The sequence below is a fragment of the Cydia strobilella genome, chromosome 3 (genome assembly GCF_947568885.1).
Source record: "Cydia strobilella chromosome 3, ilCydStro3.1, whole genome shotgun sequence".
Taxonomy (NCBI): Eukaryota; Metazoa; Arthropoda; class Insecta; order Lepidoptera; family Tortricidae; genus Cydia; species Cydia strobilella.
Genome location: NC_086043.1, coordinates 15,317,652 through 15,461,830, shown reverse-complemented (window position 1 = coordinate 15,461,830; position 144,179 = coordinate 15,317,652). Strand labels below are relative to the sequence as shown.

Here is a 144,179-nt window from a genome sequence, read left to right as displayed (position 1 = left end):
GTTTAGTTAATTTTTCAAATTACTAATGAGTTCGGGCAATTATGTTTTTCAGTGTAACGCGCTAAGAAAATATAAGTGAATGAGAAAGCCTACAAGCCAAGCTAGAAGTTTTTAATTATGGCCAACAGTAGACAATGAAATGGCAGCAAAATACTATTCTTATTAAGAACTTGGTAGGTTCTGCAAACCAAGTGGAAGCGAGAGGCAAGTGGGTAAAGAGTTCTCAAGCCGAGTGTTTGCGCAAACGAAGTTAGTTGCCGAAAGCGATGTAGTAGTGGGACGGCGAGTCTTGCATTTATTCCGACTATTGAATTTGGATCGAATCATACCCGCTCGAACCCGAGCTCCCGGTCTGGGAACAATTTTATTTATTCCTCTGCACACAGCGAAACGTTCTTGATTCTGTATTCTGTGTGGAGTACACCCACTGATGATGTAACTATTGTAAAACCGAGTAAAAATAAAATAAATATAATGATATACATGTGAATAAATTATAAGTACACTGCAGTAGATCATACATGCATACAGAAAAACATAAGGCCGCTTGTGTAGGTACGTCCGTTGTTTTTACCGGACAATTGTCAGTGTTAGGCGTCGATGTCTTGTTTTCTTGGATGTACTTGGATGTACCTAGCAACTAAAGAGCAATGAAAACGGGTCATTTCCATACAAACTACTAATTAATTGTATTGTTAACAAACCACCTTATACAAATACGAAACAATCAGCATAAAACAGTCGCAATTTACAAAATCGGCTAACAACTCTGTCCATTCTTTCCTTCATGACTCAGCCTTCTTGTTATCCTAATGGAAAGTAGCCGTTTGCTCACTATTATGCAAGGTTCTATAAAAAAACGTATTCTAAAATCTTGTTTTTCCAGAATATTCTTTTAAAATTACAGATTTTGAAATTGTTTGTGTGTGTGTGTAATATTACGATTGTGTCCAATGTTTGCCAGGCTAGGAATCGAACTCTGTACCCGTGCCTGTAAAAGGGTATTTAATTATTTATTTACAAAGTACATAGGTATTTGCGGCATCTAGGTTAAAACTTCTTTAAGTTTTCAATTAGTTGTACCAAATCAATATTTTACCAACTGTGTAACTGTATTCTCTTAAAAACACTCTTTCCGAGTCGAAGATAGCCGCGGTAAACATACACATTTCAGCTGAACAAACCGTTTACGTACCTAGGACCTAGGACGCCAAATGTTATTTTAGGTTCGCCGTGTTTTTAACTCCCCTCGCTTTAATTCCAGAGCTAAATGTGCCTTTGTAATTGGATATTTCTTAAGGTGAACCTAAAGCCTTGCGGGACACGTGCCGCGTGCATTCTTTCAGGCGCAAAACAACACTGGCGGCAAAATTAAGTGTCAGTGCAAAAGTTTGCTCGTTCGCGTCTCTGTCCCGCTACTATTTTCCAAGCTCCATTATTGCCTGAAAAAAGTAACAAAAACCAACTAGCCGGGATTTTCCCGTTTAATTTCGTCTGAATGCAATTTGGTGGTAATGGAAGCAAAAAGAAATAAACCACTACAGCTACCGATAAATATTACAGGATTTGGTATGGGATTTGGAAAAGCATTTTGCGATTTTATTGATGTTCCGTTGTTTAAGTTTATGTACCTATCCGTGCAATTTAAAGCGTAACAAATTGCTCGGAGGTCATCATCATTATTTTAGCCTTTAGTTGCCCACTGCTGACCATAGGTATCTCTTCGTGTACACCACTTATCCCGGTCCTGTGCTAGTCTCATCCATAAGTGCCCCGCGATTTTTCGAACGTCATCCACCCAACGAGCCAACGGACGCCAGGCGCTTCTTTCAACCGAAAGCGGCAATCAATCGGAGGTATATCAGACAAAGCATCGAATAAGTACGTTTTTAATTAAATATCGGTAACAAACTTTCTCAATTTCAGCTATCGCTTAAAAGGTTTATGCTCGGGCGTATAAATAAAACTCGGGTACATTGTTTCCCAGCGCGATGGTACTGTGGCCAGTAGTATCCCAGCGTAGTTCCAATCACCATAAACTTGAAACTTTCCGGCTGCAGCCTTCCTCGCTGCACACACGTTTAAATTAAAAATTCATTGCAAACTCCAGGGTTCATGCAGAAACAGGAAGGTTATTTAATTAATCCAAGTCCCGTGGTGCTGAAAATAAAATAACGAAATGTGTGCAGAGGTCGAACCCGCGACTAAAGATACTTAGTGCTTTAATTAAGGTCGACCCCGCTCCGCTCCCACAAAAATCGTAACTGAAATACAGCTATAATAGCTTGCAGTGTTGTCACAATGCACAAAGGCAGCAAGGCGGACACTGTTTATTTTCATGAAAAGAGTACTTGAGGATGAGTGCATATCTTTATTGGTATATATGAATGGTAAACTATACTAATGGATGCATGTATGATCACTTGCGTTTAAGCGTGGTTAAATGTATGAAACCTACAGATAATCATATTTCTTTCGTTTATTATACCTATTATTACCCACGAACCGAATTGAACAAAATGCAGATATCACCATATGCCTACTTTCATGCCATTATTATCACTTTTAATTGGCCATACAAAATAAATGCTATTCCCGCCCCCCGCTATAAGTAGAGATATCACTAGTAAATGGCTAAGTATTTAAACATTTTTAACACGTATACAACAGAAGTGGCGATCAAACATCATCGTTATGGGGCTACCTGAGGTTTTCATCGATTTTTGACAAGTTTTGAATCGTATCTCCTACTTTTGCACTACATATAGAATTATCTAACTTAACGTTTAAGCGGCTATCGGTTCTTCAATCTTTTATCTCCATTTTTGTCTACCGGATTGTGAAAAAAATGAATACTTATTTATTTATGATTGTTTTAAACATTGTCTAAAAAAACACTTTTTTCGTATCTCGTTTGCTGTGAAAGATCTTACTTATACGAAATCTACATATTTAGGTTCGTCTTAGACGTCTCTAAAAATTTGTCTAAGGTTTCAATTTTAAACTAATTAACACAAAAGTTATGGCCAGAAAACCAGTTTTTTGACCTAAAATTGTTCAACTTTGATGCCAAATATTTCGAAAACAATGAACTTTGAAGTAAATATGGGATACTATATTGCTAAACTCCGTTGCTGTTAATATGATAAGCTACAAAAAACATTAGAAAACTAAGGGATTCAAATCGAAGGTCATTGGGGCATGGGATCCCCTTAAACGCAAATACCTATTTAACTCCGTATAAGATGAATACAGTCTTAGGAAAAAACGTGCCTCGGAATTTAAGAAAATTTCATTCTTGCATGGATGGCGCTACCACCTTTGGCCAATTCTCGGCTAGATGGCGTTGACGGTTTCTTTTGATATTTAACAATTTTAACACATATCAGTGAAAGAACATGGGTCAGAATCATATAAAAATTATAAATACAAATAAAAAATAATTTATCCATATATGTATATATAACTTTTTTGATATATTTATAGGTACATATTTATTTTTAGTTTTAATCGTGTGTCGATAGATGGCAGTAAATTCACTGTGACTACAAAATTTACTATGACAGTACTGTAACCCTCTATTCTATATATGTATTCTCTTTGTAATACGTATTGTATAAGTACTTTAGGTACTCGTAACTCGTAAGCCACGACAGTCATGACACCGACAAATTGAATATCATTTGCGTGAATTTATTTTCCGTTATTAAATTCAATTTTAATAAGTACCTATTGTGCAAGTTTTAACCGCTAATAAAGGTATGGAAGCTTTTGTTTTTGAAGTATTTGCACAAAAATAACCTTCAAGACTTTGTCTTTGTAAGATGGAAGTTAATTTAATTATTATTATTTTTTATACCACGTCGGTGGCAATCAAGCATACGGCCCGCCTGATGGTAAGCAGTTACCGTAGCCTATGGACGCCTGCAACACCGGAGATATTACACGCGCGTTGCCGACCCTTTAAAAACCTGTACACTCCTTTTTTGAAGAACCCCATACTGTAGCCCCTCGGGAGAACCTCGGCAGGGAGTTCATTCCACAGGCGAAGCGTACGCGGGAGGAAATTCCTCTTAAACCGCACAGTACGCGACCATTTAGGTGCTAGGGTGTGAGGATGAACACCCTGCCGATGGCGAGCGGTGCGGTGATAGAAAGCGGCCTTTGGCATCATGTCAAACAATTCTTCAAAGCACAGCCCATTGTACAAGCGGTAGAATACGCATAAGGAGGCGAAGTCTCTCCTTAGACTTAAAGGTTCAATACCGCTGGTGAGTTTGGGATCGTCGACGATTCGTACAGCGCGCCTTTGGACTGAGTCGAAGGGTCCAAGCTGGCATCTAGGTGCTCCTGCCCAAAGGTGACAGCAGTACTCCATATGGGGTCTGACTTGCGATTTATATAGCAGCAGTCTTTGCCCCGGAGTAACGCCGTGCTTTATTGAGCACACCGAGTTTTTGGATGCCAGATCAGCCTTCCCTTCCAGGTGGCTACGGAATTGGACGTCACTGGAGATGTCGACACCGAGGATCCCAATACTCCCTGATTCCTTTAAAATTTCCACCATTCCTTTCAATATAGGTACATTCTGGGAGTGCTTAATCTTAATATCCTTTGCACGCCCTCGCTTGGTATCTCCGGATTTACGAGCCTTTCATCTCAAGACATCGCATCGTCATGTGTTTCTTTTACTTTGACTAATAAATATTCGACTTGCTCAATCATAAAAATACACGACGATCGTGAGGTATGCTTAATTTTAGAATCGATTTCCTGTATACCGTGACAAGATAAGAATTTGACTACCAATACATGACATACGCACATTACGAGTATTGCCATACCTATGTAAACTGCTTGTAGCGACACTATCTCAGGGTCAAATAGAATCTTGTAAGAATATGCCAGTTAGAAGTCAGGACAATGATGGAATTTTTACTGTCGTGCAAGCTTTTTAAAAATAATTTATTCAGGGACCATATAACGAAAACTCTCATGTTATGGCTATGCGGTTTAATCATTGACAGGCATCTCTCATGGGACGGGCAACTTTCTGAGATCAGCCGGAAGGTCACCTGTACCTTACACACACTCTACCGGTTCAAAAACTTCCTTCCGGTATGCACAAAGAAATTGCTCGTTCAAGCACTCATCCTCCCGCTCATTGATTATGCTGATGTGTGCACAACCAACATGGATCAAAATTCTCTCAACAAACTCGATCGACTGGTAAACAACGGAATACGGTTCATTTTTGGAATTCGAAAGTTTGATCATATATCCAGCTACCGCCGCCAGCTCAAGTGGCTCCCCATACGTCAGCGCCGATCCTTTCGAATACTCTCCTCACTCTTCTCTATCCTATTTGAGCCCATCACTCCAGAATATCTCAAATGTAACTTCAGCTTTATTACCCCACGCCCAGGCTGCGAGCTGCGCGCTGCCCGTTCTCTTAAACTCTCTGTTCTCCCTCACCATACCGGTTTTCTCACGTCTTCTTTCGCTGTTCAAGCAATCCGTCTTTGGAATTCGCTCCCTCTAACGATTAGACAAGCCCCAAACAAGCTGACTTTCAAACGAATGCTCTACAAGCACCTGCTAGATACTGTCTAGTGGGGCCCCCTCCCCCTTCCCCGCACATGCAAATATATATTTATGTATATTATATGATAAATTTGTATATGTATTTATATTGTTTATTTATGTAGTTTATAAAGTTATTATAGTATATAAATATTACTAGTTTGTATATTGGCGTTAGTATTAGAATTTATATTTAGAATTTTTTTTTTCGCATCGCACTGCACCCACCTTAACAATTTCTGTTTGGCCCAGTGGTTGACTGGTAGAGAATGCCTCAAGGCATTAAGTCCGCCTTTTGTACTTGTTCTTGTGCAATAAAGCTTAAAATAAATAAAATAAATATGTACGAGGATAACGATCGGGTAAGATAATTCTCTTTTTATTTAGAAGTGTAACAATGACTGAATGGACTGTAAGTACATAAACCATCAAAACGTGGTCCTATAATGAATGTCTCGTTATCCTATTTTACGTGGACATTCTTTAGAGCACCTTATGAATTGCTTTTACATTATATTTTTAGCCTTCCTGTATAGATGTAAATGCTAAAACGCCTATAAATAAATAATAAATAAAAATAAAATGCGTTTATTTTCAGACAACTCATAGGTCCATAGCATTGTTAGTAAGTTCTTAACTAAAAATTTAAACTAAAATTATTAATACTAAATACTAAAAAACTAAGATACTACAAATAAAATGAGTTAGTATTACTTAATAACATTTTAATTTGGACATTTCTAAAATTCAAAATTAAAATTAGCATTGCAAAATTAGGTACGTCAGACATAGGTAAAAATAAAATTAATTAATAGGATCATGGATTAAAATAATAAAAATAGAAGTAAAAAACGATAATAATAAAACATGTCAATGCCAAATTAAATTTAAAGTTTACCAATTAAAATTTAAATTTACCAATTAAAATTTACAAACGTCGAGTGAAGTCCGATCCATCGTTTTTGCATGGGTGAATCCCACCTATCGGCAAACACCTTTAGAAGGCTGCTAGGGCTCCCGCGCATCCTTTCTAACAATGAGGCGCAGCGCTTCCTCATGATCGCATGAAAGCCATCAATTCCCGCCTCCGTAAACATGCCCGAAGCACTGCACCTCGGATGCAGCCCCAGCAACGCTCTAAATGCGTTATTATATTGCACACGGAGAGCGCTGTACGTCCTCTGGGCATAATTGACCCAGAGATTGCAGGTGTAAAAGCACTGGCAGTATGCCCTAAATAGCGTTAGCTTTACTTCTCTAGTACACTTTGCAAATCTCCGAGCCAACACGTTGCAGCGAACGGACACCGCCCTCCTCTCCCTCTCTATGTCCATATTGTCCAAGAGGTCCTCAGTGACTCAGTGGCCCAGATACTTAAAATGCTTCACTCGGTTCAAATGAGTGCCACATAGAGCAATTGGTGGCACAACCTCGTATGTCTTAGCACCTGCCTTAAAAATTAGGAATTCACTCTTCTTAGCATTGTATCTGAGCCCATGGTCCACTGCATACCTCTCACAGACACCGAGGAAGTTTTGCAATGCGCCGAGAGATGGCGTGAGCAGCACCATGTCTGCATAGCTGATGTTGTTACAACAAACTATTGTTAGAACAATTTTAAAATATATTTTGCATGTTTACTTAGGAGTATTTGTACCTACCTTTTATCAAATATTTATATGACATTTATTCTAAAAAACAAATATAATACATAATTAGAATTAGGTATATTGCACTATTGTTTAACTGTTCATAAATTGTTTCAATGGCGCTACAAAGTTAAAAACTTCTCCGATTTCGAGATGTTTGAGCAATCGTTAAATATAAATAATAAAATAATTTTATTTCGGACATAAATCCATAGTTGTTAGTTACATATTACATTAACTTATAAAATAGTGTTAGAAGAATTACAAAACTAATCTTAACCTACATACCTAAGTAAAAATAGCCTATTTTACTGCAGTGTGGAGTTTTGTCCACTGCTGCAGCAGAGGGGAGTCCCACCTATCCAACAACGCTATCATGATACTGTTAGCGCTGCCCCGCCAGCGGCTAAGTAAAGAGGCGCACCGTTTCCGCATGACGGCCGCAAAGCCGTCGACGTGAATACCACCAAAACCAAAGTACCAAACTACCAAACTAGCAAAGTTACTACCAAAGTTTAGTTTACCAAAGTATATGCCATTTTCCTGTCTATATACTGGGGCCCCTTACATAAACGCCTAATGGGCCACTTCTAGTTTCCTCATGTGTACTAACTACTTTCACATTCGCTTACGCTGTTTAGTGTTTACCTGTCTGCCGGTGTTTCCTTTTGGATGGAGTTACTGTCGGCAGAGTGATTTCATGAACATCACGTATTTAGTGTTAATTAAGTAGTATTTAAATATATATATATATATATATTATTACACCGCCTGCGAAGTCTGCGCCGGTCCGTCACCGTCAACGCAAGCTCCTGATGACATTCCTCGGTACGGAGTAAAACATGTCGAGCGTTTTTTCGACTTAAAATATGTATGTGACCCGTTATTAATATATTTTTTCATACAGTTGCTCAAAAAGTGCTACTTTACGTAGCTGTTTAGCGTGCGGAAAGCTGGTTTTCGCGAACTAGTGCTTTTTACTTTTCCAATTTTTTTAAATTTATTCTTGTTCCAATTCATGACTACTTATTGATGAGTGTTAATATTAGTTCTCTTTAAACGTCGCAATCAACATAAATACCTACTGTTAATGTAAGAATACGAAAATAGCTATTTATGCAACAAGTGCGGAAATCATCTTTACGCACGTGTATCATACAATGTTTTACTATGCATTGTGCGAGTAAATAAAAAAACATATCATGGCAAATAAGTTAAATTATTAAAAAATTGAAAACAAAAAGCACTAGTGCGGAAAAGTGCTCTTTTCCGCACTAGTGCGAGAAAGTAGCACCATATGTACTGTAAAAAAAATTGAAAACATAAAGCACTAGTGCGGAAAAGTAGTACTTTCCGCATGATATGGCTCCGTAGGAAACGCACTTTTCGAGCACATGCATTGTAAATATACATATTTCATATTTTATTACTTACCTCTTCATCATTATAACACGTCTATTTTTTTGTATATTGAATATTGAAAAACCGTTCTTAATAAGTTGTCTGAATGGGACGGAACGCCTGTCAAAGAAGAGACGTTTTTTTCTTTCTGCTTTAAGTTTTCAAAGGCAACATTCGATATTGTTTTTATAAATGTACGATACACAAATAATCGTAATTAACGATATTTGGGTAGTAATAGTACAGTGTTTTATATTTACAATTATTTCTGTCTTATAGAACATGCATTTAAAAAAAAAACATTGAAGTGGGTTCAATAATAATAACACCCAGCTAAAAAAACACCTCTTCATAATGTCAATGTCAATGATGTCACAGAATTAATAATATAAAAGTTTCGAATTCCTTACTTTTTCTTTTTCTTATTTTTTCGCAACTGTATTGAAAAACGTCGTTCGATACACGTGCGGAAATGTCATTCTTCACTCGTCCCGAGTCTATGACATACGTTCCGCACTAGCATCGAAATGTACTATAATATATAATAGGTGAAACCAAAAGCACATCGTCTCCGTTGGCTGGGCCACCTCGAAATAATGGGTGAAGATCGTGCTGTAAAGAGGGCATATTTGAGTCGACCGACTGGACGCCGTCCTGTCCTGTAGGTCATCCTAAGTATCGATGGGCGGATAGAGTGGAGACAGATCTCCGGGAGCTCGGCCTCAGTGAAAACTAGCGTGAATCCGCGCACGACCGGGTAAAATGCCGAGCTCTTGTGTTGGAGGCCAAGACTCAATTTGGGTCATCGCGCCAAACTAGTAAGTAGTAAGTAAGTATATTGTCGTGTGAAAAAAACACCAGCAGGAGGAGCAGGAAGTTTGGCGCAGGGAAAAATGATCAAAACACAAATTTAACCAAATCTCTAAGGGACATGATCATTGATCAAGTCACGCAGGATGATAAAATAGCGAATCCATTTTATCATTAGCCTAGAAAAATTCAGTAATTTGACCAAATCCCTGAGTCGGTTTAGTGAAATGACGAAATCGTCCAAATGTCAACTACATTGTGACGTCAGTCAGTCGTATGTAGTTTTTAGTGGTTTGATAAAATCGTTAAACCGCGGCAGTACTTACTTGAGGAAACGTGCTTGAAAAGTCAACTCGTTTTATCATTTCACTAGACACGTTAAGTTATATGATAAAATCTTATTTGATTTGATTTTGATTAAATCTCTAAACTGGTTGAGTGAAATGACGAAAGTTAGGTAATTTAATCAATCTCCCACTTGATTTAGTGAAATAATGAAAGAAAATAGCGATGTCATCGATGACTAAGTATATGAATTGCACACCGAACACCGACTACATGGTTTCTATATATCATAAATGGGATAGAATCTACTGTTTCGTCTGTATTTTTAGTATATTGTTCATTAGGTAATACTTTTACTGTGATTATAGCACAAAACATGTTATTAACTGGGTACTTGACGATACGACGTTGATATCGTATCCTATATAGGTAATCTTTTATGGGGAGAAATTTCGTTACGTTTTGCTATGATATCGTGTTGTTGGCGTAGTAAATAATGTATTGTCAAAGGGTTTATGAGAGAGCTATAAGAAGAGGATTACATGCTGGTTCCGTATTGGCCCAGAGACGAGATAGCTATTTACTCAACACAAATATAGCTCGACAATAGACGAATAAGGCTATTCAAGGCTAACTTTACAAGTATATTATGAAAAAAAAACGTAACAACATCAATGATATATATTTTAGGTATTTTAGTTATTCCTTACCGAAAAACAACCAAAGTTGTGTGTGAAGTCAGCAATCCCTGAGTTTGTGCTAGTCGTTGTAGGTATATAATACTTGTATTCACAATGGAGAGACCATTGCCCAAGTGGATTGTATAATTGTATAAGGAAGGGGTGTTGTGTTGTTTAAGGAATACTCGGTCTTGGAAACAAAAAAGCTCTTAACAGTTAATTTGAATCCCACCAAAAACATTTCATGTAAAGTGTTGCCAAGACTAGGCGCATAAAGCTTTTACACTAAAAAGCTATCAGATCCCGTAGTAGGTACCAAGACTTACTCTGTAAGTCCTAACTTTATAAGCTCTAACTGTATAAAGCCAACATCTTGGTCAAACGTACAGTACGGCTTGGCCGTTTCGTTGCTGTCAAATGGACAAATTGGACAATCCCTTACTGACACTCAGAATTTGAAAGACTTGTGTTACTACTTTATACAACAAGTCCACCGAGGGAGTGTTTATGTGACTGCAACGAAACGGCCAAGCCGTACTGTACGTTTGACCAAGATGTTGGCTTTATACAGTTAGAGCTTATAAAGTTAGGACTTACAGAGTAAGTCTTGGTACCTACTACGGGATCTGATAGCTTTTTAGTGTAAAAGCTTTATGCGCCTAGTCTTGGCAACACTTTACATGAAATGTTTTTGGTGGGATTTCATTCATTTTTGTAAGAGTTGATATATGAGCTAGAAATGACAATTATTCGTTTATAGAATCTACGATAATATAATAATTTTAACATTAGATTTTTATAAAACTTACGTATTGCTAGCGCTATATATGTAGGGCCTATATAAATTATAAGTCACAAATTTTATGTATTATAAACTGTAAGTTTCTAGAAATTTTAAAGCATTTTTACCATAATCGGAATTGTTTTTAATGAAGTAAGCGTTAGTGAAGGTCTCCGATTCAGCTCACTCAATCGATTTTTGTGAATTTTGTGTTCATGTTTACTACTAAGTACATATTCCATTTTTGGAAAATATACAAAATCACGGAGTCATTTGTAGATCAGCGCCTAAAGAAGTAGCGGTTTCGATATCATTAGGCATTTTTTTCTTTTTGAGACATGTGTTCTATCTACATGCAAACATCTAATGCAGAAATTTTATCTATTTAGATATTTAATTCTTAATGGAGAATAAGTAGCCAAATTTCACCTAGGGATCTAGATACTTTGGTGTGTAGGTACATTACATACTTACGTGCTATCGTGGTGCAGTTGGAAAACCGCGGCTTTGTAGTGCGACGATTAGAGTTTGACATGTATTTTTTAAATTAAAATTTGAATTTAGCGAGTGCGAAGTGCGCGCCGTTCCGGCTCTCCGGCTATTCTTCTGTATAAGTCGTACGTATTACTCAACTTATTTTCGCGAAATTTTGTGAGCAGAATTTATTGAAAAAATATTAAAATCGCTCACTTATCACACGCGAGTCAAGAGGTATATAAATGAGCTCTCCGAATATGCATACATTGTTACGGATCTTACGGCCGCGTTACTCTGGTGTTTCGAGATCTCTACACGGCGCGAGTTGCCAATCGTTGGGAACTGTTTGATGGTACTGTGACATCCGAAAACAAAAAGTACAGTTTTATGTTTTTTTTCTAATAGGCTACACTTATTTAGGCTATGTTCGCGAGGTTCTACAGCTCACAGAACCTCCCTTGTGTTTAAAGTTCACCATCTCGCGTCACCGCGTTATCCCGGCATTTTTAGCCACGACACGGCTAATGGGAGCCCGGGGTCCGCTTGGCAACTAATTCCAAGAGTAGGTAATAAGCGTAGGCACAATTTTTTACGAAAGCGATTGCCATTATTAGGATTAGTCCCGTTTCCTCACGATGTTTTCTTTCACGGAAACGCGACTGAGAAATATAATTTCGTACATAAGTTTCGAAAAACTGATTGGTACGAGCCGGGGTTTGAACCCGCGACCTCCGGATTGAAAGTCGCACGCTCTTACCGCTAGGCCACAAGGTCGTTATTCTTTATATTTGTCTAAAATATTCGATATCCTAAATGTCAAATAACTTATGCTTCTCAAATGCTACTGCGAACGGTAAATAGTCATATCATAATAGGAAGCTTACATTCACATATGACCTTTTATTTTCGGACGTCACTGCCGTCACCGGTGTGTCAGACAGAGTTCTCAACAGCTGGCTACTCGTAGTGGTAGAAGAGCCGGCAGTAAAGTTTCGAACCAACGTGATACCGCGATGAGATGCACAATGGTTTCCCATAAAACTGATGCTTAGTCCGAATTTGATAGTCTGCCACGGCGGAACTAGCCGAAAGTACAAAAAAAATAGCCACTTCCGGTGCGAAAAGGGGGGGTCATTTAACCCATCTGATACTGCAATAAAAGCTATGGCATCAGTTAGAAATTTACTGGTAGATACAGAAAAGCGAAATCTGCCAGTATGATTCCTGCCGGAAGTGCTTGGCATACGCTCTCAAAGGTGACCATCGGGACCCCTAAATTAACCCATCTGATACCAGCACGAAACCAATTCCAGTCGGTAGATATGAACCTTCTCTTCAGGAATATATAAGTCTGCCAGGGCGCTTTCAGCCGAAACACCTTGACATACGAGATTATGTGAGCAACATCCGTGGAACCCGTATTTTGGAATTGTACAGATTACAGACATTTTAATTATTGCAGGCTTATGATTTATTACCTAATGCTTATATTTGTATATTTTTATGCCATTAATAACATATATTTCAAATTTATTAATATACACAATATAATTTGGGCATTAATTTAATACCTGCTTACGGCTTTGTACTTCTTTGTTTGCCTTATAAAGGTGCTAACAAATTAGCTACCGATATCTTTACAGTAGATAGTACTCGGCTCCTGAAGTATATGTAAGTATGAAACATTATAGGTTTTATGATGTTATTTTGAGAAAATTGGAAAACAAATTTGCTTTGTAAAAAAACTCTGTTAATGAGATAATTAAATGAGACCTCATTGAACAGATTCTGAAACCTCTTTTAAATATAAAACTTAACTGGCCACTTCACGCTGATAAATCAAATGACACGTTGACAATGACATTTAAGACAAACAAGCAGTTAAATACATGATGATTATTTTTTAGATAGAATTATAGTTTATTTATTTTGTTCGGTAAATAAATAAAAAATTATGAGAAACTTCCTTAATTTCTATTAAAAGTTAATTGTTCTAGTGTAAAGTACCAACCATCTCGTAAAATTTCTGTAGCTAATTTGTTAGCACCTTATATATAAATAATACAATAATTTCAAATTACAATATCCTTTATTTACCAAAATGAACAAAATTATTATTATTACATACTTATTGTAAACGGGTGTAAAAAGACAGGATTTTCAACGTCAAGGACGATTTTTACCAATAATCCAAATATGAACATTTTAAATCATTTTTAGGGTTCCGTACCCAAAGGGTAAAAACGGGACCCTATTACTAAGACTCCAATAGATTATATTCTGTTTTTTATTCCGTAATCCGTAGACTAAAATGACATTTCATGTGGTACTAAGAAATGTCATGTCTTACATATGAAACGTCATTTTAGTCTACGGAATAAAAAAACAGACCTTAGTTATCTCAATTTGTAGTGTTATAAAACAACACCCTGAATGTTAAACTACGTCAGTTTTGCGTCAACGTCAAGAAATGTAGGGGAGAGGTGGGCATGACGGGATACTTAATGTTTCAAGTCCAATAAAACTGAAAATGCAATTTTTTTTAAGTTTTTGTTATTTTTATTTTTATCTTTGGTAATCAGTCTTTCATAATCAACACTTACTAGGAACTCTCTAGTTAGATAATTAAATTAAAAATAAATTAAAATGGCCAAAAGTGCCTTCTCTCCATCTTGCCCCCCAAGTATGGTAAGATGGGGAACCCCTACGGGACAAGATAAGAATGATTCATATAAATATTATATTTAGGGCCTAAACAAAACTTAAATTTTTGGCTTTTGGGTCCATCGTCCGATAACTTCTCACGAACTGTTTTACTTTTATTTCTTAAGTCGTCTGAGAGACAGAAAATGTGTTTACAGCTAACATGTACCCCATCTTCCCTTGTTAATTTTATTGTTTGTTGGGTTAATTTTATTGTTTGTAAAAATTGACATGTAAAAGTTCCCCTGTGGCCTATTTGCTGAATAAACGTTTGATGTTGATGTTGATGTTGAAGAATAAATAAATTCAAATCCGCAATTCTTCATCAGTTTATCACTTTAAAACTACGGCCGTCAAGATGTACCCCATCTTGCCCCATGTGCCTAATGAAATTCGAAAGTTTTTTGTAAAATAAACCGTACTTGAAACCAAACAAGTCCTTAGCTATTGGCGTGATTGCTGGGCCATAGGAATAAATTAACAGTATATATGTGCTGGTGATAATAAGGAAACAAACGCAAACCAAATAAAACACAAAAACCGGCCAAGTGCGAGTCGGACTCGCGCACGTAAGGTTCCGTACCATAATACCATTACGCAAAAAATGGCAAAAAAGTCACGTTTGTTGTATGGGAACCCCACTTAAATATTTATTTTATTATGTTTTTTGAATCATTTATTCATCAATTGTGCATTACAGGTAATGAATACAGGTGTTATAAACAATTAGTTTTAGTTTGTTATAACGGCAACAGAAATACATCATCTGTGAAAATTTCATCTGTCTAACTATCACGGTTGATGAGATACAGCCTGGTGACAGACGGACAGACAGACAGACAGACAGAAAGCGGAGTCTTAGTTATAGGGTCCCGTTTTTACCCTTTGGGTACGGAATCCTAAAAATAACAAGGAATATGGCAAAAACAATTTTTTTGCAAATAAATAATTAACGACACCATTTGTCTAGCCGGTCACTGTGCGAACTGATTGCTATGATGGCGACGCATCGTCATGCGTTAACGGGATTCTGATGGTTGGTCAGTCGTGTCGCCATATAAAGCCGCTACCCCGTCTTACTCGTCTTGCCCCTCTCTCCCCTACATAAGATAGTGATTAGATACACCAAATAGGTGAAAAAACGCCTCAAGCGTAAAAGAAACCACCAAAAATCATTTTATGTCGCATTACAAGCCTGATTTAGCTATGAATACTAATACCCCCTTATTCGTAAAACTTTACGAGCCCGAATTAGTTAAATTATGTTTTATCCTTTTCTTACAAATACATAAGTCAAAATGACAGACAAAGACAAACGATTCATATAGCTAATTCAATGACTATTAATCACATTATTTAATTTATTTTAACTTAATTTATTATAAATATGTGTTATTAATAACGTAATAATATACAAATATAAGCATAGAGTAATAAATTAATAAGCCTGCAGTATTTGAAATGTCCGTAATATGTACAATTCCAAAATACGGGTTATACGGGTACCACGGATGTTGCTCACATAATCTCGTATGTCAAGGTGTTTCGGCTGAAAGCGCCCTGGCAGACTTATATATTCCTGAAGAGAAGATTCATATCTACCGACTGGAATTGGTTTCATGCTGGTATCAGATGGGTTAATTTAGGGGTCCTGATGGTCACCTTTGAGAGCGTATGCCAAGCACTTCCGGCAGGAATCATACTGGCAGATTTCGCTTTTCTGTATCTACCAGTAAATTTCTAACTGATGCCATAGCTTTTATTGCAGTATCAGATGGGTTAAATGACCCCCCCTTTTTCGCACCGGAAGTGGCTATTTTTTTTGTACTTTCGGCTAGTTCCGCCGTGGCAGACTATCAAATTCGGACTTAGCATCAGTTTTATGGGAAACCATTGTGCATCTCATCGCGGTATCACGTTGGTTCGAAACTTTACTGCCGGCTCTCCAACCATAGGCGTGTAGATATCTCGGACCCACCAGTGTAACCTGACCGTAAGCTCCGTAACAAAATAAGCGTAATCGGAGAGCTTACTTATACCGGTTTGTTTAGCCCTTCACTCGCGTGTGATAAGTTAGCGATTTTAATATATTTTTAACCGACTTCAATTTCATAGAAGGAGGAGGTTCTGTATTCGATTGTGGCTTTTTTTTTTTTTTTTTTTTTATGTATGTTCACCGATTATTCCGAGACCCGTGGTCCGATTTGAGTAATTCTTTTTTTGTTCGAAAGGAGCTACTTCCAAGTTGGTTCCATATTAATCTGGTTCTGATCTGATGATGGGATCCCTGAGGAATTGAGGGAACTCCTCAATTTTTAAAGGCACATGTATGGTGATTTGGGTGTTTTCATAAGCAACTTGAGCATTTTCTCTCGAAAACGACCAAATTGATGAAGTGGACCTGATGATGATGATTGTTTTGAAGATAGTGATGATGATTTTTTAAATGTAGGATGTTCAGCGATTACTCCGAGACCCGTGGTCCGACTTGAACAATTCTTTTTTTGTTTGAAAGGAACTACCACCAAGGTGGTTCCACATTAATCTGGTGCTGTTCTCATGATGGGATCCATGAGGAATTGAGGGAACTCCTCAATTTTTAAAGGCACATGTATGGTGATTTGGTCGTTTTCTTAAGCAACTTGATCATTTTTTCTAGAAAACCACCAATTTGATGAAGTGGAGCTGATGATGATGATTGTTTTGATGATAATGATTTCAGCGATTACTCCGGCACCCATGATCCGATTTGAGTTATTCTTTTTCTGTTTGAAAGAAGTTACCTCTCCAAGGTGTTTTCGTAATATTTTTGGTTTTGATCTGATGATGGAATCCGTGAGGAATTGAGGGAACTCCTCAATTTTTAAAGGCACGTGTATGGTAATTTCGGTGTTTTCTAAAGTAACTCAAGCATTTCCTCACCAAAACCACCAATTTGATGTAGTGCAACTGTAGCCTAACCACGAGTTTGGCACTAAATATTCTTCGTAACTTACTTTGTACACTAATACGCCAGTACGAGCGAGATGCATAAACAGTAAGTTACGCACACGATAGCGAATATATCAATGTCAAACTCGTGGTAAGGCTACTGATAACTTCCCTCGTATGTGTATTATGATTTTTGATGTAGGTAGTGTTGGAAACAACCAAAGAGACTGAGAGGTGAAGGTAGAGGGTATTAGTGTTTGTGGGGTTTGAGGTTGGGGGTTGAGGGGAGGTGAGTTGATGGGTCGGAGACTGAGGGGTTGGGAGTTAAGGAATTGGGGGTTAGGGTTAGGAGTTAAGGGGTCTGGGGTTAGGGGTCGGGGAATGGCGGTTGAAGGGTTGGTGGTTTAGGGTCGAGGGGTTCAGTGATCAGGGGTTGATGTGCTGTGAGGTTGAGTGATCGGGGGGTTTGAGGGATTGGGTCAGTGGCGGGGCGGAGAATGGATTTACTGACAGGAATGATTTCCCAGACGGACTCGAGGAAAATTCTGATTATTTAATAAAGTTTACGAATTTACAGATAAACATGATTATGTTTTTCATTCATGCGTCATAAAACTAAAAATGGAAAAATAAAAACTTTTATAAAAAAAAGATAAACCGACTTCAAAAAGGATGAAATAAAATATTATCCTTTTTAGGGTTCCGTGTTTAAGTATATGCGTTACCAACTGATATGTTTGAAGTCGGTGCCAAGCCAAGTACTCCAAGTAGTAACAATACCAGTCAAAAATAATCAGCTTTATGTCTATAAATCCCATTACAACTGTACAAATGTTATAAACGTAAAAGCAATTATGTCTGCCTCTTTGCTACCTTTTCATGGCTAAACAACTGAATCGCTTTAGCTGAAATTTTGCATGAAGGTTCCTTGAATTGTTTTATATTTTGAAATGTAGTCCTCTGGATAAGCGACAGAAAATAACTCAGTCCCAATCCCACACTTGCGTGCTATGACTGTTTAAGAATTAGTAAGAAATGCTCTTTAAAAAAATACGACGACAAAACGTATTAGATTTACACTAACGTGCCGACAAGCATGGTACGAACTGCGCTAAGAAGGTTCAACCGTGTGTTCTGTTCTGAGGTGTACAGGAAGTTCGTTTATTGTTGTCGTGTAACGCTGCGTCTTACATAGGCGAACACTCGCGAACACGAAGCGAAGCGACGCGGCACGGCGCGGCCGGCCCAATTCGTTCGCGTTCGCAACGAGATCGCCCACGTAGGACACTTCTATATAGGTATCAAAGGATTAATTAAGGCGCCGTGCCGCGCCGCTTCGCATTCGCGTGTTGTTCGCCTACGTAGTACGCTGCATTAGGTAATCCAACGTACATACTTATATAGCCGCATCTTTATCGAATTGCACCAAAATCCCTATGAATATATGGTTTAAAATTTGGCTTGGCACCGACTTCAAACATATCAGTTGGTAACGCATATACTTAAACACGGAACCCTAAAAAGGATAATATTTTATTTCATCCTTTTTGAAGTCGGTTTATCTTTTTTTTATAAAAGTTTTTATTTAAAGTTCATTACGGCGCCATCCAGTGTTGAGTAGCTGTATTAGATTAGTGTTAGGCGAGCTATTTTGAAATAATTAAAGAACAGATTATGTTTCATAACTTTGACATTATATTTTAGACCGTGGTATATGTTACCTACAGTTGATATTCATTCTAAAAATGACAACCGGTAAAACCCTATTGGAATGGAAAGTTGCTATTAATGTATGCCGCTAAATAGCTGTCATTTCATATTCACTAGTTTATTAATTCGTGCAAGAAACAGTGCCAATATAGAGGGCGCTATTTTGGCTGGTTTACGTGAACCTGGTTCAAATCGATACTTCGAAAACTTTTTGGTTTTTTTTACCGTTGTTTTTGTATTAGCATTCCGATCACTGCTACCACACGATATTTCACGATTCTAGGACTTCAGGAACCAATGTTTTCAGGATTAGAGGTATTTTTAGGTACCCCCATTTTAAGGGGTTGCAGGGGGAAAGTTACAGATTTCTGGTCACCATATGTGTCTGCATACAGACCCATCCCTGCCAAATTTCAGCCTTCTAAGACTTCAGGAAGTAGTCTGTATTTTCTATGACGCGAATTTCATGTGTTTCGGACAGTGAAAATTAAGGTACTATAAAATTTTAAGTATAATAGGTAGCTTAATAAAACTTGGTGTTTTTGATAAGTCTACTGAGTACATCGTATACAAAAAATTTCAGCTCTCTAGCATTGTCCAAGCCGAAACTACGAGGGTTCGAAAATACGGCGAAACGTGCCGAGAAAAGATATGCACTGCCTTTTGCCCTTTGTCTCGTCTTGGCGGGGGCACGGCCGTGCCCCCAGATGAACTTATCTTTTTTGGACACAGAAAACATTATTAGGATAATATCCTAACATAACACACACACACACACACACACACACACGCACACACACACACACACACACGCACACACGCACGCACGCACGCACGCACACACACACATACATACATACATACATACATACACACACACACACACACACACACACACACACACACACACACACACACACACACACACACACACACACACACACACACACACACACACACACACACACACACACACACACACACACACACACACACACACACACACACACACACACACACACAAGTATATGTTTCTCTTTTATGTTAGCTATAGTTGTATTATTTATTACTAAGATTTACTAATTTGAATTACCTTATTCTACTTTTAATTTTTCTGTTCTACATGGTTGCTATAGCCGCTTATGTATATCTTTAAGTAAATCGTATGATTTCCCTCACGGGACAGGCTTTGCCTAGTGTGGGGGTCAGTATGAATTGTAAATGCTCTAATGTTTCTGAAAATAAACTATTTGTATATTATAATATAGGCTGATGATGATGATGACGAATCTTTTTTGCGGCCAGTATTCTTTTATTTAGTATTATTTTGTTGTAAGTACTTCTAATAATTACGTTATTGTTACAAGTACAAGATGATTTATGGTTTGGGATTGCATAGTTGTGACTTTAAGTCTTATCAAATGTTTATCGTTTTAAAGTTGGAGCAGATTATTTTTATTCTGATCCCTTACACGCTTTAAACTTGCAACATTGGTTAGCGTCGGTTATTACCTAAACTTCTCGTACTAAAGTAAACCCTGCCAAGATTCTATTTGGCCCTGAGTGTAGGGTAGGCCTCTACCCTCTATAAAGAGTATAATATTATATGTATAGTAAAAGAGAGCCAACTCGCGAGTAAATGTCAAAAAACGTTGACACAAACGCCTCTATAAATGACCGAGATGACGTTTGTGAAATTTAATAGCAGATCAGGCACTAATGCCTGTGCACGTGCTTTAATTGATGAGATAGAAAAAAAAACGATGTCAACTGTCAGTGTCACTTAGCTGTCATTGCCGAAAAATGTTAATAGCAAAATGTTTTTATTTCACGGAAACGTACAGGAGGGCCCTCGCTCCTCTAATTTCGGCGGCATTGTGCTTATCACTGTTATGATAATAATTTAAAATCATAACTAGGTCCATGTGGGGCAAGTTTGTAGAATCTTCTCGCATAAACTCGCTCATCCTTCTTGCAAAACTCAGTCCAAGGGTCAGCGCAGGTGTCGGGTCGTCGTAAGGGAAGAAAACGTTCTCCAATAAGCAGTGCCAAGTTGTCGAAAGTAAATATATATCTTTGTCCAAATACTCGCAGATGTCGTGGGGAATCAGAAGTCCTTGGGTCGTGCTGAGGTCGTAAAAATCTCAATGATAACCATATGATAACACTAAATCGCAAGGTAACAGAAAGGGTTGGGCCGTTATGTCTGTTATTTTTCGGCAATGACAGCTAAGTGACACTAACAGTTGACATCGTTTTTATTTTCTATCTCATCAATTAAATCACGTGCACAGGCATTAGTGCCTGATCTGCTATTAAATTTCACAAACGTCATCTCGGTCACTTAAAAAAAAATATTTAATAAATAATTCAATGAAAACATGCTTAAAATTATGTTCACTTAATAGAAACGTATTGACTTGCATATGCCTTTTAAATGTTTTATTGGTTTTATAATTGTAATAATAATTGTATTGTTCTTCTAATTGTAAATAATTTTTGAATATGACGATGTACAATTACTACAAATAAAATATATTCTATTCTATTCTAATACGAAATAAAAATAAAAGAGCTGCATTTCCGTGATCGTTATGACGAATACTATCGGATAAAAATATAATTTGCCTATCTTCAAAAAACTTTACCTACCCAATTATGGCCTTGATACGAGTTTTTAAGCCACCACAGATAAAGGAGAAGGAGAGAGAGGAGCACTGGAATATTAGTTATAAGTACTCTAAATGCGTAACTTTGCATGTTTTTTTTAAATATTTACGTACTTTAAATTTTGCATGCCAGTTTCTGGTGGAATGTGTGTGACCACGATATATTTTTATAACATCTTTTGTACCACATTTTAAAGCGAAATAAAGATATTTGTATATATTTGGAGTAAACATGTTTTTCCGTGGTAACACCATCTAGTTGATTTATATGGAAGCGTCAGGTGAGCAAATTTTGTCACTCATATGACGCCGACGTCGCCAGATTCCATGTAAAAGGTGCCCCCTTTTGTTTCGCCCCCCTGGCTACCATACTAGAAACAGCTTACATATATGGTAATAATGTGCGTACGTCAATGTATCTAGAGGTAATTAAATAAAATGTCAGTATCGGTCATGTCAAAGACTCAAAATATTGATTATTGGAAATAGCTGCGCAATCCTCGTCCTTTTATTGAGGTACCTAAATGTTATATTGTATTTAAATACCACTGAATGGCCTTTAACTGAATGGTTTAGGTAATTGCTCTAAATACTGAACTGTCTATTGACATGAAAGTTTCAGTGTTTCCACAATCAGAGAGACGAGAAACGGGATTGCGACTGCGACTGTACACATTAACATAATAATCTGTTACTAAACGATAATGGCGACCAGATGCAAATTCTTTACGAGGCCACGGAAGAGGGATAAATTCTAATGTATCCCGGGCGGGTTGCGGCGCGCTTTTGCTATCGAAGATCGAGCCAGGCGAGTCATCGCTTTAGATTTGGATAACGCGCGTAACACTTAGAGGCCCTCTTAAATGAGAAATATGTAAAATTCGCACATGAAATACAACTAAAGTCAGAAAAACCTTTCTTTCTTTTTAATAAAATGTAGTAGTAGTAGTAGTAGTAGTAGTAGTAGTAGTAAATCACTTTATTCTACAAAACAAAAATTGTTAACATGAAATTCATATAAATTTAGGTACAAAGGCGAGCTTATCGCTATAAGGGATTTCTTCCAGCTAACCTTAGAGTAAATGAGTGGAAAATTCGAATTAGATAGATAGACAAACTTACAGAACGTACAATAATATTTAAAAAGGAAAACTACAATATAAACGTCTACGAATAACTAAAATACATCAATAGCATTATGCAATAAAATAAATATGTACTAGCATACATAAATATATAGTACTAAATAAATATTAAATAAATAAATAAATATATATATATATATATATATTAGCACTCAACCAAATCACAGTTCGTGGGAAAGCCAAAGCTTTTTCAGATTAACTTTGAGTGATGCTACAGACCGGGACCGTTTGAGCGACAGGGGCAACTCGTTCCACAACTTCACCGCGCGCACTGTGAATGAATTTGCGAACGTTCGAGACTTATTCGAAGGGATAGCAAGCGTAAGATTAGCACTAGAACGTAAGCGGTGATCACTTCCTTCAGCCAGATAGTTAAATCTCTTGGTTAGGTAAGATGGGGAACAGGGGTTGAAGAGTATGTTGAAAAGCAACGACAGAACATGCACATCCCTGCGCTGGCGGATCGGTAACCACCCGAGCTGCTTACGAAAATTAGAAATGTGGTCGTATTTACGGAGGCCATACACATACCTGATACAGACATTTTGTAAGCGCTCAAGTTTATTCAGCAATTCCTCATTAAGATCCAAGAACGCAATGTCACCATAGTCTAGTAGAGGGAGCAAGAGAGAGCGGGCAAGAGTCAATTTGGTATGAAGAGGGAGGAAATTCTGAAGTCGTCGAAGAGAGTGTAGGGTACCAAACATTTTTTTACTCACCTCAGCCACGTGGGGTTCCCAGGAAAGCGTCTGGTCCATGATGACACCCAAATTTCGGACAGTAGAGGAAAAGGGGATTTTAGTCCCATCAAAAAAAATGTCAGGTATCACCATGTCTGAGAGCTTAGCTACATAGTAAGGGCCACCAATGACAATTGCCTGCGACTTCTGGGCATTAATCTTCAAACCGAATTTGCACTTTGCAATTTGAGTAATCATTGAAGCAAGATCATCTATATTAGCCGCTGCATAAATCTGTAGGTCGTCCGCGTAAAGATGGTATGATGACGTAAGTGCTTTCGTGATACCATTAATGAAAATAGAAAAAAAACAAAGTTTTGAACATGTAAAAAGTAAACAAAAAATGAAACTGAAATTATATCCAACTGCCAGTTTAAAGTCTATATATCTGTCAATTAATCCGGTAAGTTTCATGGGGATTGGACAAATATTCGCGGAATGAAGTACATATTTGCAAATTAAATAAAACAATATAAGTATTTTTCTTTTTCCATATATTTACCCTCGAGTTTAATGCATTATTCAGATCGACTAATTCATTTAATAAGCCGAAATAGCCTCCTTCACTTCTTCGTCACAAAAAAAATCCTCCTACTTCTTTTTTTTTTAATTTGGGAAGAAATAGCAATCGTTGGGGGCCAGATCCGGGCTGTAGGGTGGGTGAACCAGCGATTCGAAGCCGCACCTGTTAAGAGCAGTAGTCGCAACATGGCTCTTGTGAACCGGTGCATTGTCGTGCATTGTCGTGCAACAGCGACACACCCTTTGACAGTTTTCCCCGCCTTTTTTCTTCAATGGCTTCACGTAGTCTTTCTAATAGAATTGCATAATATGTCCCAGTTATGGTGACACCCTTGTCCTTGTAGTCGATCATGAGAATTCCTTTTGAATCCAAAAAAATCGTAGCCATCACCTTTCCGGCCGATTCTGATACCCTGATCTTCTTCGGAGATGGTGCACCCTTCTTATGTCTTTTGCCACTGCATAAACTTGTTTCAACTCAGGTTAAAAATGATGAACCCAAGTCTCATCTCCAGTCACAATTCGTTCCAATATGTGGGTAGAATCGTCACCGCACAGATTCAAAAATTGCTTCGATGCTTCAACCCGTTGTATCTGCTGCGGTTTGAGCATACTCGGTACCTACCTAGCACTCACAAGCAAGAGCTCATACCAGATAAGCAAAGAGGTTTTGTACCATTTTATCTCCTTCTACTTCATTCCGCGAATATTTGTACCTGCCCTCGTATGTACATATTCAAGATATTATACATAAAAACGGCCAAGTGCGAGTCGGACCCGCGCACCGAGGGTTCCATACTTTTTAGTATTTGTTGTTATAGCGGCAACAGAAATACGTATTCTGTGAAAATTTCAACTGTCTAGCTATCACGGATCATGAGATACAGCCTGGTGACAGACGGACAGACGGACAGCGGAGTCTTAGTAATAGGGTCCCGTTTTTACCCTTTGGGTACGGAACCCTAAAAAGCGATACGCTGTACTTCTATTATGTATTACTGGTACAAATATGGTATACATACATTACCACCTAACGCCGTCCGTTGACTCGTTGGGTGAATGACATTCGAAAAATCGCGGGACACTTTTGGATGAGACTAGCCCAGGACCGGGATAAGTGGCGTACACGAAGAGAGGCCTATGCTCAGCAGTGGGCGACGACGCTAAAATGATGATGATGATGACTCCCTACCTTCTTTAAACGCAAACATACGTGTATATTTGGGTTTTCCGCAATAAATGATGCAAGTACTTAAATGTTACTAACACTTGGTATTGAGTGAAATCACCCTAAATCAACACACCAATACGCGGAAAATACGTGTATTAGCATAGCAAATAGATATCCATTCTTGGAAGAATTTTAACAAAGGAAGGTAGGAAGAAGTTCAATATGCACAGTACACACAGCTGTAAAAGGTTATTACCCACGTTATGAATGGAATTCATTCAAAAAGTGGGTTTGCACTTTTGTAGCTTCCTGTACATAGTGTACCTAATACGGCCAAATAGTAAAATTGGAACCCTTCACTTATTCATGATCCGACCGTCTGTCCGTATGTATGTTACAGGTGTTAAACTCAGAAACTAAAAGGTCCATTAAGTTGTACGTACATATCTACCTATGACTATAACAACAACATTTGGAATGTAGCTAGGAGTTTTAGTGAGCCACTTGCAGCGAACGAAAAACGCATAGAAGACTAGTTTCAAACAAAATATCAGCCTAAAAGTGGCCCCAAAATTAAAATACGCATGCTCACCAGCGGACCAATTACAAAGTCAATGTTTAGGTATGGGTTTTCTTTGACCAAGATTATGATTGGTCAATTTCACCGACCCGAAAACGAAATACTATTGGTCTATTATAAAATTAGTCGCTCTGGTTGGCCGTAACCATGCCGTAACACTGTCACTTGAAAATAAATGACAATGAAAACTGACTGTTAGTAGACGGTTTCATGCAATATAGAACATGTTTTGTATGTAATAAAAGAAATCAAAATAATATTATCCTGGCTAAATTATACGTGAAAATCCCATAATATTTTCAGTGTTTGTTGGAACGGCTAGCACATCATTTAACCGCACAATAAGGCATAAATCTAAATACATCTTACTTAACTACGACTGTGACAACAGGCCGCCACGCCATTTGCGAACTAAATAGCGATAGCGCCGTGCCGTGGCACAATATTTATGCACGGTGGGTGCACCGTGGCACAAATTCTGTGGGGTCATTTTGCAACGCTAGTTCGTCATCTATGTTTATTATCAATCGCTGGCCACTTGCATTTGTATCCGATTCGCAGATTTTTTAATAAGTAATACATTAGAACAAAAAACATTATTTTTTTTCGCATAGGTACAGTAGGTTTAACTGTTATATACCCCGGGGCCCGGACATAGTAACTGTTGTACCTCGGACAGTTGTCTATATTTCTATATTCTCACGGTTATTTAAATATATCATATATAAAATCTGAAATATATCATTTATAACATTTTAAATGTTATCATTTAAAATCGCAATTAAGTTATAACAAAACTTGAGAGCGGCCGGGTTCACGAGACAAAAATATATAAATTCTGTTCTAATTAAATAAACCAATCTCCGGTAAATTCTGTAAACCAATCGCTTAAATTTATATCGTATTAGGTAAGTAGTTAATTGTCTACTTATCTTAAAATATTCGGTTTTAGCAATTTTGAACCCTTTCATATCAGATATAGATATATAGATATTTAAAATATATTTTAAATAAAAAAGTATCAACTGTCTGGCGTACAACTCTGGTTACTAAAAATATCGGGATTCTTTATCAATAAAGATCGCGAAATATACATAAATTCCAAATGTAAAAAAGCAGGAAATAATATTTTTTGCCCCGTGGGCCTACGCCTAAAAGATTTTCGACTCGTGTTAAAGCCCAGAAAATAGCAATAAAGTAAATTGAAGACACCATTGTTTAGCAATAAATTCGTTTGCTGTAACTCGATGCCTTCAATTCCGAGACAGGCGCCAAAATTACAGGCTGAGAGCAATTTGCATGGGAAGAAATTGTATGAATAAATACGAAGGTTTCCATTTGAGGTGGACAGGCTGGAGTCAGACAGTTCGCAAGGGCTCCCGAGGGAGGCTCCTTCAGAGCGACCGGACGTTCAGAAAAGGAAACAACTTACTTTTACATGCTACAGGTACACTTTTCGTGGGGTGTAGTTACGAGAACAAATAATATGAAAATTTAGAAGAAGGTTAGGTTCATAAGCTAGAACTTAGGAATACATAAAGATATTTTACAATTCTCAACCAGAGGGCATTTAAAGGAATTCTATTATTTAAACTCAGCTGTTCGCCGATACGTTTGTCTGTTAGTAGGCTGTATTTCATAAACAATAACAGGTAAGTACCTATATGTGACAGGTAAGAACGACTGGTCACAATGTCATAAGCATGACTACGCATAACAACTCGACCACTAACCAACTGACTGAAATCATTGTAGGATCCGCCTCTTATCACTTCATCGGTAAATAGGTTATCAGTAACGGTGTCGTTTCACCATGCTTTTAATGTTTACCATGCTCATTTGAAAGAGCCTTGGCACATAAGCGTTTCATGCCATTATTTCCCGAATGTTTACCTATTATACTTAAAAACGAAGCTATAATAAGTTTTCTTAGATTACAAGTATTTTCTAAATCATAATTAGTAAAGCGCAGCATAGCGCCTAAAGTTTACGTTAAGTTAAGCTATATTTAAGCTTTATGTGTACTAACAACAATGATCTCAGTTGGTCTATCAATAAAAATTAAATTAAATAAATTACTGTGAGATGGTTAATAATGACTTTTAAATAAAACTATGAAAACGGATTATATTCCCATTCCCAGCCGAAGCAACTAATTTTTAGAAAATCTTTGAATGCAGTATTGCTAACTTTTAAAAATAACATAGTCTTCTTTCAGCAAAATAGTCTATTTGCGATATTTAAGGTACTTTCCCTTCATGTCCTATAGTTTTGGGACGGCCTGTATATAGAGTACATATGTAAGATTTTTACTAAATTTGGGGAAATCAAGAGAACATGTAGGCCGAATTTAGGTTGGACGTAAAATCTTATTGAATCTCGCGAACTTCGTGTTAAATGTACCTATGTCACCCAATAAAACAATGAATGGGCAATTTCGTCGACCCTAAAATTTATGAGTTCGAGGAACAAAATGACAGTTATTTCGTGGATTGGGCAATAAATTGCAGAGTTTCTTGCAATATTACCTTCCCTATAGTACTCAAATGTCTATATGTAGCTACGTTTTTTTCCAATTTTATTTACTTAGGATAATCTTCGGTATATTTCGTTTCTTTTCAAGCAGTCTTGAAAAGGATAAATCCTGACTGTTATATTCACTACCTACAGTACCGGCCAATAATATATCACCATGTTTTTACGGTACAACTTTTTTTATATATTTGTGAGTTGTGAGTGACTTCCACTTCACTGTTTTAGGTAGTCTAGTAGTATATTCCTTTTTATAATGGTTTTTTTCATAGAGGTTTTTTTTATGTATTGTTAACTTCATTTTTTTACTAGAGGTTTTTTAGTAATATGATGAGTATCCTATTTGTGTATTAGTTTTATCTCGTCTTCTTCTTCGTAAATCACGTCTACATAACATTTCCGCGGAGTATGAGGTGAACACCTATGAAGACGAATAACTGTCACATTCAATAAAAAAATCGGCAAGTACGTGTGATACGAGTACAATACAATACAAATACTCTTTACAGTACATGGTGCTACTTTACCGCACTAGTGTGATAATTAGCACAGTACGTAACTATGTCGAAAATTTAAAGGGCCATATGTATAGGTACTGTAAAACGTTGTACGATACACGTGCGAATAGGTAATTCGCAACTCGTATCGATTTAAAACACTCCCTGCGGTCGTGTTTAAATTTATCGCCACTCGTTTCTACTTTCCTCTTTTCCGCACTTGTATCGTAATTATTGCACACCTCATTACAGAAAACACGTGTGATGTGTTTTTAAATGTGTAAAAATGTTTATTTTTTTAACATATAATTTTGCTTTTTTTGGCTTTTATAACCCCCGACGCAAAAAGGGGGGTTGTCAAGTATCATAACGTATTTATTATAACAAAACACATATCGTAAATATATGATTGTAAAGTTTAACGCAGCTGCTGTATTGTTGCTATTATTGTATTTAACACGGTAATGACAATAATACAGCTTTAGATAGATTTAATTCAAAGGGCGTTCAGACTCAAATGTCCAACGGTCGCGTATTCGAAGCGAGGGCAGTTGGTACTACCAACAGTTATAATTATATAAAAAAGTATCGTAACGTGCTATCTTTGTGTCTATTCGTGGCATCGTAGGTAGCTCCCAAACATAACCGTTTTGAGTGTGTGATTTATTTTATTAAGATGTTTCCATCCAGCAACAACATTTTTCATTGAAATCACTACATAGTATAAAACAAAGTCGCTTTCTGCTGTCTGGATGAATGTCTGTCCTTATGTATGCTTAGATCTTTAAAACTACGTAACTGATTTTGATGCAGGTTTTTTTAATAGATAGAGCGATTCAAGAGGAAGGTTCATATGTATATATAATACATCAGCGTTGCACGCGTGCGAAGCCCAAGCCGGGGCGGGTCGCTAATAGTCTTAATAATAATTTAATGTCTATGACCTAAATTTTATAACTAAGGAAAAGTTTCATGTTGTACATATAGTTATTATGTATGTAGGACTGTAGGTACCTCAATGATACCAGCACACGAGATGTTTACGTTCAGATTATTTACTGGATGTCGGCCTCAGTAATCCTGTATTCATCCGTGAAGCACAAACAATTTGCTAATTAATACACTTCCACGTCATGATTTACAGAACACTTCTACAGTGCAATCAGAAACAAATTAAAGGGATTAACAATCTCGAATGAACCAACGACGTATTAGAATTTTATCTAAAGTAGGTTACTTTGTATAACCAATGTCACACCATACATCTTATAGTGCAATGCAATATCATATTGATAGTTAATAAATTAAATTCGGATTACAAGCGGTCGCTAAATGCAGGTTCTTGTAAATCTTGTAATGTAAGTACGATAATTTGTGAATTTGTTTGCTCTCATTTGTACCTTTATACAGGTATAGGAGTCAACAATCAGGAAAACCACAGTGCAATTTATAATTGTGGTAATCTACTTTTATTACGGACCTACTAGCTTCAGCCCGCGACTTCGACTGCGTGGAATGATGATTGATAAAAACCATTCTATATCCTTTCCCGGGCCTTAAGCGGTTTAAGCATAAAAAGGTAACAGGTAACAGACAGACATACAGACAGAGTTATATTCACGTTTATAATATTAGTAGGGATATAAATATAAATGTTGGTATTATTAAGAAATACCTAGTAATTCATTGCAAGTAATCTTTCTACAAGTAAATCGTACATTCCGTTTTAACATCAGCTGTAGGTCAGTAGGTACATGAGTTATTTTATTAGTTGCCATGATTAGGTAGGTAAGTACTGTAGAGCCTTTTTAGTCGACAGACTGTGACTGGCAGATGGTTTATAGTGCTAGCAGCAGTATGCCAAAAAACGCTGCAAATTGTGTTAAAAGCATGAAAATCGGTACGATTGATCTTTTGGCCATTTAAATCAATTTGGACCGTTGTATCAAAACAAAAGGAGAGTTATGACGTCATTACTTTATAACAATGAAAAGTAAATAAAAATATAATAAATGTTAATATTTTCTAAATAGCTTTGAACTGAATTTCGGGGTGTACCGCTAGGACTATTATTTGAATTTAGAACTGGCGGTCGCTGTCAGACGGAAAGGAAAAGGATGTGCGCCTTGTGCGGGCCGGCATTCTAGAAGAGGCAGTTATCAGGACTTGACGTGTTGTACGTAGCTGAGAAATAGTAAAAAAAATATATAGAAGAATATAAGTATTATACGTTTAATTATTGACAAAGCCCTCCACGTTAGGCCGCCCCTCCTTTACAGTATAGTATACAGGGTGGCTAACAAATAAGAGCATTCCCGTTGCCAAGGAGGTTTTGGGATTATACTGAGCAACTTTACTATGGGACCAACCACGAAATCGCGAAAAAAATTTTACCCTTCCATAGAAAATGGACCAGCCAAAATGTATGAAACAGCCAATTTTTTTTCGCGATTTCGGGGTTGGTCCCATAGTAAAGTTGCTCAGTATAATCCCAAAACCTCCCTGGCAACGGGAATGCACTTATTTTTTAGCCATCGTGTATCTGTATATTTAAAAAAAAAATACCATCCATTTCTTTAAACATCATTAAATATTTTAAAGCGCCACGCCACTTGCACCATCTCAATAACCCGGGGTTAATCGGTTAAACCGTTAGGCCAGTCTCAAATTGTACTGGTAATCATGAAAACTTCCGATTTAACTGGTTAACCCGGGGTTTACTGGGATTTTGCAGGTGGCGGTAAGAGTTTTCTAAACTACCTATATACCACTGGGTTCTTAAACTGTATGTATTTAGTTCTATAAATAACAAGACTGGCCGACTTATACTTACTTATTGTGGCTCATTTTATTTTAACAGCTGCATTTTAACACACACAAAATAATAATTTGAAAACAAGGTATATATATATATATACATTTTTTTTCCTATGTAGGTATTATGATAAATAACGAATGAAATCGTTAAAATGGCATACCTATGTATAGTCATACCTACTTGCCTATAATGTAACTTTTACATCCGCCCTCCATGCGTAGCATAAAACAATATATATTTTATTAACAGACCTGATTTGTTCTGGTCATTAAACCTACCTACTTATTAAAAACACCATAAAACTGATTTATATACCTAAGCAAATGCGGAAGAAATGAGCTTCTGAAAGTATATAACAAAAGCCTTTGCCAACAAAAGGCATACAGACAACCCTATTATAATAAATAATTAAGATGTAATATACAAAGGTAACAAGTGGAACCATGTAATTGTCTGAAATGAAGGCTATTTTTATTTATTTTATTTATTTGTACTTATTAAAAACACCATAAAACTGATTTATATACCTAAGCAAATGCGGAAGAAATGAGCTTCTGAAAGTATATAATCATAGAGTAACTGATACTAGAGCGTTACTGTCATAGTAAATTTTGTAACCCCAGTAAATTCACTGCCACAACACAATTTAAAACTAAAAATGAAGATTTATAAAAATACGATAGAATATATTTAAATATAGATAAATGATTTTTTTATTTGCATTAATTATTTTTATGATTTTGACCCATGTTCTTTCACTGATACGAGTATGCGTTAAAATTGTTAAATAACAAACGAAACCGTCAACGCCATCTATACGACTGTAGGCCAAAACTAGTAGCGCCCTCTGAACGAGAATCAAATTTTCTTGATTTTCGAGGCACGTTTTTTCCTTAGACTGTATCCATCTATTACGGAGTTATATCTATCTTTGATATAATCTATGAACACATTTGCTTGCCGCGAAGGTCTTGCGGTATTTTCCATGTTCACCAACAAATACTTCTTTCAAGAAACAGATGTTTGATAGCGTCATAGTCTTAACATGACCTTGACAACAATGAAAATGGATTATACAAACCTACTAAATATTTAATGGACATAACAATAGTTAACCCAGACGATGTGATCACTGATGCTATACATGACACGTAATATGATGGTAGTTAAACCTAGTATGAATGTCGGCCTCTTTTCAATGATTTTTCCCCTTTAACCTTATTTTAAGGCAGCAGGTGATTTTCGTACAAAAAAATAGGCGCTAATGACTGCATTGTAAAGGAGCATCTATTGGGTAGTTTACCCTATAACTCATTTTAAGGCGTCGAACGAGGTGTAGCGGCCAAGCAATAAGAAGGTATAGAGGGAAATGCTAGGAACACAATTTTTGACTCCGTAACTTTGTTTGGACTAGTTAGGAGATGAACATATCAAAAGTCCGCGGTCGTAGCCCTGGTGCCGGGGGGGAGAGAGGGGTTTGAAGGTTCCATTTTTCGGTTTTTGGATTATATCTCGGAAACTATGAGTCTGAGCGACATGGCCACTTACAAAATTCGGCTTTCTGGGTTTTCGGAAATATAAATCTTCGTGATTTTCATCATTCGTAATTACGACAGTCGGAATTTTGATGAGTCGAGCATTTAAAAATCGGAATGATAAAATTCAACATTCTAAAATTCGGAATAGAATTTTTCGGAATTATGTAGTGTACCCTTGTCCCGACCCCCGGGTGTGTAATGTTTAATATAATTATAAAATAACTATCATGCACTTGCCATAATGCCATTTCATATATCATTACTTGTTATATCGTAATTATTATTTATTATACGTTGATTTTGTTATATTATGATTTAATCTAAACCGTAATTGTTATAATGCCTATTTTAATATCATTTTTAACTACTATAAAGACATATTGTAATGTTGTATTTTGATATAACGTTATATTTTATAAAATAAAAAACAATGTTTTATGCAGGGTCACAGTTCTAACCTAAGCTGCAATGTCACTAGTTAGAACAAATATATGTTTTAGTGTATGTAATAATTATTGCAGTATTATATTATTAGACATAATTAGACGAAGAGTAATTATATCCTATAACCATTATACCAAGAATTACATTATGTATGTCGTTGATTACGTAATATAGTAGTACTTATACCTTGTATTACGTTATTCAAAATGACGATAGTAGCCAAACTATAATCTATGACAAGTAATTATATAAAATGTAGTGCACCCCTGGCAAAATTCTACCGTAATCAAGAGCCATAGAGCTTGATGTTTCATTAATTTCTGCCTGTTTTAAAGAAATGGCGGCATACTGTCCATGACTGAAAAAAAAACATCTTTCATCTTTCATTAAGTAAACAACCCAAAAAGCATCTTTCATTAAGTAAACACGTTGAAAATATAAAAAAAACACACAGTAGCGTCTTTCGAGCGTCGGCGTCTAGTTAGCGCTATAGAAAATAGCGTTGCTGCGCAGTAATTGCGTCGACGTTGCGTCGAGCAGCACTGGCAGCAGCCACAGAATTGATTAGACGCCGACGCTTGGGAGACGCTAGTGTGGGGTGGCCCTTAATTCGCAAAGCGGTAGAAATTTTATCAGTGAAATATCAAAAATATTCCCAATGTGTCATGATTAGTGCCGTTGCTATATAGACGGATACAATATTGATTTTATTGGATATAGGTATTTGCTTCAACTACTAAGTACAGATTATCTTGTTTTTTCACTGTCTCATCTAATGACTAGCAACCTTCGTGCTTGGCTGACCCCCATTGTTACTGCGGTGTTTATCTGTCATAACATAATGTATGTTAGGTACCTATCATTTGCTATCATGTAACATTACGCTTACGTCTTACTCGACAACGTAACACAATTCTCTGCACAGTCATCTTTTACCACAACAGATCAAATAACAATAATAAAGCTATTGCTATTTTAAAAGATTCGCATGGGTGTATTAGATAAGAAAGTTTAATATTGTACAAGATTTGTTTGTGTACTTATATTTGATAAGAAAATTTATATGTAAATTAATTTCAAATACTATGAATATTGTTTTGAGAATGAACTATGACTATTGCTTGTTATTTAAGTGAGGCGTCAAAAACGTGATAATTGTCAAATTTACGGAGCGTATTTCGTTGTGTACTTACTACTTAACATATTTGTCGATCTTTGCGAAGTATCTCTTCTCTTTGTATCATTTTTCAGTTTTGTACATTGTGTAAGTACAACATATGTAACATGTGTATTTAATGTGTTCTAAATAAAATAATAATAATAAAAAAATGACGTGTACGCACATATGACGTTATCAGACGGCTATGAATGATAGCAAATTAGTATATGAGTACGGGCGAACAGAAGCGTGCCGGTGGCGCCCCGTGGCGGTCGGCGGTCACCACAGTCTTGACAGTATTGTCAACAAAACGGGAGCGTCGTGTGCTCGGACAGCCAGCGCACCAGCATTCACGCCGCCGACGAAACGCGGGCAGCACGTGGCGAGCTAATATTATCGCGAACAGACTGCGCGCGCCGTTCCAGTATCAACACACAAGCCTATTCGCGCGCATGTCCGATTCCAACAAACAACCATAAATGTTTATTTCAAAATTCCGAGTGAACACCAGCAATGAGCATAAGCCGCAAATGGAGGGAATATGTGGCAGCACTCAGTGGTTAGTTTTTCGATTATTTTTGTTTTCATCGCTTATTCGGCACCGGGCAAGTTTTCAGCTGATACATAAAATGCACATTATGTTGTTATTTAAAGCCAAGCCCGAATCATTCCCAAAAACGTTGCAATTGCCATAACCTACATTAAGGAAAACTCCATTAAATCACATGTGATGAGTGGGTAATTTGCTTGTTTCGACTTTGGACTTACCCGCTCCTTTGGAGTTTCAGAATAAATGAAGCTATATTTAATATCCATACACCTATGAATCCGGTATACGAAACGTGTAAGTAGTGATTGGCATTCGGCATAATGATTTCATTGTCGATTCCGTTTGTTGTGACAACACTGTACATAGATTTCGTGGCCGCATTTTGCACTCCATTGAAAACAAACTTTAATGTAACCGGCAAAAAGTAGTTTTTTAAGTATCTTTATGGCATGATTAGATCGTTGTCGCGTCTACAGTTACAGTTAATACAAGTTTGTATTGAAACCCAGCAAAATGCAATATTTCAGGAGTACCTGATATTATAGTGTATAGATTTCGTGGCCACATTTACATTCCATGGAAAACAAACCTTAACGTAACCGGCAAAAGTAGTTTTTAAGTATCTTTATGGCATGATTAGATCGTTGTCGCGTCTACAGTTACAGTTAATACAAGTTTGTATTGAAACCCAGCAAAATGCAATATTTCAGGAGTACCTGATATAGACGATCCCTGTACTTGAAAATCAATTTGGTCCATAATGATCGCTAATTAAGCTAACTTGCTTTTGCGCTGTATAATCTAGAATGACATGCAAATTCTAGTGTTAAGCTTCGCATTACGAATCGAATTCTATTTATGTATCGGTCATTCATAATTATTGTCAAGTCAAGCCAGTCGTTCCTTGTTACCGTGGAGACTTATATGAAGCGTTATTTTCTTTTCATCACACTTGCTCGTTTTTTTTTCGGTTGGAACAATTTATAGGTATCGATGGTTACATCATTCCTCAGCCTCCTATAACATGCGTTAACTGACAAAATGTCCTGCAAACCAACCCTGTATTAAATATTTAGGGACAAAATGGACCATTATTACATTGTGCATATGGCCCTAAAATACTTGTATGACCACGAGTGCCGTCAAATGGGCGGTTCACTTTGTGATTTTAATTAGTATAACTGCAACTCAATTGCTGCTTTCAACAAACGATTGCTCTTTCATTATCATTCTAACTGCTATCATAAAAGTTAAAACTCCTTATCGTATTTTCACACCACATTTTTGTTGATTATCTTTAACTAGTTTTATTTAGTAGGTATAGATTAACCATTATAGTACTGACAGTAGTAGTATAGATACGATAAACCAATTTAGATAATAAGAATATTTAAAAAATTAACCGACTTCCAAAAAGGAGGTTATATAACCTAAGGGAATTATGTAGGTACCTGCCGCTCTTCTTAGTCCTTACATAATTTTAATCACTAATGACTAATTAACGTAATGGCTATAACCGATTCATCAGAATTGTTTGTCGTACCTACTTACATATATATTGAAATTAATTAAAATAACATTTGAAAAGCATAACAAAAGTAATAAACGATTTACGTTAAATTTGCTTAGGTATAGTCCGAAGAGAAATAATTGTAGAAATTAAAACCGACCAAGTGCGAGTCGGACTCGCGCACGAAGGGTTCCGTACCATCAGGTACGCAAAAACGGCAAAAAAATCACGTTTGTTGTATGGGAGCCCTACTTAAATATTTATTTTAGTCTGTTTTTAGTACTTATTTGTTGTTATAGCGGCAACAGAAATACTTCATCTGTGAAAATTTCAACTGTCTAGCTATCACGGTTCATGAGATACATCCTGGTGACAGACGGGCAGACAGACAGATAGACATCGGATTCTTAGTAATCGGGTCCCGTTTTTACCCTTTGGGTATGGAACCCTAAAAAGTGGCAATACTGTAGTAGTGTTGTCCCTTTCATCAATCAATCTGAGAAAACGGGCCGACACTACAGTATTGCCACTTTTTAGGGTTCCTTACCTCAAAAGGAAAAAACGGAACCCTTATAGGATCACTCGTGCATCTGTCTGTCTGTCTGTCTGTCTGTCTGTCCGTCTGTCACAGCCTATTTTCTCCGAAACTACTGGACCAATTAAGTTGAAATTTGGTACACATATGTAAGTTTGTGACCCAAAGATGGACATGTAACGTAAACAAATTAATTTTAAACACGGGGGTCACTTTTGGGGGGTAAATGAGAAAATTAAAAATAAAGTTTGTCAGACTGTATCGTGTTACATATTAAATGAAAGAGCTCATTGTGAGAATCTCAAACATATATTTTTTATAATTTTAAGATAAATAGTTTAGAAAATAGGCAAAAAATTGCCTTTATCCCCGAAACTACTGTCAAAAATTTTGAAAAAAAATACACAAAATAGATCTTTACCTATAGATCACCGGAAAACCTATTAGAAATGTGCAGACAAGCGTGAGTCGGACTTAATTACTTAGTTTTTGATCCGACCCCTACGGGTTTTTTAAAGACATTTCACATAAAAAATACATGTTTAAATTGTGTAATGTACGGAACCCTTGGAACGCGAGTCCGACTCGCACTTGGCCGGTTTTTAATTTCTACAATTTTTTGTTGGATTGTATGCTTGGTCATAATTTTCCAATAATAAATAAATAAATAAAAAATCTTTATTTCGGAAAACTAAAAATTCCATAAAACATTGTTAGTATCATTATATAGGTAATTATCATTATAGCTACATGTTAGTAAGTACATTAAAATTAATCATAACATTATATACATAATTGACACAATACCTTTGACAATGAGATCACCATTCATAATGAAATTAAAATTAATTAAAATAATGAATATATTAATAAATAAATAAAATAAAATAGAATTGCTTAGAATTAAAAAAACTCATTTACAATTACAACATTTTTGTCACATTTTTACTGTTATTACATACATTTATAAAAGTTTACAGATAGCTTTTATGAAATTTTAACAGCGTACGTAGCATACGTAGACTTGTATTTTTGGTCGGTCATAAACATACTATTTGTAAGTACTTAAGCATTAAACTGAACAGATAGGTTTGTGTGCTAAGTAACCATCAACGCTAGTTCTCCCTGGCAGATGCTTCTCTGGAACATGTGTTAGGACTGCCTTAGGTGGGGTGTTAGTAAGGGCTTTTATCTGATCCGTCCAGCGCAATGGGAAACTTGAATGATTTTATTGAATGTTAAAACTACTTTTGTACCTTTTAAATAAATGTTTTAAAAAAACTTACCTACAGTACAGTTGATTAAATCGTCTCGGTTCTATAATGATAACCTCTGTGTTTTTATTGAAGTCGTTTGAAAAAGACGAATCTTTAAGATTTATTGTTACCCAATTAAAAAAGAAGAAGAGATCATTTTGTGAATTGATGCATTAGTGCTGACCAATTCTAGATTCGATTTTATCACACACATTGGCAAGTTTGTGCCAACTTGTTTGACCAGACCGCCATTTAAATATAAATGGTTTGCACACTAACTTCCTACTTAAAGATCACACTTTTTTCTTCTGGTAGAATCAATAATGCACGCAATTCTGAGTAGGAATGACCTACAATTTTTGGTAATCCTAAGAATACAATAAACTTACATCAATAAAAAAAAAACTATTTTGTATAGCGCTACTTGATGATTCCTTACATATATTTGTGACCCCAACATTGGAAAACCTCTTGTCCTACTCAATGCTGTCTCGTGACATTTGCAACAAGTATGCCCTGAGATAACAGTGTGTTGCATGTGCTGCGATATTTTAAATTTGCACCTACTGGCGACCTTTGAGTACAAGTCCACTGACTAGTTAATTACCTGGAGACACCCGAAATCTACGTAATTAAGCACACACTGGCTTTAGGTAACATATAAAGCACCCTTCACATAAATATATCAGCAATGCCTGTTGGTATAAAGGTTTTTATTTCCCACAACAATTTCATATGAATGGGAAGCTGTATTCCTAGTTAAGTTGCCCGCTTACCGTATACATAATTGTCAATAGAAAAACGCTAGCTCCGTTTCACTTAATTTCAATACCATATAGGTAGTGTTATTCGTGATTGGTAATTACGTAATTAGTATCACTCACTCTCACTTCTGACGCAGCTCAATGTCTCAAATACTTACCTGTCACTTTGTGACATACCTAACTGTAATTTTAAATAAATAAATCCGATCTTAGCAGTGTAGTAAGAAGAATGCCTCTGACTCCGAAATAGAACACAAATATGTAAAATACGCGCATAATTCCTGGCTCGCCCACAAACATCTCGGTTTTCTGTATCACATCAATAAAGGTCAGGCTGTCGAGGTCTTCACGTTCGCACCCTTGCTCAAGTCTTACCTCACATCACATATGGTGATAAATTATTAAATTATCTGTTATTGTGTCGACCCTAGCCTAGACTGCACAATTGCACATGTACTTTACTTACACCTGTTCGTTACGATTTTATTTTTCCAAGCCAAAATGTATCTAATACCGTTTTTTGCTCGACTGATTTTGTATATATTACGAATTAAAACTTAATATGTCAATAATAGTATCACGTTACAATAACGACCTGGGGCCGATTGCATAACAACTTGTAACTAATACTATTAGCGGAAGTCTCTTTCCAATTCTGAAATGAAATCTGCCGTGAATTGATACTATATAAAGGCGCGTTTATACTTAGTAATCTAGGTCGCATGTCGCCTGCTGCCGCCTGATTCGACATTCGATAACCCCTTAGCTCAAAGTATAGTGCTATATCGACTGTCGAAGATTCGGTCAGTGTTAACACACCCTAAACTCGCAATTATGAGTATAATTATTTGGATTTGCTTTGATGTCGGTGTGACATCTGCATGTCCTAACGGAACAGATTGATTCGTATGCAGACAATCCTATTGTACTTAAGAACAATAACTTGCTTTTAATTTATTGTCGCTTTGGTACTGTACATTTTTCTTTGAAGAAGTCAATTCTTTTCATAGCTAGAATTATATTCGCGCCTCGCCTACTTAAGAATTTACATTACATTAGGTATAGACTATTTAAAATAGGTATAAAGTTTACAACAACGACTATGTTAATGTTTTCATGTAGCCTTGGCTTACATATGTACATATATTTTTCGACTAACTTTAATAAAAAGCTGTAGCGGAAGAGTGGCATGAAAGAACTAAAAATATAGTTCTAATGAAATAATGAGTTAAGCTCCTGCACGCCACTCCTCCCCTACAAGCAAATCATGGTAAAATCTTCGCGGCACTTACATATTTTATGAATGAAATAATAAAATTCATAATTTCATTTAAAGTACATATGTAGTATTAGTAGTAGGTATTAGCATCTGCTTAAAAATATTAAATATTATTTGAACTCCATTTGAGCAATAAAGACTAAATAAATAAAAATATGGAGTCGTTTTAGAACATCTATTTGTTCGTGAGGCGCTGGATGAGTGGTTTTTTCGCTCGCCAGAAGGTTTACAACCGAAGAATCCTGTGTCTCAAAGGCTTTGGGACGACATTCTCTGTAAAAGAGTACCCGCGAGTTTGTTGGATGGCGCTCTTGGGGCAGATGCGGCACGATTGAGGGCTGTTGCGGAGCCCGAGTCAGGGGCTTGGCTGCACGCGTTGCCATCGGCCCACTTAGGAACGTTGCTAGATAATGACACTGAGGGCGATATTGCCTTACGGCTTGAGAGTAAGGTATGAGAACCCCACAGATGCAAGATGTCCTTTTGGGGCAATGGTCGAAATTAATGGGTACCACGGACTCAGTTGCGTGCTGTGTGTGGGGCGAATACCTAGGCACGAAGCCATTAATGAGCTGATTCGACGCGCTTAGGTCTCGGCAAACATACCCTGCATTTTGGAACCCCCTGGTTTAAGCCGTACAGATGGCAAGAGGCCAGACGGTCTATCACTGGTTCTGTGGGCAAACGGCCGGAGCCTACTGTGGGATGCCACTTTTGCTCCCACTCATGTCAGCCACATAAGCAAGAAGGCAGGTGCAGCGGCTGAGGCTGCTGCTAAGTTCAAGCACGGCGAATACGTCAACCTTGGACCAGTGTATGACTTCATTCCGGTTGCTGCTTCATTACGGCTGGGCCACGGTGCGCCGAGGCCAAGAAGCTGGTCAGCTGGTTAGGGAGATTGGGCGCCGGTTGAGGGACAGAGGCTGCGACCCCCGGGCTGGATCTTATCTGGTCCAAAAAATATCCTTAGCCATTCAGCGTGGCAACGCAGCTGGTATATTTGGAACGTTTAGGACAGGTAGGGAACAATTCAGGGCTTAAAAGGAAATTTTTGACGGGGCTAGTTTGCGGGGTTTTACGCATTATAGCGTAAAAGTCATCTACTCTGTTCACGGCGAACATGCCAGATGCACTCCACCGCCACGGTAGCCGTAACATTGCACGAAACGCGTTGTTGTACTGTACTCGAAGTTGAACGATCGTTTCGTGTAATGGTACCACAGCTGACTGGTGTAGAACGCCTGACAATACGCCCTGAACAAAGTTATTTTGGCTTGGTCGGAACAGTGAGCAAACCGACGCGCCAACATGTTGCTTCTCATCGCTATGGCCCGCCCGTTCGAGATCGTCATCGTCCTTTAGTATGTCTAAAATAAAAAAATAAAATAAAATAAGCCTTTATTGCTGTTTAACACAATAATAATATGTTTTAAGTGGGTACCTTTACACTATATTTCTTTAATACTACACTATATATATATATCTATATTTCTTAACTAAGTGAATCGGCAACCGGTTTCCATCTCCTCCTTTCTACAGCTTGTCCTTCGACATAGGCCTCCTCTAAATCTTTCCATTTTGTTCTGTCCTTTGCCGTTCGTCTCCATGTTGGGCCAGCTATTTTCCTTATGTCGTCTTCCCAACGTTTGAATTGTCCTCCTTCGTTTCTTTTCCCGTCCCGCGGGTACCATTCTGTTATTAATCTTGTCCACTTTTCTGTTCTTTCCCTGTCCATCTCCATTTTAATCGTTTGTAAACAGATTGAATGTTTTTGAATTTAGTTTTATTCTTTATAATTTGTAGACTAATCTTATTTCTGCGTTTTACTCCTAGAACACTTCTTTCCATTCCATTTTGACACACTTTAATTTTATTTATTTGTTGTTCGGTCAGTGCCCATGTTTGGCATCCATACGATAAGCATGGGAGGATACACGTATCATATACCTTTCTTTTCTCTTTAAGAGGCATGTTTTTGTCCTTCATGATTTCGCTTAAAGACCACTAGTAGTGTCTGTCTGAGTGTGTCCTTTAGTGTGTCTGTCTGTATAGTTGTAATTGTATGTCTTTGTCTTCCCTGGCTCAACAACAACTTGTTGATTGATTTTAATCACATGTCAACATCCCACTGACAATCTTAATAATCAACTTATTGTACCTACTCGTACCTAACAAGTGAAAATAATATTTCCGTCAAAACTAATTTTCTGAAACTAAACTAAGCTATGAAACTAAAGCATGGTATACTTCATGGACCGATTTTTATTTGGTTGTAGGTTTTTTTCGTTAGGTTTGGAATGTTACCTACATTCCAACCAAACCTATTGAGTTACGAAATTTTCGAAATTCCATTCTATTGAGTTACGAAAACACCATACGTTTTCGTAACTCAAGTTGAAGATTTTTTAGGACACACGATGAAATTGCGCTTATTATGTACACTTGTACAGAATAGGGAACTCTATGTATCCACCTTTTATCAAAATCTGACAAAAAATATAATCGACAAGAAAATAAAAATAAACCTCTATTTATTTAGTCCCCTCATTATTTCTGCGCTAATTGCAGGTTGTTTAAATAATATTCACAAACAAATTATAGTGATAACTTTATGGTATGGGGTACCCACGCAATTGAAAACATACTCGTCCAAGGCAAAAGGTTATCACTTATCAGGCTCTGTGTTTCGATTAGTTATGGAAATTGCCATAGTTGCTATACTTAATGTGGTTTTTATGACTAAAAAGAACATAAAATATACCAACGCGTATTTAATCGAAGTTAAGTTAGAGCGTCCTCCAGGCTCCACCGTTAAAACCCGACCAGTAATATATGATCTTGATCATTATTGTCACGAGGGCGCTATTATTTTCATTTATACGGTGACAGTTCACGTTCAGTATAGTATGAAAAAATTAGTTCCAATAAAATTCGGCAGCATGGCGCGTAATCATACTAATCATATATAACTGGTCAGGCTTTAAGTCATACTCACTACTCACTTGAATTTAATTAACGAAAATGTGTCAATTAGAAATTCTAATTGTTGTCTGTGTAAGGAGTTTAAATTATATGATTAAACTTTTTTAGCCCGACAATTGTCTACCTTGCCTATAATAAATGCACTTACCACGGCTGTCAAAAAAAAACCTATTAGGTTTACAAGCTCTACTTATATTAAGCCCATACCCATATCTTCGCGCCCAATCATTGCAAAGCGGGGCATATTTATACTCCCACTCCTTAATCAGAAACCATTTGAGCTTGTAAGCAGATGGAACATTTTTGTTTTTAGCTACCCAACTGCCTAAATCTCTGAGCCTCTCTACATACCTTTAAGTGTACACTGTCTAGATGTTCCATTAGCCGTAAAAGTTCATAGCAAAGTCATTCATAATTTCTCCGTGCAATTTCGCAGCTCACTGTACAGCAGGGACCGAGTACCGGTATATTTATCATACAAATTAACCGGTATTTAATTTCGGTATCACGGTAGTTTGTTTATGTGTATTTTTGCACTTAATTCAGCTTATCTGATCAATCATTATCCTTACCTAAATAAAATACTATTCTACATATAATATAAAAAAAATATTGTGAATGCTATGAGATATTTAGATTTTTAGTTATACCGGTAACGGTCCCTGCTTTACAGACAAGCCTAGCCGAGTATAATGTTACACGAAAATCGTCTTTAAATACTTATTAATTTGGTTTCAGCTACTTTGATCACGGCGGCGGCGGGCACGACGGTGGGTTGGACGTCGCCCACGCTGCCCATCTTGATGGCGCACGACTCACCCATCGAGACCTCCGCCGACCAGAGCTCGTGGATCGCCTCGCTTATGATCCTGTGTTCAGGTATACCAGTTACTTACACTGTATAATAGACAACGTATTTTTATCACCTTAAGTCCCCGGCAAGGTCGGCCGAATTTCACCTTCCCATACAAACGGAATTTCGTTCTCATTTTAAAATTACGTGTTGGATTGTAATAAAACTTTGCACATACAATAACATGAGGTATATAATTAGTTTATATAGCTCCAGTGTATAAAACAAACGAAACAGAGCAAAAACAAGTTTTGTATGAAAAACTTAAATTCGCTGTATTATTTTAACTATGGTAACTGAAGCTACATTAACTAATTGCAGACATAGATATACCTTATCCAATTGTAAGTACAAAGTTTCAGAACATACTATAGATACTCTTTTTAAAATAAGAGCGTAACTACGTTTGTATCATTTCTGACAGCACGATCCGCACAGCGACAATGGACACTTCAAATTATTTATCCTGTCATTTTTGTATATAGTAAAGTGTGTATAGTATGTGTCTCCGTACGCAGTCTCTGAGACTGAACCTGTCGTAGGTATAAGCTGTAAATTATTAGTATCTGTTATTCTCTACGATGATAAATGTTTAGCTAGCTCGTAACAATAGGTTGACACTGCGTAAAAAGTTTGATGTCTAATGGTAATGATAATAAGACTTATTACTCAACTGTCTACTGCATTAGACATAGACACACACCATGACACTTTACCGGACTTAAAAATTAAAAACACATGCACCAAATGACATAACTAATTACTACCAGCCAATGAGAGATTAATTAAAAACTTAAATTTTAAGGACTAAGGTTCAAATTTGCAAGCATTCCTAACAACACAGTAATAGTTATTCGTTTTACAAGGGGGCTAAGTTGTTGTTTAACCGCTCGTGCTAATATTGATACCCAAACAAGCGAAAGATTCCAAAATTGAACCAAGAGCGTAGCTAGTGGTTCGAAAAGTGGAATCTTGAGCGTTGCGACGGTTTCAAGGCACGAGGGTTAAACAATTTTGCCACCGAGTAAAACACAAAATTTTTCACCACACCAACGCTAGGAAAATACCAACTGCAAAACATCAAACAAAATGAAACCAAATCAAATCCAAATGAACGTTATTAAATATTTATCACCCAAAATCATCATTTAAAATTCAATTGTATCAGCCAACATGAGCAAGCAACTCAAAATTTGCATAAGATTACTTTGCCTCACATGTAGATAAAATGCAACTTTCTTATCAGTTATTGAAGTACAAAGTAAGCCTTTCCGATCTGGTGTGGTGAAAACAATATATTCGTCCAATGACAATTCGATGTAACATGACCAAACATACTTCATGTTAAGTCAAAGTGTCAAACTATGCACTAATATGTATTTTGTACGTAATATGTATTCGTATTACAAATCCCTAACCTAAGAAGACAAATAAATAAATAAAAATAATAAAAATATACATAAATATATAAATGACATAAATATGTAACTCGTAACACATAAAAGGGAATGAGTGGTTGAAGTCTCCAAAGCACATGACTTCAAATTTCTTACTTTAGAGATCACTTAAATCTACTACTAAATAGTTGCATTACATAATTATGAATTAATTTCCATCAAAACAAAAACAAATTAGCTACTTAAAATCAATTTCACCACAAATTGTTGTATCACCTATAAAGTAATAAGATCTGCATATATTTTTCAAATATCCATCAACACATCAACAGCCATTGCCGTGGTCCTAATTAATCGTATCGGACTAGGCATGAAACCAATTCATTTATCTCCCCTATTGAATTTTATCTACGTCATTTAATTATAACCTGTATTATCTCTCGGCTAAACCGCATAACAAAATGAAATTTGGCTTTTAGTAGTAATAGTAGTAGTAAATCACTTTTTTGTACAAAAAAAGCGCTTTTTTGGCTTTTACTAGTAGGTATGCTAAATACATTTGCATAAGTGTAAGGCCTGAGTGGACGCTCGAAGCGGAGCGTTCGGCGGGGCGTGCAGCGTGGCGTCGGGCTCACAAGTAATTTGAGCAGCGTGCACTAAGGCCGCTCCTATACGTTTGCATTTGTTTAATATGCACGCCGCACGCCCCGCCCCGCTGCACGCCCAACTCGAGCGTCCACTCAGGTCTTACACTAACACGTAGGCACATTTACCTAAGTATCGTTAAATAGAACAGTTATTCATTTGCCAGATTATACGTCAAGGAGTTGGTGACCTTATTAGCACATTACAAAACTATGCGATAGATAAGTAAATGTTTATTACTTAGATAGCTATTAAACACATTATTAGCTATGGATTATCAAGCGTTAAACACACGTTAAACACTTCTCGGTGTTTTTAATTTCAGATTATCTTTAGCTTTAGGTACGGTTGATTTTTAGAATCAAAAGATGTTTTAGTATGACGTTTGGACCCTGAATAATTGTGTTGACACATGTTGATATTTTTAGCACTACTTAATAATAAATAGCAAACGGGAAATGCTTTCGGTACTGAGTTTCTATGGCGAGAACCGGGAATTCCCGGTCACTATAGTATATTTTGTATAGGAAGTACCGGAAGCACTCCCTGATAGTAAATAAACAACAAACCAGTAGGTAAAATAGTACATTGTGCAATAAGGCAGGTAAGGCCAAGACAAAATTGTTAATCTAGTTAACAACGATTTATTATTCGCTATCGGCTCTAGCCATTGTTTAGCCACTTGAAATTATAAACTCGTCATATTTTTTTATTTTATTTTATTTAATATACCTACTCCAAGATACTGTAAACTAACCGCGTGGAATGGCGGTGCTCTCTTAGCACAGTGACTTCTCACTTAAAAAGAGGCACCAGCGCAGATAATGTAAGTAATTTGTTTTTTAAGCTACCGATTTTTTTTAAACTGCCCTTGCATTGACTATAGTTAACAATCTTGGCCATACTTCACTTAGTGCACAATGATATTTGCGTACTATTTATTTGCGCTAAAAATGCCGCTCTAAGAAACGGTGCTGCACACGCTTGTATGAGAAACCGTGTTCTATTTATAAGTGTCACACTACAGCTCCGACGTCCCCGAATTAACCATAAAAAATACGCTACGCTCAAATAGTTACCATTATCGACATAGTTAACTGACCAATTTTAAACCTAAGATAGAACTCTAAGAGTAAGAGCTATGTTGCGTCGTTGCTGTTAGTACATAGGTGCGAACAGCAATCTCGTTAACACGATGTATAGTGTCCTAATGAAGCCCATGCTCATACCAAATATTTTGCATGTGTGCATGTTTAAATCACTCAGCGTTGTATGGGAAATGAACAGTTTTACATTGTTTAACCCCCCACGCAAAAAGAGGGGTGTTATATGTTTGACGCCAATGTCTGTCTGTCTGTCTGTGGCAACGGATGGGCCGATATCGATGCGGGTTTTTTTTACGTGACAGCGAGTTTTCTTGTGGTGGTTCTTTAGCGTAGGCCCGTTGGGGGTTTTTAATTTTTTTAGTTTAATAGTTATTAATTAGCTGTAATAATTAGCCTAGGCATTGATATAACAATAAAGACACAATACCTTATATCCCAAAGCTTATGCAAAAGTTTAAAGAACTTTTCGATTTAAGGAAATGAAATCCTAATAATTTTAAATTAGAAAAGATTTGATACCTATCTTACACAATAGATTAAATCGACTTTCCTACCCTAACATACCAGTAGTTCAAAATTTAAGTAAGTATTAATAAAAAGTATACGAAAAATTTAAGTAAGTATTAATAAAAGTAAGTATTTAGTATTTTCTTATAAGTAGTCTGCCATACAAACTACTTATTTAAATTTTAACATGATCAGTACAAAAAGTACGCTATGTACCTAGCTAGATTTAAACAATATTCTACCTATACGCAATGAAACGGTGACCTGCAAGCGTATAGTTTCTTCCTGATTAGTACCTAATGTTATTAATACGTAGCACAGAAGTTAATTGTGACCTATATATATATTTACGCATCTATTTTCAGCCGCCAGTCCAATACCCGCGTCATACCTGGCCGACAGAATAGGCACGAAGAAGACCCTGCTGCTGGCGGCGGTCCCATACATCATCGGCTGGGTGCTGGTCATGTTCGCGGGCAACATCCCAACGATATACGCCTCGCGCCTCGTCTCCGGCCTGGGCTATGGTATCGCATATACCGCCGCTCCTATGTACTTGGGGGAAATAGCCTCCGATGAAGTACGGGGCGCTATGGCGACGCTCATCACTGTTATGTCTAAGGTTTGTGCGAGTTGTAACTAAATGTGTTGGCCATAATATTTGATGGCAGATTACATAAATTAGGTAGATTATTACACCAAGTACCTGTCATACTTAAATACTAAAAACTAGTCAAAATGATAATTAGGTACTAGACCTTTGTCGCAGTGACGTCACAATAGGGTAAAGAACAAATTTCAATATTATCTTTTGGCATATTACTGCAAACCGTACGTTAAACTGGCTTTTGACGAACAAAAAGTGAGCGGCCGAAAAAACCAAACTTCCATTCAGTAAATGGTACAGTGGAACATAATGAAATATATTAAAAATCTTCATTTTATCAGCTTTAACCTTAGGTACAACCTAATAAAGTTTTGACCTAAGATATAAAATGTTTGCTTTATTTGCAACTGCAACGTCACAGTGATTGTGTCAGTGTCTTTAGACACTGTCTCCCAAAGGCATATATTTTAATGATTTGTTCAATTAAATTAAAATAATTATCTTATAATATATCTTGATAAATATTATTTTTTGAAAGTAATCAAAAATAAATTATTTTGTAAATGGTGTAACACAAAATTGGCCTCAAAAAAGGACAACATCAAGGTTCAAAAAAATCACCAACAAAAAGTGAGCGGGCAAAAAAACCAAGCGAGTTTGACTTAAATCTAACAACATTATGATTTCTAGTAATATACCATGGAATCAACTAAATAATCCGTTTTTTTATCTAAAGTTGTTTGAGTGGAAACTATGCATCATCTGTAACACTAGTAACACTACACTACCATCGGAAAGTAAACTGCAAACAACTTTTATCTGTTACGGAGAGTCAGTTAACGAAAGATCTAACTCGATAAATTAGTCAATTGACAATTGCCTTAAATAGGTAATTTATATCGTGAATGCCTGATTATTAAATTTTAATTAACACACACAACTACACTACACCACCAATATGCTTGCTTGCGATTTGGGAATTAGAAACACAAATATTGCTTTTCATCAATTAAAAATTGCGTTTTTCAGTTCGGAATCCTGTCACAGTACGCCATCGGGCCATACGTTTCGATGCTGGGACTGGCGAGCTTCAACATCGCAATACCAATCCTGTTTGTGGTCACCTTCAGCACTATGCCGGAATCTCCGTACTACTTCTTAAAGCAAGGCCAGCCGGACCAGGCCGAGAGGTCGCTCAAGAAGCTCCGAGGGCGACGCTACATGAGAGGGGAATTGGAGAGTATGACACATCTGGTGAATGAAAACATGAAGGAGAAAAGTCGGTGGAAAGATTTGTTGATAGTTGGCGGGAATAGAAAAGGGCTAATAATTCTATACGGCATATATTTCACACAACAGTTCTGTGGCAGTACCGCAATTATTGCCTATGCCCAGCAAATCTTTGGTGCCGCAGACGGTGGCTTGGGGGACAAAGAGTCGTGTATCATATTTGGGACAGTGCAGTTGTTAACATCTGCAATTTCATCGCAGCTAGTCGATAGGTTAGGAAGAAAGCCACTCCTCCTTATTTCGTCATGCGGTGTTGGCTTGACCAATATTATTGTAGGAGCCTATTTCTTTATTAAGCATGAAAACAGCGACTATGTCGTTAATCTAAAATTCATTCCTATTATTGTGATACCAATATTTATATTTTCATACACCATAGGATTAGCTACAGTGCCTTTCGCTATAACATCTGAAATATTTCCTACAAACATTAAATCGAAGGCAACGTGTGCTATACAGATGTTTGTGGCGTTGATGACATTTGCTGTCACCAAGTTGTATCAAGTGGTTGCGGACAACTACGGGAACCATGTAGCATTTTGGGGTTTTGGGGCATTATCAGTGGCTGGGGTTGTATTTATTTTGGTGCTCCTTCCTGAAACTAAAGGCCAGTCATTTGCAGCCATTCAAGAAAAGCTTTATACAAGTGATAAAGTTGTTTATGAGAAACGAGAAGACCATGTTGACAGAGTAAGACTTAATATTTAATTAGTCAACATTGTCTAGATTTTGTGACTAATGGTAAGGTAAATTGATCAAATTAATAGGTAGGTGTCATATTTCTAAAAAAAATATCATTGAATACGTTTTATTTAAAAACCGCTTGTCACAAAATAAAATTTACAGTACGATTATTTTCACTAAAACTTTCATATGATTGACTTACTCGTACAATGCAACTAACAGTTAGGAGATACGCCATACACAATGAAGTATTCTTTAAGGTAAACCTAAGTTTATTTTTCAGTATTCGTCCGTTATTCAAACCGTGTTTATTGAATAAAGGTGCTCTCAGCCAGTGTGATATTTAAGATAATATACACGGTATGATTAATAAATCGTATATTTTTAGGTACTTACAATATAAATATAAGATTAATAAAAAACAAGTGAGATAAAATAGAATTGTTTATATTTTCATAATTAGCACATGGGACATTTCGAAGTACCTAGGAACCGACCTCTATCAGGTAAATACTATAGAATACGCGGTATTTATTAACAAATCACCCGTTTTAAGCCTCCCTCCCCTAAGATTACTCTTACTTCGCCATATTATAAGACAAACCATGTTTACCCAATTATTAAACCAATGTCCACCAACACTGCATAATATAATTATGTACTTACCAACTTTTGTACTTACTTATACTGGATGTGGCCTGTAACATGAGCAAAACTTACTTTTGTTCAGCTACTTTTAAAAATAACATATTTTGATTTTTAGTACACTTAAGTTTATTCGAAGACGCAATGTATTGCGAATTTTGTTATATTTAAAGCGTGACCAGCAACGTCAATAACACAGATAACAGCGTTCAATGAAGTTAATATTTATATCGTTTAATTAGTAGGTGTAATCTATGTTTTCTCCATTATGCTCGGAAATGTTCACCTTATTGTAGCAAAAATAGTACGGGCAGTTCGTCTTTATGGTCAACTCGAATTAAAAAAAAACATTATTGTCCTGTTTTAGTGGACGGGAAATTATAGTTTGTCAAAGGACTGTCTCATTTCAAACATAGACAGAGAGAATCATACTATCTTTGTCTTACACTAGTACTAGCATCCAAAAGAAAAGCATCCGTATAGTTTTTTTTTTCTTATTTACTGACAAATTGGTTTGACCAACTATATTACTGTACTGTTTTTGACCATTTAAAAGTATGTATCCACTAAGAAAAATCAATATAAACAGCCAATTATTTTTATAGCCGCGTCTACACGGGTCAGCAGTCATTTCAAGCTATAGGATAGAGTGAGATAGAAAGATAAACCGACTTACATGTCATATTAAATATATTAATAACGGGTCACTCACGTATTTTAAGTCGAAAACGCTCGACATGTTTCACTCCGTACCGAGGAGCGTCATACGGAGCTTGCGTCGACGGTGACGGAGCGGCGCAGACTGCGGGCCGCAGCCCTCCGCGCCCGATGACTCGGCGCGGGCGCCGGTGGCGGCAAGGGGGGCGAGAAACTACCCTCGTTTACGGCATTATTGTCAAATGATGGGTTGCACACAACACTCACTACACTCACTTACATGTCATTGCCATTTCCCAGCCTCCGCAATAATGTACTATTACATTATTTGCTCGTGTTACAGGCCATACCCGGTATTATATACCAACATTCTTAACAATTAAATTAGGTGCCGTATGACCTCCCAACTATAGTCCAAAAGCTCCCAACTATAGTCCAAAACCTCCCAACTATAGTCCAAAAGCTCCCAACTATAGTCCAAAACCTCCCAACTATAGTCTAAAAGCTCCCAACTATAGTCCAAAAGCTCCCAACTATAGTCCAAAACCTCCCAACTATAGCCCAAAAGCTCCCAACTATAATCCAAAACCTCCCAACTATAGTCCAAAAGCTCCCAACTATAGCCCAAAACCTCCCAACTATAGCCCAAAAGCTCCCAAATATAGTCCAAAAGCTCCCAACTATGGTCCAAATTTAACTTTAATATCTTCGTTCAGGTGAGACTTTTATTTTGTTTTTTTTTTTAAGTTGTAAGGCACAATAGTTTTACAATTGGAAATAATCACTCATACATAACCTAAAAGTACATTAGTACCTATTGATGCTTAATTACTTATTGAACTTATGTACCATAGTTGCAGAACTGACTATAGTTGGGAGGTTTTACGGTGTGTGTATTTCTGTTCCAATTACCTACAACAAAAATGTAACAAAAACCCCGACACCGACTCAAATGTTTTAATTAGTCCTCAAACTGTTAAATTGTATCGATTTCTACTCCATAACAATATACTTACTACTAAATTACTAATAATATGTAGATTTATGGGCGACCGGACGAGAAATAGGCCCTCATAAATATTTTACATACAACTGTAACTAAATTCAGTAGATTTTTGTGATAATCGGCATTCATTCGTGTACCCAAACGTACGACTTTACAGCACACATAGCCTCAAGCTCACCCTTAATGTTTATACCGCTTCCGTTTCGTCAAGGGTAACATAATATTAAACAGCGGAAGGTATCTACATTTACAAAGTCTGAGGTCATATTTTTAATCGTAAATTTCGCGGTTGATAACTATTTGACCCGATAAATTGATAAAAAGTTCGATCATATTTGCTTACTTTACCGTCTAGAACATTGTTTCTTTCTAATAGTTATCTGGGGTATATCTAGATAATTGCTACATAGATTCTGGAAATCATTTGATGTCTGCCTACCATGCCGGTTTTTTTTATTTTTTTTATTAGCCTACTCTGGTGTTCCACTGCTGGGCAAAGGCCTCCCCTCATTTTCTCCACTCGACCCTGTCATCGGCATTTTCCTACCATGCCAGTTATGGCTCTGACATAAAAGTTATTACCGTCTGATTCATTCTCATTTTTCTTAGGCCACGCTCCGAACTCGTGTTCAGTTTTTGCTAGAGTGCGTCGACCTGTCGCAAATAAAGAGCAACTGAGGAAGTTTTTTCATTCGCCTACTTTGATTCACTCTGCGCTGTAGGTATTACTTTTAATCTACACAGCACGAACAAATAAGCATACTTTATCTACTTAAATGTATAGTATTTTTCAAATCAAGACAGTATAACCGCTCGACGCTCAAGTGAAAACTGTTATGCGCATCCCATCAGGAAACGTTACTGCCTTACTGCCCTTCAGATAATTGATAAGCAAGTGATTGACAGTTCAATGATGAATATTTAGAAATACTGAAGACGCATTCCTTACCTCTTAGTAAAAAAGTTTATAACGCTTATCAGTTATTACTTATTCTAAATAACCACTGTCTCGTGCTCCTGCTAGCGTAGAATTTCAGCGGCATTATAAGTAACAGGGTTGAATTTGGTTGAGCAGTGTCAAAAATAACAAAACATCTACTGTATTACTTAGCCATGACAGCGCCCCCAATTTTCTGAAGCCATAAGTTGTAATTTTACATGTACGGTGTGGTGACGTCCAAGACAGATCCCATAAATTTTGGCATTAGCTAACTATATCACAGTGAACCTGTAAAATTTCTGGCAAGGCATACTTATTATGTTCATGTCTTTTATGCCTGCTTTTTTGTGCCTACGTATACGTAATTTAACCTGTAAAAGTATCCAATTTACCGTAGTTTACTGTTACTATAAACATTTCTGTAGTCATAAAGCTACACTGTTTGATGGTGTACAGTGCTGTTAAATTTTTGATTTCAAAAATCAAATTAAATTATTCAAATTTATTGTTATAATTGCCATCATTTTCTAAACCATCAACCATGGACATGAATACAGACAAAGGTTAAATAAATGTGTAACAACCTAAATGGCATTGTTACATGTAGTGACGGAACTACTTGTTTGATTCAGTTTTTTTTAAATTTATTTTTTATATATATAAGTTATTTTCTAGCGCCGCGGTGAGCTTGATCTGAGACTTCTAGCACTATTTGAAACGACGATAACAATAAGCATATATCAGTATCAATTGTATATCTTTGTAATTTTTATCAAACCGGATGATGTACAGTCAATCGACGTCAATATATGTTAACACTTGCACCTTACTCCTTTGTAATCTTTGGCGTCGACTGTACCTACTCATTGCATTAACTTGCCTGCAATATGCTAGCTACCCTACGATGGGTTTCCAACTTACAGAAAATGTAGTTAATACTTGTTTCTACTTCATTAATAATTACAAAAAAGTTGAGCAACTCTGTATAAGTACAAGTACGTGGGGATCTTTTTTGATTTGTTGTTTTCGATATGCCTCTCTATTAACTACTCGGCGAGAGTGGGAAAATTGCGGACACATTAGGCAAAACTCAACAAAATCCAAACTGTAAGCAGTCTCATTTTATTTACTATTAAACTTTGAACATTCCGCTACAAAATCTTTAATACCTATTAACCCTTTATTGCATGTCATATAAAATTATTTGTTTAAATTTGAATAATAATAAATACTGTGAATGGAGTTGAATATTACTGCCTAATATGGATTTCCTACGCGTACGTTTGAAAATAACAATAGTTATTTGTTATACATACAAGGGTGCAAAGTTGTATTTTATCCGCGAGTGTTTCAACACACGAGAAGTAAAATACATTTGCACCCGTGTGTAACACAAAACTTTTCACCTCACTATAGCGAGGAAAATGCAACATGCAAAAAAAACAGCTCATAAAAAATAAGTCTTTCATTGTACACATTATAATCATCATCAGGTTAATTATCAGAACACGCACATGTTTTGGTTTCATAATTATATTAACTAATATTGTGATACTGTGATGTGAAGTATAGGCAAAAACGGTCACAATTACTTTATAATTAGATACGTAGACTAGACATTATATTTTGCTAAAAGCAATAACAATCAACAACAAACAATTTTGAGTGATCTTATCATTCTTACCTTCGTCCTACCTCTTACTATAGATGTAGAAAAGTGCGACATAAAATAGTAGAAATAAAATAAAATTGAACTATAGTTAGTCAAGCAAATCTTGTCAGTAGGAGAAGGCAGCAACTTTAAAAAAAGGTAGGCTCGAAGGGATAGCGTCCCATAGAAAATTTGAATTTCGCGCCTTTTTCTACTGACAAGATTTGCTTGACCAACTATAAAAAAAATCCCTACTAAATTGTTGCCATGTTTAAGCTTGTACGCCAAAAATGTGACAGTTACGTAGGAAGTGGCGCCCTCATTCATTTTCCATAATTTCTTGTCGGACTATAGATGTAGTCAGCACCATGCAATATTATAGTAGCGGATAAAACAACGTGCCAAATGCCAAAGTATCTGCCACCCTGGAAATCCTAGAATACTCTTCCAAATTGACATATATTTCTACAGTTCGCGCTGTTCGCGTTCAAAAGCATCCATCACATATCACATAGCGAGGAAAATATTTTTTTGTTAAGTTATTACTTTATTAGACAAAACTTAAAATTATACTTTTCACGCGAAGTCTGTTTCGTCCGTGCCTGTTTCGTCTGTTTCGTACTTTTGATGCTGACTCTACCCTAGTGCAAAAGCAACGTACAATTAATCAAACACAATATATATGATCATCTACTTACGCCCTGTAAACAAACATGTTTTTGTTGAATCTTCTAAAGAGCATTTAATATTGTGATGTTATGAGAAACATTCCTGTATTTATGTTTACTAATGGCTTTGTGCTTAACGAGAAATGTGTGTTAATTTATGTTTAATACCTGTAAGATTTATGTACACGGTGTCGATTGATTTTTAACAAACAATTTACAAAGTGCCTTATTAAAAAAATAAAACCATTTTATTAAGTTTTTCATTTATCTCCTATATATCTACATATACATACAAAAACCAATTCCCTTACTACTGACAAATAAAGGTGCGATAAAGGTAGGACAAAAAAAATATTTTTTTTGGTTCCGAACCTCAATGGAAAAAACGGAACCCTTATAGGATCAACCCGTCCGGCGTCCGTTCGTCTGTATGTCAAGTCAAGACCCTTTACCTCGGGAACGCATTGAGGTATCGAGTTGAAATTAAAACAATATACTTACTCAGGTCTACAGCCCCATGAATCTGTAAAAAAATAAAACTTCTAAATTAACGTAAAAAAAGAGATACGGCCGTTTATGCCGCAAAAAACGTATATTTCGACACACTCAAGAGAATCAAAATTTATAGGGTACCTTACATACTTCCCGTTGACCATGATAAGTAAGCAAGCCGTTGGCAAGTAATATCGTCTTACACTACAAGTACATAAATAAATGTAAAAACTATCTATTTGTAAAAAAATAATAAGAATAAAAGTTAAATACGGAACCCTCGGTGGGCGAGTCCGACTCGCACTAAGCCGGTTTTAGGGTTCCGTACCTCAAAAGGAAAAAAACGGAACCCTTATAGGATAAGTTTTACTTCATTATTATTCACAAGTTTTACTTCGCTCAAAAGTTACGTTTTTTTTTTCGCTTTTTCTCTCAGTGCACCAACCTTGACGCTTTTCTGTTTGCCCTATGGTTGACTGGTAGAGAATGCCTATAATGGCATTAAGTCTGCCTGTTGTACACTTATTATCTGCAATAAAGTTTAAAATAATAATAAGTTATTAGTTGGCCTTTTTAATAATAAGTTTGTTGTCCGTCCGTCCGTCTGTCCGTCTTTCCGTCGGTCCGTCTCTCCGTCTGTCCATCTGTCCGTCTGTCCATCTGTCCATCCGTCCGTCTGCCAAGACCGATCTCAGGAACGCGTGGAGATATCGTGTTGAAATTAAAACCACATGAAGCTGTGAAAAAAATCCAACTTCTAAGTTAACGTAAAAAAAAGGCACGGTCGTTTATGCCGCAAAATACATATATTTCGACACTCAAGGGAATCAAAATTTATAGGGTAGGTACTTCCCGCTATCCTAGAACTATGAAATTTGGCAAGTAATATCGTCATCCACTACATCTCAACAAAATCTCAAATTTAGTAAAAAATAAAAAGTAATTGTGTTGTTTTATGAAACCACGATGCAAGTGACTTTTTTTCAGATTGTAGGCATTTAACTGAAAATTTTCGGAAAATTATTCGATTTAGGGTACTAAAATCGCGTTTTTAATCTTAATTTCATAAATATTCTCTTTAATTATCTTACAAAAGCTCGCCCAACGCCAATGTACTTCAGCTACTCAATGCGGATTGGCGCTGTAATTAATTATTAATATCGCTTACTTATCATACGTGAGTCGAGGACTAAAGAAACCGATATAAGTTAAGCTCTCCGAACGTGACTGTAAACGTCCTTTTATGATATGAATATTTGCGATTCACCGTAGAATTTGACAGATAGAAAGAGTTTAAATTACAAGCAAATATCAGCCTTCGTGAATTAAGTATTGTAACATTTGTAACCTTAGTCCGATAATGAAGCTTATTTTAAAGACTATGTATTCTAAGTAGTAGAATTAAAGTAGAATTTTACAATGCAGTAATCTGTAATGTGACATGCTAGACGGACCAAAAAAATTAAGGCGATAGAATAAAAGTTTCCTTTAAAAATAAAAATAAGTTAAATCTGTACGGAACCCTCGGTGGGCGAGCCTGACTCGCACTTGTCCCGTTTTTTTAAATGTCCTTCTCCAAACCACAAAGGCCACAAAGGGTGTGAAATGGTGTTGAAGGATTTAAACGAGCGATATAAAACTGAGATGACTTCTGATGTGTGTGAGGATGAACAACAGAAATATACCTATTTCAGTTTTATTTAGCGAGTTTATAAATATAGGTATAAGAAGACAAATTGTGGCGCTCCATGGCTAAAGGGTCCTCATGCTCGATACGGAGTTAAGCATGGATATATAAGCTACCTAATACAAAAAAAAAACATGACCCTAAGTACCATACTTTTTTTTAGATCATCAAACCTACACATGCTAAAACCGCGTTTTTGAAAAAAAGTTAAAGCTTGAGAGCTCACCAAATTGTCGAAAAATAGTCCGCACTTGCCTCAAAATACCTTACATAGAAAAGCGTCCCAAAAAGGTTTATGATTTTTGTGCGCACCTTAGTATAAGGATCGTTTTTAAACTAAACTTTGAAACCAATTTTAACATAGAGATACTTAACGTATACGAGTAAAACTAAGCTATAAAGACACGTCTATTGCTTATTATTACGCAGAATAAAATTATAATTTTTAAGTATTTTACAAACACGTCCATATCTCCTTAACCAAAAATGAGGACCCTTCTCTCATGGATAGACACAATTTTAGTTTGTTAAGTTATATCAAAATATCTCCACAATATATAATTTCGTCACAGTCGATCATGTTTGTATTCGCATACTTTTTAAATTTAAGTAAATATTGTTATTTAAATAAATATAATTACAAAACCCATAGATACATTGCATTATACATCTACAGGTAAATCTACCAATAAAAAAGTACCTACACATTTCCGTTGATGGAAAATTCTCGGGATGTGATACGCTTATCGCGATGCTTATTTTTGTTGACAAATGCGCCGCAGTAAGTATTTATTTAGGAATGCGATGTAAACTTTTAGAACCATCAGAGATCGGCTCAAAATGATAGCCAAATTACCCAAATACCACTCTGATTGAAAATATTTATCAAGATACGATCACAAATAAAAAAATTTAGAAATTGAAAATTTAAAAATTTAATTCATAGTATGAATTTCATACTCTTTATAATGATACGGGATGTTATTTGTTATTCTTTGTTTCTCTTAGTCTGAAAGTGATTCACCTGAGATGAGAGTTGAATTGAAATTCGGCCCTAGCTTAGAGAATATAACCAAACGGAGTAGTCATTAACAGACGTTCCACTCTGTCGAAAATAGTCGGCCAATGGTCATACACAATGTATAGACTGACGTTTATCTGTCATGGCTATTTTGACGTTACGTATGCATTTGACGTTCCCCTCCCCCGCAAAATTAGCAGACTTTTTGTACAGCAAATTACAGACAAGGCGTCTCCGTTGTTGGTATCCTCCAAGAGCCCTAGGGTTAAAAAGTGGCATATTCTTCTGTGTTCTCTGTTTCATATTTTATTAAACAAATCATTTTCGAATAAATAGGTACGTGTGTTTTCATCAAAAAATTGAAATCTACACATTCAGATTTGCAAAATCTCCGATTGCAAAAAAATATGGCCGTTCTGCTGTTAAATGGTAAAACGCTGCAACTCAAGTTACAGCGTTTTAAGTTGCTTTGGATCAAATGATTCCTTTCATGTTCTTCTACCATCCCCTTTTTTTGATTTTTCATCTCTTTTAATTAAGTCTGTAGAAAACTGTCATAACGCGGCAACTAGTCTGAGAATATCAAAACATACAGGCCAGAGCGGTCATGCCCGCCTACTGGTTGACGAAGGACTGTGGTCTACTCTGCCTCATGCACGCGCTTAGGAAGCCTCTTAAAGCTGTATCAACTTTATACAGCAGCTGCTTAGAGCTGTTCTAAGACCCTCCCCAGCCATGAATGAGGCACCGAATTGTTGCGTTATTTATCGTTTTTACAAGCTTTAGTAAGCGTAAGTAAGTATGTATGTAATATGTAACTAGCTATAAGTATTTGTACGGGTCAAATCTTGCAAGTTAAATTTGACCCACTTCCCGGTTTCCGATGAAGGTGAAAATTTGCATAGGTACATATATTATGTAAGTCGGGTGACAATGCAATATTATGGTACCATCGAGCTGATCTGATGATGGAGACAGGAGGCGGTCATAGGAACTCTGTGATTAAACAACGCAACCTAATTGTGTTTGGGGTTTTTAGAATTGTCTCGATAAGTATTAGTTGCCTGTGGAAAGAAAGGTACAGTCAGCGATAAAAGCTTGTACCAAAAATGAAATATTTGCCAAAAATTGTTTCACCAGTCTTAAATATAACAATAAAGATCTCTCATATTTTCTATCACATGCATAAATAAATACAGAGAAACACATACTTATATCTTACATTTTACTCCCTTCCGACATGCGATATCGGATCGGACAATGTGAAAACGCTTTAATACGTTTGGCGACATCCCTTCTTCTATTTTGTTTAGCTTACCAATATACTTAAATTGCTTAACATGCAATTTGAATAGAGAAAATTGAGATCACGCGGCGATAGCTCTCAATTGGTTACATTGCAGCGATTTGCAAATTTAATCTAGTCAAATAGAAGTCCAACGGGTAATTGGCTTGATAAGTGAAATAAATATGTTCGTACTAGAATATATTTGCGTACCACTTCGGTGGCACACCGGCCATATGGCCCGCCCGAGTCACTCTTACCAAATTTGGGTTTCTTAATATATATTGTCTTGCCTTGTCTTTCGAAAATAGTCGGAAATATTTTAGATTTTCTGAGCTTAATACCTCACCGTATGTCCGATTCGGTGACGTACCTACTCACAGTTTAGGCGGTCGTCACACTGCTCCGCATCTCGCAGCGGCGTCCATTGATGCGTTTTTTAACTTTGTATGTAGAATCTTGATTTTGTATAGAAAAATCGCATGGTACGACACACTGGCTCCGCGTCGACGCGCGGAGGTGCGAGACGCACGACGACTCGCGCGCTCGGACGGAGACGCGGTGCGTGACGCAGGGTATGTCACACGTGACAACCACCTTCGCTCTCACTTATGTATCCATTTCTGGGTGCGCAGCCAACATGCCAATCGCTTACGCTCCGTATAGCGAACGAAACGCAACTGTCACTGTCGCACTAATGGAAGAGTTATAGGAAGACACAAAGCGTTTCGTTCTCATAGCGCAAGCGTTTGTCACCTTGGCTAAGCACCCAGGACATTTAAATTTGCAGAAATAAAAAATAAGGTTTATGAATAATCAGTAAAGGAGTTCAGAAAGCCTAGCCAAGATGCCAGCCATTTGCGCCGTAGTGAACGAACCGGTAATATCTCTCTAGAGGTCGACCAAGATAAGTCTGCAACAATTTTTATAACACACGCAGTGCAAGTGTTATGCATACGTCATAATTTCATAGGTTTGACGTTTCAAATAACACTTGCACTGCGTGTGCTATCAAAATCGTTGCAGACTTATCTTGGTCTAACTGTATAACTCTTCCATATTAGTGCGACAGGAGAGAGAGACATGAGCGTATCGTTCGCTACGGTTTAAACGTGTAGCGCCTGTGGAATTATACGCCCCGGCTTCGCACGGGTAAAATTAATAAAATATACACTTACCTTCTTCAAGAATCACTATTAATGGGGGAAAACCGCATGAAAATCCGTTCAGTAGTTTACATAAATACATACATTACTCACATACAGACGCGGCGGGGGACTTAGTTTTATAAGATGTAGTGATACTTATTTTATTAAAATTGAGCATTGTTATACTTAGGCGCTTCAGTACAAAACATTTACTACACTATCTTGTAATAGTACATTACTGTCGAGGCTCGGGAGTAGCTACTTGCTGGCTGAGGATTCGTTTTAAACGGACGACCTTGGGAGTCCGTATAATTGAATCCGAAGCCAGCAAGTAGCCTTCCAGCCGAGTCATATATAGCAAAAATCTTTTCTCAAAAATGGCGCAATAAATACAAATATAATAGAAATATTTTACAAAAGCAACGTTCTTATGTATATATTTTCACAGAAAAAACTAAAAAGATTTGCTTTGCCGCCGTTTTACTTTTTAAATTAAAAATGGAAGTGTATTTTTCTGCTGAAAATACGCCGACCTATTTGAGACACCTAAATAGTCGCGGTACCAACTACCAACATTATAATAATAAGTACTGATCATCTGTTTGGCTGTTTAATGGACCTATGCCTTCATTTGATATGGCCACTTCAACTTTTAAAAAGTTTGGAACTCGACAAATAATGGAATTTGTATGCAACATTGCAGTCCCGAAATCGAGACTGCAATGTTTTTAACTTTTTAATTTTTTGACTGACCATAAACCGACGACCGGTCTGGCCTAGTGGGTAGTGACCCTGCCTGTGAAGCCGATGGTCCTGGGTTCGAATCCCGGTAAGGGCATTTATTTGTGTGATGAGCACAGATATTTGTTCCTGAGTCTTGGGTGTTTTCTATGTATTTATGTATTTGTATATTATATATATCGTTGTCTAAGTACCCACAACACAAGCCTTCTTGAGCTTACTGTGGGACATAATCAATCTGTGTAAGAATGTCCTATAATATTTATTATTTATTTATATATTATAAACTACGCAGTCGCACTTCGCGAACAACTTTTTAACCGGCAAGTTTCGTTACGTAATATCTAAATAACAAGTATTGATTTCTATTAGCACGTCTTCTCATCTTGCCTTTTAATAATGAGGTCGCGAGCGTGCGTCACCGGTAATGCATGAAGAGAAGGGGCAGTTTTTAAAAATTCATCCAAAAATCATGGTGGTAAATTATACAAATTGATGTATAAGAATAGTTTCAGCAATTGTTGTAGATTGTTTAAGTATCAAAATTACGTTGAAATTAAGTCGATTTTTAGAGAAATTGTCACTTGTATTGAAGTAATTTCTGGAGAAAATTGATTTCGTCTAACTTTCATTTACACTACTTCAAAGTCATAATAATAAAAATGTAGTCTGATAAACGTCAAGTACAGGATATGTGTAATACAAAATTACCATGTTTAGCAGTCCAAACTTTACGAAATTTACAAATAAGAGCGACAAAATCAGTGCTTTACGCGCGTTTACCTAAACGTCCATCAGAAAAGCAAACATTACTAATTTAGTGAGTCTGTTTTCAAAAACATGATCTGATAAAAGGTAAGATAAGAAGACGTGCTAATAGAAACCAGTACTTGTTATTTAAATTAGGTAACAAAAGGTGTAAAATTTCACGGACTAATTCTATCAATTTTACATTTTTGCGACTAAAATCGACACCGGCCTCTTAAACAATTGCATAAATATCTATCGGAAGCTAGGTATAACTTTAGATTGCAACGTGATAAGCCGCCGAGACGCTTATCTTTATTTTTCCTATATACATATTCCAGATTTGTATTAGTCCTTCAGTTGATGAAACGGTACATTAATCTCTTCATCATTACTAATCTCAACTATAATAAAATTATCATAGATTGAAAAACGTGAGAGCAAACCTGGCACTAAGAAATGTTGGGATAATTGCGGATAATTCAGTTATCAATAAAACTAATTTTCTTTAAAATACTCACTTTCCAACACAATTTTCTTGGCTGCCATACCGATACTTAAATATATAGTCGCAATTTTTTTTTACTAACAGGTGGTTGGATTTTTTTTAATATACTTACAGCCCAATCTGAACGTACACTAAAATCAGACTTAAGGTAAATGATGTCTCAGTTATCGTGCATTTCGCGCATACGGACAAGTACGGATATGACGAACCTGTTGTGCGACTGGGAACTGTACCGCCGCTCTTCTAGCTCCGTAACGGTGGACCTCCGCAAGAATGTGAGCTTGAGGTCAGAGAGTCTAACAAAAAGGACAATCGTACGTCAAGGGCCTGACACTCTTTGATGGAGAAAGATAGTCTTATTGCGATTCCTATAAGAGGAAAGAGAAAATAGTGCCATGCTTTGTCTTTATCACCGACCGGGCATGTTTTCATGGTCGGGTTATGGCATCATAGCAAGGAGGCGATGGCGAAATACCGAAATTTATAAGAGTGAAAGAGAAAAAGGATTATGCTGCTATACATATAACTGTCAATACATGAATATGTCTTTCTCTTACCCCTGGTCGCTCGGTTTCATGTCTATAACTAATATATACTATATAGTATGTCTATGTCGTACGTCGACAAATTTAATGACAAGCAAAAAGTAATAAAAATGTATCGGGATGACACATGCTACGAAAAGTCACGTGACTATTTATTTAAATGTATCGGGATGACAAATGCTACGAAAAGTCACGTGACTATTTATTTAAATTTCGATTGGCGTTATCTATCAACGATTATCATCTTGGCTAGGCCTTAAATAAAATGAGTGATTTCTGCAGTTTAGATTTTATTGAAGCTTTCACTTATCTTATGTGTCCGCAATTTCCCTATTCTCCTCTATGGAACGAAGACATGTATGATGTATGAAACAAATATCTATGATATCAAACAGATAGGACATCTATTGGAGATGTTTTTCGTCCAAGTTATCTTGACGGCAAGTTACAGGCTATGCGATACAACATACAAGTCTAGAGAGATAACACAACACTTTACCCTTCTAAAACGTTCTCGAGTCAAATTAGGCCCCTTGATGTAATCCTAAAAAAATGTACAATGGACATACATATAAGTGGATGATCTCACTAAATTACCAAAGCGGGTGATACAATGGTTGGGATTTTAAGAACCAATTGAATATGATCAACTTTATCATCTTAACCATCTTCTTCCTGGCCTCTTCTCGATGCTGGAAATCTTTTCGCTAACTCATCATCATTGTCATATCAACCAAAATGACGTACAGTACCTATACCGTTTAGCGCACCACAACTGCCACAACCTAGAGGAAAACTAGATTCGGTCCATCTTGTTGGAGGTCTTACCATAATGTTTTCCGATAACTAACATGCATATTGCGGGTACATACTACTTCAGTACTTCATATAAAATACGATTATCACTTCCACAATTTCCGTTTAAAGGAACGACCTGTTCTCCATACAAACGCAGCCCCCAATTTCCTCTCTGGATATTGAAATTATGTTTTTTTTTAATAATATTAGATGTTTATTAACTATAGCTATGCCAGTTCGTTTGATTATTAATATATGAATTACGAAAAACAAACAATTATATAATTTTTTTTAAACCTAACATACATATAATAAGATAATAACTAAAAAATCTAAAGCTATGGTCAATAAACATCAAATTGTGTACAAATATTTTCTTGGGTGATCTCAGGGAGGAAAATAGGAAAAAAATATTTGGGGCCATATGGTTAAAAATGGCTTACGTCACACACACACAGATGTCTGCGAAAAAACGGGAGGTACTCGTAATTTTAACACGGGAAATTTTCTTCAATTTGTTAGATTTTTAATTACAATCTTGTATGCTATTTAAGTCAACTGTGAACAACTCACTTAAATGAATCAATTCATCGTCAATGAATTTCTTCGAATTTAATGCACAAGATATCACTTGGTATACCCATTCCAGTTTTTCTTACGAGTAGTTGCCCTCGTCAACGAAAAATATTGTAAAGGAACCCTGACTAATCCCAATAAAGCCTAGTTTGCCCAAGGGCAAAGGGACAAGGGGTTGAATGGCTAGATGAATGTCGCTATCGTAAAACACAACGACTGCGTCAATTCTCAATATTAGATTGCCTTATGATAAGATAAGCCCTGGGCCTCTTTAGGATGCAACCTAGAAAGCACAGAGATGGGGAAAATCTATATGATTTTGGTATATTTGTAAATATGCGAAAAATGCGAAATTTGACAAAATTGTTTGCAAATGACACGTTATTTCGAAAAAATCGTCATCTCGGCTGATATTACAATAGAGGCCAAATCAATTTTTTTTATTAATAGGTATCGGTTATCGATAACGTAAAGTTAAAATTATGATGCACCCACACTTACAGGTTTGTTAATATAGGCAGTTAGCTTATCGTTTCTGAATATATTATAGGGAGGTTATGATATTGATGTAGAAAAAAAAATATTAAATTACAAACATCAGTATTTTAAAAGAAATACTCCCTTATACAAAGTATTTTACTTGTCACCTTCTTGGTTCGTATGAATTAGAGACATAATTGAAAAAGAAAGCTATAATTCCCTAGGGAGTTACATATATTTTTTACCATCCATAACTCCCGAGGGAACAATATAGGCATATACCCTTCAGTACACCTGCATGAAATAAGATCTTTTTCGAGCAAGTGTGTTGAAAAATGATTAACACGCCCACACATCCATTTTACCTTATCAAAGTATTTTCAGCAGTGGGTGTGTACAGTGAACGTCACGATTGTTTAATTTTTGCATTAGTGCAGATAAGCGTAGACGTTTATCACAACAACACACGGACAAGATCTACGCACACGTCTTTATTTTATTTGAGTCGATGTGTTCAGCATTGATCATATTGAGTACCAAGAATTCACAGGGACTATTCTAATTTAATTCATCGATCGACATGTCAGTACATAGTAGATGTATATTATAGGTAAATATTGTATATGTAATGAGCTGAATGCTGAATAACACAACATTATCGAAATAAATTTATTATCCAAATCTCCTTCGCGCTTCGGTTCATGTAGATGTTCGTATCATGTAGGCCTTACGGGGGCCTATAGTAAAAAAATCAAAAAATAATTCGTAGTCTATTGAGATTAAGACACAATTGAGACATAGATTACTTATGCAAAAAGTACCCAATATTATAATATTACTGAGGTCAGCGGGTTAGTTGCAACTATGGGGTTCCATGGCGTCTATTAGTTATTTATGTTTGTTTCATATCCGGGTTTCTTCATTCTTTTGCGGAAACAAAACAAACCCTGTCTGGCCTGTCTACAGTGTCCACGCAAGTGGTGGGACAGAGAGGAGAGGATTCATGGTGACTGGTTACAACTCTAGAAATTTACGAACAACCTTGAATCCTCTCCTCTCTGTCCCTGTCTCTGTCTCTGTCTCTGTCGTGCTTGTAACCTACCACAAAATATTATATAGGTCCCCTGAAATACTACAAAATTCAATTAATACTTTATAATTGCACTACTTGTATGCCTTCCGTTAATTGTTTTTAGATAATGTAGCGATTGAATATTTTTAGGCATTAATCATTTATTCATTTCATAAACCATTGTCATCCTACTGAACGAGACCCTGAATGTGGTTATTAATCTAGATTTCGGAGATTTACCTTCATCCAAAACGGAGCAAAGACAAATTATCCTTACTATAATCAAGTGACAAAACTTTTTCCGGTTTTGAAAATACACCACCCAACCGACTACAATGTTCGGCAACGCGTGTTTATAATTATAATAAAGTAGCTCATAATGAGAACAACATAAATACAACATGAACTTTAACCCGATCAACTAAGATCTAAATTATAATTTGTTCTTTTTCGATTTGTTACCTTATAATTTTAAATGTGATATTTAGTGCATACGGACTATGAAATACATCACACTTGTAAAGCTGCCAACGTGTGCACACGTGTACCCACACGCGGCTCGCTCACACGCGGACTGTGCCTGTGTGCTCTTCACGCGATGCCCTGCTGATCACTTGTCGACATTCCAACGTGCTCCAAACTGCCGTCCGAAACAACTCTACATTGCATTTTTCATCTGACAGGCTGGCTTCTGTCCTTGAAATTAATTCCATTTATATATAGGTATTTAATGCCATACTGTCACACCTGCATTACATGAACAATAAGAATTTTCCATTGCAATTCGTGTATAACGATCACGTGCCATAAACATCGTCCACTTTGGCAATATGATTGCGGGAAGTCAATTTAGCTTAATTCTATTTATGTGTGGGTTTTAGGGAGGACGGGGTTTTATGAGTGCTTTTTGTTCTCGTATCTTAAAAAAATTACGATTATTGCAAACTCGCACTGTATAAAAGTATGTAAGAGGAGAGGTGGGGAGCAGTTTATCGACTTAGTGGACGAAGTCGCGGGCAAAGGCTAGTAAATAATATGTATTACTTTATAATAATCGTAAGTCTGGACAATACAGGAAAAAAAATAAGAAAATAGGTAAGTAGAGTCGGACCGAACTAACTCTGTATGGTATTTCTAATGACAGTGTGGTAATGAAAATAATTATGAGTTGATATTTTATGACACTCCGTTAATTTATTTTATTTACATCGGTGCAAAGTTAAGTTAGACGGACTGTAAGGTAAGCACCGTTAGTGGCCAGTACTTACCCTTTGTGGCAATTTATTGTCTTAATATATATACGACAAAATAAATGATTTTATGGCAACCTCGATTCCTTACCGTATAACTTTACCTTTACTTCTTTTATTTGTTTGACTACCATCTTCTAACTATTTATCTCTCTCAGTGCTTAAAGGTTAGCAGGAAGAGATCCTTTAAAGGAATATGTTCGCTCGTGTACATATTTATTGTATTCTCTATTTGTTATGTACTTGTTTTGTGCAATAATAGTACATTTCGATGCTAGTGCGGAAAGTATGTCATTACTTGAAGAATGACATTTCCGCACGTGTATCGAACGACGTTTTTTAATACAGTTGCGAAAAAATAAGAAAAGCAACAAGTAAGGAATGGAATTCGAAACTTTTGTATTATTAATTCTGTGACATAATTGACATTGACATTATGAAGAGGTATTTTTCTAGCTTTTATTCGACTAGAATATTTTTTTATTGAACCCACTTCAATGAAAGTTTTTTTTTCAAATGCATGTTCTATAAGACAGAAACAATTGTAAATATTAAAACATTGTACTATTATTGCCTAAATATCATTAGTTACGATTATTTGTGTATTGTATATTTATAAAAACAATATCGAATGTTGCCTTTGGAAACTTAAAACATTCTTGCAGTAAGAAAATACGCCTCTTCTTTGACAGGCGTTCCGTTCCATTCAGACAACTTATTAAGAACGGTTTTTCAACATTAAAAAATAAACGTGTTAATACTTATAATGATGAAGAGGTAAGTAATAAAATATGACATATGCATAGTTTTCGTATTCTTACATTAACAGTAGGTTTTTATGTTCATGACTACTTATTGATGATATTAACACTCATCAATAAGTAGTCATGAATTGGAACAAGTAAAAATTTATAAAAATTGGAAAAGTAAAAAGCACTAGTTCGCGAAAACCAACTTTCCGCACGCTAAACAGCCACGAAAAGTAGCACTTTTTGAGCAACTGTATTAAAAAGTGTTTTACTACTAACTACTACTATTTTAAAACTCCACAAAAATACATTAGCGCTCTTTATTATTCAAATTTCAACTGGGCATAAACGTCGCAAAGGTGACAAAAAACAGTACCTACTCTAGAAAAAATACTTATTAGACACACCACACCTTCAAAAAACTTTCTTAAACATTAATAGGTACACAAGCGCGATTGCTGATGGAAAATAAATGAGGTTCAAATCCCCAAAAGTTTTGCTCGGCAAGCTGTAACCAACAGTAAATGGCCAATTAATGCGCAAGGGATGGCACTTTGTTAATACGGAACACCAACTCGGATCAAAAAGTTCTAAGCTGTGTTCGCTATATTATACTCATCACGACACTTATTCAACTCGCTCCAAAGTGAAACCATTTTAGTTGTATAATTGCACAATACATATTTGAATTTTGAAGTCATAAGTATCTGTCACATTGTTAACCAACCGACTAAGCTGCGACATTTCGCCAGAAAAAAACGCGTTAAAGTAATAGGCCAGGAAATGAATGCTCAAAAAAAGTTATAGAGGGAAATGCTTGGAACACAATTTTTGACTCCTTAACTGTATGGACTAGTTAGGAGGGGAACATATCAAAAATCCCGGGCCGTAGCCCTTGGCCTGGGAGGGGGAGAGGGGTTTCAAGGTCCCATTTTTCGGTTTTACACATATCTTGGAAACTTTCATAGCGACACGTCTTACTTACACAAAACGAAAGCTGATTAAATTTGCTACAAGTTTTATTTAGCCAAATTTTTCGATATCTTGAATAGTTTTCAAAATATCCTTTATTGAGAGTTTATTTGGGGTTCTCAATTTTATCTTGATATCTATATCAGTGAAGCTACTAGGCCGTGTTTGGTATCGTTTTCGTATAAATCGGGAGTGCCAAATTCATTTATGGTCAGGCCAATAACGCTTTATAAATAACGCCAGAAGAATTTCGTACATTGACCCGCCTGTTTCATGATGGCGGCGGTCAAAGACACTGTGCGAGCGAGACAGCAATATAATTATGCGCGTGTGATAGAGATAGAAACAAGCGGGTCAATGTACGAAATTGCTCGAGCTTAGCGTCCTTAATTTAAATACTTACATATGTACATATTGTAAAGGGGATAGAGGTGGAGCTTCAGAGGCGTACCGCGTAAAACGAAATTCGAAATTTCTTCATCTGCCTTTCTATCGCTCGAATATGCAAGAGCGATAGTTGTCGATTGTTCGATATTGGCGAAAGACCCTCGGGTGAACATTGAAGAAGGATTTGAAGACCTACCTATGGGTTCTTGAACAGATATTTTTTTTACAAGCTTTTATTTAACTTGCCCTCTGCTGGTTAGTGTGGATCAAATCTTGAAAGCTAAGTTTGACCCACTTCCCGATTTCCGATTGAGCTGAAATTTTGCATACATATGTAAATCGGATGACAATGCAATATTATGATGACATGGAGGCCAGAGAGCTGATCTGATGATGGCGACAGGAGGCGGCCATGGGAACATTTACATTAAATATGATAAACCTGTTTGGTTTGGTTTTTATAGCCATAGCGTCACTATATTTCAAAGAAAGTGTTCTGTTTAGTCATTATTTTTGACAGTTATTATCATTACCCAATTTACACTTTTTAGCCACCCAACGGCGCGCAGCATCGCTTCTAAGGTTTACAATTTATTGCCTTACAAAATTTCGCATATTATAACTTGGAATTTCCGTTCAAAATTATACTGCGAAAACTTGGAAGATTTAATCAACTTATCAACATTAATTAACAACAAGTTAAGAATACAAGATCGATAATTGAATAATCTAGGATGTTGACGCTCTGAAACGATTTAGATGAAATTTGGTAGGTACTAGAGGTACCTAAGGTTTAGGATAGTTTGAGGCCCGACCCGAGGAAGGACATATGATGGTTTAAATAGACAGAAGCTATAATTTGTCAAAGGACTGTCTCATTTCAAACATTGACAGAGAGAATCATACTATTTTTGTCTTACACTAGTACTAGCTAGCACCCAAAAGAAAAGGACGAGTATAGTTTTTTTTGTTCTTAATTATTGGCAATTTGGTTAGACCAACATTATAGTTCTTAATAAGTAATACGCCGTGATATCATACAGTGAAAATGTTGTCTTAAAAAAACTTGTTTCTTTTTATTATCTAATCTACAATAAGATACTTCACGGACAAAATGTAGGTGTACTGCGTATTAACGAAGGAACGAGAACCTACCGTCCACCGTATTTGTTTAGGTGTTGAATAACGTGATATACCTATTAAAAATAAATGTATTAATTTGTTGCCATGCTGACCATATACTGGATAAGTGGATACCTTACTCGTATTTCTCAATCACGTACAGGAGAGGTTAATAAGTACTAGGTTATAATATTGTCTTCGGTTACCGCGATAGTTACTCATGAAATAAAACTATGATATAACGCGATATAATCCGTTTTCATAGTTTTATTTCAAGTACTAGGTTAATTATCTACTTTCTTATGTCCGAATAAAATACATAAATATATTTTTTTTTAACACGCATTCTAAATTAAAACATCTGCGCATACAAAATTATTCATTAGACTATTACATTAGAGTGTTTTTAATAGACTTAGCTTAGACGTTAAAATTTAAAAACAAATATATTTTACATATATATATTGCACATCATTTGATGTCTTTTAAAAACAATTTTAAAGTTACAAAAATAGTTTTTTGATTGTGGATACTATTAAAAATGATCGCTTCGAAAGTACAAAAAAATGTATCCGGCCCATCCCTCTAACTTTTGAAGTGCCGCGAAGGTACAGCCTGTATGATTTTTTCTAATCGTATGAAAGTATAAGAACCCTTCATTATGCGTGGCCGGACACGCACTTGGCCAGTTCATCTTGGCCTATCGCTACATTCGCTACGACAACGAAACGCTTTGTGTCTCTCTATAACTCTTCCATAATAGTGCGACAGTGACAGTTGCGTTGCTACGGAACGTAAGCGATTGGCATGTTGGCTACGCGGCCAGGTACGCAGGTGGTGACATGACAGTACATATATACAACTAATAATATCTACGTCAGTAAATTTATATTAGTCTCAATAAAATTCAATCTCAATTAAATAAAAATAGATTTTATATTTCATATTTAATTTCTAAATATTTCAACGCACTGATAATGTGATCGGCTAATTACAAAACGAAAATCAAAAACAAACATCTATAGCTATTTACATAGCTCTATATGTACTTTTTTATCTAGATGTACTTACAGGAGCATAATCATGCAGTGACATACAAAAACACTTTTACACGTCGACAAAACGAATAAATGAGTCATTATTTATGCTATAAAGTTGTGCAATTTGTAAGCAGAAATGCAGGTACGTCATCGTAATAAACAAATAAATGTTGTTTTAGTAGTTTCCGTTTTTCTGAAAGGACAATTTGCTCAGAGCAATTTCAATTTAAAGTTATTTAATTTTCCTTTGGAGACTGGAGCGTATTCCTTGAATGTTCATTTAGAAAATCAAGTCAGAGGTTGTTCCTATGCATAAATAGAAAGGACATACATATAAAACCACAAGAAATATTGTTTAATCAAATGCTAAAACCAAGCTATGGAATACAGTTTAAACAATATAAAAAATGCTTTATGAAATGTGTATGTAATCTATAGTTAAATAAATAAAAACTTATTCTAAATACTAACTAAATAATTATAATTTATAAATGTGTATCGCAGGCGGGGACCAACACAGGGTTACTTATAGTCATTTTGGTTGTTGGTTGTTAAGTTCACTATTTAGCAGAACAGAATTTTCGTTGGTGGCGGTCAAGTTGGTCCCCGCCTGCAATACTTGCCCTCCGTTGTCCTTTGGCAGTCGGGTAAAAAGGAACAATCCTAACATCTTCTTAACATATTTATAGACTCCTTTCATTTTTCAGGACAACAAAACGCGATTTCAGGCATTTATAACTAGACATAAACCTGAAATCGGTTCGAACGCAGTTAATATTTTAGTTTTATTCTGATTCCTAGTTTTCAATATAGGTATTTGATTGTCCACTATAATTTTATGGGTACCGCAATGCACATTTTCAAAACAGATGCCGCTCTGCTCGGCCGGAGGCAAACGAGTAGGTACTCTCGTAGCGTGATGCGTAATGCATACGGCATGCAACAACCTGATGCATTATGTATCTTATGTGGTGTGGTGGCTAGTGGCCTTTAATGCACTCACGCCGCTAAGCAGCTAGTTTCGAATTTTTTTAGTTATTCAGTAACAAAGATGTTGGCTGTGCTGGTGCCTCTTTTTAAGTATTTAAGATACTTGTGTTAAGAGAATACCGCTCTTCCACAGGTTGTTTTGCTTAGTCTAATATGTGCGTTCATGAGTAGCCCGAGAAGATGAAGGGAGCTCTTGGTCATTAATTTTATGCCAGGGCAGTTATTTTCTAGACTTTTAAAATTTGTGACCCGTTTTGGATATCGGGGCTTATAAAAAGTTAACATGGAAAGTTGAACATACCTACTTAATTAATACAAATAATACATATGTCCATAAGTAGGGTTTCATTACATATCAAATTAGCACGAACAGCTGATGCGGTAACCTTCTAAGAGTCAATGAGATCTCAATGACTCTGTCCCACACATACAGACGCTCTTGGCAACAATACGGCTTATTACTCTTAATATGTAACTTCCTTTCGATAAGGAAGCTAGTAGACATAACCATAGGTATATAGGGGCGTATTCAGAAACGTAAAACATGATAAAGCCTGACCAGAAATATATGATCACGCGCCATGTTGCGGAATTTCACCGAAACTATTTTTTTCATACTAAACTGAACTGTCACCTTATACAACGAGAATAACAGCGCCCTCTTGACAATGATCATATATTACTGGTCGGGCTTTAGCTTTACATACCTATTTGATTTCAATATCATTGCGTGGCATCGCTCTATCCCTGACAAATAAAATACTATCGAAACCTGAAAGCCGTTTTATAAAGACCTGTAATACAAGCGGGTTGCGGATGTAATTACACAAAGTAACTATATTCATAACTTTCTAGAAGCGCGGGTAATTTTTTTCGCTTACCTACTAGATTATTAAATTACCTGGGTATGCTTTACTGAATTTTATGAAATAATGAGTATCTGCAGGAATGATATCAACTTCTGAATCAACCTTCCTTTTATAATTAGGTAGGTAGCTTACGCAACAGACTACGCACAAAATGCAGCCTTCTCGACGCATGTCCCAGTTAATAGGGCATTCCCGTTGCTTAATTATTGCATGCGTGTGCCAATGAAACGTCTCGAGCAGCACAGGTCAAACTATTGTCAGTATTATTTTTGGACTAAAGTCTAAAAATACTAATGTCTCCACAAACATTCGGCGGCACGGTCGTTCCACCAGCGAACAACGTGCGCGGTAGCCGCTCGACGCCGGCCGTGAGCCGATATCGACCTTGTTCTTATCTTGACAAGAGCTACTCCGTGTAGAGCCGCGCGCCGCGCGATAAACAGAGAGCAAAAACGTGCGCCCGCGACGATTTACCTCATTCCGTTGTACTCGCCGCGCTGCGATACGTTCGTTCGATTCGTTCGTTCAGTCGCTCACCCGCCGCCGTCGCGTTATCACGAAACGTCGTTTCGTCGCACTATGAGCCAGCAAGCCAACACATAAAACATCCAAAATGAAGCCTAATAAGTTATAACGTTTTTCTTTCAAACCCAATTTAATTTTTAGTTCGAAATATATAACATTGTGATATTTAGCTAGTTTCCGTTAATATTATTGTATATTTAACATTCTAAAATGGATGCAAATTATTAGTATATTTTATATATTTATAAATAATCAGTGCTCAAGATAATCTCATTCCAAAACGTCCCGTAAGAAATTTATAATCAAGAAATTATTAGTAACACATTTACAATGACAGCCAAAACTCGTTCACATTGGAAGGAATATGCAACGGCACTATGTGGTAAGTTAATTGTTTGACATAACCTATCATGTTTTCGCCATGCCATGATGCCACGCATGTGAGCCATGTTGTGCGGTGCGCCTCAGTCATGTAAATGATCAAGTGAACTCATGTGCCTAGCCTAGTACATATTCTGATCATTAATTTATGCTTGCTTATCGTATATTTGCTTAAACGCTTGTTATATTTATGAAAACGTACGCCATAACAACTCATAACCTCATGGAATCCGTACAAATATGGCAACAATCCTACTGGAATGAGCGCCACTTGCACCATCCCACTAGCCCGGGGTTAACGGGTTAAAGAATAACTTACCTATTTATTTATGCACGGAAAAGTATTTTTGTCGCCTGCTTGCTAGCCTCGTTAACTTTTTTTATTCTGACTTCAACAAGTACCTACTTATTATTTGCTATTGTTATTGTGGTGGTGAGTCATGATTCCTGTAAGCGCCACTTGCCAATTGCACCATTCCACTAACCCGGGGTTAACCGGTTAAACCTGGAGTTACCATGGTTACCAATACAATTTGACACTGGGTTAATGGTTTAACGGGTTAACCCCGGGTTAGTAGGATGGTGCAAGTGGCGCTAAGAAACAATTTGTAACTTTTTCAATATATTTACGCTCCCATCTTCATGAAAGTATTCAGGCTCTATCATAATCGTTTTTGGCGTGATATGAGGTTATTAGAGGTTATCATCAGAGTTGCTACGATGAAATATTTTTTGACACTTAGTAGAGGCGTTTAATATTACATACATATTTAGTCAAGCTATAGTTTTTAATCCATTTCCATTGTTACTCTTCAGTCTTCTATAATGCGCATAATTTCCACTTAGATCTCCTTACATACGGCCCGATTCCAACTCTAATATACGTCAAAAATTAGCTCTAGAACGATATGGATAGGATATGTCAGTTCAAACAAAAACTCATTGACATACTCATTTAGTCTTGGTTACAAATTCATTTACTTTAAAAGTCACTGCAACTACTTAATCTTTCTGGTTTAACCCATTGGTTGACTGGTAGAGAATGCCTTAAGGCATTGAGTCCGCCTTTTGTACCTTCATGTATTGTGCAATAAAGCTTAAATAAATAAATATCCGATCCATATCGTTTCTAGAGCTAACTTTTGACGTATATTAAAGTTCGAATCAGGCCGTCAGTCATAAAACCTAAATAACTCCCAATTCCTGAAAACACAATTTGAGGATAATGAAGGACATGAAAGAGTATAAATTCTCATTAGCTCATCATTACACATACATATAGGTTAAAGGTTAGCTGGAAGAGATCCCTTAAGGGGATCAGTTCGCCTTTGTACACATTTACTGTATTCTCTCTGTGTTATGTACTTTTTTGTGCAATAAAGTGTTTACTACTACAACTACTTCTACATATAAGTTAGTAAACACTACGAGGTTAGGCTTTAGAAATAGAAAGAAATTGAATTGCATCAGATAACTATTACACTTAGGGCCACTTGCTCTATCCACTAACCCAGGGTTAAGCAGTTAAACCGTTAACCCAGTGTCAAGTTGTACTGGTAACCATGGTAACTCCAGGTTTAACAGGTTAACCACGTGTAGTGGCGCTTACAGGAATCATGACTCATCACCACAATAACAATAGCAAATAATAAGTAGGTAGGATGGTAAATAGCACTAGTAAGTAGGTAGGTAGGTAAATAGTACTAGTGAGTAGGTAGATAGGTAAATAGTACTAGTTGAAAGCAGGCGACAAAAATACTTTTCCGGGCATAAATTGGTAAGTTATTCTGGTTCTATTTATTTATTTCGAATTATATTTGCTTTCCAATTAGGTACCTATTTCATTAGGTTTACACAAAGTAATTTTAATTCAAGTTGTTATAAACATCTTGCCAGAAACAACTTTAACTAGGTACTGAAATACTTGAAATAAATGCTTAAAGTTTACGTTACATGTCCGTCTTCGGTTCACAAACTTACAGGAATACCAAATTTCAACCTTATTGGTCCAGTAGTTTTGGAGAAAATAGGCTGTGACAGACGGTCAGGCAGAGAGACAGACAGACGCACGAGTGCTATAAGGGTTCCGTTTTTTCCTTTTGAGGTACGGAACCCTAAATAAAATCCCTAATTAATACTTCATTGGAAGACCTATTAAAATAATTTATAAATCAAATATTTAAAAATATAATTAATAATATCGATTAATTCATTTAAAATGTAGCATTTAAACATAGTCGTCAATATCTTGTTGGTTCCGACTTCCGATATCGCGCGCTATCATTAAGGTCGTGGCTGTCGTGGGTTACATTTCAACTGTTATTCTTCCTCGAAACAAATCCGATTGGAGCAGCGATTCCTGGAACAGTTTTAAGGCCAGGTATAAACTGTACAAAGGACCCGCCCCTTGGACCTACACTCACTAAATCCTTCTGTTACGGACGAACTACCAATGCACTATTTAAAAGAACTTATGTTTTGTTCGTAGGGTGCCTCTAATAAATTATGCTTATATTTTGGCATTCCATATTACGTGCTGCGGCCTGCGACTTCTGAGATGTGAATTTGATAAAGAGTACTTTAGCACTTTATAGGGAAGGATGACAATTATGAAAGGCACTATGGACTTACGTAGGATTAGAAAAATATAACTCATTGAATTTCTGTCTTTATAATTAGGTACCTATCGATAGCGTGACGTTAACACACTACTGCGTTACCAACGCTGAAGCAATATTTTCTACAATAACGTAATGTTCACGTATATCACTTGGAATAGCGATCACGTTCTAAGTAATTTACATTTGCCGGAGCCGTTCGATTCCCGCTTAATGGACACCCATCAGGCCAGTAAGAGCGTATGTCAATGACATCAGATAGCTCGCAGTCCTCGATGTCGCGATTTCGTGCGATTCGCTCGCTCGAGTGGCCAAGAGAGAGCAATCCCGTCGGCGAACTGACGACTGCTGTTTATAAACAATGCCGTTGCAATGACTCGTTCTACTCCGACAATTCCTTCGTAGAATTGCTAGTGTAAATGTTCAGATAAGCGGTAAAATAAACTTTATTGGACTTAACGAAGATTCCTTTACTTGTTTTCCTTATAAAACATGTATGTATGTATAAGTAGAAATATATGAGCACGTTATATTCTACCTTGTTTACGAGCAATAGATTGAAACACTAGTTTCCAATTACACCGGCTCATTAGCCACATGCCTCACGTGTAATTGTTGATAAACTAATTCACGTCAACAAAGTTGTTAACTATCGGGGAATAGCGAGAAAAACAACATCAGTGTACATATTAAAGTCCTGAGCTGAACCGTATAACTTTAATGCCTTTCAATCTACTTTTCATGTTGTAGTTTATTCAGAAACTAGGTCCCGACCGCAGCTGCCGGCATTTTCAAATAAATTCGCTGGCTGGGGTTAGCCAGCAATCGTAGAGATAAACTCTCTTTATTAGCGCGGCCTCAAGCCGAATGCAGTGCGGCAGCGATGCAGTGGGAGATAAACGGATTCAACTTAATCATTGGTTGGCGTTATGCCATACGATACGACACGGGTACTCAATGCGTTCAATAAGGTTGCCTTATCGAATTGGTCCATAGGAAATACACAAGTGCTGTTAGTTTTTATGCTCAACGATTATCGCGTGAATGAGGCCGTCGCGGCGGTGTATTTCTGTGTAGTCGGGAAGCAGCGCAAGGACTCTTTAAACTAGCTGCCAATTTTTCCCCAAAGTCACTGACCAAAAAAGTTTCGTCTTAGGAATGTTAATTATAGTTCACTATCGTCACAGTTGCGCACTTGGAAGCAGTTAGTAATTTTGTATTCATAATTCGTAGATTTTTTTAAAAATATGTAATTTATAATTCCTAAAAAGTGACTACTTATATACAACATACAACATGATTTAACAATAAAATAACAAGTAAAAATTACAACTTAAAATTAAAAACTAAAAATTTACACGAAAAAACCGCCTCTCGCCGTCCCCGGTGCGAAGATGCCCATGATGCTCTCAGCATTTCCACGCTGGATTACCAAGGACAGCATTTGCACCAGGAAAGACTCGGAGCGGGCGCCCTCCCCCATCTACCTGAGACATTAATTAATAATTAAATAAATAATACACTTGCCGTTGAAAATTTTGCACATGTATCCGATTTTCTGAATAAACGTCTGTAATTCCAAAATATATATTCATTATTGTAACAAACAAAACGTCAATTTAAATGTTGTTAAAAAAGCTTTTAGACGATGCGATTTAAGTCAATAATATTATTTAACTAAGAGCTAGAATCGTTGGCACAGTGATACATGAATATGGTAAATTGAGAAAGTATTTTAATTAAATAGTTCATTCAACATACAAGGAGAAATAAAAGTACATTATAATTGAAAGCCTTGATCAAAGGTAATTAAACGACTGCAATTTGACTCTAGATTCATTTATTTTTATTCAACTACGGCAAAACCGAAAAGAAGGCTTTTGATTAAGAGGCCGGTGTCGATTTTAGTCGCAAAAATGTAAAATTGATAGATTTAGTCTGTGAAATTTTACACCTTTTGTTACCTAATTGAAATAACAAGTACTGGTTTCTATTAGCACGTCTTCTTATCTTGCCTTTTATCAGATCAATTTTTTGAAAACAGACACCAAATTAGTAATGATTTTTTTTCTGATGGGCGTTTAGGTAATAGCGCGTAAAGCGCTGATTTTGTCGCTCTTATTTGTAAATTTCGTAAGTAACTGACTATCAGTCCGCCGGACGATATCGGCCTGTCAGTTAGAACAAAAATTTGACAGTCCCGAACAACTGACAGGCCGATATCGTCCGGCGGACTGATAGTCAGTGGGCCCCTTTAAGTTTGCACTGCTAAAAATAGTAAATTTGTATTACATATATAGGTATTCTGTACTTGACCTTTATCAGATTACATTTTTGTTATATGACTTAGAGTTCGAGGAAATGAAAGTTAAACGAATTAAATTTTCTCCGGAAATGACCTCAAAACAAGTGACAATTTCTCCGAAAATCTACCTATTTTCGACGTAATTTTGATACTTAAACAATCTACAACGTTTGCTAAAACTATTCTTATAGATCAATTTGTATAATTTACCACCATAATTTTTTGATGAATTTTTAAAAACTGCACGCTCGCGACCTCATTATTAAAAGGCAAGATGAGAAAACGTGCTAATATAAACCAATACTTGTTATTTAGATATTACGTAACAAAACGTGTATAATTTCAACGACTAAATCCATAAATTTTACATTTTTGCTCCAAAATCGACACCGGCCTCTCAATGACTAAAAAACGCCAGTAGCTATTATTTTTATTAAGTCCCGTCATTGTAAATAATAATGAGTAAAAATCGTGAAAGTTTAAAAACCGCTATTATTTTGACATATATAGGGTCGATGCACCTGTTTGTCATCGCAAAATTTTATTGTATTGTATGGCAAGTTTCATAGTAAACCGCTGCGCCGCCGCGCCGCGCCGGGTGACGTTGATCAGTCTGTCAAGTGCGGATGGTGCAACTGGCACATGGTAGTCAATAAAAAACTAGTTAGGTAATTGCAAATATTTCATCCCCTCTAAATATTCATGCACTTAGCGTAAATATCCAATATTTATAGTAATGATTACCTATTCAAATTGCTATGAACCAAATTATTATATTCGGACACGGTTCTTTACAAATTATGTCGCGGGTGGCCAGAATTACAATTAAATAACCTTCAATCAATTGTCGAATTAAAAAGCCATTCACAACAACGTCGCAGTAACAGCAGAGTACTTAATAAAAATGTTTTACTAAAACACCTGTTTTCAATTAAAAAGGATTACGATATATTATGTAATAAAAAGACAAGTGGAAAATTGTGTGAAAATCATTACGTATAAAATAAATTTAAATTCCTTACAACTTAAATAAATTTAAGTAAATTTAATGAATTCTATGCTCGTTTTCATGTTTACTCGGTATCGATACATACATTTTACATACTGTGATCACACTCGCCATTATATTTAAAAAGATCGACGAAATACATAAAAAAATATGTCAGTCAGGCAACCAACCGAGACAAATTCAACCTTGCACGTAACAAAAAAATATCAAATTAGGTATTTGGGCTGCGGGACGATGTGCCAAAGAAAGCGAAATACGCTTATTCGTAAATAATCGTCAATCAGGTAAAAAAGACAAGCAAGATATATTAGGGTACACCTTAATTTTTAAATCATGTTCAATTAAGTTCAATTTCTCATAGTTGTATTTCCCATGCACTGTACAGAATAGTTGTTGTAGTTGTGTATCATTGAGAGCTAATTTATTAGGACAGCAAGAGCATAATGTTCCTTTGATATGTTTTCAGCGCCTCATGCGCGGGTTGTCAATAACAATGGGAATAACAACCGGCAGTCGCGGATAAACCGGATCTACGGCCGGCTAAACATCGTGCGAATTAACATGACCATTCGTTTATGTGATTATGTATAAAAATCCTCAAAACAAACTTCCTGTTCATTAAATGGAACTGAAAAATTCTTAGGAAGTACTAATACTAAATCCATATTTTAAATGTAAAATCAATTCCATTGAAGCAGTTGCAGCAGCACTCCTATTGTGTTATGTTATAGCCATAGGTGCATGTATCTGTTAAAATCGCATCGAACTGGGTTAGTGTACCTGTAAAGGTACCATTGTGGATGTGGGGGACTTCACTCTGGTGTCAAGAAAGAAGAAGGCGCGCACGGCGCCTCGTAGGTGACAGTCCATTTCTGACTGCAGCTGCACGGCTGCACCGACAGTCGACACTACTGCAGCAGCCTGAACGCGTCGGTGTTATTGTCAATTTCCATAGCAAAATCAATGACGATATCGACTGCATGTAATATGGTGACTTTAACGTTTTCCCGACCGCAGCTGCACTACTGCTCCGACACGTCGGTGTTATTGTCAATTTCCATAGTAAAATGAATGACAAGACCGACCGCACGTAGCATGGCCATTTTTGCGTATTTGGTGTATTATTGCAACTGCGGCTGCAGACCGCACGTCAAATCTGTCACCTGCACTGAAATGTCTTTGGTCACAGATATTAGTAGTTCTAAGCAAAGAGGATATAACCACTACGTTCTAAGGAGCTTATTACACCCACGGATAAACCCCGATGGTACAGTCGCCATATATCGCAAATATATCTAGGCGGCCAAGGAGCTCACAAATATCTCCACACGCCTTTATTGTCAAGGCGCTAGAGTGCATGTTCAGATATTTTTAGCACCTCGGTCGCTCAGATATATCCGATGGCGACTGTACCTACTGTAAACTTAGGCCTAGGAGGATATAAACAAACGGAGTAGCCATTAACAGGCATTCCCCTCTGTCGAAAATATTTTGACGTTACGTATACATTTGACGTTCCCCTCCCCCGCAAAAATTGGTAGACTGTTTTGTACAGCAAATTATGGATGGTATAGAAAGGATGCCAATCTCTTATGGCAGAATTGTTGCAAAAGTGACCGCTTAATAGTTCCTTATCTCTCCGGTGGCGCTAGTTAGGCTCTGGGACATGAGTATAACATGAACCATATAAGGCAACAAATAACCTGACCAAATTACGTAGGTTGTTTTTGGTAGTATTTCGGTGTATGGTGGCGCCGCCTAATTACTGTTTTTTAATGGGCACTTTTCATACATAGAGATTTGGCTCCTTTATATAGTCTCCATGCAGCAAATTACAGACGTGGCGGCTCCGTTTGGTAATATCTTCCTAGATTTAGTCATATCACAGAGCCAGTTAGGAAACTAGAATGATAGGTCCGAAAAAGAGAGCGTCAATTTCGGAAGTTAACTATAGTCTGGCAAATCTTTCGAGCAACACCGGCTTTATCTCATGAACCGTGATAGCTAGATAGTTGAAATGATTTTATTTTATTTATTTATTTAAGAAACAAACAGTCTTTTATAGTTATACATAACACTGGAAAGTCTCTTAAAGCTAGACTTACAGTTTCCTTAATGAAAATATTTTAACATCATGTTTAATTAAGTTTCTACAGAGTAAAACAGAGCTATTTGTGCAAACAAGAACAAAAACAAATAACAACAATAATGAAAATAAAATGCAAGAGTATCAGAGTGTTAACAATTAAATTGTATATAAACTGAATACTAAAAAGGTTTTGTTATTCCTATTACTTACTACGATCACAGATGATGTATTTCTGTTGCCGCTATAACAACAAATAGTAAAAACAGAATAAAATAAATATTTAAGTGGGGCTCCTATACAACAAACGTGATTTTTTTGCCGTTTTTTGCGTAATGGTACGAAACCCTTCGTGCGCGAGTCCGACTCGCACCTGGCCGGTTTAATCAGATCGATATATGTATTTAGAAACAATTAGGAGCTAGTTTTTTATCACATTTTCTTACCAAGTGAGTGTCATTTCAGATATTCACTTAGAAATATGTAGGTAGGTAGGTATATATTATGAGAAGTAAACATAAACTTAATATATAGCAAATGTTTTGAATGCTTGATCATAATGTTCTTCAGTATAGATTCCTAACTTATGTATGTGATTTACATTAAGGCGTCTAAATAATTTTCTTTCGTTATTATTTTTTTCTCTAGACGATCTAATGCTGTTGCTGATCTTGGTTATTGTTGAGTAAATATTTCATAGACTCCTTGAGGTACCAATCTACCAATATTGTTCTAAAATCGTGAATCCGTCAACGTCTTAAACCTATGCATATACATTTGTGCAGATGTTGTAAGTCTAAATAATGTCATTAGTCATCGTCGTGTGTAATAAATAGTAGATTGTGTTACAAAGGGAGCAAAATGACATATTTACGGCGAGGGCGTACATTGAATCCTAAACGAAGCGAAGGATTCTAAAGTAGAATCCTGAGCGTAGTGAGGGATTCAAGTGCGTTACGCCCGAGATGGAAATAATTTTGCTACCATGTGACACATTCTGCTTTTCACATCACCTATGAGATTATGATGTTTAAAAATATTATATAAGCTAAAAAAATAATGTGCAAAAAAATGCAAAAATAGTGTCCTAGAACAGAAAAGTGTTACTTTGATCCCTCCTAGCAGGGGAGAAAACCCCCTTTTTTGAATTGGTGATGTGAAAAATATTTCTACGCCAAATAGTTAAACTTCATTACTACTATTGCTTAAGTGCACAATTTCAATCATATCATTGCGTAAATGCATAAACAGTACCCTAGCGTGTACCCAGCCAGCTAGCCTAACTTTCAGTAGCTGTTAAGAATCCTCAATTTGTCTCGAAGTATCTCGATTTTGCGACGCCGATCCGTTAAGTGAGTGGTAAAAGTAGCATGACATGTCTAATAGCCAATGGAAGCCGGACGCCGGTGTCCGAGGAAGCTAGCGTCGGCGTGCGCGCAGCACGTGCGTCCGACTGCGTATTTACTATTTATAGGCCGTCTCGTGCCTGCGCTACGAGAACCTGTAAGCTTGTAAAAGTAAAAGCTATGTTTACCTTAACCTATGGTCTCAATGATTTATTAAAATGGATTTTATACTTTTATACATGTTGATTTTAACTTTCACGATTTCTACACATTATTAAATTGTAAAACGACTCCGACGTTTCGAGGACGGCGTTCTCGGAGAAGCTTGGCTAAAGTTGACATCAACATCTTCTAGCCGCGCGAGTTTTTCGTACTACCCGCACTTGGTCTTGTTTATCAGTTTGAACGTTTTGCGCACTAGGAATGTTATTCTGTCGACATACAACACTAACGATATTCGATTTATCGACTGTCGATATTCGTTTCCGCTTACATTTACTAATGACTGGATTCCATGTGGATGGGATCTTAACCCTTTACCTACGGGGACTTTGAACACCCAGTCACCGCTCAATACGGGCATGCATTGGCGAGAGTCAGCGGTTTGACATAATTTCACTTACTTGTAACTTTTAAAGTGCTACGTGCTTGAAATTTCACACACACATTAAGTATAATATGTTTGATTAATAACTAATCACTTGGTGTATTTATATTCACTAATATTTCTTATTTCACGCTTAATATTAATCACTAAGAAATTGAAGAATTTTAAGTTACTATTAGCGAATTTCTCAAAATTAAGTTTAAAAGTATTAGTTTATTATATATGTAACACAACTAACTACTTGAATGATGATAATTATTGAAATATTGCAAAAAATAAATCATTTAAAATGTGGCATACAAACAAATCTCTGCTACTGACGAAAAATAGTGATGTGCGCATATCGATACAACTGTCGATATTTCTGTAAGTACGGGATAGAAGCACAGGAAGTTATGTTTTAGTAAAAAAAATATTATATTCCAATTTTGTAACTATTTGGACAAAGAAAAGTCAAATAAACTAAAAATAACATTCAAAACACCCACACGTCTCACTCCTACAACAAATCGATGAAATATAAAACAACACTAGGACCGCCATATTGAGTTTAATTATTTGCGCTTCTGCAGTACGGGTGTCAACCCCAGTTGACAGCAAAAAAGCGGTAATTTTAAGAATATGTTTACGTCAATGCCATCTACCGAAACATTATGATATTTTTTTCTTTGCACCTATATTAATCCCAATGCACAATATTACCGCTATTACCAAGACACAAGGTCTCGTTTTGATTTATTATATATTATATTATATATTCGATATTACACTTTAAACAATATATTAATATATTATTATATATTAATAATATATTAATATATTATATATTATAATATACTAATATATTAATTAATATAATAGTCCCGATTTACAATTTAATAATTTATACATGTTGTTGTAATACGTGAGTAATTTCCACGAAAGTAGTAATAATATAACCTACGTATATACTTACTAACAGGCGGGAAAGTAAGGAACATCTACTGTGCATCCAGAGACTAAAAGAAAAGACAATTCGAACTAGGTTTATTAATTTCTTGGAAAAACTTGCAGTCTACTATAGTCAAGGTAAATTGCAGCTATCTAATTATAGGAGTGATACGGGCAATCACTAAGAAATTGAAGAATTTTAAGTTACTATTAGCGAATTTCTCAAAATTAAGTTTAAAAGTATTAGTTTATTATATATGTAACACAACTAACTACTTGAATGATGATAATTATTGAAATATTGCAAAAAATAAATCATTTAAAATGTGGCATACAAACAAATCTCTGCTACTGACGAAAAATAGTGATGTGCGCATATCGATACAACTGTCGATATTTCTGTAAGTACGGGATAGAAGCACAGGAAGTTATGTTTTAGTAAAAAAAATATTATATTCCAATTTTGTAACTATTTGGACAAAGAAAAGTCAAATAAACTAAAAATAACATTCAAAACACCCACACGTCTCACTCCTACAACAAATCGATGAAATATAAAACAACACTAGGACCGCCATATTGAGTTTAATTATTTGCGCTTCTGCAGTACGGGTGTCAACCCCAGTTGACAGCAAAAAAGCGGTAATTTTAAGAATATGTTTACGTCAATGCCATCTACCGAAACATTATGATATTTTTTTCTTTGCACCTATATTAATCCCAATGCACAATATTACCGCTATTACCAAGACACAAGGTCTCGTTTTGATTTATTATATATTATATTATATATTCGATATTACACTTTAAACAATATATTAATATATTATTATATATTAATAATATATTAATATATTATATATTATAATATACTAATATATTAATTAATATAATAGTCCCGATTTACAATTTAATAATTTATACATGTTGTTGTAATACGTGAGTAATTTCCACGAAAGTAGTAATAATATAACCTACGTATATACTTACTAACAGGCGGGAAAGTAAGGAACATCTACTGTGCATCCAGAGACTAAAAGAAAAGACAATTCGAACTAGGTTTATTAATTTCTTGGAAAAACTTGCAGTCTACTATAGTCAAGGTAAATTGCAGCTATCTAATTATAGGAGTGATACGGGCAACACTGAGCGTTTTTATAATCATTGTGTGTTTAACTGAAGCTTCCAAGGTCATTTCGACAATAGTTACCAGTTACACTAATTTACTACGTAAACGTAACTACTAATTTCATGGGAATTTAAACTGGTAGCCATTTGCTTGGTTTGACTTAAAAGTTATGTAAATAAATTTTGGGTTTCTAATTTAGCCCAAGTAGGTAATTCAATCATTAACTGCATTAATTCCATTCCATTGCATTGCAGATTTAGAACATTTCGTGGGAATTTATTTTGACGCGTAAAAACATAAATCATTTAAGAGCTTGCAAACGGTTTTTTTTTTATTGAAACCACTATTACAAAAGTATGCAGTGACCATTGACGTATATCTGAAGACGGGCCTTACGGGCACTAAGAATAGCGCTAGTTCAGCGGTGTGCCTCACGAATTCGAGCCAGTCGTGATGTTACGCGCGCGCTAATTTCGACCAATCGCGCGCGTGATGCGAACTCATCAACCAATCGCGTCGTAGCTGTGGAACAATATACTGGCCCCATTCTTATTGCCCATGATTGCCCGTAAGGCCCGTCCTTAGATATAATACGTCAATTGCAGTGACTGCCAAATAATGCGAATAGGTACTAAAATCTTGATGCAAATTGCTTGATTCGCGCATAAATATAGATTCAGTCAGTTCATTTGTAAAAATATATTTTTGAAATAACATATTTCTTACGGCTATAAGTATTTACGACTAGAAACGGAGCGCTATAATTCGAAGGACCTACGAGTGAAATAATCTAGGTAAGTATAAACTGAAAAACTGAAGGCGTATACACGGATCTGTTTATTCTGCAAAGATCAAAGTTCAAACGTTTCCAATGTTTAATAATAGCCAATTTATATTTCAGTATATTATGACGGTTCGTATCATTCATATAAACTGCCACTTATAATTTAACCACTTAACCTAGAGGATTCACAACAATCACAACGTGGAAAACGCCGCTCTTGAGCACATGTTGATACAGTGTATATAACCAACTTGTATACATCTATCTATATCAAAGAGGGTATAAATTATTATACGATAGAACGGTACTGTCATAGTGAATTTTGTAGACACAGTAAATTCACTGCCATCTATCGACACACGACTAAAACTAAAAATAAAAATATCAAAAAATGTACCTATTTATATATGGATAAATGTTTGCTGGTGGCCTAGCGGTAAGAACGTGCGACTTTCAATCCGGAGGTCGCGGTTTCAAACCCTGGCTCGTTCCAATGGAATTTTTCGGGAGTTATGTACGAAATATCATTTGATATTTACCAGTCGCTTTTCGGTGAAGGAAATCGTGAGGAAACCGGATAATCCTAACAAGGCCTAGTTCCCCCTCTGGGTTGGTAGGTCAGATGGCAGTCGCTTTCGTAAAAACTAGTGCCTACGTCAATTCTTAGGATTAGTTGCCAAGCGGACCCCAGGCTCCCATGAGCCGTGGCAAAATGCCGGGATAACGCGAGGAAGATGATGATGAAATGATTTTTTTTACTGCATTAATTATTTTTATATGGTTTTGACCATGTTCTTCCACTGATATTGCGTTAAAATTGTTAAATAACAAACGAAACCGTCAACACCATCTATTCGAGAGCCAAAGGCCAAAGGTAGTGGCGCCATCTGATCGAGAATCAAATTTTCTTGATTTTCGAGGCACGTTTTTTCCTTAGACTGTATCCATCTGGGGCATTTCACGTCAAGCGGGCAGCAAAAAAATTGTCAGGTTCTGGATTTTGTTCATAGTTGGATTAATTGGACCTATATATGAACTAAAAAATTTGGCATCATTACTTTTTTAATATATTGCTTCGTTAAAAATTTATACGCATTTGAAAAAACTACAAAATTTGAGGAACGGATTTTTTAAAAATTATTATTGCAATTCTTTCAATGGATTTAATTATAACTAAATAGTGATTATTTGAGAATATTAGTTGATTTCTTTGAAAATTTATAAAAAAAGTTTTTTTTATCTTTTTTTCATATAACAAACCGGAAGTTAGTATTAAATATCTTTTTTTTTCCAACTTCGCATTTTTTTATATTTTTTATTTTTACACAATAATGTAGCTTATGGTGTACTAATGTCCTATAATTTTTTTTATAATGGCATCTCGATTGGTTTTGAAGATTCATGAAGTAATTCGAAAGTACTGCGCGACGCTCCGTACTGAGCGGTAGTTCTATGTGGCAGTCTTTAATGGCCAATTACGGGTTTTTTTACTTTTGCGTAACGGAATTAAAGGTTTAGGCGGGGTATGTCACATGCTTAAGAGGTCACTTTCGAGTTAGGTCACGTTCTGAGGACGTCACTTTCTGTACGTCACATTCTGAGTTTGTCACATTCTGAGCTCGTCACATTCTGAGTACGTTACTTTCTGAGAACGGCACTTTCTGAGGACGTCACTTTCTGTGAACGCCACTTTCTGAAGCCCTCGCTTTCTGAGTACGTCACTTTTATAGCAAAGTAATATTTAAGCGTATACCTGCATTAACAATGGATACCAGCAATCATATTAGCTGTACGGCATAAAAACGGCCGTATGCCGTACAGCTGTTATGATTGCTGGTATCCATTGTTAATGCAGGTATACGCTTTAATCTTACTATGCTATAAAAGTGACGTACTCAGAAAGCGAGGGCTTCAGAAAGTGGCATTCACAGAAAGTGACGTCCTCAGAAAGTGCCGTTCTCAGAAAGTAACGTACTCAGAATGTGACGAGCTCAGAATGTGACAAACTCAGAATGTGACGTACAGAAAGTGACGTCCTCAGAACGTGACCTAACTCGAAAGTGACCTCTTAAGCATGTGACATACCCCGCCTAAACCTTTATTGCTTTAATTCCGTTACGCAAAAGTAAAAAAACCCGTAATTGGCCATTAAAGACTGCCACATAGAACTACCGCTCAGTACGGAGCGTCGCGCAGTACTTTCGAATTACTTCATGAATATTATGTAAAAATAAAAAATATAAAAAAATGCGAAGTTGGAAAAAAAAAGATATTTAATACTAACTTCCGGTTTGTTATATGAAAAAAAGATAAAAAAAACTTTTTTTATAAATTTTCAAAGAAATCAACTAATATTCTCAAATAATCACTATTTAGTTATAATTAAATCCATTGAAAGAACTGCAATAATAATTTTTAAAAAATCCGTTCCTCAAATTTTGTAGTTTTTTCAAATGCGTATAAATTTTTAACGAAGCAATATATTAAAAAAGTAATGATGCCAAATTTTTTAGTTCACATAGAGGTCCAATTAATCCAACTCTGAACAAAATCCAGAATCTGACAATTTTTTTGCTGCCCGCTTGACGTGAAATGCCCCATCTATTACGGCGTTATATCTATCTTTGATCTATAAATGCTTGTGTCCTGACTGATTGACTGACTGACTTACTCACTCATCAACGCAGAGCCGAAACAACAAATGCTAGTAAGTTGAAATTTGCACACTAGGTTGCATTTATAAATTGTACAACAGATAAGAAGCTATTTTGAGAATTTCAACCCCTAAGGGGGTGAAAAAAGGGATGAAAATTTGTATGGGGTTCAAGTTTTATTTTAAGTTAGTATTTTGAAACTTCGAAAAAAGATATATTATTAAAATACAAAAAACTGATGTCAGCGTTTCTGAAAATTCATCCCCTAAGGTGATGAAAAAGGGGCTGTAAGTTTGTATAGAGATCAAACATTTTTTCGAATGCGGGACTTGAAACTTTATCATCATCATCATCATCATTCGCTTGCCCTGTCCCATTCACTTGGGGTCGGCGCGGCATGTCTTTTTCTTCCATACCTCTCTGTCACCCATCATCTCATCATTGTATATGTATAATATTAGAATACAAGAAAAGCAATTTCAGCGTTTTTAAAAATTTATCCCCTAAAGTCGTAAAAAAGGGGTTGAAAGTTTGTATGAAGATCAAACATTTTTTTGAGTGCGGTTTTGAATTTAAACTGAATGCGTATTATCAGAATACAAGTAATTTAAGCGTTTTTAAATATTCATCACCTAAAAGGGTTAAAAAGGGGTTGAAAATTTGAATCCAGTACAAATGCTTTGAAACTTCTTATAAAGGCATTGTATAAGATTACAAAAAAAAAATTTTTAACGTTCTTAAAACTTTAACCCTTAAGGGGGTTAAAAAGGGGATGTAAGTTTATATGTGGTACAAGTTTTCTTTGAAGCTAGGAACTAGAAACATGGTAAAAGGGCATTATATTAAAATAGACGAAAACTGATTTCACTTTTTGAAAAGTTTGTATTAATAAAGTGCATCGGGAGCAAACATTTTTTGAAAATATTCTTAGAGGGTTGAGAGGGATTAAGTCGAGAATTTTTTTTTTCAGTTAGGGGTTTGAAGCTTCGTATTAAATAGTTTGTAAAAACCAAATTTCATGCGTTGTTTAATTTATTAACATGATTACCCGTCCCTACTGATATCTTTTGCTGCATAATGTTCTATGTTCTATGTATATATAACCACCAACATACAAATCCACGCGTACGAAGTCGCGGGCAACAGCTAGTATATACATACATGTACGGCGTAACAATCGTGCATTGTATTGTAGTGTGTATTTTATAGCGCAGCCACAATATAATAATTACAACCAGTAAACCCTCTCACGTGGATCAAGTATTTTCAGCAACAACAACCCGTTGTTGGATGTCACCATCATCGCTAAGGTTGCTTATCTGTCATATTGGTACAGATGTCTTGCTCTATTCGATTGAGACAAAAAGTTCTTCCATCGAGTCAGATCGAGTACAGTACATGTCTGTGGTTGATAAAACGTTTAGAAATAAGTTTTTGCCAAAAATTTCATGTACTTTTTTTTCCACAGGCAACTAATATTCATCGAGACAATTATAAAAACCCCAAACACAATTTGGTTGCGTTGTTTTATCACAGAGTTCCTATGACCACCTCCTGTCTCCATCATTAGATCAGCTCGATGGTACCATAATATTGCATTGTCACCCGACTTACATATGTATGCAAATTTTTAGCTTCATCGGAAACCGGGAAGTGGGTCAAATTTAACTTGCTAAATTTGACCCTTACAAACATGTTACATACATATTAGTATTACATACATTGCAAGTTAATAAAAAGCTTGTAAAAACTTGACTGTCGCGTTTAAAGAGAATTTACTCCACAATACATGTATCGCGGCGCTGTAGGTGATGGCTTACGTCACCGGCGCGCAGCCACGGCGCTCACGCCCCGCGCACGCCCGCTGCCGCGCCTCGCCTCGCCTCGCTCGACCTCGCCGTTAGGTCATGTGGCCTGGCGATGGCGCCCGCCGGTGGCTTTCCTCGGCAACCTACATGTCCTACATACATACAAAATAACTACAAAGTAAAAAAAAATTGTCTTTAAAAAAACTCTAAGACGCAAGCTTTCAACACCATCTTTCACTTCTATAATTTTTTCAGCTTCTTAGTTTAATGACTTTGACCAAAGAGGATATAATAAGATAGAGCGGTACTGTCATAGTAAATTTTGTAACCACTGTAAATTCACTGCCATCTATCGACATACTTTAAAACTAAGAATGAAGATTTATAAAAATACGTTAAAATGTATTTAAATATAGATAAATGATTTTTTTTTGCATTAATTATTTTTATATGATTTTGACCCATGTTCTTTCACTGATATGCGTTAAAATTATAAATAACAAACGAAACCGTCAGCGTCCTCTATACGAGAGTAGGCCAAAACTAGTGGCGCCATCTGATCGAGAATCAAATTTTCGTGATTTTCGAGGCACGTTTTTTCCTTAGACTGTATTCATCTATTACGGAGTTATATCTCTTTGCTTTGACGCATCTATCAACACCTCAGTATAGTACTGTTCACATATATATAAGCTTCTTCACATAATATGTGTTTTACCGGAAAAATCTTAAGAAAATCTAACTCAAATAATACACAAACTTCCCTTGGATAAACCCCAGCCAACATGTGAACAGTAGACACCTTGAGGCGATATATTCAGAAGACGTGGCTTTGCCGCCATTCAATGTCTACGTAAGTATATGTCGCAGATATAATTTAACATTAGGTGCGCTGGAATAAAGGTGACAAACCAATGATAAACGTGTACAGTCATGTAAGCATGATACTACAATAAACGTGAATGATTTTGAGAACGGAATTATTTTATTCGAATCTACTAGTCGACAAAAAAATAGCCACAACCGAATACAGAACCTCCTCCTTCTATGAAATTGAAGTCGGTTAAAAATATGGGTTATTCCCACTAGTTAGCACCAAGTTGTTACCAGTGGTAACTACTGGGAATTTTTTCCCACCTTTTACCAGTACACCAGTAGTTACCACCAAACACCTTACCATTACCTAAATAGTACATTTCGATGCTAGTGCGGAAAGTATGTCATTATTTCACGAGTACCGAGATATCTTGCCACGAGCTGCAGGCGACAGTGGCAAGACTCGAGACGAGTGAAGAACGACCATTTCAGCACGTGTATCGAACGGCGTATTTTAATACAGTTGCGAAAAAATAAGAAAAAAAATCAAGTAAGGAATTTGAAACTTTTATATTATTAATTCTGTGACATCATTGACATTGACATTATGAAGAGGTGTTTTTTTTAGCTGGATGTTATTATTATTGAACTGTATTGAACCCACTTCAATGAAAGTGTTTTTTTATGGATGTTCTATAAGACAGAAACAATTGTAAATATAAAACATTGTACTATTATTACCCATCATATTATTATCGTTAATTACGATTATTTGTGTATCGTACATTTATAAAAACAATATCGAATGTTGCCTTTGGAAAATTAAAGCAGAAAGAAAAAACGCCTCTTCTTTGACAGGCGTTCCGTTCCATTTAGACAACTTATTAAGAACGGTTTTTGAATATTCAATATAAAAAAAATAGACTTGTTATAATGATGAAGAGGTAAGTAATAATATATAAAATATGTATATTTTTAATATTCTTACATTTATAGTAGGTTTTTATGTTCATTACGACGTTTAAAGGAAACTAATATTAACACTCATCAATAAGTAGTCATGAATTGGAACAAGAATAAATTAAAAAAAAAATTGGAAAACTAAAAAGCACTAGTTCGCGAAAACCAACTTTCCGCACGCTAAACAGCTACGTAAAGTAGCACTTTTTGAGCAACTGTATTAAAAAGAATTTTAATAGATTAGATTAGATATATTTATTTCTTAAAGAAAAAGGCACAGTATTTTACAAAAAGGGATAAAACAAAGGCTTTCACTAAAAGATCGTCAACTTAACATTAGAACAGAAATCAAATAATAGAATATAAAATTAATAAAAAAACAAATATCACAAAAAAGAGATGTCAATGTATGTATACCTAGCTAGGGCCTACCTAGGTATTGTCGAATGTCAAGAACAAGAATAAAAAACAAAAATATTTAGAAAAAAAAATACTAAGTTATAAAATAACTTCATCAGAGTTTATATCAAAAATAAAATAAAAAAATATATTAAATGTCAACGATCTTAATTGCTAAGAAATATTAATGGCAATATCAATTCATATCAAAATAAAAGTTTCGAACTCCTTACTCGTTGTTTTTCTTATTTTTTCGCAACTGTATTAAAAAACGTCGTTCGATACAAGTGCGGAAATGTACGCCTACGGCTCGTGGCAAGATATCTCGGTAATATTTGCCGCACTAGCATCGAAATGTACTATATTTCGCACTTTACGATGTAATAACTTAATAAGGCAAATATTGCAGAAATATTTATTTTCAACGTAGACCGTCCACTATGCAAAGAGGCCAATAACATAATAATATTAAGGAAAAAATACACTAACCAAATAATAACAAGACATTTGTTCGCGGTGACCGCCCGGATATCAGCTTATCACACTCAGCAGCTCTATTAACCACAGTGAACTCGTAATTATCGTGCCTAATAATAGCTTAAACTATAAATACTAAATCCACTACGGCTACATTATCTACAATACCAACGTTTCCTGTCAAATTTGAGGAGTGTCTTTTCAAAAGTTATTTTTGTATGGTGTTCATAGAGAAATAAGAATAAGCCCTTTTGAAAAGACTTCATTTGTGGTAATTGTTAGGATAATATTGCCATGAAATAAAATAAAATAAAATGAAATAAAACTATGAAAACGAACCGATGAACCGATTTTGCATGTACAACCAGCCTTAAGGTTTATAGTCTATGATGGTTCATTATTTTTACTATGTATGTGGGTATTTTTGCACTTTGTAGTTTTTCCTCAGTCACCCGTTGACCATGAACGCTGTAAAGGGTTCGAAACGTCGGGATGTATTATATATTCAATATACGCGATATAATCCGTTTTCATAGTTTTATTTAATTGTTAAGATATTTAAACCGCTCTCTTAGACTAGTATATCTATATTTAGGTACGCGTTAACTTTGGTTTGTTTTCGTACGTCACAGCGGCAGCTTGTACGAGCTTTGTTATGCGCTTAAGTTCGCATTAGCACTATTAACGCAAACCACGAACTAAACATTTCATCCGTTTCAGTGAACATGCCGGTATAAGCGAGTATATTAAGTTATATAGAGAGGGTGTTAATTCGCGTATGCCACAGCACAACGCTATTTTGAAAGCCCTTCCATCTCTTGATAATGGGCCAATTTCCTGACGTACATTAGGTACTAGGATTACATGAAATAGCAAAGCGAATTTTATACCATATACACACGTTGACCGAGAACATATAATCGCACGCAAGTACATCGACCAAGCGCTGATTGTGCCAACTGGCAACCGACGTGGCATACTGAATTATATTCCAAAACTCTCATCCGTCTGTCGCCTTATTTAATTTACACGGATTCAATCACGTTTTACAAGTCGGAACTACGCCAGCGTTATGTTACATTCATGATTAGTGTGTGTTTTTGTGATTATATATTAGCGTCCGCCAACCAGTCTATAGCTAGTTAAAAAAATGTTCATATAATTATACCTTTAGCGTCCTTTTTAAAGTTAAGTGAAGGTAATGCCATGCCAAATTTCAGCTGTCTGGAAATTATAATATCTGAGTCAAACCGCGGATAAACAGACAGATGCAAGGCAAAAAACTATTAGTTATTAAGTAATAAAACATTTTCTGTGTATTCATTAGCCTCTAAACAAATATACCGCATTCCTCAAGCCTTCAAGCTCTCATACGTAATCTAACACTGAGCAATGTTGATACTTTATATAATTCAGATAACAACTGACGCATCCGATTTATTATCGCCTTATATGTGTGCTTGTAGTGGCGGGGAACATATGTCGCCGTGGTCAGAAGTTTCCATAAGAACGACGATAACAGCCGGCCCCGATAACAAGGGAGCTCGACCACTCCCAAAACTAACATTTGTCCGTAACATACATATGACAACCGTACTTCTCGAAATATGGTACAGGTACCTATTGCTATAAGAAAGTGTTTTGATAATTTGAAAATAGATACTTAGCATTTTAGGACAACATCGAAATGATGGAAGTGCTGACCTCGGAGGCGATAACAATTAAATAATAATGTAAATTAAAACAAAAAATATTTCGTTGTATTTTGAGAAACAAACAGTTATACCTAGATGTCATGATATTTATTACATTCTGTCTGTCACTGGCGGTTTTTTACGAAATCTGAGGTAACAATTTAAAGTTTTGGCAAAAGGTTATGTCTTTGTGACGCACGTTAGGCAAATTCGGCAAAACTGACAATTTCAGTACCTGAATAATTGCTTTCTGCAGAACCCCGAGGGAGTTCATGAGTGATCTACTGTACGAATTAAATTAACCTACATTGCTTCAAATGGGGTAAACATGGCTTGACAAGAAAAACGGATATTAAATAAATAATAAATAAATAAAAATAAAAATGTTATTTATTTAGGTATCAACCCATTACATTAAGAATAATAATTATTAATATTGTCTTCGGTTACCGCGATAGTTACTCATGAAATAAAACTATGAAAACGGATTATATCGCGTATATTGAATTTATAATACATCCCGACGTTTCGAACTCTTTACAGCGTTCGTGGTCAACGGGTGACTGAGGAAAAATTACAAAATGCAAAAATACCCACATACTACAATAATGAACAATCATAGACTACAAACTTTAAGGCTGGTTGTACATGCAAAATCGGTTCATAAGGCTAGTTATACACTATAATTATTTTTCAAGTAAAGATATATATATATACGCGATAAAAAACTATGCCGGCTCCAACCCTACACCACGGACCCGAGAAGATTTAATTCCCTCCTAAATTGTAGGAGGGTATCCCAATATGGGACCGGCAACAAACTCGGCGGGACACATCTTTTCAAAACATCAGAATGTCCAGCATCATCCAACACTACGGTCTCACAGTCTATGTCTCGCTTGCTCCTTTATCAGGTGGACTACAGGATCCCAAGCTGGTGGTAGAGAAAAGCCATCTTCCCTATTAAAGTTTGGATATTTCTTAATCTCAATGGCCTCGCGCAGCATTCTGGGTATGTAACGCTTCTCCTTGGCAAGAACTAGAGGCTTATCAAACTTGATTGAGTGATTGGCTTTATCCATGACATGCTCACAGACAGCAGACCTAGGTCGACGGTGCTTGACATCAGCTATGTGTTCCTTCACCCGAGTGGAAATGCTCCGTTTCGTCTGCCCGACATATGATAGGCCACACTCACAGTCCAGCCTGTACACTCCTGCAGTCTGTAGAGGGGTATTGCATTTTACAGGCCTCAGGAATTGTGACATCTTCTTCATTGGCTTGAAATATGTTTTTATAGAAGCACGCTTCAAGATGTGGCTGATCCTGTCCGTGACCCCCCTGACAAAAGGAAGAATGGCAGGCCTGCGCTCAACTGTGGGGATCTTAATGTGGGACCTCTGGTTGACCCGCGGTATCCTGAGCTCGTTTGCCTGGAGCGCGCGCCTGGCATGCTGGAGCTCCGCGGCCAGATGCTGGTCATCACATATCCTCTGGGCTCTCTGAAACAAAGATTTGCCTACTGTAACAAGTTGACTGGGATGGTGATGCGATTTGCCATTTAAGTACCTATCAGTATGAGTAGGTTTCCTATACACAGTGCGACCTAGGGTGTTATCAGGATTTCTTTTTACCAATACATCTAAGAAGGGGAGAGAACAGTCTTTTTCCAACTCCATAGTAAATTTTATTTTGCTATGGATGGAATTTAGGTGATCCAAGAAAGTTGAAACACTACTTTTTGGAAGTATAGTAAAAGTGTCATCTACGTATCTTTTAAATATCTTCGGTCGCACAGGAGCCAATGAGAGTGCCCTCTCCTCGAAGTCCTCCATAAAGATGTCAGCGACTACTGGAGACACCGGAGACCCCATGGCCACGCCGTCGACTTGAAGGTAGAACCCCTAGGTCTGCTGTCTGTGAGCATGTCATGGATAAAGCCAATCACTCAATCAAGTTTGATAAGCCTCTAGTTCTTGCCAAGGAGAAGCGTTACATACCCAGAATGCTGCGCGAGGCCATTGAGATTAAGAAATATCCAAACTTTAATAGGGAAGATGGCTTTTCTCTACCACCAGCTTGGGATCCTGTAGTCCACCTGATAAAGGAGCAAGCGAGACATAGACTGTGAGACCGTAGTGTTGGATGATGCTGGACATTCTGATGTTTTGAAAAGATGTGTCCCGCCGAGTTTGTTGCCGGTCCCATATTGGGATACCCTCCTACAATTTAGGAGGGAATTAAATCTTCTCGGGTCCGTGGTGTAGGGTTGGAGCCGGCATAGTTTTTTATCGCGTATATATATATATCTTTACTTGAAAAATAATTATAGTGTATAACTAGCCTTATGAACCGATTTTGCATGTACAACCAGCCTTAAAGTTTGTAGTCTATGATTGTTCATTATTGTAGTATGTGGGTATTTTTGCATTTTGTAATTTTTCCTCAGTCACCCGTTGACCACGAACGCTGTAAAGAGTTCGAAACGTCGGGATGTATTATAAATTCAATATACGCGATATAATCCGTTTTCATAGTTTTATTTCATGAATAATAATTATTATTAATCTAATTTATACATTCTAATCTATATTAAATTTTACTATTCTAAACTAAACTAAACTAATTATTACCTAATCTAACACTAATTAAATATTTGCAGCGGAGGCCTTGCTCATACATATGTATATTCATATTACGAATAGTATATATATTATGATTGTTGTACCTACTTATATCATACTTATATGTATATGTATTTTATTTACATACAATTTTAAGTAAAAGAATTTGATATTGTCGAAACAGAGCAATGCAAAAATAAAGGTAATTTGGGTTGATAATGGGATGATTTGGGATGGGAATATTTACAAAAAAAAATATACAAGATAAATGAAACCATGTATAGTTTCATTAATCTTATTTATTACTTACTAAAAAGTCGATAGGCAGCAGACTAACATCCTGAAGTTTAGATTTAATAACAAATAAAAATTAGGTGGACAATACGCTGGCGTAAATATGTACTATGTAGGTAACCGAATCAGAAAGTAATTTGCTTAAATGCGGCTCAACATCTCTTTTTTTATCTATGTTAAGGAAAGAGACGACAATTATTTGCACTAATAGTATCTACAGCGAAGTGAAAGTCTAGCATTACATATACAGGGTGTTTAAAGGTATGTCGGAAATTCATTAAATTCGTTCCATATAAGTGGACAAGGTCACTGATCATGAACCCTTTCGCTATTCCGTAATCCTGTAAAGGATTCGTATAGGAGGTGCAAGCACTACCCCTTAGAGTTGGTCAATGGCGCCTAGCCTTTCAAATATAGCATACACTAAAGAATTTGGGAAGTGTAACGCAGTAGCCGGGTGGTCTAGTGGTCAGAACGTTAGCCGCGTAAGCTGAAGACGCCGGTTCGACTCCGGCCTCAGCCACCGGTGGACTTGGTCACTTTTTCTTTAGTGTATGACATCTATTTCACTTTATAATTTACTTAAAAACACAAATCAAAAAATATTATTTGATTTGTTGCCATAGTTGTAAAATAAAATAAAATTACTTTGCCCCCAAAAGAAAGTATTTTTAAACGTTCTAAATAGCTTGAAATTAACATGGTCTTCTGTGATACTGATATGTCTTTATATTTCATTTCATTTCATTTCATTTCATTTATTGCAGAACCATGGTTACATTAAGGTGTTAACATGTATTAAGTGCATGCATGGTTACCCTGTTAGGGCATAGCAACACAATTCTAAAAACTAATTAGGTACTAAGATAAATAAATAGTTAAACATAAAATTTCATTCAAGTAAAAGCTAGGAATTAATTACATTTAAAAGCTAGGAATTAATTACAATTAAAATAAAGGAACAATACAATAAACATTTCAAATATAGTAGTCTCAGTCATAAATCCAGATTCAAGTAAAAATTGCAAGACATAATCATAGTACATGTAAATTGAAATTCGTTATTGATTAAATTTATAAAATTTATAAAACAGACATAATTCATAGGGTTCATAAGCACATTATCCAAATTTTATTATAATTTATTTACAAGTAATTAATACATTAATCAAAACAAACAAAGGGGTAATTTCTAGGTCAAATCATAAATTTGTGTCTGTCATAAACTCTTCGACTGAGTATTGTCTATCAGACTGTATCTATCTGTTTTGCTTAGATTGGTTATGTGTTCAAGAAGACTTAATTGGCTTAATTACAGGATGTTAAAATATGGAGGTAGAATAATTATCCGGTAAAGTGCGTTCACATAAATGTAGGCCTGTTTACACGAACTAAATAGAAAGCGTGTCCTAGGTAAATAGCCTTGATGTTTAATATTATTTGCAGGAACTAATATATCTACCGTCGGTAATCATACATAAATGTATGGGCTACAATGATGTATTGACAAAAAATAAATAAACATGAATTGACATTAGATAGGTATTTTATTTTTGAATTTACATTTTGGTCTATATGACTAAGTCGGGAAGTATTTATTACGTACTGAAAATCGTAATCATGTAGAGAAATACTTAATACGCCAAGACGAGCAAAGCGAAGCGCAAGGGCACTACCTACCTTTTCTCGAAGCGCTTCGTCGTTTTTTTGAACCGTCATAACTTGGGTTTAGATTATACCAGATAAACAAAATTCTTGGGATATGATGTCATTAGTGGACTTATTCAGCATAAACAATTTCAATTACATAGCTCTTGTACTTTCGATTTTATTCATATCTATAAAACACCGATTTCGTCACTCACTCACTCACTCACTGATGATCATCAAAACCTTTAGGGTACTTCCTGAAATCCTAGGAAGCTGAAATTTGGTATGTAAGATAGTCTTAGTACACAAACAACAGAAAAATTCAAAAACTTGTAATTTTTAGCCCCTAAGGAGGTGAAAAGGGGGGTGGAATTTTGTATGGGGAATTAATAACCGCTGAACCGATTAAGTTGAAATTTGGTATGTAGATAGTTTTTATTATGGGGAAGGATATAAAATAGTTTTCAACCCCAAAACCACCCCGTAAGGGAGTGGATGAAAGCGTTACGGGGAAAAAGGGGGTTGAAGTTTGTTTGGGGAATCAATAAAAAGCAGTTGTGTAAAAGATGCCTCCAGATACGTATTTCAGGATTTTTAATAGTTAATTACCCCTTACTCTTTAAATTAGGGGACCGAAGATTGTCATAAGCAGCTTACAAAAAGAAGTGAAAACCCACCAAAAACATTTTATGTAAAATGTTGCCAAGACGAAACCATAAGGCTCACACTGTCAAAAAGTTATCAGATCTCTTGTAGAGCCAAGTTTCTAACTCTACTAGCCCTAACTTCACAAACTCTACACCTTAGCCAAATTATGTGGCTTGGCCGTTTCGTTACTACAAAAAATATTGTATAATAAAAAATAATGAATAGTGAATCAATTTTTACCTTACGTCCATGTTGACGGTAGCAAAAGGGAAACGGCCAAGCTACATATTTTGACTAAAGTGTAGAGTTTGTGATGTTAGGGCTTGTAAATTTAGAAGCTTGGCTCTACAAGAGATCTGATAACTCTTTGACGGTGCGAGCCTTATGGTTTCGTCTTGACAACATTTTACATGAAAATGTTTTTGGTGGGATACATATTTATGCAAACATTAAGATTTAAGAAGGTGCAAACATAATTCACCATACTCGTGGCATTAGTGTCCGGCCGGAAACGCCGAAACCGATAAATTTTCCGACGACTACTTAAGTACATACCTATTTCGCCTTCCTTTTCAACAAAAAACAAAAATATTTACTGTCGATTACAATACATGGATGATATCATTAGTAAATGAAAATTGCATGCAGAAATTATGAATGAGTTCATTGATAAATTCGCCATGCACTTTTACGGCTAATGGTAGTAATGCTACATGCTTTACTAGTTTTGATATCGAAACGAATACGAACAAACGTGGAGCATATTCTTAAATAAATGGGTAAGTATCAAAGCTTACAAAGCATAAAACCTCAGTAAAAAACCTAAATAAGCAATTACGATCCAAGCAATTATTATCAAATATCAGTTCTCCCAGTAATTTCAAAGATATTTCAGAAAATATTATATTGTCGACTTGAATCACATCTAAATTGTATAAATTTCCTTTATGAAAAACAGTATGGTTTTCAACCAAAATCCAATACGTTATCAGCAACAATAGACCTTGTGACAAACATTAAAGTCAATATAGACGAAAAACGAGTAGCACTAGGTATTTTTATTGATCTCAAAAAAGCGTTCGACGCAATCAGTCACAATTACATACTCCTACGAAAATTAGAAGAGCTAGGTATTACCAAATTCAATGTAGCATTAGACATCCTAAAATCATATTATCTTACAAACCGCCGTCAAATTGTAAAAATTCTAAATTATCAGTGAGCCAATAATGATAACCTGTGGTGTTCCACAAGGGTGAATACTAGGACCATTACTGTTTCTTATATATATTAAAAACGTAAAAGAACGTCATCTGAAAGGCGACATCAACTCTATACAGACGACACTAGTCTGTTTTATTTTGGAGATACAATAAACCTTGTTGTTCAAGATGCGTAAAACGATCTATCTTAGTACACAATACGACACGACGATCACGAGTAGGCATTGGGTATCAATCGGCACTTGCAGTCACATTAATTGTATTTTATAGTCTTTATCAGCGTAGTGTAATATAATGATTGGTTTAATCGTCATAATATGGTATTATCGTACTTGCATTATCTTAAGCTCATGTTTCATTATTTGCCTACTTAACTCCTTATCTATGTAAACAGTCCAACATGTACACTACTCATTATTTATACCAAAGAGGATACAATAGGATAGAGCGGTGCTGTCATAGTAAATTTTGTAACCACAGAAAATTCACTGTCATCTATCGACACACTTTAAAACTAAAAATGAAGATTTGTAAAAATACGATAAAATGTATTTATATATGGATAAATGATTTTTTTATTTGCATAAATTATTTTTATATAATTTTCACCCATGATCTTTTACTGATATGCGTTAAATTGTTAAATAACAAACGAAACCGTTAACGCCTTCTATCCGAGAGTAGGCCAAAGGTAGTGGCGCCATCTGATCGGGAATCAAATTTTCTTGATTTTCGAGGCACGTTTTTTCCTTAGACTGTAGCCATCTATTACTGAGTTATATCTATCTTTGTTTATACCAAAGATTGCCCGTACGGCGAAAAATGCTGATATATGTAGATATTAGTATCCTTCCAGAATTGAGCTGAGCGAAGTTTCCTGTAGACCTATGGGAAGCTATAATGTTCATTTTAATAATTTCTTGGTTTCTTTGGCACCAACTTAATTATTCTTAAATATGAAATAAAACTATGAAAACGGATTAAATCGCGTATATTTCATGAGTTTTATTTCATGAGTAACTATCGCGGTAACCGAAGACAATATTATTCATAAATAATTTGCGAATAACTTAAACAACTTATGGCGTTATTCATAAACGCGTTACTGGCCTGAATTAGCTATGAATCGTTTGTCTTTATCTGTCATTTTGTCTTATGTATTTGTAGGAAAGGGATAAAACATAATTTAACTAAATCAGGCCCGTAAAGTTTTATGAATAAGGGGGTTAGTCACTATGTTTGTCTCTACATATACTCTACATCTCGGTTTTTTCGAACAGTACAAACAGATTGATTGAATGAAATATCTATAATAAACAAAGTAACTTGATAAAATAACATACCTACTTAAACATACCTACCTGTATAATTGCCAAATACCTACAAAATATTTCCGTTTCCATGTTTTGCCACTTACGTTTTTAATCTTACATTTATGTACTTGAATGTAGAATAGTTGGCAACCCTGGAGCGCCTAGAGGGCAATGCACCTACTTTGCACAACACTGAGTATTCTATTAGCACATTCATTTTCGTGTGAAAGCCGCCTTCTTGTTCAGTAATCATCATTATTAACATTGCAGAAAATAAATATTTATCAACCAAAATATTGACGCATATATTATAAACATCATAATAATTTATAACTCCTTTTAAGGAATGACTTTCTATTGCAACAACTCTATATCGAAATAAATTGTGAGTTTATTGTGTGAGACTTAGTCGGACTATTAACTTTCTTGCCTAGTAAATGCAGTCTTACGTACCATTTTCGAAGTTACTTAATAATCTCAAAAAGGATTGGATGGGGTATTTTTATCCAACTCTGTTACCCTAAGTACTTTGAGGGAAGCTAATTAGTAATTACTAATATCATAAAATCTATGAATGCATACTGTGAATGGATTTGGATCCATTTAAATTTAGCAATTAATCATTTGGCATTGTAAACACAAATAACCTTTAGCACCAACCAAGGAGAATATAGCCAAACGGAGCCGCCACGTCTGTAATTTGCTGTACAAAACAGTCTGCCATTTTTTGCGGGGGAGGGGAACGTCAAATGTATACGTAACGTCAAAATAGCCATGTCAGATAAACGTCGGTCCATACATTGTGTATGACCATTGGCCGCAAATTGGCCGACTATTTTCGACAGAGGGGAATGCCTATTAATGGCTACTCCGTTTGGTTATATCCTCCTAGGCACCAACGCAAGTTTTATTGATAAATTTTATTATACCATTAAAATACCTACATACTTCGTCACCTAACATTTTCTTGTTTTATTTTTATGTGGTGTGTTAACCTTCCCTGTGTTATAGAAAAATAGGGCCTCTTTTTTACATTTTTTTTACAAAAAGAAACGCATATCACCTAAGTCCTTAAAAAATCACTAAACAATTTGCGTCTGTTATTTACCAGTTTTCGTATACTTAAACATTTTTAACAACCAAATATGAGCTACTGCTAGATAAATAAAAGCATGTTTAAATATGAGATGGTCAAAGAGGTTACTTTGTCATAAATTCATGATTACTCCAAAGGAGATGGGCCCAGTCGAATAAGAGGTATCGTCGATCTTGATTGTTATAGAAAATAATTTATGCGATCCTGTCTTACGCCGCCTGGATCCATCGCACCAGCACCTAACCATTATCAAAAGGTATACTTACCCGACAAGCAAAGAAACTGTTAGGTTCTACGAGTATGTTTATAATGTTAACAAGTGTTTTAACTATTATTATTGACTTTAACTGTTATCAATTCCAGCAACCCTCATCACCGCAACAGCAGGCACCTGCTACGGCTGGCCGTCGCCGACGCTCGCTTACCTACAGTCCAGTGAGAGCTCCATCCCCACCACCGCGGACCAGGGCTCATGGATCACCTCCATCATGATCCTGTGCTCTGCGCTCACGCCTGTACCCTCCGCCTACTTCGCCGACAGATTTGGACGAAAAACTACCTTACTACTTGGTAAGAGCTATACTCCATTCCCCTTATTCATAAAACTTTACAAGCCTCAATTAGTTAATGTGTTATCCCTTTCTGTCTGACACATAAGTCAAAATGACAGATCAAGACATACTATTAATAGCTGATTGAGGCTTGTAGCGCGTTTATAAATAACGCCATATGTTTTTAAATATTCTTGGTGGGAGCTAATAAATTTATAATTTATCAAGTCAAAAAAAACAGTGCTATACAAATCACAACATAGGCCTGTACTGTACAACCAGTTCCTATCAGTTCACATTTTTCATATCTCTGTAGGTATGATACGAAAGTGGGTTATGAGAACAAGCGCCTCTCTTACCGTTTATCTACTTGTATTTTGGGCATAGAACCAGCCTCATCTGACTATATTTCATAAAAGAATATGATATGTACGTACCCCAGTTGTACCACCTAGTGCCCCCTTTTCAAGGTATTATAGTATTAGTACAGTTGTCATGTATAATCCTACTGCTTGCATATGACTTCAGACTTCGTTATCTATTGAACTTTCTCTCTTAGTTCACTTGAGAGCGTCCTTTCTTTCACGTACCCAGCAAGCGCCATCTACCAAGTTTTACGAGTCCTATAATTAACTTGTTAGTGCTAAATTTTCAGGTGCCGTGCCATTCGTCCTGGGTTGGATCCTGGTGATAGTGGCCAAGTCAGTGTCGGTGCTGTACGTTGCACGGATGTTCTCCGGGCTAGGTTACGGCATCGTCTACACTGTGGCACCCATGTATACCGGCGAAATTGCCACCAATGAAGTCCGAGGCGCCCTCTCCACGCTCATCACTCTCATGAATAAAGTACGTATGTCGACGGATTCTCCATTCATCCTAATCCTAAGCCCCGATTGTAATAGTCAAATTATCCCCGGTACGCTGGTGAGACAAAGAAATTCCAGGCTTTTCACTCTCAGGATCAAAGTGCGTAGGTATTAATGTTTCACAGTCGACAGCGTAATGTTATTTAAGTGCAAGGCGCTGTCGATTGCCGAAGGCGACAGCCGAGCAAATGTTTAATGGGTTAGTAACTACATTTAGAATTGCTATAGTGTGTGTTTATTAACATTTACGCTCTTCAATAATTTGATTTTTTTACAGTAGGTACCTTCAGTTGACTGTGAAACAAACCTATCGCTTTATCCTAGACCGGCATCAGTCTACGAGGTTTAATTAGAAGCACAAAACGACACGTGTTTGCTAACGTTTTGGAGGATAACCACCTGAATACATAATAAACTTACATAGTTACGACGGAAGGCCATAAATAATGCATTGTTCTGTACTAAACAATACGTTTCGCTCTGCAGGACTACTTTACCAGAACCAAGTACTCAAAGAAACCCAATAAAAATACAATACCAACTTATTATGTACCAGTATAACAAATAGTTATAATACAATGATTACCAAACAATGAGTAAGTACTAAGTAGTCTAATTTTGATTATTCAAAACGTATGTTGTTAGAGAGACCAAAAGAGTCTGCAACTAGCGGAAGCCGCTCGACCCCAATTTCAAAGGAATACCGAAAATCGATGTACAAGTTAGCCGTTTGGCACACGCATACTAGAGGTCGAAACAAAATTTTTGACCCGCAGTTCCTAAAAAAATTTGGCTGGGGGGGGTGCTGAAACAATTTTTTTTGTATGGAAATTTTTTTTTGTAAACGTATCGTGTGTGATATTATACGAAAGGGGTTTTTGAGACGATTCTAATAATATAACATTTAAAACTTTCGCGGTTTGAACACATATTAAATCACATATGCTCGCTATGTTAGGAGACTATATGCCCGTTCGGCCGCGGTCAGCGGACGAGACGCGACACGAAACATATGGGCCACTCCGAGCCGTCCGGGAAGCGATGTGAGTGAGTGTAACAGGACGCTGCCGAGACCGTACGAACTGAGTCAAAGGCTAACACTAGAACAGGGGTCGGCAACCTTTTAGCAGCTAAGGGCCACATATTAGTTAACGAAATTGACGCGGGCCGCACTTTGTTAATATTTATGACTTTATCAGGTATTGTTGTTTGTCAAAATTATATACAAAATAGCCAAAAAGGGTCGCGGACCGCATGTGAGAGGTTCGCGGGCCGCCTGTTGCCGACCCCTGCACTAGAGGATGGTCGGGTTGGGAAGGTTATACGTACTCGTATCAACGGAAAAAGTTCGGAATATCGGAAAGTTTAATCCGTTTCATTTGCTTTATTGAAATGAGTATAATTATGAAAACCTTTATACTTACACATTTTATAGCAAGTTCATAAGCTAAGTAGGTATTTGCTCGCAAGTGTTATTTTATAGATAGAGTACAGTCCGTTAACTCTCAGAATGACCTTCGGATTTTAGAAAGATACATCGGGTATCGGCGGTAAAACGCGAAAGTGATACTCCTGTTCTGCTTTCTTATTAACTCACAAAAAGTTTTAAACTTACCGCAAAAAGTTAAGGATACCTATTGTCTCAATGTTAAATAAGCCCTAATTTAATGAAATAATGACTTTATGCTTAATATTCGGTTGATGACTATATTGCGATTTGACTTTTTGTCATAATCTAAATAAAATAGAATCAGAATTTGAAATTCGAACGTCATTTACTACTTCTGGCGGAAATTATATAGAGTTGATAATACCAGTCAAATATACAATTGGAAAATTGTGATATTATTAAGAGGATAAGTTCGCCTTTGTACATCTTATTATTTGTACCATGTAATTTTTAATGTGTATATTTGTACAATAAAGAGTTTACTACTACGACTACTACTATTATTGTAATTTTTAAAACTATAGTGTGAGCCTATTCAACATCAGAGTCATATGTATTAATTTTAAATCGGTCACTATTAATCGTCTATTTTATTTTCATATAAAAATTCTTCTTCACATTTAATTGCGTGTTGACACTTTTTTTTTTAAGTTTCCGCTTCTTTTGAAAAATATTTATATACATTATATATGATTTCCCGTGATTGACCATTTACAGAAGTACCCTTTTTGAGACGAGTCCCCATTAAGTTAATAGTTGCCAAAAAATATGAAATTAAATATTTACCTACTAGTTATGGTGCTATTAACTACTCTATATAGTTTAAAGCTGAAAAGACGACTGCACTCTTTGGGTGTTGGATTGCAACTAAATCAGTAAGAAACTGTCATTTACGATTACGTCCGACTTTACCCGAGAAACGAATGTCATTCTGAGAGTAAACGGACTGTAATAGATTGACAATATCGATATATCGATATAAAGCGGTGCTCTCTCCCTTAAATATGTCAGTCAGAATTAGTCGCACGCAATATTCCCGGCCCTCTTAATTACCATTCAGGGTAATTACTTACTTTTCACATGTATTAAGCTTCTAGCTTTTAACAATTTCAAACGTTCTCATTAGTCTCTCCAAAGAGAATGAAGTGTAAGTATAGAGAGTCACCGTCATATAGTAAATTTTGTAGTCACAGAAAATTTACTGCCATCTATCGACACAGGATTAAAACTAAAAATGAGTTTTAGAACGCCATATGACTTTGACCCATGTTATTTATTTCCACAGACCTGTCATTTTTATGCTTACGCATTATTTTACTGATATGTGTTAAAATTGTTAAATATCAAACGGTGTCACCAACGCCATCTACATGAGTATAGGCCAAAGGTCATCGCCATTTATTCGAGAATACATTTTTCTTGATTTTCCGAGGCACGTTTTCCCCTTAGAGTACTTATCTTGTACGGAGTTAAGTACATATCTTTGATCTTTCTATCTGTGTGTAATTGCGATGGCTGACGCAAAACGTGACTCATTGCTTTAATTACATATCGCGCATAGTCTTAATTACATTTCGACTATTTACTTTGGAAACCTCGCCTTATCTTATTTATGGTTTATGAAAAAACTACTGTGCCTGCCGTTGAATATGGTCCAGGTTTCAAAAAATGATACAAGATAAATACTGCCGATTAATAGGTACAGCTCTTGTCCCGACAACGACGCATTGCTCAGATTTCAACAGTTACTATGTAAATAAGTTGGTTGTAGTTGGAAGAGAAATTATTAATAATTTTACTTGTTTGGCTAGTTTGACTTTGATGATATTATAACATGTACCTACAAAATATGAATATGACATTATTTTAGTTTAAATAATCTGAGAGTTGGACTCAATAATTGTTTCCTAGGTACGTTGTGTCGTAATGTGTATTACTAGCGTAGCTTATACGTATATTCTACTTAAAACTCATATCACTTAGACAAAATACATTTGTATAATTAAAACGATCAGCAGAGCTAGAGACGATAATCGTACATTAAAACTTGATTAGGTAATTATTTAGTATTAATAAAACTTGCTACAGGCATATAACTTATTTAAAAACACACAGGATAAGCAAACAGGAATTCGTATGCCATGTGATCACCAAAAAAAAAGAAAAAAAAGAACAAATAAACCACGCCACCGAGCTGTCGACGTAGGTTGTAGGTACAGTCGACATCAGAGATATGTTTACACTTTTGCACCTTACTCCTTTGTAATAAGGCGAAAAATTTAAACATATCTTTTACGTCGACTGTACACTTCGAAGATGCATTTGGGTCGTAGACGTCGTAGTCACCATGTGCTAATTCAATTGACCCTATTATTGAAACCCTTTTATTTTTACCTGATGTAACTGTAACACGCTCCCATCATAATGATCAGCAATCGTTTAACTTACTACCTTTCTCATAATTTTGTTTGTTTCATTCCAGGTCGGTATTCTTGCCCAGTACTGTATCGGACCCTTCGTCTCGATGCAAACCCTAGCTGGCATCAACTTGATCCTACCTATATCATTCGTTTTAAGCTTCATATTCTTGCCAGAGTCGCCATACTATTACCTGAAATTTGACCGTAGCGAAAGAGCAGAACGATCCCTAAGAATGCTACGCAGTGGAGACATAAGAACAGAGCTCAAAAACATCGAGATCAATGTCCAGGAAGACATGAAAAACAAAGGTTCCTGGCTCGACCTTGTCACAGAAGCGACGAATAGAAAAGCTATGTGGATAAGTTTGGGAGTGTTCACGATTCAACAACTTTGTGGCAGTGCTGCTGTGGTTGCGTACGCTCAAGTGATATTTAACCAGACGGCGTCCTCTAACAGCTCTGACGCCGCAGCCGCTGGACACTTGGAACCATACGTAGAATCTATTATGGTGGGCTGCGTGCAAGTCGCGACATGTGTACTGTCAGTTTGCCTCGTGGACCGAGTGGGAAGGAAACCACTGCTGCTACTGTCTGCGCTTGGAGTAGGGCTTATGAATGGAACACTTGGAACGTTCTACTGGTTTCACGAAGCGGACAAGGAGTCTGTCCAGTTCCTGCACTGGTTGCCAGTGGCCTCTATCCTCGTGTACATCGTGTGCTACGCCATAGGGTTGTCAACGGTGCCTTACGTCATCATCGGAGAGATGTTCCCTACCAACGTCAAGTTGTATGCTTCCTGTGTAGCGCATATTTACACGGGAATCTTCATGTTCGCGGTGCAGAAACTCTTCCAGGTAAATATAAATACATTGTATTTAAATAAGTACCAGATAGCTTTACTTGAGAGAGATCCCAACACTATTACTTACCTGAGCACTAAGATATGTTATCTACATACTCAATTCAAATTATCAAATGTACTATAAATATTCAATAAAATACAGAGGTCAAAAATACAATAAGCATAACTACACGACGTAACTATTAGTCAAACCCGTTCGTTATCGCGGGTGTTTTTCAAATTATTGTTCTTATATTAGACGTATACATACTTAAGTACATTTCAAAATCAGCACTAATAAAGCCCATTCTACATGCATTCTACTACTTCAGGAAAAATAGATATACATAATTATTTATATAAAAAAAATATTTTGCTTATGGTTGGTTTTCATAGATTTAGTCAATAACGTAACTACTATTATTTATTCGTCCTAAACATTTTTTCTCTTTTCGAACTTTTATGACTATTGGATTAATGCTTCTATTTCCTAATTTAAGAAACCGATTATGTTAGCGCTTAATTAAAACACGTTTTCTGTTTTAATTTCAGGTGGTCAGAGACTCATGTGGCATTTACACAGTATTCTGGGGCTTCTCAATATTCTCGTTCCTCGGGCTGGTGTTCATGCTGGTCATGCTGCCCGAGACCAAGGGCAAGTCCTTCGCCTCCATCCAGGCGCAGCTAAAGCGCGACGTCGCGCGCGACAACGCCAGCAAGATTATGACCGTCGAGTATTAAAGCGGCTAGGCCGCTCTGGAGTTCTTCAGTGCTAGCTTAAGCTTAATTTAGGGATCAAGTTGATAATGAATCTTAAGAATATTTAAATGTAATTTAATTTAAAGATTTTTACAAAACAAAAAGGTATGTAAAGGTGTAACTAAGGCCTGTAGAGGACTATGAGGGAGAGCAGAGTGGGAGCCAGTGTGGCGGCTCCGGAGAACGCGGAGAAGTCCTCAGGGTCGTAGTCTGCGGGAAGCCGCCGCGTGGCCACCACGTTTGTGTACAGCCGCGCCGAACGCTTGGGCGTGCGTGTCTTGTTTGGGCTCTTAAAGTCGACAAAGTACAGACCGAAGCGGGACCTGCAAATGCATTTACAAATGTGACGAGTGAAATTATAACACAGAACGTTTGACTGATATTTTGTTTTATTTGCTAACTATCCCCGGCTCTGGAATGGGCGAAGTAGTTTGGAATAATTCTAAAAATCGAGATATATTAGAAAGATAGTAATCGGACACTAAATTATAATATCTGGGAGACAACACAAAAACTTATAAAAACTCAAAAATGCGTGTTTTCCCAGACATAAGACCTAGCTAGATCGATTTTTCGCCCCGGAAAACCCCCATATTATAGCAAATATCGTCAAAATCGTTAAAGCCGTTTCCGAGATCCCGGAAATATATAAATACATATAGATAGATTGATACAAGAATTGCTCGTTTAAAGGTATAAGATAAGATAATACCGTAAACAATATTACATTGTGCAACGAGCATTGAATTATTATTACTAACGTATAGAACCGGCACAGAGAACCAGTATTTTGCGCCATGAGTTGCTGCCGTTTTGGCGTCAAACCATAAGAAGCGGAGCGTGACTCTCGCGACCTAATCGCGTAAGCGCCATGAATTTTGCGGCGCTCACGACGTTTTGGTCGCGTGGTACAGGTTGTGATTGCGACAACTTCATTGTTTGGTATGTCGTCTCTATAGTAATAATGACTCAATGACAACGAGAGGGTTAAGTGAAATATTGTAAACGAGAGTCTATAGATTCACGACAACCGCAGGCTGGAGTGAATTAAAGACTCGAGTTTGCAATATTCTTGGAGTTACACACAATGTTTTTCATCACACTTACGAAGAAAAAACTAAATTTTAAGCGAAATAATTCTTAAATACGTTGACATTTCAAACATTCTTCCGCCATACTGTAATTTTTTGACAGGTAAGGCATGGAAGGCACACCCATCCGGCATTCAGCCACGATTAAATATTGTGTGTGTTTTTTTTAAACGGCTATTAAATTAACAAATTTATATTAAATTAAAAAAATATGTAAACGTCAGTATTTTAAAATTAAAACTCGTTTATACCTTGACTTTAACCAAGTATTTAGTTCCTACTTAGTACCTACTTAGCTTGTATGACAGTGACATAATTTTCACAGTCCATGACTCCCCCGGGAACAATATAGGCCTTTGTCCTTCAGTACACCAGCTTGAAATCAGATCTTTTTCGAGCAAGTGTGATGAAAAAATTATAAATAACAAAGCGCTGCAACGAAAAATTGTTTCAAAATAGATTTCCGGAAATTCTCATCATTCAGAATTAGCCCAAAAGCTCTTGCTTTTTGGGCTTGGGAAATTCCCGTTTCGCAAACCGAGTTTACTTAATATTCTATACACAAAACTCGTGTGTCACAATCATGGATGTAAGTCCTACATCTATGGTCACAATGCGTATTATAGAGGTTTCACTAGACTAATATATTACAATTTTACAATACAAAAGGTAATCACGGTTTATTTATATCCCTATTTATAATAATATAAGTCTAGTGGCTATTATAAAGGGTATAGTATTGTCTTTTGTTCCTGCGAGTACACACTATACGAGCCACCGTTATCCATTAGGGCAAAGAGGGTGCACTTATGAGTCCCCGGCAAGCTCGGCCGAATTTCACATTCCCATACAAACGTAGTTTCGTTACTTTCGTTCTCATTTTAAAACTACGTGTTGGATTGTAATAAAACTTTGCACATACAATGACATGAGGTATATTTAGTTCTGTAACTAGTTTATATAGCTCTAGTATATAGAAAAACCGGACAAGTGCGAGTCGGACTCTCCCAGCGAAGGTTCCGTACTTTTTAGTATTTGTTGTTATAGCGGCAACAGAAATACATCATCTGTGAAAATTTCAACTGTCTTAACTATCACGGTTCATGATAGTTACAGATAGTGAGATACAGCCTGGTAACAGACAGACGGACAGACAGACAGACAGACGGACAGTGCCGTTTTTACCCTTTGGGTACGGAACCCTAAAAAAGAAATAGAACAAAAACAAGTTTTGTATAAAAAACTTAAATTCGCTGTATTTTATTTCACTACTATCTGAACTACATAAACTAATAACGAGTACATACCTAGATATATATACCTATATATACCTTATCCCATTGTAAGTAAAAAGTTTCAGAGCAATCTAGCTATTAGTCATTTTAAAATGAGAGCGTAACTACGTTTGTATGGAGAACCGAGCTTGCCGGGGACTCTTAAGTGCTCGTATCTACATTTTTATCTACTAGAGAAAGTTGAGAGATATAATAGTTACTTATGTGTGGTATTCGATATTATATTGAAAGAGGCTACGGAAAATTTTAGAATTAAACCATGACCATAGAGAATGGTTCAAAAAGTTGTTGATCATTAAAAAGCCCCGCCGAGAAATAGACAAATTACCAATTTCACTTCACTTGATATTATTTTTAGGATTTTTTTTAATAACAGACCTACAGTACAAAGAGGAAACCCCTTCGTTTGATTAAGCCTTCCTATAGAGTATTATACAATACCCAAATAAGAAGTTTAAATAGTTACAGAAGAGAGTTCCTATTAGTGTTAGTGGGAGTTTGAGTCGTTTGAGTCAAATTTTAAAGAACGACTCGATTTTACGAGGCTCAGCGCTTAAAAAAACTTCCGAGTCTTAAGTCCCGAATCGAGTCTTTTATTTGGTTTTTTAAACGCAACTTTAAAAAACTCGAGCCTCCGAATAAAGACTCCGTCAACAGTTTCATAGGTTTTATCTAAATAACAGTAAAGAAAATAGGCACAAATCATTCACATATCAATAAGTATTAGGTACATGAAGGCAAATGCAAATTGATTTTTTTGTAAATAACAGTTATCTGAAAAGTACTCAAGTCGCTACAAAAGACTGGTCTCTAACAAGTTAAAAAGGACTCGAGCTTCGACTTAATTACCTACTTATTTATAAGAGTTTGAAAAACTAAGTCGAGTCTTAAATCAGAGGACTAGTCTTAACCAACACTAATTCAAATCATTGTGTTAGCCTACCATTAAACGGTATTAAAAAAATATTAACCTTTGTTAAAATGTAGTTTTCAAGTCGAACAGACCTCTTTTAACGCACCCAGCTTAAAATATTTATTCAATTTTGACAACTCTAATAGGATATCTACGCTATTAAAACCTGTGTAGTATATTTAGTAGAGTAGGTATATTCTTTGCACCTAGAGCCTTCAAGTTGGCTATTTTCCACTTCATTATCATTAATAACTTTCTTGTGCAAAACCAGAGAAATCAGCTTAATCATTATTGTCTTATTATCTACATTTATAGACTTAGTGATGGTAGAGATACTTTGGTCATATGTACTCATTTAATTGCATTAATAATAAATAAAAAATAATAATAAAAATGTTATTTATTTAGGTATCAACTAGGTATTAATCAGCCTAGTAGATATAATTACATTAAGTAAATCCCTCTATCACAGCCATTAAGATAATGGCTCCGAGAAATGTCTCTATTAATGGAGAAGGTGTGTTCGAGCTCATTACAATTAAATCTGCGAGGAAACAGAGCGTATGAAGGGCTGTTGGCGTCGTATTCAGAAATGTAAAATATGATACAAACTTGATTTCAATATCAGGCTTTTAGTACAAAACGCCACCGCCGCTAGGTGGTGCGCTCCAATTACTTTATATACCCAATAATGTATTAAGTTAAAAGTTAATCTGCGTCGGGGTGAATTGATAGTTGTATCCTACGTTAAAATGATGGATAAGGTAAACATGTAAATGTAGAAAATATTCATAACTCTGGAACAAATATCTGTAATAAACACACAAATAATGTCTTAACCAGGATTCGATCCCGGGACTTCCAGCTCCATATGGTCACTACCGACTAGGCTAGGAGGCTGTTCTTTCGATATTAGTCCATCAATCGGAATTCATGGCAATGACAGCGTTTTAATAAAGATTGGCAGTTACAAATTTCATTAGGCTCAAATTAAATATCACTTGATTAAGGCCTATTCATAAACATTTTAAATTATATTTGGTAAAATACCTGGGTAACAAGAAGATTATCTCTTTATAGGACTTTCATACTAAATAGATATCTCAGGTGATTATATTTCATAAAAGTAAAAGAATGTTGGTCGTAAAAATAAGCTGGCTGCTATATTTACACGGTATATGTAATCAGCTGATACGAGTAGGACTAAGACTAATAGGTATCCATGTAGGTATAGGCACAGAATAAATAATAGTACTTGGTACAGAAGGTTCACTCTAACAAAACGCGTCTATTACGACAGATATGACCGCAGGTGGCGCAAGCGCGAGCAGGCGTCCGTTCCGTAGCGGTGCGCGGCAACTACTACGGCTAGACACCAAAATTGGTGTGGGCCGCATGTGCTTGTAGCGACGCGACGAAATCGCGGAGTGAGCCACGCCTGGTATAGGTTGTTTTTGTCATTTAACATTTTTATTGTAAAAAGTTTTGATTGTAAATTTAATACAATATATGTATCATATTCATTTAGAATCATTTATTCATATAAATAAAATACTTTTTCCTGTCTGACTGACTGATATAGGTCAACAGAGAGCATCTACAACGGAGTCCGTTCCCAGCTCTTGTAATTCAAGACAGCAAAGTTGCTCTATCTCGCCATATCAGTCCACAGAAATGCGGGTCTTCATTTACACTACACTGAATTATATACGAGCATTGTATTTTTCATGGTAATTGTGATTATTTGTCAAGGTTGTCGGCACCAGGAACAGAAGGCTTTGGCACTGACATGGTTTTCGTCAGTTAACCATATATTGTACCCTCTGTATTTCTACGAAAATATCTTCGTTGTGCCACGCGAGCGGTTTTTAAATTAATAAAAGCTTATAAAATAGATTTTCTAGGAAGCTTTTACATGTTTATCGTGGAACTGCCGGCTCCAGCCCTTTAACGTAGGTTATGACTATCGACTCACCCCCGACGCGCATTAACGCAATAAACGCTCGTAAAGGCGGGTAATGACCCGCCACCTTGATATAACTACGCTGATGCTTTTTCCATTACGCAACAATGATAAAGTACCGTCAACCGGGGTGAATAGGGATGGCTGGGGTGAATAGGGACAAAACTTAAAATGTGATTTACCTGTCAATTTCTTAAAAAATACCCATACAAATTGTATCATAAAATATCTACTATTATTTTCAATCGAATGATAGATTTTGTGTAGGTATTTTTTAAGAAATGGTCAGGTAAATCACGTTTTAAGTTTGTCCCGCGTCTTCTCATAATATAAGTTGTTAAAATGTAGGAGTTTTACACACGACGCATTGTAATAACGAATGCGTAGGCTTACGTTTTTAAACAGGCGTTTGGAACCTTTTTTTATAGAACCATCTAGGAGACAAAACTGATTTCTTCCTCATGGCACAGTCATTAATAATTAATTTTATTGGCAGTAGTCACTGTCGATGCCATTCATATTCTACCTGATATTCATTACTTGTAGATATACTTACACAAATCCATCATCCCATTCCCAGTTGTCCATCAAGCTCCACGCAAAGTACCCCTGCACGTTGCTCTTGTCCTCATGTATGGCGTGCAGCAACGCGTTCAGATAGTGGCTGTGGTAGGAGACGCGCGAGTAATCGTCCACACCATCGTAGTCTGCGTACCCATTCTCGGTCACAATGATGGGGATGTTGTTGTACGTTGTGGAGATCCACCGCAGTAGTCTTCGGAAACCGAAGGGCACCACCTGAAAGATTTAGTGTTATTGCAGATATTCTATAATGATTGGTTTGAGGATTTACAGATGTCGGATTTTTTTCTGAATTGTGTCTTATTATAGGTACGTATATTGCGTTACAGAAATTTCATACTTTTATATGTTTATAAGTATACATATTATTTGGATATGAGGTAATTAAGCTAAGTACACCAAGAGGAAGTGAATGACAGTCAAGAACTTTATTAATCTATATAAGACGTATAGTCAAAATAAGTTGACCTCGCATTCAGAGTTCTTCCCCAAACAAGTAGGTAATATACATCTAAAATTAAAATTTCATTTACTTAAGTAAACGCTTAAAAATATTTTGCATTTCGTGAGAAAAAGTATCGAAATTTCAATTTGGTTTATTTTTACCCTAAATATTTATTTTAAAACGTTAAAGAATAATTGACAATAGTTATTTGTTATGCAAGGCTGCGTGCTGGCGTGAGTGTTGAAATTGAAAGCTGAGAGAGCGAAGGAATCTAAGATTGAACCATGAGCGAAGAGAATTGTTCAAAGATAGATTCCTAAGTGTAGCGAGGCTTTTAAGACACGAAACGCCAAATAATTTTGCAGCCAACACACAACTTTTTACCTCTCTACAGCGAGGAAAATGCGAGATGCAAGAAAAAAAAGAAAAAAAAACAATGAAAATATAAAAATAATCATATTTAATTTTGCCCTCTATTTAACATATCAAATTTAAGACACAACACACTCAAATCCAAACAAAATAAACAAAATTCGAAGTCGAAATTTAAATGACTTTTGCACGCTAGCGGATAAAATAGACTTTTGCACGCAGATTTCGCGCTATAAACTGAGGTTTTCCAAGCGACTGAGGTGAAAAAATTATTATATTTTACCCATTCGTAGTACATACATAAACATTTAGGTAGATTACATATTTTCACTATAGGTAATGGAAATACTATATTCATTTCCACAGTAAGTGTCGACAATAGATCTATACGAGCCTTTCCGTTATCGGTTTGTTAGCTGTTGGCTACGGCTATTAACTACAATGGAGCCTAATTGTAAGGTGTAACTGTCTATAGTAAGATCTATTCAATATAATTGCTGTACCTTGAGCCAGGTGGATGACGACCGGGACGGCCACTTAGGATCTTGAACTCTGACGATGCCTACGTCATTTTCGTGAGACGGTATAGCCCCTACTTCTCCATCTGCCATACTAAGGAGATATGTAGTGTAGTGATTCAAGCCGAAGAAATCGGCGGTGCCTCTAATATAGGCGACCTCCTCGGGGGTGAACTTGGGCAAACGAGAACGACTGTAATTCTGTTGTCTACTTTTCTCGTCGACCAGCTTTATAAGCTCTGGGGGATAATTGCCTTCTGCGGAATAAACAGGGTGCGCGTACCAGCCAACCTTCAAGAAGAAAAAACTAAATTATTAAACCTTCGACTATCCGATTATGACATTATATAAATTCCTAAGAATCTACTATATGTAATTTTCAGTGAAATTGTATATTGTGAGCTAAATAAGTTAAAATAAAAATAATATCATTGGAAAATACAGGCTCAAATCAAGCATTTAGTCAACCACCCAAAACAATAGCGGCTATTTCGTATTATAGCATATTAAAAGGTTATTAATAACGGGGGTGGTCTGTGTTAGTAACAGATAATTTTGTACACGAAGGTTAGAAGTTTTTAACCCTATATTTAGGTAAGTATGCTTGATCCAGAAGAAATACCCACATGTGTTTTCAAATACAGCTCAACCGCTTCCTTATCCTTGGCAGAATTTGTCTTCGGCTCGGCCCAATTGGAATCCAAGGACATGCCGATCTTACCTAAAATATAATAGTCAATTAATTTAATGACATCATATTGTGTTCAAAGCGTTTCCAAGTGTCTATGTCATATTACCTCCAAACAAAGAGCGGTATTGTTGGCTATATAGATGATACACATTAGCGTGAGCTTTAAGGAGATTATGCGTGCAGAGGTACTCAGCGATGCCGTGGCGGTTGAGTGACGGCGCACGGGTGGTGCCCCCGTAGCCTTCCAAACACGTCTGCATCGGTTCGTTAAAAGTAATCCAGTACTTTACTTTATCGGCAAAGTTGTCAAACAGAACCTTTGCGTAGTCAGTGAAGTAATCTACTATATGAGCGTTACTCCATCCTCCCACATCCTGTAGTTTCTGTGGGAGATCCCAATGATAAATCGTCACCATGGGCGTGATGTTGTGTTTTATCAACTCGTCAATTAGGTTTTTATAATACTGTATGCCAAGAGGGTTGACTTCATTGGCTAACCCTGTAGGTAGGACTCTAGGCCACGATATGGAGAAGCGGTAAATATCCACTCCAAGTTCGTGGACCATTTCAGCATCCCTCTTGTATAAGTGGTAGGAGTCCGCCGCAACTTCCGGCGTTGAGCGATCTCTCACAAAACTTCTGTTATTGTGAATTAGGTAATCCCATATACTCGGTGTTTTGCCTGTAAATGTATAAGTTTTCTTAAGGTCAGATTGTGAACTATTCAGTTTTTTCTACGTGAACTTAGGTGAACGGTCTAATTGGTAAAAAAACCACAAGAGCGATCAATCATTTTTTACCATCTATGTTCCAAGCTCCTTCAATTTGAATGGCAGCAGTAGACACGCCGAAGACGAAATCCTTCGGGAATGTGTAATTAGACCTAGGTCCGCCTGAGAAGTTTAGGATCTCGGCGTATCTGTAATAGGACCAGAAAGAAACCATTATGAAATTATTAAGTACTGAATATTAAATTACTGTAACTTAAAATCATTAACAATATACGAATCATGTAATGAAAAAAAGTCTAAACTAAATAATTGGTTTGTTAAAGGTGCAAATAGCGCCGCGTACCTACCTAATTAAACCTCCCGTGTAATAATTTCCGCGTGTTTATATTTTTGACAGCTCGTGACATTGGAAATCTAGTGACATGGCCGTCGTATAGCGTGTCATATGTTTATTGTTTAAGTAAGGTGCATTGGGGTAATTACAACGGTTTATGGGTATGTCGTCAAACGAAAATAATGGTGATACCGAGTGATTTAAACCGTTTAAGAGCCCGGTTACGATTTTAGTCGCAAAAATGTAAAGTTGATAGATTTCTTCTGTGAAATTGTACACCTTTTGTTACCTAATTGAAATAACAAGTACTGGTTTCTATTAGCACGACTTCTTATCTCTAGGTTTATCAGATCATTTTTTTGAAAAAAGGCTTACTAAATTAGTAATGAATTTTTTTCTGATGGACGTTTAGGTAAACGCGTGTAAAGCACTGACTTTGATGCTCTTATTTGTAAATTTCGTAAAGTTTGGACTGCTAAAAATGGTAAATTTGTATAACACATATTCTGTACTCTAGGTTTATCAGATTACATTGTTGTTATATGACTTAGAGTTCGAGGAAATGAAAGTTAAACGAATTCAATTTTCTCCAGAAATGACCTCAAAACAAGTGACAATTTCTCCGAAAATCTACTTATTTTCGACGTAGATTGCATACTCAAATAATCTGCAATGTTTACTTAAACTGTTGCTGTACTTCATTTTATTTAAATTGCAACTTTATTTTCTGACGATTTTTTAAAAACTTCCCCTTTTTCTGGCATAACATCGGTGACACGCGCTCGCGGCCTCAGTCCCGCGCGGGAGCTGGTAGAGGCAGGACGTTTGTTGATCGGCTCCGCACGTTGCATCGACGACGACGAAGTTATTTATCATTGTGTGCGTCGCTCGCCGTGTAAAAAGTTATATTTGTTTGCGTGTTTGGCTGTACTGTGTGCGTGTAAACTGCGACCAGAAACTTTAATCCTTGGGTTGTAAGTACTTGTTTATTACGCCTTCAAAAAAAAGGAGGTTCTCAGTTTGACCCGTATGTTTGTACGTATATGTATGTATGTTTGTTCGCGATTATCTCGCATTTGGCTAAACCGATCTTGATGCGGTTTTTAGAAAAGTGTTTGTTACATTCTGGAGAAGGTTTTAGTATACATAGAGCTGATCTGATGCTGAACCCTGGCTGTACCTAGTGGAACGCAGGTTTAGTGCAACATAGGCAAACGCTGTTTTGGTCTGTCTTGATGAGCAATTAGGAGAGCAGTACCCAAGATGGAGCTGATGCTGAACCCTGGCTGTACCTAGTGGAAATCAGGTTTCGTGCAACATAGGCACACGCTGTTTTGGTTATTCGACACGTCTTGATGAGCAATTAGGAGAGCAGTACCCAAGATGGAGCTGATGCTGAACCCTGGCTGTACCTAGTGGAACGCAGGTTTGGTGCAACATAGGCACACGCTGTTTTGGTCTTCCGACACGTCTTGATGAGCAATTAGGAGAGCAGTACCCAAGATGGAGCTGATGCTGAACCCTGGCTGTACCTAGTGGAAATCAGGTTTCGTGCAACATAGGCACACGCTGTTTTGGTTATTCGACACGTCTTGATGAGCAATTAGGAGAGCAGTACCCAAGATGGAGCTGATGCTGAACCCTGGCTGTACCTAGTGGAACGCAGGTTTGGTGCAACATAGGCACACGCTGTTTTGGTCTTCCGACACGTCTTGATGAGCAATTAGGAGAGCAGTACCCAAGATGGAGCTGATGCTGAACCCTGGCTGTACCTAGTGGAAATCAGGTTTCGTGCAACATAGGCACACGCTGTTTTGGTTATTCGACACGTCTTGATGAGCAATTAGGAGAGCAGTACCCAAGATGGAGCTGATGCTGAACCCTGGCTGTACCTAGTGGAACTCAGGTTTCGTGCAACATAGGCACACGCTGTTTTGGTCCTCCGATACGTCTTGATGAACACTTGGGAGAGCAGTACCCAAGATAGAGCTGATGCTGAACCCTGGCTGTACCTAGTGGAACTCAGGTTCATTTTTTGTTATCAGAACTTCCACCCCCTTTTAACCCCCAGTACCTACTGCATGTTAAACGTGTGGTAGCTCTGGTCAGGTGCCTGCTTCATCTGGCAGCCCTCCAGGTGTTCCAGGTCTTGAAGAACTTAACCTGCCTACAGCATACTCTACCAACTTCAGATTAAAAGAGTTTTACCCCTGATCCGATGCGTCCAGCAGCACTCCAGGTGTTCCAGGTTTTGAGCTGTCTCCGTCATACACTACCCACAACACGTTGAGCGAGTGTTACCCACCCTTTGCCCTTGACCCTTTGCACTCAGCAGCACTCCAGGTGTTTCAGATCTGGAGCTTTCCCCATCATACACTACCAGCGGCACGTTGAGCGAGTGTTACCCGTTACCCCTGACCCTTTGTACCCAGCAGCACTCCAGGTGTTCCACGTCTGGAGCTTTCCCTATCATACACTACCAGCAGCACGTTGAGCGAGTGTTACCCCTGACTCTTTGCACCCAGAAGCATTCCAGGTGTTCCAGGTCTTGAGCTGTATCCATCGTACACTACACACTACCAGCGGCATGTTGAGCGAGTGTTACCCCTGACCCTTTGCACCCAGCAGCACTTCAGGTGTTCCAGGTCTTGAGTTTTCCCCATCATACTCTACCAGCGGCACGTTGTGCGAGTGTTACCCCTGACCCTTTGCACCCAGAAGCACTCCAGGTGTTCCAGGTCTTGAGCAGTATTCATCGTACAACCAACCACACGTTGAGCGAGTGTTAGAAGAGTGGAGAAGAGAAGAGGATGACTTTGGAAATAAAAATTATTATCACCCTTCCCAACGATTAAGACTATCTCCATAATATCAAATTCCATCCAAATCGGTTTTATTGGATCCCATACAAATTTCCATTACCCCCCCCCCCCCCCCCTCTGCCCCCCGTTTCTGGGGTAAAACCTATCCTATGTCCTTCCCCAGGACTCAAACTATGTCCATACCTCATTTCATCTTAATCGGTTCAGCGTTTATTGATTCCCCATACAAATTTCCACCCCCTTAAAGGGTGAGTTCTTGAATAAAAAGTATTCTATGTCCTTCCCCGGGATTCACACTATCTGTATACCAAATTTCAACAAAAGGCTAGTTTCCCCTCTGGGCTGGAACGTTGGAAAGTCAGATCGCAGTCGCTTTCGTAAAAACTAGTGCCTACGCCAATTCTTGGGATTAATTGCCAAGCGGACCCCAGCAGACTTCCATGAGCCGTGGCAAAAAGGCTGGGATAACGCGAGTAAGATGATTATATATATATAAGATATTGCCTTAGTGCAAATCATTATCATCATGCTATATAATTTGTATGTATTATATGAATACATAGGTAAATTGTTAAGAGTAATAAACGATTATATCAAATTTACCGAAAGTTTTATTTTAACCTAATTAAAGTTATAAAGTGACGCATAATGTTGCGAAAGTATCAATATTGTTTAGGCGGTCGCGTTAGGTCAGGTCCGTCAGGCCCGTCAGGTCCGAAGCTGGAGTAACCGACAAGTTCAATGTGGCGGTAGGTTTACACCAGGGATCGGCTTTAAGTCCGTATTTGTTCCTCCTGGTTATGGATGCTCTGACATCGAACATACAGGAGGAGGCACCCTGGTGTATGCTGTTTGCCGATGACATTGTTCTTGTCGGAGATAATGCACTTGAGGTCCAGAGCAGGCTGGTAAAATGGCAAGAAAAGCTGGAAAGTGTGGGACTGAAAATAAGCAGAACCAAAACGGAGCACATGTTCTGCGATTTCGGTGGTCTAACCAGTTTTTCCCATATTGCCTTAGATGGTGTATCCCTACCAGTCTGCTCCGACTTCCGGTACCTTGGGTCATTGATCCAGAGCGACGGACGCATCGACCGTGACGTGAAAAATAGAATAAATGCGGGATGGATGAAATGGCGACAGGTCTCTGGAACAACTTGCGATCCACGAATGCCTCTTAAACTTAAGGGGAAAATTTACAGGACGATCGTGAGACCTGTTGTAATGTATGGATCAGAATGCTGGGCGACGAAAGTGACGGATGAAAGAAGAGTGCACGCAGCGGAAATGAGAATGTTGAGATGGATGTGTGGAGTGACGAGGAAGGATCGGATTAAGAATGAGTATATTAGGGGAAGTTTGAAAGTAGCACCAGTAACGGAGAAGATAAGAAGTAGTAGGTTAGCGTGGTATGGGCATGTGATGAGGAGGGATGAATGCCATATAGGCAAAAGAATGTTAGGGATGAATGTTGATGGACGGAGAGCGTATGGTAGACCCAAAAAGCGATGGATGGATTGTGTAAAAGAGGATATGAGAAAGAAAGGAGTGAGTGCTGAGGTGACGAAAGATAGAGGAGAATGGAAGAGAAAAACATGTTGTGCCGACCCCACATAACGTGGGATAAGGGTAGGAAGAAGAAGAAGGTCGCGTTATTTCAAGCAGCGGCCGGCGTTCGGTTACTGTGTAAAAGTCGTATCTTCGCGCGTTTTCAAATCGACTACGGGCTCTTAAATGTAACGCAGAAATTTATAATTCACGCGGATGACATAATGTAAGCGTTAACTATCTCAGTCGAAGTCAGGTCGTCTGCAAACATCTATATTGAAGGACAGATAATCAATTATTGTTATCTAGTTTATCTACAGTCGCCATCCGATATATAGCGGCCAAGGTGCTCACAAATATCTGAAAACGCCTCTATTGTCAGGCGCTATAGTACGTGTTCAGATATTTATGAACACCTCGGCCGCTCCGATACATCTTATTGCGACTGTAGAACGAGGGCCAATAATATGCGTTGGAGAATGCAGGTCCAGAGGCAGTATTTGATACAGTTGAAAAATAAACACCAATATAATATCAAAGAGAATAGATGTAGAGGGTTATACTGTCATAGCAAGTCATAGTAAAATTTGTAGTCAGTAAATTTACTGCCATCTATCGATACACGATTGAAACTAACAATTAAAATGTATAAAAATATCAAAAAATCTATATATATATGGATGATTATTTTTTATATGACTGACCCACGTTCTTTCACTGGTACGTGTTAAAATTGTTAAATATCAGATCGTGTGGTCAACGCCATCTAGCCGATTATAGGCTAAAGGTTTGGCGCCATCTATCCGAGAATGACTTTTTCTTGTTTTATGAGGCACGTTTTTTACATACGTTTGTTACATATTCCTTTGATAATTTTAAATCACTGGCAGTGGGTCCAGAAGTACGCTATCGAAAAATACTTTAAACTTGAATCGCGTGTCTCCATCTCCATGAGCTAAGACTTAAAATACTAACGGATGTTAGTGCGTGCTGCTCTACAGTAGCTCTAGAATGAACAGCTACTTAATACGGTTTAAAAATTTACATTCGAGAATAGCCAGTGCCACGTCTTTAAATATTCGTGAAGCATGACCGGTGAATGTATTTTTCAGGTATTCTTTTGTTACTACAGACAAAACCCAAGGAAAATGAACGACAAACGACATAATTAACAGACCAGTAGGCCGAGCACATGATTGACGCGACAGTATCTCGCCGCGAGATAGACTACCCGTCTTTTACTAACTGTATGAATTAAAGGGGGACGGGTAGTCTATGTCGCGGCGAGATACTCTCGCGCCAATCATGTACTAGCCCGCCAGTACCCAACTAGTAACCCGTACCATGAGTCACTGACAGTGTCAAAACTGACATATACTCTAACGTCTACGTAATTTACTTTACGCATAGAAAGTAAGTTACGTTCACGCTGGCGTTTATGTCAGTGCCAAACTGATGGTAGCCGTACTGGTGCGTCATCACATCACCTTTAGTTCTGAATTTTTACTGACGTGCTTTCTTTATAGTTTTTTAGGTACATACATTCCAAGTACTTACCCATTGGAATAACAGATATAAAATCTGTGCACATAAACCAAACAGAAAATACTATTCTTCTAATAATCTTTATTATTAAACGATTTCAGGCAAAACTTACATGGCTATGTATTGCCGAGAATAAAAATCGCGTTTCATGTCATGCCCTGTTTCCACCCAACTGTACCCGATAAATTTTGGAAATAAATCGCTATGAATATACTTATACGTGCCGTAGAATATTAAATCTGCGAAAAAAATCACTAAAAGAACTACTTCTTCAGCCTATAAGGAACAAAATTCGTAATTCGTAGATACTCAGTTTACTTCGCCAACACAAACAACCCTTTACAATAAACCATGGTTCGAAATTTATTTGTAATTTGATAGTTATTTATCAATTCAATTTATTTATTTATGCAGCCTGCGGTGCAGCTTGCAACAAGCTAGTAAATAGCCTCTTTCGCTCCCTGTAAACATATTTAATTTTCCTCTATAGTACACTCGTACCTACAGAATGCTAATATGGAAATTCAACTCCAGTTTTGAGTCAAGAGCAAGTTTTTGCGGGGGTATTTTATATGCATATTCATTTAGTATCAGATGAAAAAGTCAAGTTTTTATAAACCTTTTTATGATAATTTTATGATCACAATACTGGCTCGTGCTTAGTTCTGTTACACCAAGTTTATTTTGTATTTAGGTATTGCTGGATCTGATACTCGTACGGGTCCTTTAGCAAATTTCTAAAGTGGCTATCCAGATATAGTTATCCAGGGATTTGCGTCAAGAATTAAAGATGTGTCCGTCAGATCTGTCTAACGGACTTATTTGACTTATTAGTATATAGGTATACCTACGTAGCTAATTTGGCTGAAAGCAAATAATGATACTTGGCGTGTGCAGCTTTTACACGTAAATAATTGAAGTGAAAACAAGTCATTAAATTGTTTTTCCCCTCTCCTTCCCTACATTTTCTTTTTTTTTTATATGAGAACGGTTATATTTCCAAAATTTTAAATTGGAATAGAATGAATGGAATACAGATTTAGTTTTTAAATAACCTGATCAAAGAAAGATGAAATAAATATTTTCAATTCAGTACAATTTTAAATTATTAAGATCTTATCGAGGACTACTAACTACTATGTTCTTGCAATAAATTATTGATTGATTGATTGAAGACAAAACTTTTATTTAGATCCTGTCCTGTATAAGCTTTTTTCTTCTCAAATTACGTACAATTTTTAAATCGATTTGTCTATTCTATGAAAAAGTAGATCGTCTAGAGCATTCAACTTTAGCATACATTGCAATATTTGCAATCACCCCACAGCGAACATGTTTGCCAAAAAGTTAATTTGCTTGTCAATCACCCAACTGTTAGTACTGTTACATAAATAGTAGAAAGGTGTATTTTTTATTGCCACATTAATCATTTGTCTGAGTATAAAATTAGAAATATTGATCACCGAGAAAAAGCAATTATGGGACTTGGTTATTTTATTTTACATTTTGTGACATGTATGAAGTGCCCAGTGCCCCTAACATATTTTAAGGTTTATATCTGCAAAATTAGGTAGCGGCTTATAAAATGCACTCACAAGACGATGACTGTAATATTGTACAGAAATTAAACCTCAATCAAGGGAATAATTGCACCAAAGATCCCTATGGGTCGAAGTGTATCCGCAAGGGCTCTCGAAATTATAACAAACTAGCGACCCGCCCCGGCTTCGCACGGGTAATTCAACAAATTTACAGAAACCTTTACAAATTATACATATAAACCTTCCTCTTGAATTACTCTATCTATTAAAAAAAACGCATCAAAATCCGTTGCGCAGTTTTAAAGATCTAAGCATACATAGGGACACACATACAGACAGCAGAAAGCGACTCTGTTTTATATAAAGTAAAATAACTGTAACATTCAAACGGACATGACAGCACATTAAGCAAAAAGGAGGAGGAAAAACAGCACCCTTAAAATTGACACTTATAAATCCAACAACAACGCAATATTAATATATTCTCATTATTCTCAACCTTCAGTTTTTCAATTTTATTTTCCGCAAATCCAGAGGCTCAACAAACCCACACAGCTGCGGCAAGAAGTGCCGTGATGCAGCGATAGGCCTGTATAGCCATAAGCGAAAATGCATTGGCCGTCTCAACCGCTCTTGAGTCTTAATACAGCGTTGCAACAATCATCCGTCAGGGATGCATTGGCCATTGATGATGTGGGAATTGTAAATCCTTATAAAAGTATGTCAATGGCACTAACTTGTACTGAATAACAATGGTAGTCCTTTAGGAAAACCTTCGCTGCCCGGCGTTTCGCGTACACAACTAAGGAAATATAAAATGACTACTCTGTATAACACTCAATCTTGGTCTACAATGTCTTTGCTTTTATTTGTTCATAGTTGAGCCAGGATCAAGGTACTCTACCTATATACATATTTACCTTCTGCCCCGTAGGTACATCCACCGATATCAGTTTGGAATTAGTGGTACACGGACAAAAACACGCAATTCAATACCGACCTCGTACAGCTTAACTAGTTTTAAATAATTAGGTATTAAATCTAAAAACTATTTTTTTAAGTGTTAACTTGATTAGGTAACAAACTTATTCTGCAACGCAACTGAAATTGTGCAGTATATCAAGTAGAACTTATAAATACCTAATATCTTTCCTACAATTAATGTATATATTAATTTTAAAGTTTTCCAATTTTCATTATAATCCAAAGAACTAAACTGAAGTCTTGAAACAAACCACCACAAATTAAAAATACTAATGCACAGCTATTGCATGACACTCTATTGATGTTATTCAACATTATATGAGAGATGCGTGTTTCTAGTTTTCTTTGCATCGCTTCGCCCGACCGAAATCGATATGAGCCACGGATACAACATAGTCTAGATCCCTATTAATTTCAATACAAAAGTAGTACCTACGCCACACAGTGGACTGACGTTTTAAAGTTAATATATAATAATATAATCTTCAATTTTCTTCCAGAGTTGTTATCAATAAAAGTCTAATACTTAGGTACATAATTACAGAATACTTTATAATTATCTAAGATACTCGTAGGTGTCATACATTTCATTTGTAACTGCAAGCAACATTGTCCGTATATGTCTCAAATACGTGGAATTTACATGTGATGCAGTGTAAATAATATACTGTTCAGGAATTAAAAGATTAGATTTACAGTGTGAAACAGAACAGACTCGTTATTCGTAATTTATAGCACCACGTAGATTTGTTATTACGTGGTTATTACGACATTTACTTAAGAGTCCCCGGCAAGCTCGGCCGAATTTCACCTACCCATACAAACGGAGTTTAGTACTCATTTTAAAACTTCGTGTTGGGTTGAAATGAAACTTTGCACATACAATAACATAAGGTATATCTAGGTCTGTTATTAGTTTGTATAGCTCTTGTATATAAAACAAACGAAATAGAGCAAAAACTTAAACTTATGAAAAACTTAAATTCGCTGTTTCTTTTACTATTTTATCTGAAGCTACATAAACTAATTACAGACCTAGATATACCTTATCCTATTGTAAGACAAAGTTTCAGAGCAATCCAATCTAGCTAGTCGTTTTAAAATGAGAGCGTAAATGTAAATACGTCTGTATGGAGAACCGAGCATGCCGGGGACTCTTAAAATGCAGGTTTTATTTAATTGATAATCTCACAAGCTTATTATATGCTCTCCACTCAGAGTCAACAGACTGATCTTCTAATTCATCCGGACGGAGATATTTGTTATAACCACAATTAAAATCTCAAGCTAATCCTCAAGAATACAGACTAGTTGTAAACAAGAATAATCATTTGAATCATATATTTACACTTCATTGAGCGTATTTTGTCAGGTGGAGGTTTTTTTAATTTTAAGATAAACAGTTTAGAAGTTATTCAAGAAATTAGGCAAAAAATGACCTTCCCCCTAAACTCCCTAAACTACTGAGTGTATTTTTTTAATACACAAAATAATTCTTTACCTTATGAGAAGACAGGAAAACCTACTAGAAATGTGCAGCCACGCGTGAGTACGTGAGAAGACATTTCACTCACGTTTCGTTCATTCACATAAAAAAATACATTGTTAAAAATTGTGTAATGTACGGAACCTTTGGAACGCGAGTCCGACTCGCACTTGGCCGGTTTTTTTTTGTTTTGGGCGCACTAACTCCCTGTGTAGGGCCAAACGTTGCAAATGTGAAGCTACACACCTGATCACTTAATGGATCCAAATAATACCTATTCCATATAACCTAGATGTAAAGGGTAAATATATTTTTTTACACATTTTTATCCAGTAATTCGCATGGTTACGAACTTAAGTCCGAGATCCGAGCTAGGTATAGACGTAAATACATTCCGCAATGATCGATCACATTCCATCGGTACAGTCGGTCTCTGAAGTCGCTAAACACTATGGCGTTAATTTAATAAATGTCTCTGAAATCTAACAGACCGTTGATAATCGTTTGTCCTTAGACATGTCTGTTTGTTAGAAGATACAGCTTTTCAAACTCAAGAATCGTTGGACTAGAGGTGAAGTAAAGAGTTGAGTCGTGGAGAGACGAACGAACAGATAAATAGACGGACATGGCAGAACTGTGTTTCTTAGCTGACAACGGAACCCTAAAAATGACAAGATACTACAGGGTCCAGCAACTTATGAGGCTGATCGTACGATCGATCGATCGATCGTATTATTGCAATTACCTTCGAATTAAACCAATGTCATTAATCATTAATAGAAGCATAATTCTATAGAATTACATGAAGTTAACCTCATTTTTCACATAATTGAAACCAAGTGGCGTAATTTAACTAATTTAATCAGTCAAGGTGATTTATGAATTATTGATCGATACTTTTTGATTTGCAAATGTTATCATCACTTAGAATTGTTAGCTGCTTAGTAATTAATAATTCTTATAGCTAATTTGGCCCTATGATGGGATGCGTGTCTGATATTTAATTAAACGTAGTCAATAATTGTAAATACAAACAAAAAAAAGTTGGTACCTACTTAATGTACGCAAGTTTATTTGTATGATGTATTACTTAACTTTTGTTTTACTTTTTACTAAAAAATCCTGCTTGCTCCAATCCTTTGTTCGACGGCAAGTCTGAATATTTGAGAAGCTTGATACGTACCATCTTGGTATTCTTGGTACCATTTATTTTGAACTCTCTTTTATTTGTTGCAAATTAACTAGCATTAGCTCCTCGAAAGAAACGTTATAAAGAAAATCACTAAAAAAATTGTTTTAAAATGGTCAACTCAAGCTCTTTCAAATGATATTCCGCTTGATCTAATTGAAATTTTACCCAATAATCTGTCCATGCAATTTCGCAGTTCGCTGTTTTGTTATTGTTTACACTGTACATTTGTTTAGTTGGCTGATAGTGGCCGTTAGACCCAAAGCCACCAAATAAGCTACTAGGCCAATTAATTTATAGAAATTTGGAATACTGATACATTGAGTCCCGGAAAAGGACATAGGATAGTTTTAATCCCAAAATTCATCCCTTGAGGGTGTGAAAAAATAATAATAATAAATAAGTAAACGTTTATTCAAAGATCTTACTTACAATTAAATACATTTTTTCTTCTGCCAAACCACACAGTGGTTTGTTGGCAGACGAGGCTCCTTTGCGTGTAAAGTTTAAAAGGGAGGTGGTATAGTTTGTATCGGGAATCAATAACCGCTGAACCGATTTAGATAAAATTTGGTATGCTCTACATATTTGATTTTGATTTTGAAAATGATACCAAACCATACCCATTACACACACGCGCGCATAGGTTAGTATTGAATACTACTTATTGATAACGCTTTTGTCGTTCCGACTGAGACTGCGGCGAAAAGAAGTTTTCGACCCAATCTTATTATTTATCTTATTGTCATCGTGTGAAATATGTTACCAATTTATTATTGTGTTGAAGTAAGTAAAAGAAAAAAAAAGTATATATTATAAGAAATCTTTATTACAAAGTATATATCAAACCAGCTTTATGGTACAGTACATTGTGGCCAATGTCGCCTATATAACACCTTCCTGTGGGTCAATGAATGAATAAATTAATCAAAATATTTATTTTGGGGTAAACATACAAACAACATACAAAAAAAATTAACTTGCATATTTTGATTACAAATTCAAACAATATGGTGAAGTGAAAAATGATAAAAATTTGTGTACTTAGTAGTTATCGTACAATGTCTCCAGTAGAAATAGCTAATTGCTCCTACTCGTAAAAGAGATTAAAAAATGCAACGCCGTTTTGTAAAATGCAATTTACTCATGACAGTAGCTAACAGATAATGAAAACATGTCAAGCGCGAGTCAAAATGTGTGATAGTACGCAACCCTCGGAGTCCCAGTCCGACTCTCACTTGGCGAGTATTTTTAGGGTTCCGTACCCAAAGGGTAAAAACGGGACCCTATTACTAAGACTCCGCTGTCCGTCTGTCCGTCCGTCTGTTCGTCTGACCGTCTGTCTGTCTGTCACCAGGCTGTATCTCATGAACCGTGATAGCTAGACAGTTGAAATTTTCACAGATGATGTATTTCTGTTGCCGCTATAACAACAAATACTAAAAACAGAATAATATAAAATTTCAATGGGGCTCCCATACAACAAACGTGATTTTTTTACTGTTTTTTTCCGTAATGGTACGGAACCCTTCGTGCGCGAGTCCGACTCGCGCTTGGCCGCCGGTTTTTTTATCTCTAAGTACAGTCAACATCAATAGTAGCGGATGAAACAACGCGCCAAAAGTACATATCTGACATCCCAGATCACTCTTCCAAATATAGATCTAAAATTCACGTTCAAAAGTACCCATATCTCTTACATTAATTGTTCTATATATACAAAGACATCATTTTTTGTTTAGCTGTTACAGAATGGTAGTATACTAGTAGTATGACGCGTTGTTTGATTCGCTACTTTTGATTCTGACTGTACTCTACTACTTACGCCAAAAGACCGCATCTTACCCAATTAATTTACCTAGTTCCATATAGGTCCCTACCTATCCGTCTTCATTGCTCTACAGTATACCTATAGCGACAGTGCTACTTAGAAAATACGTACCAACTTGACATAAGGTTCGAGATGAGGTCAAGTTTATTACCAGATGTCTATCACCAAACTTGGTTTGTTCTACATTTAACTTCGACCTTTGCCTACAAACCAGAGAATTAGCAACGTTTTATCAAACGTCTCATCTGGGTCACTGGAGATACGTATTGTATGAACTCTTGGTGCCCAAAAATAAAAAATAAAAGATTTATAAATACATTTTGTCCCACTAAGATAAATTAACTCATAAAAAACGACGCGGGTTGAAATAGCAAAGTTACCTTGACATTAAATGCGTATTGCGAAAGGGTCTGCGTTTTTTTTACTGTATTATTTAAAACCTATTAATTAAATTAGGTATTTTAGATAACCATCAACAGCGTTCTGTTAGGGCTATAAACATATAAATAGCGCAAATATAGGTACACGATTGCACGAAGTCGTTATTATAATTGTATGCAAATTAAATATAAAAAAACATCTCAAACAAAACATTGGTCGCTACTTCGCTAGTTAGTTCACAAGGGCCTGATGAATAACTAATTAGCAGGTTGGTAGTCGGTAGTGTTGGTACAAACTACACCGTATACTCTAGCAAAGAGAATACAGTGTATGGAGAGTTATTGTCATAGTAAATTTTGTAGTCACAGTAAATTAACTGGCATCTTTCGACACAGGATTAAAACTAAAATTTTTTTTTTTTTAAATATGAATATATGGGAACTCTTCTCTTCTCTCACAGACACTACACGGAAAGAACATGTCTAGTATTTTTTTTTTAATAATGAGATTTTAATATCAAAATGTAGAGCTCTCAATGAACTATTAGTTACAGCTGCTGTTACTTCTGTAATCATAGATATAACTCCTTTTTTTTTCACTTTAAAAACACCTATACACAAAAATAATATGGTACCTATATCGTTCCTTTAAAACCGCGATAACTCCAAATGTTAGACATGTTCTTTCCGCGTGTATCCTTCATTTAAGAAGAATAAGATTAGATAATACTAAGAGTAAATAAGAGCGATTACAGCGGCAGCAAAGCCTTAGGGGGCTTTGTTCGCTGTTATAATTTTTAGAATGTATATGCTTTTTGTGTTAATAAATACATGAAAAAAATAACAAAATACCGATTCATTCACGTGGCACTTAAAACAATTTATTAAGAAAGATAGGTTTTCGGCAGTTAGGTAGGAACTCAAAAACAGTGCAATCCGAATTTATTTTAAAAACAAATGCAGTCCAATTATTTCAATTCAATTTCTTTATTCAATTCAATTTGAACAGAATTTTTTTTTGAGCGGAAAAGGACTTTTCTTATTAATGAAAAATAATTAATTAATTAAAAATAATTATGAGTACCTACCTAAGTACACTATAATTCACTAGATTACAAATTGATTTATATGTAAAATGTATGTGACATACGGATGTAAGTACAGGCGTACGTTAAGAGCGACAAGGCAGTTAGGGTACGAAATCCTAAATATATAATTATCTTCTGCCATCGTTGTTTTAGTGTTACATTCTTCTAAACTGCAGTTTTTTCTAAATGTAATCAAATATTAAAACGTCTGATGTAGATCAAGATGAGCGTAATAAAGAATGATAGTACCATTAGTAGTACCTATGCTAGACTAAATTCATGAGTATATTAAAAGATACGAACTCAGTAGACATACTATATGTACCTAATACTTACTCAACATTCTCAACAACTTATACGAGTTCTCGCTTGTCAATCGTGACACAATAGATGACGTTATTTTATGGAACGACTGTCCATATAAGTGGTAGTAAATAAGTATAACCATTCATTTCATGACTTTCGGAGCTAACTTTTGTGAAATGCCGTGCTCCGAAAATATAACATGGTAGCTAAATTATTTCCACCTTGGGCGTTAACACTTGAATCCCTCACTACGCTCAAGATTATATATTAGAATCCCTCGCTACGCTCAGGATTCAATTATAGAATCCTTCGCTTCGTTTAGGATTCAGTGTACACCCAGTCGCCCACATCATTTTGCTCCCTTGTTACACAATCTACAAATTCTCCAAAACGCAATATTCATCATCAGACACAAAATACTGCAAAATGGTAGAAGAGCCGACCGTAAAATTGCGTACCAACTTGATAACGCGATGAAATGCACAATGGTTTCATATTCAATCAAATTTATAATCGGGTCTATCGCGAAATTATTTTCAATAATTAACATTGGTTTGAAAATGTATTTTATACCCCAAACTTAAAGTCCCTTTTTATAGTTTTTCGTAAATAACTCGTAAATGATGGCCCGTAACAAAAAATGTTGTTTTACATACATAATCTACATAAAATTGTCTACAAAAAAGATTTAGTACAGTTTCTGCTAGGACCCATATTTAAAAAGATTTTAAAGCGGGAAAGTTACTTATTCCATCCTAAGATCGTTATTTTTAGTTTTTGGTAAATAACTTGAAAACGGTAGCCCATAGCAAAAAATTGTTTTTTTACGTAAATAATTTGTACAAAATAGATATACAGGATGTCCCAAAAATATCACGTCAAACTGACACTGGAGGTAGGACAGCCTAGTAGTAAAAATTTAATGAAAAAACAGCCTGCATACCTCGTGAATGTTAACTCAAATTAACTTTGAGGGTTTTCCAAGTGAATACCGGCACGGTCACTCAACCGTCAGTGATAAAAAAGAGCAAAATTAATAAAAACCTAAATCGGTTATTGCAATAATTCGATAACCGTGCACCTTTTACTGAGGCCATGTTAAGCTGGTTTGGATGATCCTTTTAAGGTGTCCTACCTCCAGTGTCAGTTTGGCGTGCTATTTTTGGAACACTATATATATTTTGTAGGACATTTTATACAGATTATTTACGTATAAGACAATTTTTTGCTATGGGCTACCGTTTACGAGTTATTTACGAAAAACTATAAAAAGGGACATTTAAACCCAATTACTCTTACTTTTCATCACACTTGTGAAGAAAAAACACAGACCTAGGGCCCGTTTATCAAAATCTTATAGCTTGTATTACAAGTGGAAGTCCCTTTTTGACAGCTTTTGTTAGAAAGGGACTTCCGCTTGTATTAGCTACAAGCTGTTGATAAACGGGCCCCTGTCATTTTTATGCTTACGCATAAAGACAGCTGAAGTGTAGGAAAGGGAAGCCATCACGTATATGAACATCCCTTGAGTGCGAAAGAGTCAAGACTACAAATGAGAAAACGTGACCATTTTTAGGGTTCCGTACCTCAAAGGAAAACACGGAACCCATATAGGATCACTCGTGCGTCTGTCTGTCTGTCTGTCCGTCTGTCACAGCCTATTTTCTCCGAAACTACTGGACCAATTAAGTTGAGTTTGGTACACATATGTAACTTTGTGACCCAAAGGCGGGCATGTAACGTAAACAAATTAATTTGAAACATGGGGGCCACTTTTGGGGGGTAAATGAGAAAATTTAAAAATATTTTTTTTCAAACTATATCGTGTTATATATGAAATGAAAGAGCTCATTGTGAGAATCTCAAATATATATTTTTTATAATTTTAGGATAAACAATTTAGAAGTTATTCAAGAAAATAGGCAAAAATTTACCATCCCCCCCCGCCCCTTTATCTCCGAAACTACTGGTTCTAAAATTTTGAAAAAAATACAAAAAATAGATCTTTATCTATAGATTACAGGAAAACCTATTAGAAATTGCAGTCAAGCGTGAGTCGGACTTAATTACTTAATTTTTGATCCGACCCCTACGTTTTTTAAAGACATTTCGCACTCACGTTTCACATAAAAAATACATTGTTTAAATTGTGTAATGTACGGAACCCTTGGAACGCGAGTCCGACTCGCACTTGGCCGGTTTTTGAGTGACAGGTCGGCCCAGAGCGTATTGCCGTATTCCAATGTAAAAAATAATAAAGAAATCAGGAAGAAAACGTAGAATAAAGTATACTTTATTCTACATTATAATGTAGTGAAGATGGTGTCATGTAGTGTGCCGGATTGCAGTATCACAGGGCCAAATAACCCAGGCAAATACTCATTTCACAGGTAATTATGATATTCCGAGCGAAGTTTTCTTAACGATATTTTGTCAAATTAACAGCATAAAAAATGTAAAAAGCCGGTTTATACAGTTCATATACGAGTTCAGCCACAATTGAAAATTGTGTAAAAATATTTGAAACGTCTATTAAATTAATCAAATTAAATATTTTAAAGCATAAACAAAACATTATAATTTCGTCGAGTGACAAGCAAAAGTCACTAAGTACCACCACAAGTTCATAGCAATAGTGAACCGTATTATTATCCCAATAAAGTTGATTTTTGTTTAATTAAGTGAGTTTTGCTTGTCACCTGACGATTTATAAACGTCAGTATTTTCAAAGTAAAACTCATGTATACCTTCTTGGTTCGTATGAATTAGTGACATAATAAAAAAACTATAACACGAGTGAGTTATAGCTTTTTTTTTTTTCAGAACACTCTCTTGGGAACAATATACGAGTAGGCCTTTGTCCTTCAGTACATCTGCATTAAAATAAGATCTTTGTCGAGTAAGTGTGACGAAAAATACACTTCATGTTTGCCTATTGGCAAAAAAAAAGTTTAGGTACACGAATGATCAGCACAGCTTGAATTCGCTATACCTAATACTTAACCAATTACAATTAGTACCTATATGTCGAATTTAATGATCATCATTTTGCTATAAAACCACTACAAGAAAGAAGGTACCTAAATATTTATTAGTATACGTTTTACCGATTTTTTACATAACTAATGTACCTAACTATGACTTTTTTTTATTATGTCGACCATTTATATACAGGAATCGAGTCATCCTTTAATAGGATATGATAGATTAAAAAAGATAAAATATATTTTATTGAGTTGATAAAGGTGCTATGGTACAAAAGCAAATTGATCGGTGATTAATTTCGAATAACTGACTGAATCCTTTGTTGCTTTATATTGATAAAACAATTTCTAATAGCTATCCGAATAATTATTACCAGGGGCCCATTTCGCGAACGATATTATTATTAGTGTGTTGTCATGGCAACCCATACAATTTGTGGACTAATAATATGAGTCTAATACCGTTCTAGAAATGGGCCCCAGTAATAAAATACCGTAAAACGGGGTCACCTCACCAAAAATCGCGGGGTAAAAAGAGAAAATTTCGGTAATTTCCTTCATCGTTATATTATAAAATCTACACTACCATGACCAATTCTTTCGAGATACAATTATAGGAGAATATTTAATCGTAAATCTGGTAACACGGATCAAGCATGAAGTTGATCACAAGTAATACATATTTTAGTTTGAAGTGAAGCCTTGTGAAAGTAAGATATATTGCCTGTCTGAACTTTGACATAGCAGTGAAATGCAGGTTAGTGGTTAGTTATTGTTTTATTTAAAGTGTATTGAGTAGTCCAGTTCTAGTATTTAAATAATAAAAATATAACGCCGATTTTCCTTATTAAGTTTTTACTTCCCAACGGGATGAATAGACACGACAACAAGGTGAGGAGACACGCCATCTGGGGTCAACAGATACATCATATGGGATAAAAGACACGACTGAGGGGTGAAGAATAACGAATGGGGGTGAATGGAAATATTTATGCTAGGGATGCCAAAACGTATTTTCTCCATTTTTTTATTTCTTTTCTATGTAGATATGTAAGTATGTTGTATGTGTGTTGTATGATGTATGTATGTAAAATATCTGCGAGTGTATACGTGTTGAGCAGTTTCATTATATATTTTTCAACACACTTGCTCAAAACGACGTTTTTATTCCACCGATTTTTGGCTCATAATCCTAGATATTAAACACGCGTGCTCTTTCAGTGCATTATTTCACTTGTGCTTTTTCATTATATTATCCGACTGAGTTAAGAAGGTAACTGATTGCTAATAATATGCATGGAAAGGGAGCCTTCTTTAATTGGTCAGACTGGCGGGCACCGGCGCGCCCGACCGCTTGCGCGGTGCGGAGCCCGGCCGGCCCGCCCGCCGCGCCGCCCGCGGCCGGGGCGAGGGGCGGCCGGCAGTATGACAGATGCAACACACAATACTAACTGTTTTAACTATTAAAATTTGATTAATATGAGTTTCTTTTTTTTCTCGCAAGTGTGTTGAAAAACGTCGTATGAAACGCGTGTGCATTGGTCATTACACACATCGGCTTTCTTATTGCGAGCTCGCTTACAGCTCGCGCGCACAATATAGCCTCGTGTGTAATGGCCAACTTAGCACACTTGTATCATAATGTACTATTGGTATATAATATTAGTTTTGAGTTTGTACACTTTTTTATGATATTTTACCATACCTATACATTTTGATTTTATGTATTAAGATATAAAATTTTATCACTGCTCCTTAAATAATAGGTACCTACTTTAAGAATACGCTTTTAGTGTAATCAAAGTTGATTTTTTTACATACAATACTCAAACGTTTTATGAGTAAGTCTGTCATAGTTTGATTAATCAAAAATGATTTACTCAGTTTATTTATTTACTTTTATCTCAATAAAACGTATTTGAAGTTTGTGACAGCCCTAAGTGTTTTGTTTTTCTAATCACCCCATGTGACGTGTCTATCGACCCCGTTCTACGGATATGTCGAAATCGGGTAGATTTCTTGATTTTCTCTAAATTAAGCGGGTTTCAATTAAAAATACGTATGCAAAATTAATGAACCAACATAGACGTACAAAAAAATTAACTTTATTAATTTGAATTAATTCTTAAAATCAAGAACCGGTTTACGGTACTTATTATATACTTTCGCCCATAGCAGGGGTTAAGAATTATAATGATACAGTGAACTTATTAATTAATTAGGTTTTGATTTCCTAATTACGAGTTCACTAAATTACACAGTGCGAGTATCAAATGCAGAAAAACTTTCAATCATGACTTACCCTTTACATATTAAAACCGCAAAAACTATAAACTTCATATTTTACAAATATTCACTAGTTACTAAACTAATATTTACAGTATCACTTTACTATCACTTGAAAAGAAATTGACTAAGTTTAAACTGGCTAATTTACATTATTGCATGTAATTGTAGGAAAGGCTCATTGAGTGTAAAGTGAGTGATTGTGGTCTCGACTCTCGATCGAGCGGAAGGTCAGACAAAAGGTACGTGTAGTACGCGCGGCCAGCCTGCGCGAACTGCGCGCGCGCCGCGCCGCTGCTTCGGCTGCAGCCCAGATAACCGACAGCCTCAATGACGTCGCTAATTACACTATTAGGCTTTACTGTAATTGTTTCGGCTGAGCTGCTCACAACTTAATTTTATTTCCAACCTTTGTCTCTTTTTGAGCTTGTCGTTATGTGTTGTCATAGCAATCGTTTGGGTATCGCCAGTTGCAAATCAGTACAGTCTGACGCTCCAATTAGAATAATAAGCCGCGATATCAATATTCCTTTTTGCGTGGCACGGAAACGACCTTAATCTCACAGCAATGTTGGATTTGCTCTCAAGTTCACATTAATACCTTGGCATTCCTTCTCAATCCTATTAGGCTCTTAGGAATGAAGAGCTTATTAAGCTTTTATCCGCCATTTGTCATATACAACTTTACACAAACGCCCACAATTTTGGCACAATCTAACAAATATGCGTAATAAACCTTATTACTTGAATGCGTCAAAGTGAAGTTCTTGGCGCTAGCGTTCAGAGGGTTAAGAGGTGAATAATATATGCTGTTAATTTTAGGAATAAGAAAGCTACATATAAATGTTAGATACTCATATATATTAATTGAAATTAAAGTTATAAAATCGGCTAACATCGCAAACCTCGTAACTCAACCTGACAAAATTTTACATGAGGCACAAGACTTCATTACCAACAATTTTGTAGGTATGAAGACTTGCTTAGTTTTGTTACATAATGTTGCCGTCAGATTGTTCACATTTATTCAATAAAAATCTAATCTGAACCCAATAAATATGGAGTTAGTACGAGTTTTTCTTAAGAACATTGTAAAGCTATTGTTTGGAAAAATTGGGAGTTAGGAGTTTTGCTATAAAAAAATAGAAGAAAATCTTTTAATCCGAACAAGTTATTGTAGACTTGTACACAATAGTATTTTGTGCAACAGGTACGTAACAAGGGTTTTTAAAATTCAAGGGCCGAATATACAAAACGAAACGATGTTGAGTTTTGTAAAGACAGGCCCGAGAATTTTAAGACCTAATTATTTACCGTTATGTTTTCATGTGGAGACACGGTCAGGACCAGGGCCCCTTCATTTTATATTGTCTCCAACATAGAATTGGTCCTTCGATATAAGTAACAAAGAAGATTATGGAGATACAGTGAGTTGCGGAAGTAGAAGGAATTTGGAGTTGTCAAGATGAAGAAAATGTAAGTTTTGTGGAGATAAAAATAATTGCAGTGAGTTGTTTTCATGTGAACACGTTCAGGACCAGGGCCCCTTCATTTCATATTGTCTCACACATAAAATTGGTATTGGTTGATATAGTTACTCGGATCTTGGTTTTAGTGTTCCTTATTTTCGCTTTGCTTTTTTTTATACCACGGCGGTGGCAAACAAGCATACGGCCCGCCTGATGGTAAGCAGTCACCGTAGCATATAGACGCCTGCAACACCAGAGATATTACGTGCGCGTTGCCGACCCTTTAAATACCTGTACACTCCTTTTTTTAAGCTTTTACATCACCTTCCTTTTTTTCCCTAGTATTGTTGACCCTTTTTTCGTAATTGTTTTCGTTTATTATTTTCCCAATCGCTTTTTTTCTTTATTTTTTATTTCTTTCGTCTTGGAATATCTTCTAAATCCTTATCCTCTTCTATACTAATATCGCCGCTATACTCAACCTCGTATCTGCAAGCAACACTCATTTGATGACAAAAACACCCGTATTCCGAATGAAAGAAAAGCGACATTTCCATCAAATTATTGTTGCAGATATGAGATTGAGTAAGTATAGCGACAATATTTCTGTAATAGTGCTTAAACGACTTGGTAGTTTGGTAGCGAGTTTAAAATGTTTAGGTGTACTGCTAGTGAAAAACAAGTTCT

General features: G+C 36.4%; 3 protein-coding genes across 3 annotated transcripts; 2 read left to right on the top strand and 1 right to left on the bottom strand.

The window, feature by feature from the left end:
* Positions 1 to 35,056: 35,056 nt before the first annotated feature.
* Positions 35,057 to 51,397, top strand: LOC134756000 (facilitated trehalose transporter Tret1-like). Its single transcript, XM_063692759.1, has 4 exons — positions 35,057 to 35,384; positions 44,440 to 44,580; positions 48,575 to 48,831; positions 49,846 to 51,397. The coding sequence occupies exons 1-4, from the start codon at positions 35,339 to 35,341 to the stop codon at positions 50,812 to 50,814; spliced, it is 1,413 nt and encodes a 470-aa protein (XP_063548829.1). The 5' UTR covers positions 35,057 to 35,338; the 3' UTR covers positions 50,815 to 51,397.
* Positions 51,398 to 75,309: 23,912 nt separating this feature from the next.
* LOC134755999 (facilitated trehalose transporter Tret1-like) lies at positions 75,310 to 113,479 on the top strand. The gene is made up of 5 exons (XM_063692758.1): positions 75,310 to 75,743; positions 106,576 to 106,782; positions 107,419 to 107,609; positions 111,562 to 112,353; positions 112,893 to 113,479. Exons 1-5 carry the CDS (start codon positions 75,692 to 75,694, stop codon positions 113,079 to 113,081), a joined length of 1,431 nt encoding a protein of 476 aa, XP_063548828.1. The 5' UTR covers positions 75,310 to 75,691; the 3' UTR covers positions 113,082 to 113,479.
* On the bottom strand, positions 113,159 to 142,301 carry LOC134755998 (myrosinase 1-like). The gene is made up of 7 exons (XM_063692757.1): positions 142,040 to 142,301; positions 121,770 to 121,888; positions 121,076 to 121,651; positions 120,905 to 120,999; positions 120,264 to 120,569; positions 118,918 to 119,159; positions 113,159 to 113,422 (listed from the first exon to the last, which is right to left on the bottom strand). Exons 1-7 carry the CDS (start codon positions 142,075 to 142,077, stop codon positions 113,221 to 113,223), a joined length of 1,578 nt encoding a protein of 525 aa, XP_063548827.1. The 5' UTR covers positions 142,078 to 142,301; the 3' UTR covers positions 113,159 to 113,220.
* Between the last annotated feature and the right edge of the window lie 1,878 nt (positions 142,302 to 144,179).

What these genes read in the sequence shown, in the direction of transcription:
- LOC134756000 (XM_063692759.1), top strand. Translation starts at nt 35,339, where the DNA reads ATGAGCATAAGCCGCAAATGGAGGGAATATGTGGCAGCACTCAGTG. An exon ending in ATATGTGGCAGCACTCAGTG is followed by an intron (nt 35,385 to 44,439) that starts GTTAGTTTTTCG and finishes ATTTGGTTTCAG; the next exon opens with CTACTTTGATCACGGCGGCG. An exon ending in GCTTATGATCCTGTGTTCAG is followed by an intron (nt 44,581 to 48,574) that starts GTATACCAGTTA and finishes ATCTATTTTCAG; the next exon opens with CCGCCAGTCCAATACCCGCG.
- LOC134755999 (XM_063692758.1), top strand. Translation starts at nt 75,692, where the DNA reads ATGACAGCCAAAACTCGTTCACATTGGAAGGAATATGCAACGGCACTA. An exon ending in ATATGCAACGGCACTATGTG is followed by an intron (nt 75,744 to 106,575) that starts GTAAGTTAATTG and finishes TATCAATTCCAG; the next exon opens with CAACCCTCATCACCGCAACA. An exon ending in CGGTGCAGAAACTCTTCCAG is followed by an intron (nt 112,354 to 112,892) that starts GTAAATATAAAT and finishes TTTTAATTTCAG; the next exon opens with GTGGTCAGAGACTCATGTGG.
- LOC134755998 (XM_063692757.1), bottom strand. Translation starts at nt 142,077, where the DNA reads ATGAAGTTTATAGTTTTTGCGGTTTTAATATGTAAAGG. An exon ending in CGTCATCCACCTGGCTCAAG is followed by an intron (nt 119,160 to 120,263) that starts GTACAGCAATTA and finishes TAAATCTTTCAG; the next exon opens with GTGGTGCCCTTCGGTTTCCG. An exon ending in GAATGGGATGATGGATTTGT is followed by an intron (nt 113,423 to 118,917) that starts GTAAGTATATCT and finishes ATGCATTTGCAG; the next exon opens with GTCCCGCTTCGGTCTGTACT.